This window comes from Saccopteryx bilineata, chromosome X (genome assembly GCF_036850765.1).
Source record: "Saccopteryx bilineata isolate mSacBil1 chromosome X, mSacBil1_pri_phased_curated, whole genome shotgun sequence".
Taxonomy (NCBI): Eukaryota; Metazoa; Chordata; class Mammalia; order Chiroptera; family Emballonuridae; genus Saccopteryx; species Saccopteryx bilineata.
This window is the reverse complement of record NC_089502.1, coordinates 79,935,134-80,079,312: the sequence shown is the minus strand read 5'-3', so window position 1 is coordinate 80,079,312 and position 144,179 is coordinate 79,935,134. Positions and strand designations below refer to the sequence as shown.

Genomic DNA, 144,179 nt, shown 5'->3' with positions numbered 1-144,179 from the left:
AAAATAATATTTCCTTCTTTTTCATGGCCCCATAGTATTCCATTGTGTATATATACCACAGCTTTTTAATTCTCTCATCCACTGATGGGCACTTGGGCAGTTTCCAGATCTTGGCTACTGTAAACAATGCAGCCATAAACATGGGGGTGCATTTCTCCTTTTGACTTGTCGATGTGGTGTTCTTGGGATATATTCCCAAAAGTGGGATGACTGGGTCAAAAGGCAGTTTAATTTTTAATTTTTTGAGGAATCTCCATACTGTTTTCCACAGTGGCTGCACCAGTCTGCATTCCCACCAGCAGTGCGGGAGAGTTCCCTTTTCTCCACATCCTCACCAGCACCTACTCTTTGTTGTTTTGTTGATGGGCGCCATTCTGACTGGTGTGAGGTGATATCTCATTGTGGTTTTAATTTGCATTTCTATAATGATTAGCGATGTTGAGCACTTTTTCATCTGTCTATTGGCCAACTCTATGTCCTCTTTGGAGAAGAGTATATTCACTTCTTTTGCCCATTTTTTTATTAGACTGTTTATTGTCTTGGTGTTTAGTTTTACAAGTTCTTTATAAATTTTGGTTATTAAATACTTATCAGATATATTGTTGAATATGATCTCCCATTGTGTGGTATGCCCTTTTATTTTGTTTATATTGTTTTTGCTGTGCAAAAGCTTTTTAAGTTTGATGTAGTTCTATTTGTTTATCCTGTCCTTTATTTCTCTTCATGGGAGATACATCAGCAAATATATTGCTGTGAATGATGTTGGAGAGCTTATTGCCTATGTCTTCCTCTAGGATGCTTATGGTTTCACAGCTTACATTTAAGTCTTTTATCCACTTTGAGTTTATTATTGTGAATGGTGTTAGTTGGTGGTCTAGTTTCATTTTTTTTTTTCAGGTAGCTGTCCAATTTTACCAACACCAGTTATTAAAGAGACTGTCTTTACTCCATTGTATGCTATAACCACCCTTGTCAAATATCAATTGTTCCTAAAGGTGTGGGTTTATTTCTGGGTTCTCTGTTCTGTTCCATTGATAAATAGCCTGTTCTTAATGCCAGTACCAAGTTGTTTTGAGAACTATGGCCTTGTAGTATAACTTGATGTCCGGAAGTGTGATACCACCCACTTTATTCTTCTTTTTCAAGATTGCTGAGGCTATTCATGTTCTTTTTTGGTTCCATATGAATTTTTGAAATATTTTTTTCTATATCTTTGAAAAGTATGTCCTTGGCATTTTAATAAGAATTGCATTGAATTTATAAATTGCTTTGAGTAATATGGACATTTTACTGATGTTTATTCTTCCTAGCTATAAACATGGTTATGCTTCCACTTGTTTGTATCTTCCTTGATTTCTTTTATCAATGTTTTATAATTTTTCGAGTACAAGTCTTTAACCTCCTTGGTTAAATTTACTCCTAGGTATTTTATTTTTTGTTGTTGTTGCAATACTAAAGTGGATTGTTTTCTTAATTTCTTTTTCAGACAGATCATTGTTGGTGTATAAAAATGCCTCTGATTTCTGAGTACTAATTTTATATCCTGACACCTTGCTGAATTCCTTTATCAGGTCCAGTAGTTTTTGACTGCGACTTTAGGGTTCTCTATATACAGTATCATATTGTCAGCAAATAATAATAGTTTTCCTTCTTCTTTTCCATTTTGGATGCCTTTTATTTCTTTTTCTTCTCTGATTGCTGTGGATAGAGCTTCCAGAACTATATATATTAAATAAGAGTGGTGAAAGGGGGCATCCCTGCCCTGTTCCTGATCTAAACGGGATTGCTTTTAACTTTTGCCCATTGAGAATGATGTTGGCTGTGGGCCTGTCATAGATGGCCTTTATAATGCTGAGGTATGTTCCGTGTATTCCCACTTTGCTGAGAGTTTTGATAATAAATGGGTGCTGGATTTTATCGTATACTTTTTCTGCATCTATTGATATTATCATATGGTTTTTGTCCTTCTTTTTGTTTATGTGATGAATCACATTGATTGATTTGTGAATATTGTACCAGCCTTGCCTCCTCAAAATAAATCCTACTTGATAATGATGTATGATTTTTTTCATGTATTGCTGGATCTGGTTTGCTAATATTTTGTTGAGAATTTTAGCATCTAAATTCATCAGGGATCATGGCCTATAGTTTTCTTTCTTTGTGTTGTCTTTGCCTGGTTTAGGAATCAGAATTTTGCTCACCCCATAAAAGGAGTTTGGAAGATTTCCCTCCTCCTGAAGTTTTTGAAATAGCTTGAGAATGATAGGAGTTAATTCTTCTTTGAATGTTTGGTAAAATTCACCTGTGAAGCCATCTGGTCCAGGGCTTTGGTTTGTTGACAGTTTTTTTTGATAATTGTTTTGATCTCATTTGTTGTAATCGGTTTATTTAGGTTTCCTGATTCTTCGGACTGATTTTTGAAAGATTATATTTTTAAAGGAATCTGTCCATTTCACCTAGGTTGTCTATTTTTTGGCATGCAATTCTTCGTAGTATTTTCTTACAGTCCTTTGTATTTCTGCTGTATTCATTGTTACTTCTCCACTCTCATTTCTAATTTGATTAATTTGAATCCTTTTTTTTTTTTTTATTTTTTGATGAGTCTGGCTAAGGGTTCACCAATATTGTTTACTTTTTCAAAGAACCAGCTCTTGGTTTCATTGATCCTCTGTATTGTTTTTTTTTAGTCTCCATGTCATTTATTTCCACACTGATCTTTATTATTTCCTTTCTTCCACTTCCTTTGGTATTACTTGCTGTTATTTTTCTAGTTCTTTTTCTTGGAGGATTAAGTTGTTTGCACATTTTCTAGATTCTATTATCTTATTTTTATTAATTTTAATGCAGTGACATTGATAAATCACAGTACATATGTTCCAAGAAAACATCTCCAGATTATTTTGATATTTGATTATGTTGCATACCAAAGTCTAATTGTATTCCGTCACCTTCTATCTGGTTTCCTTTGTGCCTCTCCCTACCCCCCAACCCCTCTCTCTCCTTGCTCGCCCCCTCCTCACTCCCCACCCCACCAACTGTTACCATCACATTCTTGTCAATGTCTCTGAGTCTCATTTTTATGTCCCATCTAAATATGGGATCATATAGTTCTTAGTTTTTGATGATTTACTTATTTCACTCTGTATAATGTTATCAAGGTCCATCCATGTTATTGTAAATGATCCGATGGTATAATTTCTTATGGCTGAGTAGTACTCCATAGTATATATGTACCAAAGCTTTTTAATCCACTCGTCCTATGAGGGACACTTGAGCTGTTTCTAGATCATCGCTATTGTGAAAAATGCTGCCATAAACATGGGGGTGCATTTCTCCTTCTGGAACATTTGTATGGTATCCCTGGGGTATATTCCTAAAAGTGGGCTAGCTGGGTTAAAAGGCAGTTCAATTTTTAATTTGTTGAGGAATCTCCATACTGTTTTCCACAGAAGCTGTACCAGTCTGCATTTTCACCAGCAGTGCAGAAGGGTTCCCTTTACTCCACATCCTCGCCAGCACTTATTCTAGTATGAGGTGATATCTCATTGTGTTTTTAATTTGCATTTCTCTAATGATTAGTGATGTTGAGCATTTTTTCATTTGCCTATTGGCCATCTGTATGTCCTCCTTGGAGAAGTGTCTATTCATTTCTTTTACCCATTTTTCTATTGGAATGCTTGTCTTTCTGGTGTTGAGATTTACAAGTTCTTTATAAATTTTGGTTATTAACCCCTTAACAGACATACTGTCAAATATGTTCTCCCATTGTGTAGTTTGTCTTTTTATTCTGTTCTTACTGTCTTTGGCTGTGCAAAAGCTTTTTAGTTTAATATAGTCCCATTTGTTTATCCTGTCTTTTATTTCACTTGCCCATGGAGATAAATCAGCAAATATATCACTGCGAAAGATGTCGGAGAGCTTACTGCCTATGGTTTCTTCTAAGATGCTTATGGTTTCACGACTTACATTTAAGTATTTTATTCATTTTTGAATTTATTTTTGTGAATGGTGTAAGCTGGTGGTCTAGTTTCATTTTTTTGCAAGTAGCTGTCCAATTTTTCCAACACCAGTTATTAAAGAGGCTCTCTTTACTCCATTGTATGCCCTTACCTCCTTTGTCAAATAGAGCTGTGGGTTTATTTCTGGGTTCTCTGTTCTGTTCCACTGATGTATAGGCCTGTTCTTATGCTAGCACCACACTGTTTTGAGTACAAAGGCCTTGTAGTATAACTTGATATCAGGAAGTGTGATACCTCCCAATTTATTCTTTTTTTTTTTTTTTTAGAATTGCTGAGGCTATTCATGTTCTCTTTTGGTTCCATATAAATTTTTGGAATATGTGATTTATATATATTTTTTCTTTTTGTATTTTTCTGAAGTTGGAAACGGGGAGGCAGTCAGACAGACTCCCGCATGAACCTGATCGAGATTCACTCGGCATGCCCACCAGGGGGCGATGCTCTGCCCATCTGGGGCGTTGCTCTGTTGCACCCAGAGCCATTCTAGCACCTGAGGCAGAGGCCACAGAGCCATCCCCAACGCCGGAGCCAACCTTGCTCCAATAGAGCCTTGGCTGCAGGAGGGGAAGAGAGAGACAGAGAGGAAGGAGATAGGGAGGGGTGGAGAAGCAGATGGGTGCCTCCCCTGTGTGTGCCCTGACTGGAAATCGAACCCAGGACTCCTGCACGCCAGGCCGACACTCTACCACTGAGCAAACCAGCCAGGGCCTGTGATTTATATTTTTCAAGTATGTCATTGGTAGTTTAATTGGTATTGCATGGAATTTATAAATTGCTTTGGGTAATATAGACATTTTAATGATGTTTATTCTTCCTAACCATGAGCATGGTATATGCTTTCACTTCTTTGTATCTTCCTTGATTTCTTTTGTCAATCTTTTTTTAATATTCCGAGTACAATTCTTTAGTCTCCTTGGTTAAATGTACTCCAAGGTACTTTACTTTTTTTGGTTGTAATAATGAAGGGGATTGTTTCCTTAATTTGTCTTTTGACTGTTCATTGCTTGTGTATTAAAATGCCTCTTATTTCTGAGTATTAATTTTATATTCTGCCACTTCACTGAATTTATTTATCAAGTCCAGGAGTTGTTTGACTGAGACTTTAGGGGTTTTTATATACAATATCATATCATCTGCAAATAATGATAGTTTTACCTCTTCTTTTCCAGCTTGAATGCCTTTTATTTCTTCTTCTTGTCTGATTGCTGTTCTTCATAGTATTTTCTTACAATATTTTGTATTTCTGTTCTGTCAGTTGTTATTTCTCCACTCTCATTTCTAATTTTATTTATTTGAGTCCTCTCTTTTTTTTCTTGGTGACTCTAGTTAAAGGTTCATCAATCTTGTTTACCTTTTCAAAGAAACAGCTCCTAGTTTCATTGATCCTCTGTATTATTTCTTTAGCCTCTATGTCATTTATTTCTGCTCTGATCTTTGTTATTTCCTTCCTTCTACTACATTTGGGCTTTACTTGCTGTTCTTTTTCTAATTCTTTTAGATGCAGGGTTAAGTTGTTTATTTGAGCTTTTTCTAGCTTCTTAAAGTGTGCCTGTAGTGCTATGTACTTCCCTCTCAGTACTGCTTTTGGTGTGTCCCATAAATTTTGAGTTGTTGTATGTTCATTATCATTCGTTTCTAGGTATTTTTTAATTTCTTCTTTGATCTCATTCTTAATCCATTCGTTATTTAACAACCTACTATTTAGTTTCCATGTGTTTGAGAATTTTTGAGCTTTTCTGTTGTTGTTGATTTCTAGTTTCATGCCATTGTGATTGGAGAAAAGTGCTTTATATGATTTCAATCTTCTTAAATTTGTTGAGAGCACTTTTGTGCCCTAACATGTGGTCTATCCTAGAGAATGTACCATGAACACTTGAAAAGAATGAATATTCTGCTGCTTTATCGTGAAAGGTTCTGAAGATATCTATTAAATTGAGTTGATCTAGTGTGTCCTTTAAGTCTGCTGTTTCTTTGTTAATTTTATTTCTTGAGGAAATATCTAGTGATGTTAGTGGGGTATTCAAATCCCCTGCTATTGTATTTTTGTTGATCTTGCCCTTTATATCCATCAAAGTCTGCTTTATATATTTAGGTGCTCCTGTATTAGGTGTGTAGATATTTATAATAGTTATATCTTCCTGTTGAATGCTTCCTTTATCATTTTGTAGTGGCCTTCTTTATTTCTTATTATAATCTTTGTTTTAAAGTCTATTTTGTCTGATATAAGTATTGCTACCACAGCTTTTTTTATTTCTATTTGCATGAAATGTTTTTTTCATCCATTTATCTTCAATCTATGTGTATCTTTTGTTGTAAGATGTGTCTCTTGCAGACAGCATATGTACAGGTCCTTTTTTCTTATCCATGCAGCTACCCTATATCATTTGATTTGATCATTTAATCTATTTACATTTAAGGTTATTATTGATATGTAGTTGTTTATTGCCATTTTATACTTTAAAACTGTATTCCTCTTTTGCTATATTCTTTTCCCACTTTGATCTGTTTACAACAGGCCCCTTAAATTTCCTGCAGCATTGGTTTGGTTGTAATGAATTTGAGTTTTGTTTTTTTGTTTTTTTGTCTGGGAAGCTTTTTATTTCTCCTTCAATTTTAAATGATAGCCTTGCTGGATAAAGTAGTCTTGGTTGTAGGTTCTTGTTCTGCATTATTATGAATATTTCTTGCCATTCCCTTCTGGCCTCAAGTGTTTCTGTTGAGAAGTCTGATGTCTTCCTTATGGGGGCTCCTTTGTAGGTGATAGCCTTTTTTTCTCTAGTAGCTTTTAGTATTTTCTCTTTATCACTTAGCTTTGGTATTTTAATTATGATCTGTCTTGGTGTAGGTTTCTTTGGGTTTCTCTTTAATGGAGTTCTCTGTGCTTCTTGAACTTGTGAGAGTTTCTTGTGCATTAATTTAGGGAAGTTTTCGCTATGATATGTTTGAACAAAATCTCTATCCCTTGTTGTTTCTTTTCTTCTTCAAGAACCTCTATGATGCGGATGTTATTTCTCTTTATGTTGTTACAGAGGTCTCTAGGAGTTTCCGCAGACTTTTTGAGTCTCGTTTCTTTTTTCTTCTCTGCTTTCTTGCCTTCATTCCAGTTGTCCTCCAACTTGCTGATTCGGTCCTCAGCTCTATCCATCCTGTTTTTAATTTTTTCCAGTGTGGTCTTCATTTCTGATACTGTATTTGTCATCTCTGACTGATTCTTTTTTAATATTTCAATATCCTTTTTTATACTTGCTATTTCTTTATTTAGGTGTTCATAATGACCATCTATTGTTGTTCTAAGATCCCTAAGCATCCTTAAAATCATTATTTTGAACTCCGCATCTAAAAGTTTGGTTATTTTCATATCTCTCAGTTCATTTCCTGGATGTTTCTCTTGTGATTTCATTTGGATTGCACTTCTCTGTCTTCTTATTGTGTCTATGTGTTTGGGTGTTTTGTTTGTAGAGCTGGTTGAGTCAAGGCTTGGTGTTGTGTTATTTCTAGGTCTTCTTGGCTTGGAATCAGCTATTATTTGTAATCCACTTTCGGATTTGAGCCACATTGAAGTCTTGATTTTTTTGTTTTCTTAACAGGTGATTGTCTTGTTTGCTGATCTCAACAGTGGGCTTATTTGAAAGTGTATCCAGGAATGCCGTTGGTGTAACCTCAGACTCTGAATTCCCCTTCTGCTAGTTAATCTCTGGGGGCGGGTTGCTTTCTCAGCTTCAGTAGGAGGAGCTGTATCTCAGATCTCCATGGAGACCTGAGTTACTGCCCCTCCTCCCCACTTCTTGTTTTCAGCTGTGCTTTGTTGTGCTGATTGGAGCTGGAGAGATGTCTGGAGATCTGTGCCCTGGAAGCACTTTGACTTTTTTGTGTGTGGGGAAAAATCAGCCCCTCCCTCAGCTATGGCCACCTCCAGCACTGAATGAGTCAGCTTTTCAGGTCATCCCCTGCATTCCTCTGCCCCTCACCATCTGTCTTTCTCTCTCCTCTTTCTTTTTGGAAGACAAGCCGACCCTTTCAACACACCTCATTCCTTGGTTGCCAGGCAAGTGGCTGTGAGCAGTATTTACTGCTCTTTTTCTTGGAGTGAGATCCCTTCTGGGCTCTAAGCCTCACCACCACCACCCCCCTGTGTTTGTAAGCAGGGGAGATTCAGGTGCTGCCTACCAGGTGTGTTGTGGTGTCTTTTTTGCTCCTTAGTTTTTGAGAGTTGTTCTTGTAGTCCAGATTTTGTTTTTCATGCTAATTGTTCCTAACTTAGATTGTAATCCAGTTTGGTGGTGTGAGCTGGGAGTCTGTGCATCTGCCTACTCCTCTGTTATCTTCCAATCCTTTTTTCTACCTTCTTAAGGTATGCCTATAATACTATAAACTTTCATCTCAGGACTGCTTTTGCTGTGTCCCACAGATTTTGAGTTGTTGTATGCTCATTTTCATTTGTTTCAAAGAAATTTTTATTTCTTACTTGATCTCATTGTTGACCCATTTGTTGTTTAATAACATGTGTTCGAGTGTTTTTCAGTTTTTCTATTGTAGTTGATTTCTAGTTTCATGCCATTGAGGTCAGAGAAGATGCTTGATATAGTTTCAATCTTCTTAAATTTGTTGAGACTCATTTTATGCCCTAATATGAGGTCTATCCTAGAGAATGTACCATGTGCAATTGAAAAGAATGTATATTCTGCTGCTTTAGGGTGAGAGGTTCTGAAGATATCTATTAAATCCAGTTGATCTAGTGCAGAAGTCGGAAACCTATGGCTCACAAGCCAGATGTGGCTCTTTTGATGACTGCATCTGGCTCGCAGACAAATCTTTAATTAAAAAAGTAATAACTTTAAAATGATAAAACATTCTCATATATTACAATCTATTCATTTCCTACCACTCATGTTCATGGTTGCAGGCAGCCAATTACAGCTGTCCTCCAGGACAACACCAAATTTTTATTGGATAATGGGTAATGTACATGGGTCATTGTATGGCTCTCATAGAATTACATTTTAAAATATGTGGCATTCATGGCTCTCTCAGCCAAAAAGTTTCCCAAGCCCTGATCTAGTGTGTCCCTTAATTCTGCTGTTTCTTTGTTAATTTTCTTTCTTGAGGATCTACCCATTGGTGTTACTGGGTATTGAAATCCCCTACTATTATAGTATTGCTGTTGTTCTCTCCCTTTATGTCCATCAAAATCTGCTTTATATATTTAGGTGCTCCTATGTTAGGTTCAGAGATATTTATAATGGTTATATCTTCCTGTTGGTTTGTTTCCTTTATCATTATGTAATGACCTTCTTTATCTCTTACTATAGCCTTTGTTTTAAAGTCCATTTTGTCTGATATAAGTATTGCTACCCTAGCTTTCCTTTCATTTCCATTTGCATGAAATATTTTTTTTTCCATCCTTTTACTTTTAGTCTATGTGTATCTTTTGTTTTGCGGTGGGTCTTCTGTAGACAGCATATATATAGGTCCTGTTTTCTTATCTATTCAGCTACCCTATGTCTTTTGATTGGAGCATTTAATCAATTTACATTTAGGGCTATCTTTATTATATGCGGCTTAAGTGTCTGTTTGTCGCCAATAGCTTATTGGTTGCTTGCGTAACTGTACTAGCCAATGGGGTGAAGTTGCCATGGCTGAACACAAATTGAGCGGGTCAGGGGGAAGGTGAACATTTGTTTACATTGGCAATCATCTGTTTTACATAAAAACTACGTCTTAACGTAATTTCTTTTAAGAATGCCTCCTAGAAAATACAGCACTGAAGAGGAGAGAAAAGGAGCTAAAGCTGCACAAAAACGGCTTTCTCGACAAAAAGAAACCACTGAGCAGAGAAAGAGAAGGCTTGCTTCAGTCACAGAGCAAATGCATCTTTCTCGGCAAAATGAGACTGATGAGCATAGAGAAACAAGGCTTGCCTCAGATGCAAGACAAAAAAGCCTGTCTCAACAAAATGAGTCCCTTGAACAAAGGCAGGAGAGAAATGCAAAAAAAACGACAGAGTAATGCTGACCGAAATGCAAAAAGGATTAAAACAGTTTCAAATGGAGAAACTTTAATTTTTGAGCATTCCTCTGGTGACATGAATATTAAATGTGAACACTGTCAGTCCTTAAACTTCAAATTAGAAACTAATTGATTTGACCGTGGCAAGAAAGGATTTTCTCAATGTTGCAAGTACGGAAACATTGTAGTTCCACTAATTGAGAATTATCCACCACTCTTGAATAAATTATTGACTAATCAGCATCCAAATAGCAAACAGTACATGGATAGCATTCGATCCATTAATAGTTTGTTTGTTTTTGTGCCCATGGGAAACAAACCAATTGACTTGCCTGGACTAGGACTTTATTGCTTTCGACTTCATGGTCAAGTTTACCATCAAACTGGAACTTTGCATCCTTCTGACGGGAAAAGAAAGTTTGCTCAATTATATATACTTGATCCCTCAGACGCCAGTTCGGCACGTTTAGAATGGAATAAAAGAGTTCCTGAGACCTTACTTAATGAAATGGGGGAATTATTTCAAGACATTAACCCATTTGCTACTGCATATAAAATGATGCACGAAGTTGAAAAAAAAGTTGGCCTCTAATGCTATAGCAAGCAATGAGCCAGCAATCAGCATTGCCATGGCCATTGTCTGTGATCGTAATTTAGATCAAAGGTGGTATAATGTCCAGCAAGCCAACGAAGTGGCTGTCATATTTAAAACACTGATGGAGAGCCACCACATGAGCGAGATTTAATAATTTACCCAAAGGCTCAACCTGGACAAACTGAATTAAAGCAAATCAGCCGCCTGCCCTGGGTAATTCAGTTTGAATTAGCAGACACCTTTGCACAAATCATTTTAATTACAATTTATAATATCTAGAACAGCGGTCATTTTGTATGACCGCCGGGCGTTCTAGTTATTGATATGTAGTTGTTTATTGCCATTTTTTCTTTAAATATATATTCCTCCTTTTATATATATATATATATATATATATATATATATATATATATATATATATATATATATATATATATATCTCCCACTTTGTTCTATCTACCGCAGGCCCATTAACATTTCTTGCAGCATTGGTTTGGTTGTGATGAATTTCTTGAGTTTGGTTTTTTGGGGGTTGTTTTTTTTTTTTGTCAGGGAAGCGTTTTATTTCTCCTTCAATTTTAAACTATAGTCTTGCTGGACAAAAAATTCTTGGGTGTAGGTTTTTTCCTGCATTCCTTTGAATATTGCTTGTCAACCACTTCTGGTCTCAAGTGTTTCTGTTGAGAAGTCGTTTGTCATGTTGAGAAGCCGTGTTCCTTTGTAGGTGATTGAGTGTTTTTCTCTTACACCTTTTTATATTTTTTCTTTATCTCTTAGCTTTGGTATTTTGATTATGATGTGTCTTGGTGTGGGGTCTCTTTGGGTTCTTTTTTAATGGGGTTCTCTCTGCTTCTTAAACTTGTGTGACTCCATCAATTTAGGGAAATTTTTATCTATAATTTCTTCAAAGAGTTTCCCTAGTCCTTGTTTTTTCTCTTCTCTTTTAGGAACCCCTATTATGTGTATATTCTTTTTCTTCATGCTCTACAGAGCTCTCTTAGGGTTTACTCAGACTTTTTGATCCTCTTCTCTTTGTGCTTTTCTGCATTTGTGTTTTCACATATCTTGTCCTCTGAGTCTCTGATTCGATCCTCTGCTTCATCCAGCCTGCTTTTAATTCCTTCTAGTGTAGTCTTCATTTCTTAGATAGAGTTTTTCATTTCTATCTGGTTCTTCTTTATATTTTCCGTGTCCTTTGTGATGCTTACAATTTCTTTACTGAGGTGTTCATTAAGTCCATCCATTGTGGTTTTGAGATCCTTAAGCATCCTAACAATCATTATTTTATACTCTGCATCTGGCAATTTGATTACTTCCAATTCTTCCAGGACATTTTCTGAGGACTTATCTTGTTGAAGCATATGACTTATTCTTCTGTGCCTACCCATTATTCTCTGTATGACTTATAGGCTTCTTTCAGTTGTGATTGCCTTACCTATATAGTAGAGCTGCTTCGAAGTCATAATTTTTTTTAATTCTCAGTTTTCTTAACTTGGTGGTAATCTTGTTTACTGATCTCAGCAAGGGGCTTATTTGAAACACTATCCAGGAATGTGGTGCGTGTAACCTGAGACTCTGAAGTCTTGATCTGCCAGCTTCTCTCTGGGGGCAGGGTGCTTTTTCCCCTTCAGTAGGAGGAATTGTATCTCAGATCATTATGGAGATCTGAGTTACTGCCCCTCCTCCCCACTTCCTGTTTTCAGCTGTGTCTTGTTGTGCTGATTGGAGCTGGAGAGCTTTCTGGAGGTGGGTAACCTGGAAACATTTTAGGCTTGTGCTGTGTGGAGGGATCAACCCCTCCCCCAGCTATGGCCACCTCTGCTCTGGATGAGTCATTTTCTCAAGTCATCCCATGCATTCCTCTGCACATCACCATCTGTCTCTCTCTCCATACTTTCCTTTTGGAAGACAAGTCAGCCATCTCAACCACCTTGTTCCCAGGTCCCCAGGCAAGTGGCTGTGAATGATATTTTCTGCTCTTCTCCTTGTAATGAGAGCCCTTCTGGGTCTCAGCCTCACTCCCCTCTCCTGGAAGCAGAGCTGCTCCCACCATGCCCCACACTCCCTACCAAGCTCAGTGGGTCTTCTTCTTTTCTCCTTGGTTTTTGAGACCTGTTCTTGTAGTCCAAAGTTGGTTTTTCATACTGATTATTCCTAAATTAATTTTTAATCCAGTTTGGTGGTGTGAGCTGGGAGTCTGTGCATCTGCCTACTCTGCTGCTATCTTGGTTGCTAATCTATACCCTTTATTTTTATATTGCTCTTTATGATGGAGCTCTCTCATTTTTCTAAATTCTTGAGTCTCTTCTTTCCTCCATATCATCTCTTGTTGTTGCCTGTCTTCAATATCACTGATTTTCTCTTCTATATGGTCTGTGTTTTAGCCAAACTTGCTCCTTAATTTTTTAATTACTGTATTGAATTTGTCATGTCTGTTTTTAAAGTTTCTGTCTCCTTCATGAGTTATTTATTTTGTTTTCTGAGCTCATTAAGTTGCCTGACAGTGTTTTCTTGCATCTTATTTGGTATTTTCAGAACTTCCATTTTGAATTCTCTGTTATTTAACCCCAAGGTTTCCCTGTGATTGAGATTGCTTTCTGGAGATTTTTCATTTTCTTTCAGAACTGTGTCTCAGTCTTGGGCATTCATGATATTCCTTCTTTTCTTCCTTGAGGGCATTTGATAGTGATATTGTTTAAAAAATCAAGCAAAAAAAATAAACAAATAATAAAAGAATAAAATTACAAAGACCAAAAACCAAGAAAACTATAATCAAAAACAAACACAGCAACAAGAACAAAAAAGAAAGGAAAACAGGCCCTGGCCAGTTGGCTCAGCAGTAGAGCGTCAGCCTGGTGTGCGGGGAACCTGGGTTTGATTCCCGGCCAGGGCACATAGGAGAAGCGCCCATTTGCTTCTCCACCCTCCCCCTCTCCTTCCTTTCTGTCTCTCTCTTCCCCTCCCGCAGCCAAGGCTCCATTGGAGCAAAGATGGCCCAGGCGCTGGGGATGGCTCCTTGGCCTCTGCCCCAGGCGCTAGAGTGGCTCTGGTCGCGGCAGAGCGATGCCCCGGAGGGGCAGAGCATTGCCCCCTGGTGGGCAGAGCGTCGCCCCTGGTGGGCATGCCGGGTGGATCCGGGTCGGGCGCATGCGGGAGTCTGACTGTCTCTCCCCGTTTCCAGCTTCAGAAAAATACAAAAAAAAAAAAAAAAAAAAAGGAAAACAAAAAGAAATTTTGAGAAGTTTTTCCATTTTTTTCCAGTAAGTGGTGCTGTTTTACAAGGTTTAGCCCTGTAAAATCCAAAGCTAAATTCTGCTGAGAACCTACTGGTGCAAAGTTGGGAATGGGGCTTCAGTCATGATGATGGGTGGAACTTGTGTGGGCTTTACTGCTTTATTAATGGCCATCTCAGGCCTCCAGTTGCTCTTCCTTTTAGTTAATTGTATGTTCAGAACTTTCAGGCAAGTCTGAAAACCCAGCTGGGATTCCTTTGTTCTGTTACAGCTGTTCAACTTGTTGAAATTTCAAGGGGAGAGATTAAGGGTATCTCACATGCCACCATTACTCTGACATTATCTATATTTAGTTTTGAGTTCTGCTTTTTTCTCTAATGCCAGAAGTAATTTCTCTTATATCAAAGCACTGTTGTTTATTTAATCAATTTACTGCTGTTCAACATTAATATTTCCTCCAATTTTTACTAGTATGAATAAGGCTGTCAATACTATTGAGCATCAGTGTTTTCCCTTATTTATAATAATTTTCTTAGGACAAAAATCCTAGAAGCAAAATTATTGGTTTGAATTCTTTTTATATTTTTCTTTTCTTTTTTTTATGTATTTTTCTGAACTGAGAAGTGGGGAGGCAGTCAAACAAGACTCTGACACATGCCCAATTGGGATCCATCCAGCATGCCCACCAGGAGGTGATGCTCAGCACCTCTGGGTCATTGCTCTGTTGTAGCCAGAGCCATTCTAGTACCTGTGCCATCCTCAGCGCCTGGGCCAACCTGCTCCAATGGAGCCTTGGCTGCGGAAGGGGAAGAGAGAGACATAGAGGAAGGAAAGGGGGAAAGGTGAAGAAGCAGATGAGCACTTTTCCTGTGTGCCCTGACTGGGAATCAAACCTGGGACTTCCACATGTTGGACCGACGCTCTACCACTGAGCAAACTGGCCAGGGCCTGGTTTGAATTTTTTTAAATCTTAATATATATGCCAATTGTTTTCCAAAAAGCTAATACTAATAATAGGTACCTGACTGTATACCTTATGCCAAAAATTATTTAAGATAGATTTCATTATGCCTAGTTTATGGATGAGAAACTAAGGCCCATTGATATTATTTGTCCAGAATCACAGCATTAGCAAATAGTAGAGCTATAATTCAAATTCAGAATTGCCTGATTTACCTGACCTGTGGTGGCACAGTGGATAAACTTTACCTGGAATGCTGAGATTGCTGGTTCAAAACCCTGGGCTTGCTTGGTCAAGGCTCATATGGGAGTTGATGCTTCCTGCCCTTCCCCCCTTCTCTCTCTAAAAATGAATAAATAAAATAAAATAAAAAACAATTAAAAAGAATGAATTGCCCAGTTTGAAAGCTCACATTATTTTCATGTGAATTTCAATATATAAATTATTTTGCATCATGAAATTATTATATATTTACTGGAGAAAATGTGGAAAATACAGGTAGAAAATACAGGAAATAATAATAAATTACCCATGATTCCACTACTACAACAATTTATTGCATTTCCTGAGGTTTTTGTTTAAAAACAATTATAACGTTGCATATATCATTTTTATCCTGCTTTTATTACTTAACACTTTTAATGCTGACCCTTGTTCTTTATTAAGATAATTTTATCAGTTGTGCATTATTATCAATGGCTATTAGCATGTATATATTTAAGTTGCTTATTTCACTTGCGAATTTCCTTTTTTATTTCCAGGACCCTCTATCTCCCATGAAGCTTACAGAGTTCAATGTTAGGAATCATTCTAATCTTCAAAATAAATCACCCTGGTGGATTGAAAGCTTCACAATATGAAGGCGTTTTATCAAATACTTGCTGTGCAGTTAGGTGTTTCAGGACTTGACAAGTCATTTAACTTACTGACTGAATTAATCAATCTGGTAGCAGTTAATCAGTCCAGTCTTTCTCTTGTTCTTTCTTCCTTCCTTTTTTCTCTCCCAATCTGTGAAATCCTAAATGCATATATATCTTCCTAGAGGCTCCCCTGGAAAGTTTGTCAATTATATGCATAGGGTCTTTGTGGTATTGAAGGGAATCAGAGTACAGACAACATTTGCTACTTTTATGCATGTGCATTTACAAGCATGCATATGTGTAGTATATTGACACAAAGTTCTGTGATATTATTGTCAAGTCAAGGTTTAAAAACTCTGAAGTTTTTATTCAACCATTTTTTTTTCTAAATAGCAATTCAAATATATGTTGAGCTGTGAACACCATCTCTATATTAGGCACCTGAAGTTCAAGAGCGAGAGATTCAACATCCTGTGATCAGGGTCTCTAAATTGGAAATTGAACAACAATGTAAATATGAACCTGTTCCTTGTCATAGGTGTGTGGTGTTCCTGAAAGCAACACAACTAATAGGGAAGATCAGATCAGAATATATTTCCAATTGATTCACTATAACAAGTAGTATTTTAAAGACTTTTAATGCCAGCATGTAGTAAAGTTCTCTAATTGTTTTCATTCTTTTCTCGGCTACATAGATTTATTTTAGCCTTTATAAGTTAAAAAAAACTTCTTTGAGCCTAGTTATGAGCCATCAATTTTGTTAAAGGCTTTAATTGTGACTTTCAGTTTTAATCACAATACTGTTCATCAGAATAAAATTTTACAGTTGAAAAAGGTCTAAGAATTAGTACTAAGGGTTAGTGTACAGAGTGATAATCTAACAGCAATAGACAATCTTTTCTTTTTCTTTTTCTTTTTCTTTTTAGTTTCAGTGGTAGCTCAGCCATTAAGATAGTTTACATCCATTTCCCTATTTATTTATAATTGTCCTTTCTCTTAGTCTTAGTGCTTGAATCAATGAATATAGACACTAATGCTGCTTCTTTATAATAATAACACTTAAGTATATTGATTATTTTATTGATAATTTTTATTTCTCAGTCCTCTAGTGCCCACCTACTGATAATAGAAGTCCCAACTCTTACAGAGATCAGTGAGTGTTATTAGAGACATTTTTTTTTCTTTTCATTTTTCTGAAGCTGGAAACAGGGAGAGACAGTCAGACAGACTCCCGCATGCGCCCCACCGGGATCCACCCGGCACGCCCACCAGGGGCGGTGCTCTGCCCCCCAGGGGGCGATGCTCTGCCCATCCTGGGCGTCGCCATATTGCGACCAGAGCCACTCTAGCGCCTGGGGCAGAGGCCACAGAGCCATCCCCAGCGCCCGGGCCATCTTTGCTCCAATGGAGCCTCGGCTGCGGGAGGGGAAGAGAGAGACAGAGAGGAAAGCGCGGCGGAGGGGTGGAGAAGCAAATGGGCGCTTCTCCTATGTGCCCTGGCCGGGAATCGAACCCGGGTCCTCCGCACGCTAGGCCGACGCTCTACCACTGAGCCAACCGGCCAGGGCTTATTAGAGACATTTTACAGAGATCAAGGAGTTAAGCTCCTAGAAGGATGTTAGGCTTACTAAATTATTTTACCTAAAATTTTATTGAATAGAAAGGTTGCCTGCCACAAATCAGTGTTCAGCTCCAGAGAAGCTGAAAAAGTGAGAAATCCAGCTATATAAAGCAACAAAGGACTTGTTTATTTGGATTCTCTAGATCACGTTGGTCAAGATAAGACTTTTATCATAAATTAAATGTATTGTGGCCAACATATCATTTGAAAGAATACTAGATATGACTAAATCTATTATGGCCAAGGACTGTTTCACAAACTCAGACACTACGAAGCAGCCTAGAAGACTCTATACTGGGTTTCACAATAAAATTGTATATGTTCAGTTGGGAAGAGTTTTCACCTTCCTCTCTCTCTCCAAGATACTCTCTTGTTTATATTTCTCTTGAAAGCTTCATTGGCCATCTACACGATTATATGATGAACACGACTTGCCTTCTATTCATATAGAAAAACTCCTTTGCCTAAAGATAATAATCTATTATCTTCTGCCAAAGGTTTAGACAGAGTATCTGCTAAGTATAATTCAAAACCAGAAAGGAATCAAGAAATTTTTTGAGGCATAGAGTAAATCAGCACTCATAAAAACCATGTCATGAAACTCAGGAAAGTTATATTGCAAAGTTGACAGACTTACACTGTCTTCCAAAGGCCAAATAAAAGTGTTTTATCTGGGGGCTCAGTGAAATAAAGGAACTTTATTCCTATCTTAGCACCTTGATCTCACTAGTTTATAGACTGATAATATCCATAGATAGTAATAACTATTGTACAGAAGCATTTCTCCAATTGGTTGACGATTGATAAGACAGAAAGGTTTGTCTGATGAGTCACATATCTTGATCTGGTTCCTTTGTCTACTTTTTTGGGGGGGCCCTGTTCAATAATCTCTGTGAGATCTCACTCCTTGATTTTTGGTACCCATCTTCCCCATTTGCAGAATGAAGATGGTCATTAGGATCCCACAACTCAAAGGTGCTATGTAATATTTAGTGCTCTTATATGTGTCATTGTAGGACTAGACGAGAAGTTTCACCTTAACAACATTTCTGAGTAAGCCCGTGTTCTCGATTCTTCTCTGTTCTCATTGCTGCTTTGTTCTTTCAGAACTTAAGAGTACTTGATCCCTTAACCAACAGTGTGTTTGGAAGGAGAATAGAAATGATTTTCCCATGGTATAGCTGTAAAAATGAAGGGCAAAATAAATGAAGGACCTTCCAAATGCACATAGCTATCTGGAGAAAAGCTCATCATTCCCATGTCCAGTGCACTGTTAGAGTGACTTGGCTTCTCAGTACTGTCATTACCAGGGAGCAGCTTAGAATATTGAGAACAATTAGAATAAGATCACATTTCAGAAGAGTCCCATTATTTGAAAGTATGCGTTTTATACAGCTCTTATTTTCTATATAATAGAAATATAATATGTGCCTCTTTACCCCATTGGCCTCATGTGACACATATATTTCATACTATGTGGCATCAGCCAGTGTCATTATCTCTGCTGGAAACCAAAAGAGCCCAACTTCAGGGCTGACTATGCCAGTGAAATGAATACACTTCCCCATGTTTATGCAAAATTGCGCAAAATGTAGACATTGCAGTTAAATAAGATTTAAGCACAATCCTAGCAGGTATGTTTTAAGAATATTTGAATGCACATTATTGTAAATTACACCTGAAATTTAACATGGCCCAGATTCTTAAGAGTTTACCAGTTGCCCTTACCTGTTGTGGCGCAGTGGATAAAGTGTTGACCTGGAATGCTGAGGTCATCGGTTTGAAATCCTGGGCTTGCCTGATCAAAGCACATATGGCAGTTGATGCTACCTGCTCCTCCCCAATTCTCTCTCTCTTCTCTCTAAAATGAATTTAAAAAAATCTTAAGAAAAGAAATCTTAAAAACAAACAAACAAAAAGAATGTAAGAGAATGATCCCTTCCACCTCTCTTCACACATATATATCTATTATTATTTTTTATTTTATTATTTTTTTTATTTTTTTATTTATTCATTTTAGAGAGGAGAGAGAGAGAGAGACAGAGAGAGAGAGAGAGGAGAGAGAGACAGGGGGGAGGAGCTGGAAGCATCAACTCCCATATGTGCCTTGACCAGGCAAGCCCAGGGTTTCGAACCGGCGACCTCAGCATTTCCAGGTCGACGCTTTATCCACTGCGCCACCACAGGTCAGGCCACACATATATATCTATATACAACTGTATACATGCACATGAACACATACTGCCCCTGAAACAAGCTACTTGGTCATAAGGAGAAAATACTTGAAAGGAATAGTTCTATGTCCACTCCTTTTGGAAAAATGTCCAACATCACTGCAAGTAAAAAACCTTCCATTTATACGTTCTACAACTCTGCTCCCAGAGTAGCTAAGGTAGTCAGCTAGTTCAAAAGACATGTTCTATGTTTCTGTCAGAATCATGAAATCATCTTAACAAGATTATTTGACCCTTCTACAAGTTTCATGTTCTTAGAAAATTCATGAGCACCATCCAATAAGTAGAAAATATTTTAAGTAGAGTACATCTATATTTCTCTAACTATATTTGTAAGATACCGTATTAAATTGTGGTCTTTTGCATGCAAGTGTTATATAATATAATAATGAATGGGTGGCTCCTAATAGCAACCCATGACTGTTTACTTCCTCAAAATGGCTAGGGCTGTGTCCCACACAGTGTTCAAAACTACTAGATGTGTTCTTTGTAGAAGCCTGGCATATGGCCATTAGCACAATGAGTTAAAACAGACAATGAATATACTATATAAGGAAATAAATTCTAAATAAGGAATGATGTTAACAGAAAGAAAACAAAACAATGGGATGCATTCAAGGGATAACTGCTGTCACTCTGCTAAGACAGCAAAGAGACATAGCAGAAAAGCTGGTACTGGGTCTTGGCAATATACTGCTCATGAAAATTAGGGGATATTTCAAGCCACAAATACTGACCAACTTTATCTTTCTATGTACTTTATTAAAACTATATACATATCATTGTTGTTTCTTTTATAGATTATGGTTTTGTTAAACAATGTTGGTAAAACCTAAAATTTCAGACCACTTTGATGAACATTTCAAATATGGAGCTTTGGTGGAATTTAGTCACTTCCAGGTTGACTAATATGTTTGGTATATAGATTCCTCTGTCCATCTTCCAAACCCTATATTTAATATTCCTGTATTTAATATTCATTTTATGATCCAACATGGATATGAGTTGGGAAATTAGTAGCAATGCCTTTTAGACAGAAAACTGACTAGTCTAATGGCACTTAATTATGTTCTGTCTCTGCTCAACCTCACACCTTTTGCCGTTACTTCTGTTATTGTGATAAGTAAAAAGAAAAAGAAAGAACTTATGTACCTAAGGGTGATATGAACTTCGGTTCATTTTTTAGTACAAAACTATGTTTATTATTCTCCAGATACGTGGCACCTGAAGAAAGAATACAGTGGTTCTGAAAAAATAACACAGTTGTCTACCTGCTCCTAAATTATACATTATCCTTTAGAGAAATATTTGAAGAGACCCTCATTAAGTAAGTTCCAAATAAGTTTCCTTTCAACAGATGCACCATTTACTCAAAAAGTCCTCATCAGACAGAATAGGGAAAATTCTCTCGATTCATCAACAAGAAGGCAGAAAGTTGAAGTTTAGAATAGTCATTGTGACCATAACAAAATAATAATGGAGAACCTGAATAACTTCAGAGAAGCCAACCCATAGAGGTCACTCAGGTGGAACACAAAACCAGAAATAAAGTATTTTATTCCAGTTAAGTTTATATTTTTTAAAAATACTCATTTTGTTTTAGGTGAAGACTTCAAATATCTCTGCTAGAAATCCCATTTTATTTTATTCCAAGGCATCACCCACAAACAACTTGAATTTGCATCACAAACACAATGTAAGAAATTAAAATACTAGAAACAAGGGACAATTATTTTTTTCTAAATTAAAAAAGGTATAAAAGAGAAGACTTTTATACAAGAATCTTATATAGAGAGGTTCCTAAGGAACCTCAAGATATAGGTATTTAAAAGGAAACTATAGGTATGTATATAAAGATATACATAGAATGGTTTATCCAAGAATGTGTAAGCATACTGACATCCATTTCTTCATGCTCTAAACAAAATATTTGAACTAATTTTTTCACCATAAACAGGAACATTGAAAAACTAGTCAGTTTCTCTTTGAATATTAAAATATTCTCACACAGCACAATATTTCAGTGCCATGTGTGACAACATGCAGACACAGAAAGTATCATGCTTTGCAAAATAAGTCAGATAGAGACATGATTTCTCTGGTATGTAAATGTTTTAAAAAATCAAAACAACAAAACAAAAACAGACTCACAGAAACAAAGAACAAACTGATGGTGGCCAGAAGGGAGTGGGTGGAAAAGGTACAGGGGAATGTAGTCAATAGTAGGTGAGCCCTGGCCAGTAGGCTCGGCAGTAGAGTGTCAGCCTGGCATGTGGAAGTCCTGGATTTGATTCCTGGTCAGGGCACACAGGAGAAGTGCCCACCTGCTTCTCCACCTTTCCCCTCTCCTTTCTCTCTATCTCTCTCTTCCCCTCCCACAGCCAAGGCTCCATTGGAGCAGTTTTCCCAGGAGCTGAGAATGGCTCCATGGCCTTCACCTCAGGCACTAAGAAGAGCTCTGTTGCTGAGCAATGAAGCAAGGGCCCCAGATGGGCAGAGCATCACCCCCTAGTGGGAGGGCCAGGTGTATACCGGTCGGGCACATGTGGGAGCCTGTCTCTCTGCCTACCCGCTTCTCACTTCAGAAAAAAATAAGTCAAAACAACAAAACAAAAATAGACTCACAGAAGCAAAGAGCAGACTGATAGTGGCCAGAAGGGGATGGGTGGAAAAAGTAAAGGGGATGCATCATGGAATTGTGCATCTGAAATATATAATTTTGATTTTTTAAAATTTATTTATTTTAGAGAAGAGGGGGAGGGGCTGGAAGCATCAACTCCCATATGTGCCTTGACCAGGCAAGCCCAGAGTTTCGAACCGGCGACCTCAGCATTTCCAGGTCGACGCTTTATCCACTGCGCCACCACAGGTCAGGCCTGAAATGTATAATTTTGGTAACAAGTGTCACCCTAATTAATATAATGAAAAGGAAGACAATCAGTGCGATCACTTTGCATGGTAACAGATGGTCTGTTGCTAGACAGTGTGGTGATCAAATACTAAGATAAAAAATATTGAATCACTGTTATATGCCTGTAACTAATACAATATTGTATGCCAACTATATTTCAATAAGCAAATGACAACTACAAAAAAAAGATTTTAGTGAAAATAAAATACAATTCACTGTACAAGGAAAGCCAAAGTTTTGTTCTTATGGGAGCACTGTAACCATACTCTCTTGTCCATATGTATACTAATGGTAAACTATGTCCTTATTTAACATGTGTCCTGGTAAATATGATATTTGTAGCTTTTTTTGTAAATTATTTAAAGTTTTTGTAAATTATATATAGTTGTTTGATCTTGTAGGGCATCCCTACTGTGGATTTTGTGGCCTCCAAAGCACTCACTTGGTTTTGACCCTCACAGCCAAGTTTAAGTGACTCTGAGACTGATACCTTGTGATTGCTGTGGAAACCTCTGGCTATGCCTGAGGGAGCAGTGGTGACATCCCCAGAGCATCCCCCAAGTCCCCAAGGTCTGTCTGGACACTCCTGAACATCACTGTTATAAGGTACATCAGGCCAAGAGGCAGGAGCATGTCTTCTGAAACAAAATGCAGCTGCCCCCAGCCTTCAACTTGAGAAACATTAAAGCAGAAACACAGCAAATGCCAGCGAGCACACTGGCCACTCCCGGTGCATGTGGAAGTCCCAGGAGGAGCAAGCACAGGTCACCATGTTCCCCCAGGGCCTGTATGGTCTCATATCCAGTCCTGTTCAATGACTCCATGGTTCTAACAACTCAACATATATCTTTGTACATAGAGGGAAAAAAAAAAACATTTTGTTCTTGGAACATTGAAGAAAGGAAGTAACTCATTAGTTAAAAATGGTCATTAAATTATATTTAGCAGCCCTGGCCGGTTGGCTACGAGTAGAGCATGAGCTTGGTGTGTGGATGTCCCAGGTTTGATTCCTGGGCAAGGCACACAGGAGAAGCAACCACATGCTTCTCTACCCCTTCTCTCTCTCTCTAACTCTCCATCTCTCTGTCTCTCTCTCCCTTCCATAGCCATGGCTCAATTAGTTTGAGCACTGAGGATGGCTCCATGGAGCCTCTGCCTCAGGGTGTCAGAAATATCTCGGTTGCAACATGACCCCAGATGGGCAGAGCATCAGCCCAGATGGGGATTTGCTGGGTGGATCCCAGTCAGGGTGCATGCAGGGGTCTATCTCCCCTCCTCTAACTTGGAAAAAAAGAAAAAAAAATTTATACTTACCAATTCACTGTCATACCGTTTATAAATGACCTCAGAAAATTAGACACTCATAAATGTGGTTCAGAGGGACTCAATATAAATGCAAATCTGGAGTTTCTTCTGAATCACAAGTGTCAGGGCTACTTGATACTTAAGGTTGAAAATTCTGTGAGATATAGAATATCTAGGGGGAATCTTAAGGGTAAAAAACCAAGATGAGATAGAAAACATCGACATTTTAACCTCCTTTGTCCTTATCATTTCCCCCAAATTTTAAAGCCTTCTATTTTAATCTATTAAAATTGTAATGTTGAGAGTGAAATGAACTTACCTCTTCTACATCCTTTTAGCCAACCGATTCATACAGAACTTCAGATTTGAATTTCTATCACTGCCTCTGTCTAACAGAACCACTTGGAGCATCTATTCTAAACATTTAAAAAAAAATTTTCACTTGGCATGTGCTTATGAAGTTTTTTACTTTTTATTTACCAGAAAGTCTTGGATAACCTCAGTTTAGCCAAAGCCATCAGAAACAATTTCGCATTCATGTGATTGTTGTCAAAGGGTGTAGACACTACAATCCTAGTTGATAAATAAAACAATATACTTGGGAGGGGGGAATATGCTTTTATTTCTATTGGGTGTGTATACCAAGATGTGAAATTATTGGATCATAACACCTATGTTCAACCATGTGATCAACTACTAAACTGTTTCCTAAAGTAAATGCATCATTCCCATTCCCACCAGCAGTGGATGAGGATTCTAATCTTTCCATATCTCTGTAAAAATTTTTCAATTATTTGTATTTTATCATAGCCACCCTAATAGGTGGTATCTCATAGTGTTGTTTTTATTAAAGTGTCATTGGAATACAATATTATATTAGTTTCAGGTGTATGACAGAGTAATTCAACTTTTCTTTATCTTGCAATGACCAGCACACTAAGTCTACTAAGCATCTGTCACCATCCAGTTATCACTCCATTATTGTTTATTTTCTTATTGTACTCTTTCTGTGGCTACCCCATGTAGCTTTTAAATCTACTTCATGATAATAACTTTCACTGCCATGAGTGATCATCTTTGTGAACACTGTTGTCAAAAAAGTAAAAGGAGGCTGTACTAGAAAGGGAGAGAGGGAAGTTGTTAAACTCATTTGAGGTTGCCTTAAAACAAGAAAATAAGAAAGCTTTATTTTCTTCATGTATTTCTTTGAAAATTTAAAGAATTCTTTGAACACTCTCCACATAAAAATACATAAACATAAACACAGAACATTTTACAATTTCAGTGGGTTCCCAAATTCATATACTACTTTAATTAAGAATTTCTACCTTAAATTGTGTTCCGGTTTTATGGACTCATGATATCAAATAAGTGAATTAGTATGTGACATTGCATTACATTATCAAACTGGGATGAAGATTATCAATTAAGGCAAAGTTTATTACCTTTCAGAATTTTCTATTTTCATAATTTTCTACCCCAGTACTTGAAACTTTGGAACAGTTGGTTAAGCAGCAGAATGGTTGTTCTTAAGGATATCAGAGAGATAGGCTGTGTACACAGCAAGAACTATATGAAATCCTCTCTTCAGACAACAGGGGACCAGATGTTTCTCATCAAATTGAAGAACTTTTAAGATGAAAACTGTTGAGGTATTTAGCTCATCTGGGTGTTATTTTGAATGACACCGACACTGGATTTTAAATGTCAGAAATCGTGTTTTAAATAAAATTTCTATTATAAACATGATGTTTTTTATCCTCAAACCCCCTATCATTTATTGCATCTTGTAAGTCACATGAATAAGTTTTGAATAGCTTGTTTGTGTATGAATAAATCCCACATAAAGTGGTTCTCAAAGTGAAAACCCTAAAGAACCATCCAAAAGGAACACAAGAAACTATTTCTGGATCTCTGGGTCATAAACAATTCATTTTGCCTACCACCAAAGTAGAAAAACCTGGTAATTCATAAACTATGGGATAAAGTGCTTGCAGGGTTTTATGTGGTGAGCAGTGTGAAAATTATATCTGAACTAAAGGGTGTTGTGGACCTGCTCCGCAAAGCTTAAAAACAATACTGAGGAATATCAAATTGTTCACAAGAAACTTTACTCTGTCTCAAAACAATACTCAACAATATTAATTATTAAAAATATCTAGCCTGGAGCCTGAAAGATGGCAAAAGAGTAGGCGGACGTTCCAATGGGGGAATTTATTTGCCAATCCGTCTGATAAGGGATTAATAACCAAAATTTATAAAGAACTTATAAAACTCAACACCAGGAAGACAGACAATCCAATTAAAAATGGGTAAAAAAGGGCTTTGATGGTTGGCTCAGTGGTAGAGCATCACCCTGGCGTGTAGGAGTCCTGGGTTCGATTCCCAGCCAGGGCACACAGGAGAAGCACCCATCTGCTTCTCCACCCCTTCCACTCTCCTTCCTCTCTGTCTCTCTCTTCCCCTCCTGCAGCCAAGGCTCCATCGGAGCAAAGTTGGCCCTGGCACTGAGGATAGCTCTATGGCCTCTGCCTCAGGCACTAGAATGCCTCTGCTTGCAACAGAGCAACACCCCAGATGGGCAGAGCATCGCCCCCTGGTGGGCATGCTGGGTAGATCCCAGTCAGGCGCATGCGGGAGTCTGTCTGACTGCCTCCCCGTTTCCAACTTCAGAAAAATACAAAACAAAAAACAAAAAAGGGGCAAAAAAAATAATGACCCTTCCTCAAAGAGGACATACAGATGGCCAATAGCCATATGAAAAAAATGCTCAGCATCACTAATCATTAGAGAAATGCAAATTAAAACCACAATGAGATATCACCTCACACCAGTCAGAATGGCACTCATCAACAAAACAACACAGATTAAGTACTGGTGAGGATGTGGAGAAAAGAAAACCCTCCTGCACTGCTGGTGGAAATGCAGACTGGTTCAGCCACTGTGGAAAACAGTATGGAGATTCTTTAAAAAATTAAAAATAGAACTGCCTTTTGACCCTGCTACCCCACTTTTAGGAATATACCCCATAGCACTGTTTCAAAAGGAGAAATGCACCCCCATGTCTGTGACAGCATTGTTCACAATAGCGAAGATCTGGAAACAGCCCAATTGTCCGTCAGTGGACGAGTGGATTAAAAAGCTTTGGTACATATATACTATGAAATACTACTCAGCCATAAGAAATAATGACATTGACTCATTCACAACAACATAGATGGACCATGATAACATTATACTGAGTGAAATAAGTAAATCAGAAAAAACTAAGAAGTATATGAATCCATACATAGATAGGACATAAAAATGAGACTGAAAGACATGAACAAGAGTGTGGTGGTTATGGGATGGAGGTTGGAGAGGGTGGGTGTTGAGGGAGGGGAGGGGCACAAAGAAAACCAGTTAGAAGGTGATGGAAGACAATTGGACTTTGGGTGATGGTAATGCAGCATAAACGAATGTCAGGATAACCTAGAGATGTTTTCTCTGAACATATGTACCCTGATTTATCAATGTCACCCTATTAAAATTAATAAAAAGAAAAGAAACAAACAAAAATTACTAGACCTGATAAGTTAATTCAGCAATGTGGTAGGATATAAAATTAATATTCAGAAATCAGTGGCCTTTTTATACACCAGCAATAAACTGTCTGAAAGAGAAATGAAGAAAACAATTCCCTTCACTATAACAACAATAAATAAAGTTCCTAAGAGTAAATTTAACCAAGGAGGCAAAAGACTAGTACTTTGAAAGTTATAAAATATTGAAAAAAGAAATTGAGGAAGATATAAAAAAGTAGAAGCATATACTGTGTTGATGGATAGGAAGATTTAAAATCATTAAATGTGTATACTACCCAAAGCAATCTGTGCATTCAATGCAATTCTTATTAAAATTTCAATGGCATACTTCACAGATCTAGAACAAATATTCAAAAAATTTATATGTAACCAAAAAAGAACCCAAATAGCCTCAGCAGTCTTGGAATTGAAGAACAAAGTGGGAGGCATCACACTTCCTGATATCAAGCTATACTACAAGGCCATTGTAATCAAATCAGCCTGGTACTGGCATAATAGGCATACAGATTAATTGAAAAGAACAGAGAACCCAGAAATAAGCCCAGGCCTTTATGGTCAATTAATATTTGACAAAGGAGTCAAAAGTATACAATGGAGTATAGCTAGTCACTTTAGGGTATATCAAGATGGCAGCAAAGTAGCCTGACACACAGACTCCCAGCTCACACCACCAAACTGGATTTCAATTTAATTTAGGAACATCAGTGTGAAAAACCAACTTTGGACTACAAGAATAGGTCTTAAAAACAAAGGACTAAGAAGACACACCAAGCCTGTTAGGGAGCTCCCCTGCTTCCAGGAGGGGGTATGAGGCTGAGATCCAGAAGGGCTCTCATTATAAGGAGAAGAGCAGAAAATATCACTCACAGCCACTTGCCTGGGGACCTGGGAACAAGGTATGCTGAGAGGGCTGACTTGTCTTCCAAAAGGAAAGTGGGGGGGAGAGAGACAGAGGGTCAGGGGCAGAGGAATGCATGGGATGACCTGAGAAATTGACTCATTCAGTACAGTGGTGGCCATAGCTGAGGGAGGGGTTGATTCTTCCACACAGCACAAGCCTAAAGTGGTTTCGGGTGACCCACCTCCAGAAAGCTCTCCAGCTCCAATCAGTGTAACAAGACACAGCTGAAAACAGAAAGTGGGGAGGAGGGGCAGTAACTCAGATCTCCATGGAGATCTGAGATACAATTCCCCCTACTGAAGCAGAGAAAACACTCGCCCCAGGAGAGAAGCTGGCAGAGTCTCAGCGGTTACACCCACTGCATTCTTGGATACAGCTTCAAATAAGCCCCCTTCTGAGATCAGTAAACAACATTACCACTGAGTTAAGAAAACTGAGAAAAAAAAATCAAGACTTCAAAGCAGCTCTACTAAGTAAGGAGATCACAACTAGGAGAAGCGTATAAGTAATACAGAGAATAATGGGTAGGCAGAGAAGAATAAGTCATATGCTTCAACAAGGTAAGTCCTCAGAAAATGTCCTGGAAGAATTGGAAGTAATCAAATTGCCAGATGCAGAGTATAAAATAATGATTGTTAGGATGCTTTAAGATCTCAAAGCCACAATGGATGGACTTAATGAACACCTCAGTAAAGAAATTGTAAGCATCACAAAGGACACGGAAAATATAAAGAAGAACCAGATAGAAATGAAAAACTCAATCTCAGAAATGAAGACTACACTAGAAGGAATTAAAAGCAGGCTGGATGAAGCAGAGGATCGAATCAGAGACTCAGAGGACAAGTTATGTGAAAACACAAATGCAGAAAAGCAAAAAGAGAAGAGGATCAAAAAGTCTGAGTAAACCCTAAGAGAGCTCTGTACAGCATGAAGAGAAACAATAACTGCATAATAGGGGTTCCTGAAGGAGAAGAGAAAGAACAAGGACTAGAGAAGCTCTTTGAAGAAAGTATAGATGAAAATTTCCCTAAATGCAAGAAAGTGTCACACAAGTTCAAGAAGCAGAGAGAACCCCATTTAAAAAAAAACCAGAGACCCACACCAAGACATATGATAAAGATAATCTCTTTAATAAATGGTGTTGTGAAATTTGGATAGGTACATGCCAAAAAATAAAAGTGGACTACCACCCTGGCTGGATAGCTCAGTTGGTTGGAGTATCGTCCTGATGCACAGAGGTTTCCGGTTCAATCCCTGGTCAGGGCACATACAGGAACAGATTGATGTTTTTGTCTCTGTCCCTACTGTCCTCTCTCTCTAAAATTAATAAATAAAAAACCTTTTAAAAATAAAAAAATAAAAATAAAGGTAGACTACCAACTTTCACCATTCTCAAAAATAAATACAAAATGGATAAAAGACTTAACTGTAAGTTACAAAACCATTAAAATCTTGGAAAAAAACATAGGCAATAAAATATCAGATATCTTCCATAGCAATATTTTTGCCCATATATCTCTGAGAGAAAGTAAATACAGGACAAAATTGAAAAATGGGACTATATCAAACTAAAAAGTGTTTGCACAGCAAGAGAGAGTATGAACAAAATAAAAAGACAACTCACTCAATGGGAGAACATATTCGCTGATAGGTCTCATAATGGTTAATAACCAAAACTTATAAAGTACTTCTAAAACAACACCAGAAAGGTAAACAATTCAATTAAAAATGGGCAAAGGACCTGAATAGAAATTTCTCCAAGGACATACAGATGGCCAATAGGCATATGACATAATTCTCAGTGTCACTAATCATCAGAGAAATGCAAATTAAAACAAAAATGATATATCAACTCATACCTGCTAACTTCATCAACTTTGGTTCTAAATCCTGCCTTCTACTCTTTTTTAAATTTTATTTATTTTTGTAACAGAGGTCCACAAAAGCGGCCCATGGGGCTATGAGAATATAATTAATTAAATAATCAGGCAGCAATCACTGCTAAAATGTTTTAATATCAAATATAAAATGAGATCAGAGTTTCACAAACAACGTTTAGAATAGAAACACTAATTTCTAAAAAGATTGGTCATCTAAAAGGTTGGTCAAAAGAAGCCTAACATAAATACATAATGTTTGGGATTTTAAACATTTTCGTGGTATCCTTCCCATTTTAATTTACCTACAGTAGATCAACATGCAAAAATAACACTGGGGAACATTTTTTTTGTTAAGTAGTTTTTTAATTAATGCCTTTTAAAATTTTTATTAAATTTAATGCAGTGACATTGATAAATCAAGGTACATATGTTGAGAGAAAACAACTCCAGATTATTTTGACATTTGATTATGCTGTATACCCCTCACCCAAAGTCCAATTTTCTTCCCTCACCTTCTATCTGGTTTTCTTTATGCCCCTCCCCTCCCCCCCACCCCATCTCTCTCCTTCCTCGCCCCATCCCCCCACCCCCATTACCATCACATTCTTGTCCATGTCTCTGACTCTCATTTTTATGTCCCATCTATCTATGGATTCATATAGTTCTTAAGTTTTTCTGATTTACTTATTTCACTCCATATAATGTTATCAAGGTCCATCCATGTTATTGTAAATGAACCTATGTCATCATTTCTTATGGCTGAGTAGTATTCCACAGTATATATGTACCAAAGCTTTTTCATCCACTCATCCTCTGACAGACACGTGGGCTGTTTCCCGTTCTTCGCAATTGTGAACAATGCTGCCACAAACATGGCAGTGCATTTCTCCTTTTGGAGCAGGTCTATGGTGTTCTTGGGGTATATCCCTAAAAGTGGTATACCTGGGTCAAAAGGCAGTTCAATTTTTAATTTTTTGAGGAATCTCCATACTGTTTTCCACAGAGGCTGCACCAGTCTGCATTCCCACCAGCAGTGCAGGAGGGTTTCCTTTTCTCCACATCCTCGACAGCACTTATTCTGTGTTGTTTTGTTGATGAGCGCCATTCTGACTGTTGTGAGGTGATATCTCATTATGGTTTTGATTTGCATTTCTCTGATGATTAGTGATGTTGAGCACTTTTTCATATGGCTATTGGCCATCTGTATGTCCTCCTTGGAGAAGTGTCTATTCATTTCTTTTGCCCATTTTTTGATTGGATTGTTTGTCTTCCTGGTATTGAGATTTACAAGTTCTTTATAAATTTTGGTTATTAACCCCTTATCAGACGTATTGTCAAATATGTTCTCCCATTGTGTAGTTTGTCTTTTTATTCTGTTCTTATTGTCTTTAGCTGTGCAAAAGCTTTTTAGTTTAATATAGTCCCATTTATTTATCCTGTCTTTTATTTCACTTCCCCATGGAGATACATCAGCAAATATATTGCTCCAAGAGATGTTGGAGAGCTTACTGCCTATGTTTTCTTATAAGATGCTTATGGTTTCACGGCTAACATTTAAGTCTTTAATCCATTTTGAGTTTATTTTTGTGAATGGTGTAAGTAGGTGGTCTAGTTTTTTTTGCAGGTAGCTGTCCAATTTTCCCAACACCATTTATTAAAGAGGCTGTCTTTACTCCATTGTATTTCCTTACCTCCTTTGTCATATATCAGTTGTCCATAGATCAGTTGTCCATAGATCTATATCAGTTGTCCACAGATCATAGGTTTATTTCTGGGTTCTCTGTTCTGTTCCATTGATCTATATGCCTGTTCTTATGCCAGTACCAGGCTGTTTTGAGTACAACTGCCTTGTAGTATAACTTGATATCAGGAAGTGTGATATCTCCCACTTAATTCTTTTTTTCAGATTGCTAAGGCTATTCATGTTCTTTTTTGGTTCCATATAAATTTTTGGAACATGTGATCTATATCTTTGAAGTATGTCATTGGTATTTTAATTGGTATTGCAATGAATTTATAGATTGGTTTGGGTAATATAGACATTTTAATGATGTTTATTCTTCCTAACCATGAGCACAGTATGTACTTCCACTTGTTTGTATCTTCCTTGATTTTTTTTTTTTTTTTTGCATTTTTCTGAAGCTGGAAACGGGGAGAGACAGTCAGACAGACTCCCGCATGCGCCCGACCGGGATCCACCCGACACGCCCACCAGGGGCGACACTCTGCCCACCAGGGGGCGATGCTCTGCCCATCCTGGGCATCGCCATGTTGCGACCAGAGCCACTCTAGCACCTGGGGCAGAAGCCAAGGAGCCATCCCCAGCGCCCGGGCCATCTTTGCTCCAATGGAGCCTTGGCTGCGGGAGGGGAAGAGAGAGACAGAGAGGAAGGCACGGCGGAGGGGTGGAGAAGCAAATGGGCGCTTCTCCTATGTGCCCTGGCCGGGAATCGAACCCAGGTCCTCCACACGCTAGGCCGACGCTCTACCGCTGAGCCAACTGGCCAGAGCTTTCCTTGATTTCTTTTATCAATGTTTTATAATTTTCCGAGTACAAGTCTTTAGTCTCCATGATTAAATTTACTTCTAGGTACTTTAATTTTTTTGGTTGTCATAGTGAAGGGGATTGTTTCCTTAATTTCTCTTTCTGACTCTTTGTTGTTGGCATATAAAAATGCTTCTGATTTCTGTGTATTAATTTCATATCCTGCCACTTTGCTGAATTCATTTATCAGGTCCAGTAGTTTTTGACTGAGACTTTAGGGTTTTCTATATACAATATTATATCATCTGCAAATGAGTTTTACTTCTTCTTTTCCAACTTGAATGACTTTTCCTTCTTCTTCTTGTCTGATTGCTGTGGCTAGGACTTCCAGGACTATGTTGAATAAGAGTGGTGAAAGGGGGCACCCCTGCCTTGTTCCTGATCTTAAGGGGATTGCTTTAAATTTTTGCCCATTGAGTATGATGTTGGCTGTGGGTTTGTCATAGATGGCTTTTATCATGTTGAGGTATGTTCCCTGTATTCCCACTTTGCTGAGAGTTTTGATCATGAATGGGTGCTGGATCTTATCAAATGCTTTTTCTGCATCTATTGAAATTATCATGTAGTTTTTCTCCTTCCTTTTGTTTATATGATGAGTCACATTGATTGATTTGTGAATATTGTACCAGCCTTGCCTCCCCAGAATAAATCCCACTTGATCATGGTGTATGATTTTTTCCATATGTTGTTTGATCCAGTTTGCTAATATTTTGTTGAGGATTTCGGCATCTATATTCATCAGGGAAATTGGCCTATAATTTTCTTTCTTTGTGTTGTCTTTGCTTGGTTTCGGAATTGGATTATGCTCACCTCATAAAAAGAGCTTGGAAGTCTTCCTTCCACTTGAATTTTTTGAAATAGCTTGAGAAGGATAGGAGTTAGTTCTTCTTTGAATATTTGGTAAAATTTACTTGTGAAGTCATCAGGTCCCTGGCTTTTCTTTTCTGGGAGTTTTTTTATAACTGTTTCTATCTCATTTGGTGTAATCGGTCTGTTTTGATTTTCTGATGCTTCCAGATTGATTTTTGGAAGATTGTATGTTTCAAGGAACTTGTCCATTTCATCTAGGTTGTCTAGCTTTTTGGCATACAGTACTTCATAGTATTTTCTTACAATATTTTGTATTTCTGTTGTGTCAGTTGTTATTTCTCCACTCTCATTTCTAATTTTATTTATTTATTCCTCTCCCTTTTTTCCTTGGTGAGTCTAGTTAAAGATTTATCAATCTTGTTTACCTTTTGTAAAGCCAGTAGCCATGGCTACCATCACAGCCGCTTGGCCCATGCAGGTTCGCATTGGATTCAGACAGTCGGTAAAGAAACAACAGAGCCAAAAACTGGTAGGCCATCATCTTTAATCCTAGCTTGCACCCAGCAGGCAAGTAATAACACACACTGGTCTCCAAAACCCACTCATTCAGTGCTCACAAAGCTACTGACTTATTTGAGTTTCCCAGAATCAAAGGTTTCTAGCTCACCAGACTTATTCACCTCTGTTCCCCATCTCCTTCCTTCTCCTTGCACAAACTCTGCACAAACTGGCTTCTTACTCAACACTCCACCACCTTGGCTGCTTCTCCAGCCCTCCTCCATGTGGCCTTTCTCTGCTCTCTCTCTGCTCTTCCCTCTAATGTTAATCTCAGGAATCAAGAGACAAAGCTTCCATTCTGTCCCCATTTTATAGTGTAGAAATCAAAACCTTTAATCCAATATACAAAATAGGGAAGTCTCTAACACAGTCACTTATCTGAGGCATGATGAAATTGCACCACCCCACATCAAAAAGGGTGGGAAAGGCTTATTCCTAAAACCAAGCCCCAGGCTACAAGGATCCTGCCTGCGCACAGCTTGCCCTCAACACACAATATTATCACCTGGGTGACAGGCTTCCATGTGGGCAGCAGCATAATATATTTTATCTGCCCAACTATCTTGTTTACCTTTTCAAAGAACCAGCTCTAGTTTTATTGATCCTCTGTATTGTTTCTTTAGCCTCTATGTCATTTATTTCTGCTCTGATCTTTATTATTTCCTTCCTTCTACTACATTTGGGCTTTACTTGCTGTTCTTTTTCTAGTTCTTTTAGATGCAGCGTTTTTTTTTTTTGAGCTTTTTCTAGCTTCTTAAAGTGTTCCTGTAGTTCTATGAACTTCCCTCTCAGTACTGCTTTTGCTGTGTCCCATAAATTTTGAGTTGTTGTATGCTCATTGTCATTCGTTTCTAGGAATTTTTTTATTTCTTCTTTGATCTCATTCTTAATCCATTCGTTATTTAACAACCTGTTATTTAGTTTCCATGTGTTTAAGAATTTTTGAGCTTTTCTGTTGCAGGAAACTTATCAAGGTGACTGTTCAGAAAGTGAATCTTTTTTTTTTTTTTCATTTTTTCTGAAGCTGGAAACAGGGAGAGACAGTCAGACAGACTCCCGCATGCGCCCGACCGGGATCCACCCAGCACGCCCACCAGGGGCGACGCTTTGCCCACCAGGGGGCGATGCTCTGCCCATCCTGGGCATCGCCATGTTGCGACCAGAGCCACTCTAGTGCCTGGGGCAGAGGCCACAGAGCCATCCCCAGCGCCCAGGCCATCTTTGCTCCAATGGAGCCTTGGCTGCTGGAGGGGAAGAGAGAGACAGAGAGGGAAAGCGCGGCGGAGGGGTGGAGAAGCAAATGGGTGCTTCTCCTGTGTGCCCTGGCCGGGAATCGAACCCGGGTCCTCCGCACGCTAGGCCGACGCTCTACCGCTGAGCCAACCGGCCAGGGCCAGAAAGTGAATCTTATCGCTCATGTTACATCCAATGTTGTGGAAAGCCAACGGCATCCTTTGAACCAGAAGTTAATAGTTTTCTGCTTTTTTGTTGCCAAGGAAGTTCTTTGTAACTGTCACAAAAGACTGCCATGCTGCTTTCTCATCCTTATTCATCTTCCTGGCAAATTCTTCATCACATATGAGGGTTCAAATTTAAGGTCCATCGCATACACCTGCTTTTATCTTCTCGAGATATAGGGCAGGAAAAGCAGGAATAATATGTTGAAAGCATTCACTTTCTCTATTCAAAGCCTGAACAAACTGCTTCCTTAAGCCAAGTTTGATGTGAAGTGAGGGAAAAATGATCCTGTCTTGATTAACTACAGGTTCATTCACAATATTTTGCATCCCTACTTCCAGAGCTTCACATTTCAGCCACTCCTTTTGTGTCCAGTGTTTCTCCTGAGCTTGGCTGTACCACAAACACAGAAAGCAAGGGTACTTTGTGAAACCTCTGTTCTAGCAGGAAATTTACCATTTTAAGATCCACACAAATGATCCAGTTATGCTCCTCATACGTCAGAATGTCAAGGACAATTTTTATGTCATTATAATATTCTCACAAATTAGTTGAATAACCAATTGGAACTGCTGCATAAACATTACCATTGTGTAGGAGAACACATTTCAGACTCTGTTTAGAGCTATCAAGAAATAGCTGCCATTCTGTTGGACTGTAAGTGGTAACACCTAGCTGGCTGAGAAGACTACTGATATCATGACAGTAAATAAAGTGTTTGTCTTCAGAAAAAAAGTCCACAAAAATTTGCTCATGCTTTCTGAAATGGGATACTTTAGCTGACTGGTAAAGTACATTCTTTTCTTGAAGCCTGGAGGCTAATAACTCAGCTGCTTTCTTTGATAGGCCCAAATCTCTTACTAAGTCATTCAATTCGGATTGGCTAAACTGCTGAGGGGTTAATGACTGCTTGGCATCAGAAGAAGACCCTTCAGATTCTACAACCATTTCCTCGTGCATCTTATCAAAATACATTTGATCACCATGTTCACTTTCTTCGTCCTTAGAGAGAGAAGAGGGAGGGGAGGGGTATAGAAGCAGATGATTGCTTCTCCTGTGTGCCCTGACCAGGAATTGAACCTGGGACATCCACATGCCGGGCTGACGCTCTACCACTGAGCCAACCGACCAGGACTGGAATGCATTTTTTCATCCTCTCCAAGTTACCAACCTGTAAAGTACTGGGAAGTATATAATTCAGGAAGGTGAAAACAGCCATAAAAATGACAACTCCTTAGAACTAAAAGCAAAGTAAACAAAATGGCAACTATGCTTGGCCAATGAACATACTCTCATTTGGGTTTTATTTGTGGCTGCAAGCAATGTCCAAAGTGAGAGGTTCATAAATTAGGGGAAATTTTCAATGTACTGAGCAATCAGCAATTTATATAAGAATGTTATTGTGTTTTCTAAGAGTTGCATGTGCTTCATTGTTAAATTTGGTGACAACAGCCAAGAAATAACCTATGTTTTCTTCTAGGATTTTTATAGTTTTACAATTTACACTTATGTCCTTTATCCATTTGGGGTACAGATGGTGGTTTGCTGAGTTGTACACTTAAAACCTTTATGGTTTTGTGAACCAATGTCATCCCAATAAATTCAATAACAAAAGAAATAACCAAATAAAATTTAAAAACCGCAAACATTTTCTTATTTACTACACCCACTTTCAAAAATTATAAAGCACCTTTAACAATTTTCTGTTTGCCATAATTCCTCAAGTGAATCTGTGAAATAGGTAGAAACTCAGAAAATAACTGTGATATTATACAAGAGAATTAAGTTTCATTTAATAACTTAGTCTGTTCCAAAGTATTTCTGTCCAAAATGTGTAGGTGCAACCGGATGAACTTCAGTAGTTAAAATGGTGATTTCTGGAAACTCCTGAATAATTGATTTGGCACCTTCAAAAAATAAGAGAAAATTATTATTTCAAGATTTTTGGTCACATGGGTTGGAATTCAGGAATTTTATCATCAGTCACTAGGTCTCATATTGACAGAGTACCGAGAGCAATGACCTTTGGGTACCCAGTGAGACTTAGTTCATCTTTTAGTTTCTTCAATGTCTGATATCTGAAAAGCTTTGATAGTAGTCAGACTATAGCCTTACCCACTCACTAATAAATATTGAATATTTGAGAATATACTCAGTGAGAGCAACTTTCCCCTTGAAGAGTCTTTTGTTGATTTTAAAGGCAGCTGAAATAGAGAGAATACTGTTCTTTCTGAAAATGGGATCACACATAAATTGATGGTTTCTCAACTAGACTACTGTGAAACAAGTGCAGAGACTCTTTTGTTTTGTCAGAGAAAGCTAGCTTTTAAGAAATTAGTAATTTCCTTGACAAGTTAGCTCAGTTGGAGCATTGACCTGACTGGCCAAGGTTGCAGGTTTCATCCCTGGTCAGGGCACATACAAGAATCAACCAATGAACGCATACGTAAGTGGAACAACAAATTAATGTCTCTGTGTCTCTCTGTCCTCTCTCTCTAAAAAAATCAGTTTAAACCAAAAAGCCCATCAATAGATGACTGGATAAAGAAGATGTGGCACATATACACTATGGAATACTACTCAGCCATAAGAAATGATGATATCGGATCATTTACAGCAAAATGGTGGGATCTTGATAACATTATACGAAGTGAAATAAGTAATTCAGAAAAAAACAGGAACTGCATTATTCCATATAGGTGGGACATAAAAGTGAAACTAAGAGACATTGATAAGAGAGTGGTGGTTACGGGGGGAGGGGGGAAAGGGAGAGGGAAAGGGGGAGGGGGAGGGCACAAAGAAAACTAGATAGAAGGTGACAGAGGACAATCTGACTTTGGGTGATGGGTATGCAACATAATTGAAAGACAAGATAACCTGGACTTGTTGATCTTTGAATATATGTAACCTGATTTATTGATGTTGCCCCATTAAAGAAATAAAATTATAATAAAAAAAATCAGTTTAAAAAATTAGAAAAAGAAATTAGTACTCCAGCTTTTGCAGGGGAGGGTGGGAGGATCAGGGAAAGGGATTAGCATGCTCTTTTGGGAGAAATAACTATTCAGGTCCTCTTCCCATTCTTTAATTGGATTGCTTGCTTGTTTGTTGCTGAGCTTTGTGAGTTCTTTATATATTTTGGATATTAACCCCTTATCGGAGCTGTTGTTTGCAAATACATTGAATACTATTTGCTATTTTTTACCTTGCTCTTTTACACTCACCACATAATTTTTTTTGAATGTCATTATTTTTCAAAACTATGATTTAACAGTTGCATAATATTATACCCTTTAAATATATATTTATTTAACCTTTTGTTCATTGTAAGTCATTTATATACTTTCAATTTTTTAAACTAAATATTTCTGTACGTATCTATGATTATTTTATTAGGATAGTTTCTGAATTGTCCTAGATGGCATGGCAAAAAAAATGTAGGGTCTTAAATTAGGCTTACATCCCCCATGAAATGGATAACACACAGTTTTTTTCACAAGCCCTCTGTGCAGAAGTCTAACTTTAAAAACTTCTCTTTGCTTCATACTGCAAAGTTTACTTAAATAAGACCACAGTGCTAGTTAGAATCTCTAATTTTTTTGCCTTTTGCCTTATGGGAGTAGTTCTCAGGCTCATGTGGAGAACCAGGAGAAGAAGGGACCTCTCAGGTATTTGCAGACTCTACTCAAAGAAGACCACCAGGAAAATCAATTGTAATCTCCTTCCATAGGGTTTATTCATACTTTTCCATTTGAATCTGAACAACATTAGAATGGTGTCAAATATTATTGTTAGGCTTACATATGAAAAGTATGAGTTATAAAGACAAAAATTAGAGTTAGATTTAATGTGGAAGCAAAGAAACTTTTCATCAGGATGAGAGATGAACAGATGCACACTCAGCCACGCAATGACCCAGTTAGTGCCTCATGCTGAACTTACCATGTGGAGTGGAGAACAAGCTGAGTAGGATGATAACACTGGGTTGAACTCCATGTTCTATAAGAACCCTAACAGCTTCAATGACAGTATTTCCAGTGCCTGAAATCAAATGATGACCCAATTAATTTCCCACTTGAACATTTCTCTCAAAATCTATTTGATGCTTCTTTGAAGTAAAGGCAGTTTAGAAATCTAACATAAGACACCCCTAGGCAAAGCTTCACTTGAAGGTACTTGTTCTTTACCAATGACATCATTTTCAATAATGGACATGACACATGTACTTTATAGTTTTCAAAGGCAGAACAAACCTAAAATTCATTCAGTATTTGAGATATCAAATTTAACACCCACCCTTCATTCACAAACCCAGGAGACTATGCCCTGTGTGATCTGAGTAAACTTAAGAAACATAATAGATTGCCTGGCCGGTTGGCTCAGTGGTAGAGTGTTGGCCTGGCGTGCAGAAGTCCCGGGTTCGATTCCCGGCCAGGGCACACAGGAGAAGCACCCATCTGCTTCTCCACCCCTCCCCCTCTCCTTCCTGTCTGTCTCTCTCTTCCCCTCCTGCAGCCGAGGCTCCATTGGAGCAAAGATGGCCCGGGCGCTGGGGATGGCTCCTTGGCCTCTGCCCCAGGTGCTAGAGTGGCTCTGGTCGCAACAGAGCGATGCCCTGGAGGGCAGAGCATCGCCCCCTGGTGAGCAGAGCGTCACCCCCTGGTGGGCTTGCCAGGTGGATCCCAGTCGGGTGCATGTGGGAGTCTGTCTGACTATCTCTCACCGTTTCCAGCTTCAAAAAAATACAAAAAAAAAAATGAGGCACAAGAAATATAATAGAATAAGAGAAAAAAATATTACCTCCAGAAAGGATAAATCCTTGCAAAAATCATTGCTATAACTCATTGAGCTACAGAGGAGACATATTTCAATATATTTTCTGTGTTTTCTATATTGTGCCCCATTAGATCAGTTGCTTCAACATGTTCATTTTAAGAAAGAAGCTCTTTGGAACTAATCAAGTTTGACTAATGTCTATTCTCTTATTAGACAATAAAAAATGTCCAGTGAACTTCCCAGGGTACCTCCAAATCTATGTAAGGAAAATACATTTATAAACAGTTTTTGCCTTATAAATGGTAGTAGTACTAAGTTGAATTTTAATTAACCTGCCTGACCCATGGTTAAGGAAAAGGGGATGAAACTGAACTCATTCTGTGAAAGACCAGTGAACTCTCTCTTCAGAAAGAGTGTGGCCTTGACCTGCAATGCTGAAGTCGCCAGTTCAAAATGCCAGGCTTGCCCAGTCAAGGCACATACAAGAAGCAAGTACTATGAGTTGATGTTCTCTGCTCCTCCCCCCTACTTCTCTCTAAAAATCAATAAATATATTTTTTAAAAAAATCAATAAATAAAGTCTTTAAACTCTAACCAAAAGTTACAAATTAAACTCAGGCCACTTACTGAGAATTGGATACATCAGAAGGACTTTTCTCCTATAAATGTCTGGAGGAAACTTGGCATAATATACTTTGGCTCTTTGTGTCTCCTCATCACTCTGAATCAGGATCTTTCCAATACGTATAGATCGACAGCAATCTCGTAAACCTTGCTCCATTGCCTCACCTTGAAGAAGGGAATAAAAGAGAAGGGGAAAAAAAGTTTAGGAGAGATAAAGTGCAAATCCAAGAATAGGCCAAAGCAGTGTTTTTTTACTATTATCATTACAAAAAGGACACTGTCAAGATAAAGGCAGATCCTTTTAAGTTAACAACTTTACTTCTGATATGTTTATATTTTATACTTAATGCAAGTCAGGCTGCCATAATTACAAGAAATAACGTGTTTTAGTGTTTTGTTAAAGCTGCTTGCTCTTTAAGCTTTTCCGATATCAAGAACATATTACTCTTATTATTTAAGAGGGCCTTTAAACCACCTAAACTTGTTACTCACATCTGAAAAAAATATAAAAGGTTTGTGGAAGAATGAAGGCTACAGACCAAAGGATCTCTTTTTAGATCAAAGTGGCATCAGGGGACATCACTTTTACCCAGCAAGGACTTCAGTGGCCAAGGTTTTTCTGGCAAATAGGGAAAAAATAGTGTATTGTTCCCTCTCTCCCAGAGAACCACAACCAACAGCAGCACCACCCCCTTTTTCTGATCATGGAGCTATTCCGAGTCTGAATTCTTTTAAGGAAGCATTGGCCAAAAATCAATTCTTTTCAAAGGACCTTCAAGATTTTAGAACATATCAGAATTCTACTTGTATTATGATTTACTTAATACTCTTGATTACATTAACTGTTTTTGTTTACATGTACTTTAACAGGAAACTTTACACTCACTACTGTAAACATAAAAACAGTTTATAATATATATGAAAAGTGACTAATAGCTGTTCAGATCAAAAACAACCCTTCTTATGCATCACTCCATGGTCATCTGGTATATACTCAGGGTCTGAGGACCATGCTGCTGCCCGTTAGGGCAGGAACTGGATTGAAACAGAAGAAACTGTAACTTAAATGCTCATCTCCATTGTCTTTACCAGTTTTAAAAGGTTGAACAACATGGTCCTAAAAATCCTATTATTGTATAAGAGCTATATTCTGATACAAAAGGAGTTTAACTTATTTTAGTTCACGTATTTTTATTCACAAATAGAACTTAATAGCTAGAGGAGAAAAGGGAATGTTTATGTTTAAAAAAATAGTTCAGCCTAACTAGGTAGTGTGGTGCAGTGGATAGAGCATCAGCCTGGGATGCAGAGGACTCAGGTTCAAATCCCCAAGGTCGCCGGCTTGAGCATGGGCTCATCAAGCTTGAGCAATGGCTCACCAGCTTGAGCACAGGGTCATTGGCTTGAGTGTAGGATCATAGACATGACCCCATGATCCTTGGCTTGAGCCCAAAGGTCACTGGCTTGAAGCCTGAGGTTGCTGGTTTGAGCCCAAGATCACTGGCTTAAGCAAGTAAGGGGCTCTGCTGTAGCCCCCCCGGTCAAGGCTCATATGAGAAAGCAGTCAGTGAACAACTAGGTGCTGCAATGAAGAATTGATGCTTCTTATCTCTCTCCCTGTCTGTCTGTCTGTCCCTACCTGTCCCTCTCTCTGTCTCTGTCAAAAAAATAAAAAGAAGTAGTTCATCTGTTTCAAGTGCAAGGAAATGGGACTTCCACTGTAACTGGATCTTGTGCAAAAAATACTTCAGTTGCTGAATAGAAATAACCATCCCTATTATAGGCATGTGTTTTGCTGCACAAAGGTTAGTTTAGAAGGGTAATCAGTTGGACTCCAACACAAACACAATATTTATGAGACCAGAAACTGGAAATATATCAAGTTTGTGCCAGACAACTGCTTTTGCCTATCTGGTCACATACTCATCAAATATAAAACTGAAAATATTGATCAGGTCATTCAGTTCAGCTCCTGACAGAATATGACTGTTGTATATAAAAGAAAAAATTGTTTTCTCCTGCCAGGTCTACAAAGTTCTGTAGCCCTGAAATTGTGCCATATTCCATCCATGTTCATGCTGTTTCATTCTCCCCAATGTTATCACTGTCATCCCTGAAACTTTTGAAAGCTGGCTTGCCTTTAGGGGTGCACCACTAAAGATGCTGTGTGGTTAAAATTAGCCAAATTCAGTAACACACAGACCATACTTCAAGGCACCACAAGGATAGACAACAGCAAAATTTAAGCTAAAGTAGGCTGCAATTCTGACAGACAAGCTCACTTCCCTCCTAGAAAACAGCAATTTGTTTCTATGCATGCAAAGGGACAAAGTTGCACATGTTCAAACCTACCGCTTCTCATTATGCTGACCCCACAATTTCCCTTCTCAAATTTCACTCCTTCATACTTGTACCCTGTAGAGGAATAAAGGCAAAGAATTTATCTTTCATCATGGGAGCAATCTTACTTATATTTTAAAGTGCCTGTGTTCTCAAACAGATGGGTACTGAGAAACCCTTGTCCATATGCAATGTATAACATCTTAGGTTCCCTGGGAAAGTAATAAGAAGATTCAAGGCTTTTCAGTTATTTCTTCATTCTTTATAAAAAAACCTGTGGGGGTAATTAGGAGAGGTAGACTTCATTAACTGGAAATAGGACTTATGATAGCATGGTATTCATAAACACATTCCTCAAACAGAATTTAGAGAATCAATGCATTCTAAGAATGCTATAAACACTATCAATTCAAATGAGCACCCACTGTGAGCTACATCAGAGAGCCTCCTCCTACTGTCTCTCTTTAAGAGCCTGCACCACTTCCTTAAAAAACAAGAGACTGGGCCCTGGCCAGTTGGCTCAGTGGTAGAGCGTCGGCCTGGCATGCAGGACTCCCGGGCTCGATTCCCGGCCAGGGCACACAGGAGAAGCACCCATCTGCTTCTCCACCCCTCCCCCTCTCCTTCCTCTCTGTCTCTCTCTTCCCCTCCTGCAGCCGAGGCTCCATTGGAGCAAAGATGGCCTGGGCACTGGGGATGGCTCCTTGGCCTCTGCTCCAGGCGCTGGAGTGGCTCTGGTTGCAACAGAGCGATGCCCCAGAGGGGCAGAGCATCGCCCCCTGGTGGGCGTGCCGGGTGGATCCCGGTCGGGCGCATGCGGGAGTCTGTCTGTCTCTCCCCGTTTCTAGCTTCAGAAAAATACAAAAAAACAACAACAAGAGACTGAATTAATGACCAAGATATGTTCAACCTCTGATCTCATCCTGAATTTGTTTTAATTATGCAGCAAGCTTGGTCCCCAATTTGAGTCAAACTTTGAATAGAACAGATTTCACTATTTATTAAAAAATCAAATCAGAGTTTCTAATCCATAAAACAGGGATCATTGCTGCTTTCTATTTGGGTAACACCAAATACCTTTCCTATTCTTGTTTTTAGTCTTCTTTTTCTTTTTTACTTCTCATCCTGTTACCTGGAAATTCATTTCCAAAATAGTCTACCCATTTGCTTCTTCAGATGTGAAGATAAGCTGCCAGCACTTCTTAACTCTGGTCCCAATGGGTCATCATCAGAGGGAACAAATGCATGCTAAAGAATACTGATTATTGTTTAAATTGAATTGACAAACAACCCATTAACAAAAAGTCATCCACATAAATTTCTTTATGAAATGTCTCCAGGTTTATTAAGTTCTTTAAAAGAACAACAGCTCTACCTGGACTCCGCATTCTGCATACTAAATGACCCAGATTGGCTTCTTTCCATTTCCTCCCAATTCTAACTCTGAATTTTTGTGAAGAAAAGAAAACAGTCACAGCTCTGGTTACCTGTTGGAGTAGTCACCACACATTCTTTATACGGTAGTTGATTCAATCCCTCTTCCACAACAAGTCTGATCTAGAAAGTCAAAGAAAGAATAAGTGAAAATCTGCTAAGAATTTTCTGTTATTTGCTAGACTCTGGAGCTGCTAAACACTTGGCAAAATTCAATAACACACTAGGCAAGGATTTAGCCTATGGAGGAAGAAAGGGGGCTTGTATCATGTGTCAGAGATAGATTCAAATTCCAGGCTGCTTGCTAGTAGGTATCCAAACTTGATGAGGTACTTGATTGCCAAAAAAGGTTCAGATATGCCTTGTGATTCTTCTTCAGTCAGTCCAGGTTATATTAAAAGAGATGCAAAACAACAGTAAGGGACAAGAGTCATGGCAGACATCCTTGGAAGCAATAAACTTCTGGTTACTGTGGAAACCAGAACTTGTTTGCCTTGTCCAGTACCTTGAAATTGTTCAGTTAGGTTCTCTTTAACAAGGCCCACCATAATGCAAATAAAGCCTAAAACTTCTTAGGAAAAAGTAAATGAGTGGATGGGGTTGAACCAATTTACTGAGCTTGAAGTAGGAACCAGTGAAATGCATTGGGGCTTGTCAGCTGAAAAATAGAGGCTCCTAATGATCTTAATTGTAGCATACAGGAAAGAATCCATCAGAACTACAAGAAACAGCTTCCAAAAACCATATACGAGATTCCTTCCTATGAGCACCTGGAGTTTACTATTGTAAAGGCAGTGCTGAGTCTGCAATGAACATTTTCTGCAATCAATATATTACACTACTGACTGAGAATCAGAAATAGCAGGGAGAAACGTCAGGCCCTGTGCTCTGTTATCAAACACAACACCCTGTTGTGAACAAAATGGTCAACGCTAAATAGGCCCACACTGTCAGCCTGCTGCACCAGACAGAGGGTCCAGGAATGTCCCAAATACTGTGTGTGTGCACAATTACTTCTATACACCAGCTTCTGTGGAGGTTCATGTTTTTTATAAGCAAGGGAAGAAGAAGAAGGATCCTTTTCTTTGAAGAGCTTAGATTTCCTAGTAACACTCCTCTAAAGAGTCTTACCTCTCCTGCAATGCTGGGACAGAACCTTGTTTGTTCATGCCTTACACAAGAACATAAAACCAGAAGGATGACTAACATATAAGGAATTTAAGATCTGAGTGTCAAGTAAGCCAATCCTGATAAATTGAAGATAGAATTAATGTCGACTCTAATGGGACCCTTCTGCTAGAAGAGACAGTGTACTAGAAATGTTCAATACACTAGAAACCTAAACAGCTCCAGTACCTACTACAACCACACAGCCTCTACCCTCCACCTCTGAATATCAGGAACTTCACAGCTAATTGCAGAGAACAGAGAAGCCCCAACAATCATCCCCTCAGGTGAGTTATGGCATGGGTCCTTATTACCTCATTTGATTTAGGCAAGCATTTTACAATAATCACAAACTTAACTCCTACTTTCTGTAGAAAAGGGGCATAAGAAAAGTAAGAAAAAAAAGAGAAAGAGAAAATAAAGAGGAACCATTTTTCAACAATAAATACCAAGACCTCTGTTTCCCCCAAAGCAGCCATTGATACAACTTCCTCCCTCATTGATATAACTTCCTCCCACTTTGAACCTGCTCTTTTAGTTTGATAAAAGCATAATGACAGAATGACCTATCACTCCAGGAATGTCAACGACATTTCTCTTGATGAAATCCAAGGGTCATTACTGCCCTTACAAATTCAAATAATTGTAAATAGAAGTTGCCTCTGAATCAAGAATATTTTTTTTTTCATTTTTCTGAAGCTGGAAACAGGGAGAGACAGTCAGACAGACTCCCGCATGCGCCCGACCGGGATCCACCCGGCACGGTGGGCGATGCTCTGCCCACCAGGGGGCGATGCTCTGCCCATCCTGGGCGTCGCCATGTTGCGACCAGAGCCTCTCTAGCGCCTGGGGCAGAGGCCACAGAGCCATCCCCAGCGCCCGGGCCATCCTTGCTCCAATGGAGCCTTGGCTGCGGGAGGGGAAGAGAGAGACAGAGAGGGAAAGCGCGGCGGAGGGGTGGAGAAGCAAATGGGTGCTTCTCCTGTGTGCCCTGGCCGGGAATCGAACCCGGGTCCTCCGCACGCTAGGCCGATGCTCTACCGCTGAGCCAACCGGCCAGGGCTGAATCAAGAATATTTAAAGCCACAAGTAGAATAGTTGTCTACACTTTTTGGAAATAAAGATTATCCCAAGGGAAAATCTAAATGAAAATTAATAAGCCATTTTCTCTTTCCCAAACTAAATACCATCAACAGTATTTAGACTCATTAAGAGCAGGGGCCATGTATTTATAGTCCTTATTACTGTATCTACTTGCCCTGCAACACAAGACCTGACACACAGTAGTTCAATATATATTTCATGAATGGATGAATATTAAAACCATAGCAGAAAATGTCTCAACTTCTTTGTAATCAGTGTGCAAACTGAGATATAAACACAAGAAGGAAACACCGTGCTTACCCTGAAGACAGCACAATCTAGCCTAAGATCTCAGGTCACACTAGCTAAAAAGAATTGAGCTTGGTCAATCCTTAACAGAAAGTCCCTGAGAAAAGTATAGATAGTCCAACTTAATAATTTACATGTGAGGATAGTTCTCAGAATAGAAGAGGCAAATTAAATACCTCCCATGTAAAGTATAAGGGAGTTATTGTTGTGGACTTGATGAATGTCACAGGGAAACTACCAGGTCTCTACATCTTTGGTTTTCTTTTGAATGTACTTCATTTAACTTCCCTAAGATCAGGCATTTAGGAGTAACTTACGACCAGGTTACGAAGATACATTTGAAAGGTAGGGACATCTGAGAGCTACAGAAAATGAGTTTAGTCTACGGCCATACCACCCTGAACGCGCCCGATCTCGTCTGATCTCGGAAGCTAAGCAGGGTCGGGCCTGGTTAGTACTTGGATGGGAGAAAATGAGTTTATAGGCAATGCTTTGAGGTAAAAGGTATTGAGACAGAGTTTTAAGGCAACAGTAAAAATAATATGTCAGAAGGCTAGAAAGATGATCATTAGTTATTTGGTACAATCTCTCTCTCTTATTCCCACAATTCTCTAAATCAGTGTTTTCCAACTACTAGTCCACAGACCAATGCTGGTTCACCAGAAATTTCACGCCAGTTCACGAAAGATTTAACCACCCTGATGTTGAATGAAGATTATTGTCCCAATAATCTTAGTCAAATTCACTTATGTTCAGGGTGATGGCCACTTATCAGCCTGTATCATTGATGAAAATACTACTGAGGTTGTCTTAGATATCTTTGAAACTTGGAGGTTCATTAGAACCAACTTTTGCACCGTGCAGAGCATTTACAAGTCATGTGCAATAGACAGAAAGCAACTGTACAAACTTATGAAGTATTCAATGCATCATGCATGTGGAGTTTGGAAATTAGGCACAAGTTTATACAGTGTTGTACTATTATGAGTAATAAGATAAAACTTTACTTGTTCTGTGTTTCTCTTTCCAAGATGTCTATGTCCCTGGTCCCCAGGTGTAAAAGGATTGAAAACTACTGCTCTAAATCAAAAAATCCTGTTGGCCTACTGTGATTATATCACTAGAAACAACAATGAAATGAAAATGGAAAGCTTTCACTTACCAAACGATCTGCAGAAAACATGAAGTCCCCTCTACTGGCTGTCCTAAAAAAAAAAAGAAAAGAAAAAAGTGCAAGTTTTAGTCTACATTAGAACATTAAGGTAAAATATTAGTCATTCCATATAGTAACACGAATGTTACGACCTATTATATACTAAAATTTAAAAGTTTACATGTATAAACTATGATTAAGGCAACATATTTTTCACTAGGTTAGAGGAACTTAAAGGGAATGACTTGATAAATATTATTGAAAATAGTTACTTGATATCAGCACTGGAATTAGGAAATGGAAAAGATTATGCACTCACTGCTTTCAAGAATGCATAGCCTAATTTCTAAGACCTTTTTCTCAAATTGTGGATTGATAATGCACTCCTTTTGTCCGTTTTTCTTTTTTATTAATTTAGAAAATTAAATTTAACAGGGTGACACTGATGAATAAGAGTACAAAGGTTTTAGGTAAACATCTCTATAGCATTTGAGCTTTGATTGTGTTGTGTGCTTATCACCGAGAGTCACATCATTTTACTTTACCATATATTTGTCCCTCTATACTCCCCCCAACAACACCATCCCCCTGGTAACCACTTCACTTTTATCTATGTCCATGAGGCTCAGTTTTATATCCCACATATGTGTGAGATTATACAGTTCTTAGCTTTTTCTGATTTACTTATTTTACTCAGTATAATATTCTCAAGGTCCATCCATGTTGTTGTAAATGATATCATGTCATCATTTCTTATGGCTGAGTAGTATTATGTACCACATCTTCTTTATCCAATCCTCTATCAAGGGACACTTTGGTTGTTTCCATGTCTTGGCCACTGTGAATAATGCTACAATGAACATGGGGGCGCATGTGTCTTTACATACCAATGTTTGTGAGCTTTTGGGGTAGATACCCAGTAGAGGGATTGCTGGGTCATACGGTAGTTGTAATCTTAGTTTTTTAAGGAACCACCATACTTTCTTCCGTAATGACTGTACTACTTTACATTCCCACCAACAGTGAATGAGGGTTCCTTTTCCTTCACAGCCTATCCAACACTTGTTATTATCTGTCTTGTTGATAACAGCCCATCTAACAGGTGTGAGGTGGCATCCCATTGTACTTTTGATATGCATTTCTCTAACAGCTAGCAAAGATGAGCATCTTTTCATATATATGTTGGCCATTTGTATTTCTTCTTGGGAGAAGTGTCTTCCAGGTCCTCTGCCCATTTTTAAATTAGATTGTTTGCTTGTTTATTGTTGTGCTTTGTGAGTTCTTGATATATGTTGGATATTAACTCCTTATTGAAGCTGTTGTTTGCAAATATCATTTCACATTTAGTTGGCTACTTTTTTGTTTTGTTGTCAGTTTTTTTCTCTGTGCAGAAGCTTTTCAGTTTGATACAGTCCCATTCATTTATTTTTGCTTTTACTTCCCTTGTTTTGGGGGTCAAATTCATAAAATGTTCTCTGTGGCCAAGGTCCATAAGTTTAGTATCATTATCTTTTTCTATGTAATGTATTGTTTCAGATCTTATATTTAGGTCTTTGATCCATTTTGAATTAATTTTTGTGCAGGGGGGCAAACTATAGTCAATTTTCAATCTTTTGCATGGGGCATTCTAATTTTCCCAGCACCAGTTAGTAATGAGGCTTTCATTTCTCCATTGTGCTTTTGGCTCCTTTGTCGAAGATTGTTTGTCCATATATATGTGGTTTTATTTCTGGGCTCTCTGTTCTGTTTCATTTATCTATATGCCTGTTCTTATGCCAGTACCAGGCTGTTTTTATTACACTGCCCTTGTAGTATAGTTTGATATTAGGTAATGTGACAACTCCAACTTTGTTCTTTTTTTTTCAACATTGCTAAGGCTTTATGGGGTCTTTTTAGGTTCTATATAAATTTTTGGAATATTTGTTCTAGATCTTTGAAATATGTCATGGGTATTTTAATAGGCATTACATTGAATCTGTAGATAGCTTTTGGTAGTATGCACATTCTAATTATGTTACTTCTTCCTGTCCATGGACATGGTATATGCTACCACTTGTTGGTATCTTCCTCAGTTTATTTCTTCAATATCTTATAATTTTCCAAGTACAGGTTTTTAACTTCCTTGTTTCAGTTCATTCCTAGGTACCTTATTTTCCTTTTTGTTACAATAGTAAATGGGATGAAGAGGGAACTCACAGAATGGGAGAACATATTTGCCACTGATAAGGGGTTAATTAACCAAAATTTAGAAAGAACTTATATAACTCAACTCTAGGAAGACAAACAATCCAATCAAAAAATGGACAAAGGAGCCAGACTGGTGGTGGCACAGTGGATATAGCATTGACCTGGAAGGCTAAGGTCACTGGTTCAAAACCCTGGACTTGCCTGGTCAAGGCACATATGGGAGTTGATGCTTCCTGCTCCTCCCTCTTCTCTCTTTCTCTCCTTTCTAAAATAAATAAAGTCTGAAAAAAAATGGGCAAAGGAGCTGAATAGATGCTTCTCCAAAGAGGACACAAAAATGGCCAATAGATATATGAAAAGATGCTCAATGTCACTATTCATCAGAGAAATGCAAATTAAAAATAACAGTGAGATATCACTTTACACCTGTCAGAATGGCTATCATCAATAAATCAAGAAACAACAAGTGTTGGTGAGAATGTGCAGAAAAGGGAACCTTCGTATACTGTTGGTGGGAATGCAGATTGTAGCAGCCACTGTGGAAAACAGTATGGAGTTGCCTCAAAAAATTAAAAATGGAATTATTAACCAGCAATCCCACTTCTGGGAATATATTCTAAGAATCCAAAAACAGTAATGCTACAGAATATATGCACCCCTATATTCATTGCAATGTTATTTACAACAGCCAAGAAGCAGCCCAAGTGCCCATCAGTAAATGAATAGACAAAAAAGCTGTGGTCCATTTACACAATGGAACACTACTCAGCCACAAAAGGAAGGAAATCTTACCTTTTGCAATGATATGGATGGACCTGGAGATTATTATGCTAAATGAAATAAGCCAGGCAGAGGAAGACAAATACCATATGATCTCACTTATATGTAGAATCTAATGAACACATTAAACAGATGAACAAAATAGAAACAGAGAAATGGATACATGGAACAGATTAACCGTTGTCAGAGGCAAGGGTGTTTGGGGGACTAGGTGAAGGGATTGGGCAAAAATTAAATATATATATATATATATATATATATATATATATATATATATATATGACAGGTAGACATAGACAAGTGTGGTCATAACCAGAGGGAAAGGGGGTGGCCACATGTGGAGGTGGGCAAAGGGGGGGGGGGATGGGGATGAAAGCGAGTGTGCTTGGGCGATGGGTGCTCTATGCAGTATGCAGATGATGTTTTATACACACGCACACTGAACTTGTTCCTCAATAAATCCAATTAAAAGTAAATGTAGCCTGACCTGTGGTGGCGCAGTGGATAAAGCGTCGACCTGGAATGCTGAGGTTGCCGGTTCAAAACCCTGGGCTTGCCCGGTCAAGGCACATATGGGAGTTGAAGCTTCCTGCTTCTCCCCCATTCTCTCTCTCTCTCCTCTAAAATGAATAAATTAAAAAAAACTGTTTAAAAGTAAATGTAAAAAATGCATGAGTTCCTTGTATATTTTGCACATTCATTCCTTATCAGATGTATCAATGGTGATTATCTACATTTATACATTAGGTTGTGTGTTTTCTTTTTAAAGGAGTTTGGGTTTTTTCTTTGCCTTTTTTTTTTGGTATTTTTCTGAAGTGAGAAGCAGCGAGACAGAGAGACAGACTACCACATGTGCCTGACTGGAATCTACTCAGCAAGCCCATTAGAGAGCGATGCTCTGCCCATCTGTGGCATTGCTCTGTTGCAACCAGAACCATTTTTAGTGCCTGAGGTGGAGACCATGAAGCCATCCTCAGCACCCAGCCCAACTTTGCTCCAATGGAGCCTTGGCTGTGGGAGGGGAAGAGAGAAATAGAGAAGAAGGAGGGGGGAAGGGTGGAGAAGCAGATGGTCACTTCTCTTGTATGCCCTTACCAGGAATCAAACCTGGGGCATTCCACACACTGGGCCAACATTCTACTGATGAGCCAACCAGGCTTGTATGGCTGGGTGAGGCACCCCACCCGCCCAGAGAAGTTTGAGCGTAGGGAATCTTGCTTTCATGCGCCGCTCTTCAGGGTGCTGGGGTGACACTGAGACTCCGGTTTCAGCCCACACAAAGGCCTTGACTCTGCCCTTCTGTCTGGTAACATGGGCACCCACTCTCGGGGCTCTAGGAGGAATCTCTCGCCCACTATCCGTGCACTCCTGCCAGGAGATCAGGGCTGATGGCTGCCTGACTTGCCTTTCTTTGTCTGGATTTGGTGCGAGTGTTAGCTTGTGTTGACTGGGTTGCCACAAGCACAGTTTTTCCTCGGCCATACAAGCTAACAGACCCGTGAAGGATTAGCTTAACCCACAGTCTGCTTGCCTCCCAACTGACCTACACGACCCTAACTGACAAGATCTCTAAGACAAGAGGGGTGATATTTTTTTGTGCCTCTTGTTATGCTATGCACGTAGGGGTGGGGGCAAACTCTGATTTGCAGAGCTTTCATACTCAGGACTATATGCTAAAAAGAGGGATTTAGCAGCTTGTAAGTCCTCCTGCTTTGCAAACAGCAATTAGAACATCTTCTACCCAGCCAAAACAGGTTACAAAGTGCCAAAAGCCTGGGGAAAGTGGTCCCACAGAGTGCTGAGTCATTTGGGACATGCCTAGAGGCGCATAGAAAGGCACCTTGAAAACAATTGGCTCCCAGCCCCACCTGATTATGCTAGCGGCTCTAACTGATTGAGCCTTGCCCAGAGCCCTGCGCTGAGTGGGCATAGAGAGGGGATTTGCCAGCTCTTTGAGCCTTTTACTCTCCAGGCAGAGGCAGCAGCAACCCCATAGCTGGATCATCAGGCAACTAACTCAGGAAGGAAAGACTAGGAGAGAGGCTCCAGGAAAATGGACTCTCTCATTGTCGAAGCCTGCAAATGCTAATGAGCCTCGACTGCCAAAGAGACTGAAGCCTAATATATGACATCGCCATAGAGACTTATCAACTGCAAACCTCTACCTAAGTGTGCCACAGGGGCAGAACCTGGGGTACAGAGTCACTGACCAGGAAGAGAGAGAGAAAAGAAAAAGCAAGAAGATAACCTCTCAAAATCAAGAATAAGGCCCTGGCCGGCTGGCTCAATGGTAGAGTGTCGGCCTGATGTGCAGAAGTCCTGGGTTCGATTCCCGGCCAGGGCACACAGGAGAAGCGCCCATCTGCTTCTCCACCCCTCCCCCTCTCCTTCCTCTCTGTCTCTCTCTTCCCCTCCCGCAGCGAGGCTCCATTGGAGCAAAAATGGCCCGGGCGCTGGGGATGGCTCCTTGGCCTCTGCCCCAGGCGCTGGAGTGGCTCTGGTCACAAGAGAGCAATGCCCCGGAGGGACAGAGCATCGCCCCCTGGTGGGCATGCCAGGTGGATCCCTGTCAGACGCATGCGGGAGTCTGTCTGACTGTCTATCCCCGATTCCAGCTTCAGAAAAATACCCCCCCCCAAAAATAAATAAATTTAAAAAAAGAAAATAAAATCAAGAATAATCCACAGACTTTAACATATCCAATTTTATTATATTTGTTTGTTTGTTTCTCTTATCTTCTTGTCTTGATTATTTTCTTCTTCTTCCAATTTGGTCATTTAATTCTCTGCCAGTTTTGCTCTTTCCTCTCCTTGAACTACACTACCCATAAGTGTTACATCTCCCATTATCTTTCCTTTCTTCTGCCTTTCTCTCTATGAGGGTTGCACTCCAAAACACTTAACTCTTTCTCTGTCTCCTTTTGTTCTTTTTTCTTTTATCTTCTTTTTGTGTTTTCCTCTTTCTGTTTTTCTCCCTCTATATTAGTTTCTTTGATTCTCCTTTACTTTTCCTCTCATTCAATCCTTAATCACAAACAAACTATTTTATTTGGGACTCAAATTTTTCTTTGTGGCTCTTTGGGTGTTTTTTTTTTTCTTCTGAGGCCAGAAACAGGGAGAGACAGTCAGACAGACTCCTGCATGCGCCCGACCGGGATCCACCCGGCACGCCCACCAGGGGCGAAGCTCTGCCCACCAGGGGGTGATGCTCTGCCCCTCCAGGGTGTCGCTCTGCCGTGACCAGAGCCACTCTAGTGCCTGGGGCAGAGGCCAAGGAGCCATCCCCAGCGCCCGGGCCATCTTTGCTCCAATGGAGCCTTGGCTGCGGGAGGGGAAGAGAGAGACAGAGAGGAAGGAGGGGGTGGGGGTGGAGAAGCAAATGGGCATTTCTCCTATGTGCCCTGGCCGGGAATTGAACTCGGGTCCCTTGCACACCAGGCTGACGCTCTACCGCTGAGCCAACCAGCCAGGGCCTCTTTGGGTGTTTTTTACTTTGCTTTTTTAACTCATTAGCAGTGCTTCCAACCCTGGCTCTCCATTTTATCTAGTTTTTGCTACACTAAATACAATAGTAATTTTTAATATATTTTTTTAATTTTTTTTCCTTTTTCCTGTTTCCCTCTTATTCCTCTCATTATCTCTTAGTCAACCATCACTTAAAAGCAAATCACTTTATTCTTGACCCAAATGTTTTCCTTTTTTGCATTTTGTGGGTCCATACCCCCCCTTTTTTGCCCCTTTATCACTTCTCCCCAACTCAGGCCCTCCATTATAGGTATTTTTTGTTCTATTTAGCAGAATATAATTCACAGTTCACCACAACTTTTTCTCAAGGAAGGGAGAGGAGAGGAAAGTAAAAAAAAAAAAAGGAAAATAATATTTTTTAAACTTTTATTCTTTATTAATTCTCATGAGTACTATCAACAAAACCACCCTCAGATGCCATTAAGGAAAATAAAATCGAATTTCATGGATACAAAAGACAGAGAGGTAGCACAGATAGATGAGGGAAAATTTATAAAGAAAAAATTTAATATACTGGAAACTTTGGAGCTAAATTACAGAGAATTTAAAATAGAAATCCTAAAAATACTTAGAGATATACAAGAAAACACAAAAAGGCAATATAGGGAGCTCAGAAAACAACTCAACGAACACAAAGAATATATCACCAAGGAAATTAAAACTATAAAAACAAATCAAACAGAGATGAAAACTCAATTCATGAGCTGAAAAACGAGGTACCAAGCTTAGCTAATAAAACAGGCCAGATAGAAGGTAGGATTAGTTAAATAGAAGACAAGCAACTTGAGGCACAACAGAGAGAAGAAGAGACTCAAAAATTTTAAAAAATGAGAAAACCCTTCAGGAATTGTCTGACTTCATAAAAAAGACTAACATAAGAATAACAGGCATATCAAAGGGAGAAGAGAGAGAAAGGAATGGAGAACACATTCAAACAAATAATAGATAAGAACCTCCCAAGCCTGTGGAAAAAACTAAAGCCTCAAATTCAAGAAGCAAACAGAACACCGAGTTTTCTTAACCCCTACAAACCTACTCTCCAAGGCACATCATAATGAAATTGGCACAAACTAACGACAAAGAAAAAATCCTGAAGGCAGCCAGGGAAAAGAAGAATACAACATATAAAGGAAGGCCTACAAGATTATCATTGGATTTCTCAACAGAAACTCTATAAGCTAGAAGAGAGTGGACCCCAATATTTAAAGTCCTGAAAGACAGGAACTTACAGCGAAGAATACTATACTCATCAAAGCTATCTTTCAAATACGAAGGAGAAATAAAAACATTCACAGATACAGAAAAGATGAGAGAATTTATCATCAAAAAACTCCCACTCTAAGAATTACTAAAGGGGATTTTCCAACCAGATAAAAAGAACAAAACAAAACAAAACTGCAAGTAAAAGCTCCACCAAGAACACAATAAAACCAAATTTAAACTGTGACAACAAAAACAAAAAAAAAAATGGGAGAGGATGGAGATTAACAGTAGCAAATGACGATGGAGTGCAGAAGTACTCACAAGATAGTGTACTACAATGAATAGGGTAGGAACCCTTTTTATTACTTAATGGTAACCACCCTTGAAAAAACCACCACAGAAGTACATGACTTAAAAAAGATAGCAACAGAGGAAAGAAGTATGGAATAAAACAAAACAAAAACAAAGGATAGAAAAACAAAAGAGAAAAATCAAACAAGACACAAAACTAACGGAAAGCAATGTATAAAATAGCAATAGGGAACCCACAAGTGTCAATAATTATACTAAATGTAAATGGATTAAACTCACTGATAAAAAGGTACAGAGTAGCAGAACGGATTAAAAAAGAAAATCCAACTGTATGCTGCCTACAAGAAACTCATCTAAGGAACAAGGATAAAAACAAATTTAAAGTGAAAGGCTGGAAAACAATACTCTAAGCAAATAACATCCAAAAAAAAGCAGGCGTAGCAATACTCATATCTGATAATGCTGACTACAAGACAGCAAAAGTACTGAGACAAAAATGGTCATTTCATAATGATTAAGGGGACACTGAATCAAGAAGACATAACAATCCTTAATATATATGCACCAAACCAAGGAGCACCAAAATATATAAGACTTATTGACCTTAAAACAAAAACTGACAAAAATACAATCATACTTGGAGACCTCAATACACTGCTGACAGCTCTAGATCGGTCATCCAAACAGAGAATCAATAAAGATATATTGGCCTTAAACAAAACACTAGAGCACCTGGATATGATAGACATCTACAGGACATTTCATCCCAAAGTGACAAAGTATACATTTTTCTGCAGTGTATATGGATCATTCTCAAGAATTGACCATATGTTGGACCACAAAAATAAGATCACCAAATTCAGAAAAATCGAAGTTGTACCAAGCATATTTTCTTATCATAAAGCCTTGAAACTAGAATTCAACTGCAAAAAAGAGGCAAAAAACCCCACAAAAATGTAGAAACTAAACAACATACTTTTAAAAAATGAATGGGTCAAAGAAGAAATAAGTGCAGAGATCAAAAGATATATACAGACAAATAAAAATGACAATACGACATATCAGAATCTATGGGATGCAGCAAAAGCAGTGATAAGAGGGAAGTTCATATCACTTCAGGCCTCTATGAACAAATAAGAGAGAGCCCAAGTGAACCACTTAACTTCACACCTTAAGGAACTAGAAAAAAAAGAAAAACGACAACCCAAAACCAGCCAAAGAAAGGAGATAATAAAAATCAGAGCAGAAATAAATGAAATAGAGAACACAAAAACTATAGAAAAAATTAATAGAACAAGGAGCTGGTTCCTTGAAAAGATCAACAAAATTGGCAAACCCTTGGCAAGACTTACCAAGGATAAAAGAGAAAGGACTCATATAAACAAAATCCAAAATGAAAGAGGAAAAATCACCACAGATATCATAGATATACAAAGAATTATTGTAGAATACTATGAAAAAGTATATGCCACCAAATTCAACACTCTAGAAGAAATGGATAAATTCCTAGAACAATACAACCTTCCTAGACTGAATCAAGAAGCAGAAAGCTTAAACAGACCAATTAGTAGGGAAGAAATAAAAAAAACTATTAAAAACCTCCCCAAAAATAAAAGTACAAGCCCAGACGGTTATACTAGTGAATTCTACTGAACATTCAAAGAAGACTTGGTTCCTATTCTACTCAAAGTCTTCCAAAAAATTGAAGAAGCAATACTTCCAAACACATTTTATGAGGCCAACATAACTCTCATACTGAAACCAGGCAAGGACAGCACAAAAAAAAGAAAACTACAGACCAATATCTCTAATGAATACAGATGCTAAAATACTAGCAAATCGAATACAACAACATATTAAAAAAATAATACATCATGATCAAGTGGGGTTCATCACAGAATCTCAAGGATGATTCAACATACGTAAAGCGGTTAACGTAATACACCATATCAACAAAACAAAGAACAAAAAACCCATGATCTTATCAATAGATACAGAAAAGGCATTTGATAAAATACAACACAATTTTATGTTTAAGACTCTCAACAAAATGGGTATAGTAGGAAAATATCTCAACATGATAAAGGCCATATATGATAAACCATCAGCTAACATCATATTAAATGGCACAAAACTGAAGGCTTTCCCCCTTAAATCAGGAATAAGACAGGGTTGTCCACTCTCTCCGCTCTTATTTAATGTGGTGCTAGAGGTTCTAGCCAGAGCAATCAGATAAGACGAAGAAATATAATGCATCCATATCGGAAAAGAAGAAGTAAAGGTATCACTTTTTTTACAGATGATATGATCCTATACATTGAAAACCCCAAAGAATCTACAAAAAGACTACTAGAAACAATAAGCCAATACAGTAAGGTCGCAGGATACAAAATTAACATACAAAAGTCCATAGCCTTTCTATATGCCAACAATGAAACATTTGAGAATGAACTAAAAAAAATAATCCCCTTCACGATTGCAACAACAAAAAAAAATAAAATACCTAGGAATAAACATAGCAAAGAATGTAAAGAACCTATATAATGAAAACTGCAAAGCATTGTTAAGGGAAATCGAAAAAGATACAATGAGATAGAAGAATATTCCTTGTTTTTGGATAGGAAGAATAAATATAATCAAAATTGCCATATTACCCACAGCAATATACAGATTTAATGCAATTCCCATCAATATTCCAATGACATTTTTTAAAGAAATGAAACAAAAATCATCAGATTTATATGGAACTATAAAAAACCCCAAATAGCTAAAGCAATCCTAAAGAAAAAGAATGAAGCTGGGGTTATTACAATACCTGACTTCAAACTATATTATAGAGCCATGACAATCAAAACAGCATGGTATTGGCAGAAAAATAGACACTTAGACCAATGGAACAGAATAGAAAGTTCAAAAATAAAACCACATAATATGGTCAAATAATTTTTGATAAAGGGGCCAACAACACACAATGGAGAAAAGAAAGCCTCTTCAACAAATGGTGCTGGGAAAACTGGAAAGCTACGTGCAAAAGAATGAAACTTGACTACAGTTTGTCCCCTTGTACTAAAATTAAGTCAAAATGGATCAAAGACCTAAATATAAGACTTGAAACAATAAAGTACATAGAAGAAGCATAGGTTCTAAACTCATGGACCTTGGTTTTAAAGAGCATTTTATGAATTTGACTCCAAAGGCAAGAGAATTGAAGGCAAAAATAAATGAATGAGGCTACATCAGACTAACAAGTTTTTGCTCAGCGAGAAACTGACAACAAAATAAACAGACAGCCAACTAAAGGGGAAATGATATTTTCAAACAACAGCTCAGATAAGGGCCTAATATCCAAAATATACAAAGAACTCATAAAACTCAACAATAAACAAACAAACAATTCAATAAAACATGGGGAAGAGGACATGAAGACACTTTTCCCAGAAAGAAATACAAATGGCCAACAGATATATGAAAAGATGTTCATCTTCATTAGTTATTAGAGAAATGCAAATCAAAACTGCAATGAGATACCACCTCACACCTGTTAGATTAGCTTTTATTAACAAGACAGGTAATAGCAAATGTTGGAGAGGCTGTGGAGAAAAAGAAACTCTCATCCACTGTTGGTGGGAATGTAAAGTAGTATAACCATTATGGAGGAAGGTATGGTGGTTCGTCAAAAAACTGAAAATAGAACTACCTTATGACCCAGCAATCCCTCTACTGGGTATATACCCCAAAAACTCAGAGACATTGATACATAAAGAAACATGCAGCCCCATGTTCATTGCAGCATTGTTCACAGTGGCCAAGACATGGAAACAACCAAAAAGCTCTTCAGTAGATGACTGTATAAAGAAGATGTGGCACATATACACTATGGAATACTACTCAGCCATAAGAAATGATGACATCGGATCATTTACAACAAAATGGTGGGATCTTGATAACATTATACGGAGTGAAATAAGTAAATCAGAAAAAACCAAGAACTGCATTATTCTATATGTAGGTGGGACATAAAAACAAGACTAAGAGACATTGACAAGAGTGTGGTGGTTGGGGGGGGGAGGGGGAGGGGGAGGGGGTGGGGCACAAAGAAAACTAGAAAGAAGGTGAGAGAGGACAATCTGACTTTGGGTGATGGGTATGCAACATAATTGATTGACAAGATAACCTGGACATGTTTTCTTTGAACATATGTACCCTGATTTATTGAAGTCACCCCAGTAAAATTAATAATAATAATAAAAAAAGAATTAATATTTTCTAATATATCCAAATACTGGTATATAAGGATATATAAATCTTAGAAACAATGATAAAATTTAATAATACAGTACATTAGAGGATTTCGTTATAGTCTTCTTGAGGAGTTTTAGATTTAATAGTATTATTTATAATGTTTACAATGATTTTTCTTCTTTCTCAATAGCTATGTAGCCCTTTTTGTTTTTCTAATTAAAATTTGTAATTGGTGTCATTGTCCAGCAAAACACCTATAATTCAATGATTTTCAGATTTTCTTTGATTCAATAAACCTATGGAATTTTTCCCAAAGAAATATACATAAATGTTGGAATTCATGTTCTCCATTAAACCAATATTAACAACCCAAAAAAAAAAAAAAAAAAAAAAAAAAAAATTAGCATGTTTCTTGTTTTTTACTACAGGAACCAAACAACAGATTTGCTACTCCAAGTAGTTCATTGTTGCGGCAACAATACTATGTTTCAAATATTGCTCATTTCAAAAAAGATATTTTAAATCAGTCTAATTTTCTCAATCTTGTCTACTTTATATATATATATATATATATATATATATATATATATATATAGAAAGCACAGTCAATTCAGAAAGCAATCCTTTCACTAGAGAGCTACTAAAGACCAGAAACAATAAAAGAAATAACAAGTACTCCAATGTTTTCTATTTTCAGAGAACCCCATAGTATACATATATATATAATGTCATATCAAAATAGAGAAGAATATGAAGCCCCTAGGAAGACTGGATATGATTAAGTGATGGTACATTCCATAACTAGACCTATGTAAATATAGTTCCTCATACCATAGACACCCTACACAAGCCCCTAACGGGGAAGAAACAGGCCTTATTTTTGTGGGGAATGCCAATTTTCAAAGATCTGTTAACAGGATTAACAAAAACAAAACAAAAACACTGTCTCCAGCCTAAATAACTAAGCATCAATTAGTGATAAAAAAAATCATAGTGAATCTTTCCATACTATACCATAGCATCATAAAAATTATGTATAATCTGTGTTCTTTTAAAAACAAGAATGTGAGTTGTATAATTTAATTCCTTTTACTATATTCTGAAAGCTTATGAAACCAGCACTCATAGATGCAATTAGAACTATGCACAAATCCAAACATGAAAGTTTAGAATGCCATAAATGTGCACAGCTCTTCACTGTTTATAATAAGTGTTCAAGAAGTAAAGTATCTTGTTTTAGGCTTCCAAGAGCTCCATGAAACATTACCAACATCCCCGTTTTACAAATGATAAAGCTGAAGCACAGAGATACTAAACATCTTGCCCAAGATCACTCTGGATCCCAATGTCTCCCTCCAAACTCAGAAAAAAAAGATTTCACTTACACCCAGGTTTACCATACTGCCAGGCTTTTCCAAGTAATGCAGTAAAATCAGAAACTGATATTGTCATATATGAATGCTGAATGTCATGCAGTTTCCAAGTTCTATAGAATGGTTCACTTTTATATTGTTATGAAGATAGCTTTGTAAAATCTAGTGAAATCTAAGGGACCCTTACCCCATGAAAATGCAAATGTTCACAGCAGTTATTATTCATAATAACCAAACAGTGGAAAGCACCCATAAATGCCCATCACTTGATAAATGGATTTTAAAAATGTGGTATATTCATACAATGGAAAGCATTTACTTTCACGTTTCAGATAAAAAAGGAATGGTACTGGTATAACATGAACCTTGAAAACACTATGCTAAACAAAAACAAAAGCTAGTCACAAAGCCCCATATGTTGTATGACTCGACTTGTATGAAATTTGCAGAATGAACAAATCAATAGAGACAGAAAGTAGTCTAGGGCTTTAGGTGAGGTGGAGCAATGAAAATATTCTAAGATTGATGGTGTGATGGTTGCACAGCCATAAATATACTTTAAAGCCACTTTAAACAGTGTATTACAGGGTATGTGAATTATATCTAAATAAAATGTTATTTAAAAAACCATTAAATGCACATAAAAAATAACATTTACCAGATTATTTCTGAAGAATTGTTATAGCCCCTAAACCCCTCTATCCGTTTAGAGGGATTTAAGACTTATGGTCAGTAACTCCTGCTTTATACAACAATAATCATCATCTTATTTTTCTATTTTCTACAGATGAATTTTATTTCAGCTCCCCCCACCACAACTCCTACTTTTTAGAATTAAAAACAGGAAAACAGTATACTGTCAAAAAATAGAATAGTTTCTAAAACTATAATTTTTAAGAGCTTTAGAAACAACCTATAATAACTGAGTGTCTATTTGCAAGGCATGCTTAGAATTAAAAAATGTAAGAGATACATTTTTTTTGTCCTTGGAACTTAAAATTGAATGTGAAATCAATATACAATAACAATATATAAAATAGAAGGCAAATCTTGCATTAAAAAAACCAGGGGAGTCTGACCAGGCCATGGCGCAGTGGATAGAGTGTCGGACTGGGATGCAGAGGACCTAGGTTCAAAACCCCGAGGTCGCTGGCTTCAGCACAGGCTCATCCGCCTTGAGTGCAGGGTTGCTGGTTTGAGTATGGGATCATAGACATGACCCCATGGTCTCTGGCTTGAGTCCAAGGTCACTGGCTTAAAGCCCAAGGTTGCTGGCTTGAGCAAGGGGTCACTCCCTCTGCTGTAGCTCCCTCCTCTCCTTTAAGGCATGTGTGTGTGAGAAGCAGTCAATGAACAACTACAAGTTGATGCTTCTCATCTCTCTCTCTTCCTGTGTCTCTCTCTTGCTCTATCTAAAAAAAAAAAAAAAGTTCCTGGAAACCATGAAGAGGGTTTTAATGTCAAACTCAGATCTTGGACTTTATTTGGTAGGCCCTGAGAAGCCAAATCTTATTAATAATAAGACAGATTGTTCAGTAATGTGTGGATGCATGTGGAAAAGAAAAAAAAACTGGAGCAGGGAAACAAGTGAGGAGTGTATTACAGTAGTCTGAAGAAAAAGCGACTAGTCTGATTTAGGGAATGGCATTCTGACTCAGTAGCCATTTTATAAAGTCAAAGCATTCCCCGAAAAATTAGTTTTTAGACATGCATTTAAAGTGCTGTTGATATAAAAGCAAGATATAGTTTCATCATGGTATATATGTCCCTTGAGAAACCTCATCTACAACATATGTTTTGAAATATCAAAATAACATTTACCATAAAGTTTTGGCTACTTTAGCTTGTGGGATTAGGAAGGGTCCCTTTCCTCCATTAACTATACAGCAAACAGTCAATGTTCTGTAAATTTGCAATAAGCCAGAGCAAGCAACACCGTCGCTGGTATCAGGACCAGATGAAATGACCAATGATATTCTACCCTAGCACCGACCAATCATTAGAGATCACAACAGGAAAAGGACACACCTAGAAAGCCAACGAATATTCTATTGAGATACTCCCCTAAGATAAGAGTAGGACGATAGACAAAATAAAAAAGCTGACTCATTCGTGCTGGAGGCGGCCATAGCTGGGGGAGGGACTGAACCTTTCACAAAACAGAGCTGAAGTGCTTCCGGATCAGAGATCTCCGGACATCTATCCAGCTCTAATCAGCACAACAAGACACAGCTGAAAACAAGAAGTGGGGAGGAGGGGCAGTAATTCAGGTCTCCATGGAGATCTGAGATACACCTCCCCCTACTGAAGCTGAGAGAAAAAACCCTGCCCCCAGTGAGATTAGTTGGAGGAAGAGACCTTCAGCGTCTCAGGTTACACCCACAGCATTCCCGGATACAGTTTCAAGGAAGCCCCCTGCTGAGATCAGTTAACAAGACTATCACCTGTTAAGAAAACAAACAAATCAAGACTTCAAAGCTGCCCAAATCCGAAAGTGGATTACAAATAATAGCTGATACCAACCCACGAAGACCTAAAAATAACACAACTGAAAACTGGAGGCAGACAACACCAAGCCTAGACTCAATCAACTCTACAAATAAAAAAAAAAAGATGAGAAAACAAAGGAGTGCAGTCCAAATGAAACCACAAGAGACACTTTCGAGAGGTGAACTGAGTGATATGGAAATAATCAAACTTCCAGATGCGGAGTTCAAAATAATGATTGTAAGGATGCTTAGGGATCTTAGAACAACAATGGAGGGGGAGTTTGAAAACCTAAATAAAGAAATAGCAAGTATAAAAAAGAATCAGTTGGAGACGACAAATACAATATCAGAAATAAAGACCACAATGGAAGGAATTAAAAACAGGATAGATAGAGCAGAGGATCGAATCAGCGAGTTAGAAGACAACTGGAATGAAGGCATGAAAGCAGAGAAGAAAAGAGAAAAAAGACTCAAAAAGTCAGAGGAAACTCTTAGAGAGCTATGTGACAACATGAAGAGAAATAACATCCGCATCATAGGGGTTCCTGAAGAAGAAGAAAAAGAACAAGGGATAGAGACTTTGTTCAATCATATCATAGCTGAAAACTTCCCTAAATTAATGCAAGAGAAACTCTCACAAATCCAAGAAGCACAGAGGACTCCATTAAAGAGAAACCCAAAGAAACCTACACCAAGACACATCATAATTAAAATACCAAAGCTAAGCGATAAAGAGAAAATATTAAAAGCTGCAAGAGAAAAAAAAGTTATCACCTACAAAGGAGCCCCCATAAGGATGACATCTGACTTCTCAACAGAAACACTTGAGGCCAGAAGGGAATGGCAAGAAATATTCAAAGTAATGCAGAACAAGAACCTACAACCAAGACTACTTTATCCAGCAAGGCTATCGTTTAAAATTGAAGGAGAAATAAAAAGCTTCCCAGACAAAAAACAACTCAAGGAATTCATTACAACCAAACCAATGCTGCAGGAAATATTAAGGGGCCTGGTGTAAACAGATAAAGTGGGAAAAGAATAGAGAAAAAAGAAAAAGAAAAAGGAATACACCTTTAAAGAAGAAAATGGCAATAAACAACTACATATCAATAATAACCTTAAATGTAAATGGATTAAATGATCCAATCAAAAGACATAGGGTAGCTGCGTTGATAAGAAAACAGGACCCATACATATGTTGTCTACAAGAGACACACCTTAGAACAAAAGACACACACAGATTGAAGGTAAAAGGATGGAAAAAAATGTTTCATGCAAACGGAAATGAAAAAAAAGCTGGGGTAGCAATACTTATATCAGACAAATTGGACTTTAAAACAAAGGATATAGTAAGAGATAAAGAAGGCCACTACATAATGATAAAGGGAGTAATCCAACAGGAAGATATAACTATTATAAATATCTATGCACCTAATATAGGAGCACCCAAATATATAAAACAGACTTTGATGGATTTAAAGGGCGAGATCAACAGCAATACTATAATAGTAGGGGATTTCAATACCCCACTAACATCACTAGATAGATCCTCAAGAAAGAAAATTAACAAAGAAACAGCAGACTTATTGGAAACACTAGATCAACTCGATTTAATAGATATCTTCAGAACCTTTCACCCTAAAGCAGCAGAATATACATTCTTTTCAAGTGCTCATGGTACATTCTCTAGGATAGACCACATGTTAGGGCACAAAAGTGCTCTCAACAAATCTAAGAAGATTGAAATCATATCAAGCACTTTCTCCGATCACAACGGCATGAAACTAGAAATGAATCACAGCAGAAAAGCTCAAAAATTCTCAAACACATGGAAACTAAATAGCAGGGTGTTAAATAATGAATGGATTAAGAATGAGATCAAAGAAGAAATAAAGAAATTCCTAGAAACGAATGACAATGAACATACAACAACTCAAAATTTATGGGACACAGAGAAAGCAGTGCTGAGAGGGAAGTTCATAGCACTACAGGCACACTTTCAGAAGCTAGAAAAAGCTCAAATAAACAACTTAACCCTGCATCTAAAAGAATTAGAAAAAGAACAGCAAGTAAAGCCCAAATGTAGTAGAAGGAAGGAAATAATAAAGATCAGAGCAGAAATAAATGACATAGAGGCTAAAGAAACAATACAGAGGATCAATGAAACTAGGAGCTGGTTCTTTGAAAAGGTAAACAAGATTGATGCACCTTTAAGTAGACTCACCAAGAAAAAGAGAGAGAGGACTCAAATAAATAAAATTAGAAATGAGAGAGGAGAAATAACAACTGACACAACAGAAATACAAAATATTGTAAGAAAATACTATGAAGAACTGTATGCCAAAAAACTAGACAACCTAGATGAAATGGACAAATTCCTTGAAACGTACAATCTTCAAAAAATCAATCTGGAAGAATCAGAAAACTTAAACAGACCAATTACACCAAAGGAGATCGAAACAGTTATCAAAAAACTCCCAACAAAGAAAAGTCCGGGGCCCGATGGCTTCACAATGGAATTCTACCAAATATTCAAAGAAGAACTAACTCCTATCCTTCTCAAACTATTTCAAAAAATTCAAGAGGAAGGAAGACTTCCAAACTCCTTTTATGAGGCGAGCATAATTGTGATTCCAAAACCAGGCAAAGACCACACAAAGAAAGATAATTATAGGCCAATATCTCTGATGAATATAGATGCTAAAATCCTCAACAAAATATTAGCAAACCGGATCCAACAATATATGGAAAAAATCATACACCATGATCAAGTGGGATTTATTCTGGGGAGGCAAGGCTGGTACAATATTCGTAAATCAATCAATGTGATTCATCACATAAACAAAAAGAAGGAGAAAAACCATATGATAATTTCAATAGATGCAGAAAAAGCATTTGATAAAATCCAGCACCCATTCATGATCAAAACTCTCAGCAAAGTGGGAATACAGGGAACATACCTCAACATGATAAAAGCCATCTATGAGAAACCCACAGCCAACATCATACTCAATGGGCAAAAATTAAAAGCAATACCCTTAAGATCAGGAACAAGGCAGGGGTGCCCCCTTTCACCACTCTTATTTAACATAGTCCTGGAAGTCCTAGCCATAGCAATCAGACAAGAAGAAGAAATAAAAGGCATTCAAGTTGGAAAAGAAGAAGTAAAACTATCATTATTTGCAGATGATATGATATTGTATATAGAAAACCCTAAAGTCTCAGTCAAAAAACTACTGGACCTGATAAATAAATTCAGCAAAGTGGCAGGATATAAAATCAATACTCAGAAATCAGAAGCATTTTTATACACCAACAATGAACAGTCAGAAAGAGAAATTAAGGAAACAATCCCCTTCACAATTACAACCAAAAAAATAAAGTACCTAGGAATAAACTTAACCAAGGAGACTAAAGACTTGTACTCGGAAAATTACAAAACATTGATAAAAGAAATCAAGGAAGATACTAACAAGTGGAAGCATATACCGTGCTCATGGTTAGGAAGAATAAACATCATTAAAATGTCTATATTACCCAAAGCAATTTATAAATTCAATGCAATACCAATTAAAATACCAATGACATACTTCAAAGATATAGAACACATATTCCAAAAATTTATATGGAACCAAAAAAGGACACGAATAGCCTCAGCAATCTTAAAAAAGAAGAATAAAGTGGGAGGTATCACACTTCCTGATATCAAGTTATACTACAAGGCCATTGTACTCAAAACAGCCTTGTACTGGCATAAGAACAGGCATATAGATCAATGGAATAGAACAGAGAACCCAGAAATAAACCCACAGTTCTATGGACAACTGATATTTGACAAAGGAGGTAAGGAAATACAATGGAGTAAAGACAGCCTCTTTAACAAATGGTGTTGGGAAAATTGGACAGCTACCTGCAAAAAAATGAAACTAGATCACCAGCTTACACCACTCACAAAAATAAACTCAAAATGGATAAAAGACTTGAATGTAGGCCGTGAAACCATAAGCATCTTAGAAGAAAACATAGGCAGGAAGCTCTCCGACATCTCTCGGAGCAATATATTTGCTGATTTATCTTCACGGGAAAGTGAAATAAAAGACAGGATAAACAAATGGGACTATATCAAACTAAAAAGCTTTTGCACAGCTAAAGACAACAAGAATAGAATAAAAAGACAAACTACACAATGGGAGAACATATTTGACAATACGTCTGATAAGGGGTTAATAACCAAAATTTATAAAGAACTTGTAAATCTCAACACCAGGAAGACAAACAACCCAATCCAAAAATGGGCAAAAGAGATGAATAGACACTTCTCCAAAGAGGACATACAGATGGCCAATAGGCATATGAAAAAATGCTCAACAGCACTCACCATTAGAGAAATGCAAATTAAAACCACAATGAGATATCACCTTACACCAGTCAGAATGGCGCTTATCAACAAAACAACACAGAATAAGTGCTGGCGAGGATGTGGAGAAAAGGGGACCCTCCTGCACTGCTGGTGGGAATGCAGACTGGTGCAGCCACTGTGGAAAACAGTATGGAGATTCCTCAAAAAACTGAAAATCGAACCGCCTTTTGACCCAGCTATCCCACTTTTAGGAATATACCCCAAGGACACCATAGAACGGCTCGAAAAGGAGAAATGCACCCGCATGTTTGTGGCAGCATTGTTCACAATAGCGAAGATCTGGAAACAGCCCAAGTGTCCGTCAGAGGACGAGTGGATTAAAAAACTTTGGTACATATATACTATGGAATACTACTCAGCCATAAGAAATGATGACATCGGATCATTTACAATAGCATGGATGGACCTTGATAACATTATACGGAGTGAAATAAGTAAATCAGAAAAAAAACTGAGATGAATCCATACATAGAAGGGACATAAAAATTAGACTCAGAGACATGAACAAGAATGTGATGGCAACAGGGGCGGGGGGGTTGGGGGAGGGGGGAGGGGGTGAAGAAGGAGAGAGGGGTTAGGGGAGGGGAGGGGCACAAAGAAAACCAGATAGAAGGTGACAGAAGACAATTTAACTTTGCGGGAGGGGTATACAGCACAATCAAATGTCAAAATAATCTAGAGATATTTTCTCTCAACATATGTACCCTGATTTATCAATGTCACTGCATTAAATTTAATAAAAAAATATTAATATTAAAAAAAAAAAAAGAGTAGGACGATAAGCTTGCACATGACCAAGTCAAGCTCAACTCCAAGACTAAAAGCAACCTTGGGCAGATGGCCTGTTGAGCGCAACAGGATTTCCTTGAAATTGCTTTACTCCCATTTGTGATCCTGAGGTGTTTGGAAGTATCATAACCTTGGGTAGTATTATAGATTTAGCCCGTGGACAAGCACCAGACAGCAGAGGTGTGTTTTACCTGCCTGAATGTCTCAGGATTCCTCATATAGCTCAGAAGAGACAAAGAGTAAGCAAGAGGTTACCTCTACAAGGCATCATTCATCTTAAAACAACATTGATGTTAAATGCTGGGACTAGGAAAAAAGAGGGTGGGAGGTCTGAGTCACCAGGAGAGAGTCCCCTTTCCAAGAAAAAGCCCTGCTCAGATCTCCACAAGCCAGTTTCCCTACGCCCATAAAATGACCCCCATGTCTGGGCCACTGTGAATAATGCTGCAATGAATATGGGAGTTACTTATGTGTTTGCATCCCATAAGCCCTTTTCCTTTTTAATTCCTGCCCACCCTCTAAGACAGACCCCCTCCAACTCCTTTTTCCCCTTCCACCCCTTGGCTCACTTGTCTCGAATGATGGTTTGCAGCTCCCGGATCTGCTCACTCATGGGGAGCAGTTTCAGCTGAGACCCCACGTGCCAGGATGGCTGGCTGTCCCTTGGGAAGGAGTTGCGGGCCGATGTGTCCGTGTTGCCACTGTCCCCGTTGCTGCTCTCAGGATTGGAGTTGGCCTGAAGGCTCCCCTCTCCCAGGGCGCTGGAAGGGGTATGACAGGCGTGGAGAGCCGGCTTCGTTTTGGAGGCGCTGTGTCCCCCAACATGATCCGGAATGAGGTCTCCAGGTCGCGGCGGCTCCACGCTTGGGGTGGAAGCAGAGTTGATTTGTGGCTGGTGACAGGGCATGCAGTCCGGACACTGTAACCCCGTGGCCATGCACCTGTTCTCTGAACTGTCAACCACTCAGGATGAAGGCCAGGGGGGATGCGCACGTGTGCTCCTGAGGGTCCCCACGTCCTCTGACCCTCTAGCTTCCGTTGCTGCCTTCTCACCCTCTAGGTTTCCATTGGCTCCCTTTGGCCACATCCCATTGCAGCCCGCCCAGCAGATGCACAACCTGCCCAGACACTCTATTGGCTGCTCTCCCTGCCACTCTGCAATCGCCCTGTTTGTTAACCCTTGCAGTCCCTCCAGCGAGGTCTGTTTCCACACCTAGTCAGGCAGATCCAGAATGCTTAGTTGCAGGGCCTTCCTGGCCAGCTGGCTGAAGGGCTTCTGGGTGTAGAACTTTGGTTGAGCCAGGAAATGTTAGGGATGGTATGCTTACTTAGTTGCAGGGTCTTCCAGGAAATGCTAAGGATGGGGAGGGGATGATAAAATGATGACACACACAAACCCCATTATGTCCAGACTGTTTCATTGCAGAAAGGTTATACACTTCATCATGGGATCTTCACCTTGTTCTATCTAACGGAAGGAACCAAAATTCTGCCACCCTGAAACTGCTTTGGGGGATATAGCTTTTTAAGCTGTTTAGTAACACTTGGAGTAGTACAAAATGTTCATGTACCTCCTTGTGCCTCCTTACTATCCAGAGTAAAATTGTACATGTGGAAGACAACATTAAAAAAAGGCAAAGGGGCCCTGGCCGGTTGGCTCATTGGTAGAGCGTAAGCCTGGCGTGCGGAAGTTCCGGTTCGATTCCCCGCCAGGGCACACAGGAGAGGCGCCCCTCTCCTCCACCCCTCCCCCTCTCCTTCCTCTCTGTCTCTCTCTTCCCCTCCCGCAGCCAAGGCTCCATTGGAGCAAAAAGATGGCCCGGGCGCTGGGGATGGCTCCTTGGCCTCTGCCCCAGGCGCTAGAGTGGCTCTGGTCCTGAGAGCGACGCCCCGGATGGGCAGCGCATCCCCCCCCTGGTGGGCGTGCCGGGTGGATCCCAGTTGGATGCATGTGGTAGTCTGACTGCCTCCCCGTTTCCAGCTTCAGAAAATTGCAAAAAAAAAAAAAAAAGACAAAGGTATGTTCTTATTTCTATAAATTGGTTATAAAAAAACACAACAACCAGCCTGACCTGTGGTGGCACAGTGGGTAAAAGCGTCGACCTGGAACACTGAGGTTACTGGTTCGAAACCCCAGGCTTGCCTGGTCAAGACACATATGAGAGTTGATGCTTCCTGCTCCTCCCTCTGTTCTTTCTACCTCTTTCCTCTCTCTGTCTCTTTCTCTCTCTGTGTCTCCTCTCTCTAAAAAAATGGATAAATAAAATGTAAAAAATAAATAAATTGTAAAAAGTAACAGAATTATTATAAAAAATTATTTTCAAAACCAGGATTTTAAGTTAATAAAACTGTAACTGTAACTCATTTCATTTTTTGAAAAAAACAAAACAAAAAACAACTTACTCCCAGGGGTCAGTGAGCATGAAAAAAAACTAAACTCACTACTCAAAGGGTTAAGAAACAAATGACTCAGAAAAAACTTGGACCCCTACCCCTTTTCTGCCCAAGAGAGTCAGACAGAGAACCTGGAGGTAGATCTTAGGATGTTCCCCTTAGCCTAATTTAAACTGAGTATGATATCCACTATGTCCCCGAGTTTGAGTCACCTAAGGAGATTTTCCTGCCCTCTTCCTCAACTACTTTTGAACCCTCCACTCTCACTTCTGAAATCTAATACCCTGTTACCCAACTTTTCTCCTTTGTCCAAAATGTCTTAGATATCCAATGTTGCTTCACTGTCTTTGAGATTTTCATGTAATGGTCATGTCTCTGTGAATTCCCCATGCACATGTATTAAACGTTGATTTTGTCTTTGGTAATTTCAAGTTTAGCTAGCCAAAAGAACTTAGAAGGTAGGAGGAAAACTGTTAATATTTTTCAGCCACCATATAGCCAAAAGAGGAAGTAACACATGCCTAGCAGACTGCCCAATAACCTTCTCTTTACTAGATGGTTCTACAACTTGAAGCCTCCCAAGTCTGCTTGATTGCTGTAGTTTTCCTTATCTGTATTGGTTGGGCCCTACACTGTACAGTTACCATGAGGATTCTGATAGCATTTTAGATTCACTCTAAAGGCAGGATAGTACAAAGCCAGGAAAATGCTTTAGCAAGTGAAATGGGGAAACTGAAGCAGATGGCTGATTCAAATGGGCCCCATCCTGCACCCTGACTCACCTGCCTCCTTCTCCCTTGCAGGAACACTCCCTTAAGCCTCAGCCCTCAGGACAATGAGGTTCTGATCAGTATCAAATACTCTTGGGAATAAAGCCTTCAGTCTGTTGACCACAAAGACAGAGTTTGGGTCAAAGTAGAGATAACGTGTTTAGCTCCAGGCCCAGAGAAGCAGCAGAGCCAGAGGAAGCAACACGGTCGCTGGTATCAGGACCAGATGCAATGACCAATTACCTTCTACCCTAGCACCGACCAATCATTAGAGATCACAACAGGAAAAGGGCACACCTAGAAAGCCAACAAATATTCTATTGAGATCCTCCCCTAAAATTCTTGCCTTTAGAAAACATAAAAACCCTTAAGACAAAGAACTCAGGGTGCACATGCTCTGTTTCCCTGAAGCATACTCAAGCCACCATCCTCCACTTCTTCCCTCAGGCACATTTGTTTGCTTTCTTTCTTCTAAGCCCTAAAGGTTGCCAAAAGACTTGCAACCATGGGAGCAGCAGGCAGTGGCAAATTGTCCCAGGGTTATCCCCCTGAACCTGTCTCCAAGGGCTCTTCTTTTGCCTCTGTAACTTGTTTCCTGGCTCCAAAAAGCTTACTTATGCCCCTCTGACATTGTTTCTAAAAGACTAAATAAACTTCTTGCACTAGACTTCTTTCCTTTGAATTCTTTCTTTACCAATCTCAAGAACTGAAGTTTAACTGTGCCACTAACACTACCACTTTTTTTTTAAAAAAATAAATGTTTGGAAAGACACTTTTAGTGTGTGGACTCAGTATAAGGGCTTGAAGTAAGAATGTCTGGAGCAGTACTTTTCAACATCTATGTTCATTACAATTATAGAGCTTGCTAAAATGCAGGTTCTCATGGACTACTTTTGAGATTCTGTTTCAGTAATTCTGAGACGGAGTCCAAGAATTTTATTTTTAGCAGGTAACCCAACAAATTAATTTTTTTAAAATGGTACTCTTTGAGAAATAGTGCCATATAGGCTCGATGTTTAAAGCACTACAACCTGAAAGTTAGAAACCTGATAATTCTTCTACGAAATTATTGATCAGCATTTAACAAGTCCCTTTCCCTTCTATAAGTGAGATGCATTAACTATTTGATTCCTAGATATTCTTCCAATTTAGACATTCTATAATTCTATTTGCCTTCCAAACAGCCAATTTTTTTATTTTTTACTTTTTTACAGAGAGAGAGAGAGAGAGAATCAGAGAGAGGGATAGATAGGGACAGACAGACAGGAACGAAGAGAGATGAGAAGCATCAATCATTAGTTTTTTGTTGTGACACCTTAGTTGTTCTTTGATTGCTTTCTCATATGTGCCTTGACCACAGGCCTTCAGCAGACTAAGTAACCCCTTGCTTGAGCCAGCGACCTTGGGTCCAAGCTGGCGAGCTTTGCTCAAACCAGATGAACCTGCGCTCAAGCTGGCGACCTCAAGGTCTCAAACCTGGGTCCTCTGCATCCCAGCTCAACACTATCCACTGCGCCATCGTCTGGTCAGGCCAAACAGCCAATTTTTAAAATTCCTGTTGCACATAGGAGCATAAGCTGCAAATGCAGATATTCAAAGAAATATAAATAATAGATAGCAGGAATGTCCAGGCTTTTGGTGGGATTGACCCATTTTATGTTTTTTTTGTTGTTTGGTATTAATATTATTTTTTCCATTTTCTCTGCTTTGTGCCTGACCCTTTAGGTCAGTAAACTATTAACTGTAATTATGCAGAGTTTAAATTTTATTGGATGGTAAGAATTGAAGCTTAGAATCATAATCCAACTTATTTTTGAAAGCCTGTCCATCTTCTCACCTAGCACAGAATTTAATTCAAAGGGTACATTTTTACTCTTACAAAAAACACACATGCGCCTGACCAGGCGGTGGCGCAGTGGATAAAGCCTCGGACTGGGATGCGGAGGACCCAGGTTCGAGACCCCAAGGTTGCCAGCTTGAGTGCAGGCTCATCTGGTTTGAGCACAGCTCACCAGCTTGGACCCAAGGTCGCTGGCTCGAGCAAGGGGTTACTCGGTCTGCTGTAGCCTCATGGTCAAGGCACATATGAGAAAGCAATCAATGAACAACTAAGGTGTCGCAACGAAAAACTGATGATTGATACTTCTCATCTCTCTCCGTTCCTGTCTGTCTGTCCCTATCTATTCCTCTCTCTGACTCTCTGTCTCTGTAAAAACAAACAAACAAAAAAAAACACATGCATTTACTTACCTATATGAACCAATAAGCATGAGTATGGAAGTCAGATTAAGTATTTAAGATACTATTAAAGAAAAATTCACTTATGACTCATCATAATAATACCTTAAATTTGGTGGTTTATATTTTACAAAGAGCTTCTATACATTTTCTCATTTAATTCTTAAAATAAGCTTGAGGATTATCAATCCCAGTTTATAGACGACGTATGTGTAATTCTTCTTAAAATGACTTATCTAAGGTCACACAGCCAACAAGAAACAGAACCAAGGTAGCATCCCCAGTTTTTTTAACTTAAAATCTAGTTCTTTATGTACAGTTACATATTCATAAAACCAGCAAGTTAACAGATACTAGTTTAGCCCTCTCTATTTGCTAGGCATGTTGGTAGGTGCTAGAAGAGATACAAACAAAAATGAGTCAAGATATTGAAATTCACTATAGTTATAGAGGTAATAGAGATTATGAATAGTATGGATCTTTGAAAACCAAAGGATAATGTTAGACATCATGGAAACCTACACCAAAGACACTAACAGCAGAATTTACAAATTTCCTTTTGGTTTTCTTGAGAAAAAGCAACCTACTGATGGCAGAAGATATTTGCAGAAGATACATCCCATAAGGTATGAATATCCAAAACATATACAACTCAATGTCAAAAAACAAACAACCCAATTAAAAAACAGGCAGAGGACATTTCTCCAAAGAAGATATACAAACACATGAAAATATGTTCAATATCATTAATCATTAGGGAAATGCAAATCAAAACCACATTGAGATATCTATCACCTCACATCTGTCAGTATAGGAATTAGCAAAAAGACAACTCTTGCACACTGTTGGTGGGATTGTAAATTAGTGCATCCCCTATGGAAAACATATGGAGATTCCTCTAAAAATTAAAAATGGAACTACTATGCAACCCAGCAATTCCACTTCTGGATATTTATCTTAAGAAAGCAAAAACAGGGCCCTGGCCGGTTGGCTCAGTGGTAGAGCGTCGGCCTGGAGTGCAGAAGTCCCGGGTTCGATTCCTGGCCAGGGCACACAGGAGAAGCGCCCATCTGCTTCTCCACCCCTCCCCCTCTCCTTCCTCTCTGTCTCTCTCTTCCCCTCCCGCACCAAGGCTCCATTGGAGCAAAGATGACCCGGGCGCTGGGGATGGCTCCTTGGCCTCTGCCCCAGGCGCTAGAGTGGCTCTGGTCGCAACAGAGCGATGCCCTGGAGGGGCAGAGCACCGCCCCCTGGTGGGCAGAGCGTCGCCCACTGGTGGGCGTGCCCGGTGGATCCCGGTCGGGTGCATGCAGGAGTCTGTCTGACTGGCTCTCCCCGTTTCCAGCTTCAGAAAAATACAAAAAAAAAAAAAAAAAAAGGAAAAAAGAAAGCAAAAACACTAATTCAAAATGATACATGCACCATTACTGCAGCATTGAGTACAATAGGCAAGATATGGAAGCTACATTGGTGTTCATCAGTAGATAAATGGATAAAGGAGATGTGAGATATATAATAAAAAATGAATACTTGCTATTTGCAACATGGATGGATCTATAGTATTGTTAAGTGAAATATGTCAGACAGAGAAAGACAAATATAGTATGATTTCACTTATATGTGGAATCTAAAAATCAAAACAAACAAACAGAAAAACCCAAAAGTAAAACTCATAGATACAAAGAAAAAAATTGATAGGTGCCAGAGGGGAAGAAGATGGAGGAGGGGCAGAAACAGGGAAGGGGATTTGGAAACACATAATTCCAGTTATAAAATTAGTCATGGGAATGTAATGTACAGAATAGGGAATAGAGTCAATAACATAGCAATAAGTATATATGCTGACTGGTTACTAGACTTATTGTGGTCATCACTTTATAAGGCATATACATGTTGAATCACTCTATTGTACACCTGAAACTAATATAATACTGTCTGTCAATTATAATTTAAAAATAAAAAATATTTTTAAAATTTAACTCTCTTGCCTCCCATTTTTTGATAGAGGTTCAAAGCCAGACAAAACAAAAAGCAGAAAATTCTCCTATAATGATTGAGATGACTATAAACCTCATTTTAGGTTTTGAGCTCTAAATTTGAGATGAGCCCTAAAAATAATAGGATGCAGCAAACTAAATTTCTATTGCAGGTACTAATAGAAAATTTTCACATGCATCTATACAGTGCCGTTAGAAAACACTTTTTTTTATACGTTGTCTCATTCAAAACTGTGGTGTAAAGTTCACTATTATAATTCATTTTACAGGTGAGAAAATTGAGATTTATGAGTCTAATTTAGAGTTATATAATAAGTATTAGAGTTGAAATTTGGCAAGAAAGATATAATATTAATATTGAGCTCTATTTCCTGCAGTATGTTTTAGTTATCTCATTTAAATCTTAGTAGGTAGGGATTTGAACACAAGTATGATGAGAATAATTTGATTTTCTATAACCCAGGTCCTCAGATTAGTCCAGGTTATATTCCTCTACTATATACCACACTTTATGTTGTACTTGATAATGTCTTACCTGCAGTACCAGAATTAACCTATGAACCAAAAATTGTACTACATGATTGAGCTGGGGAATCCTGATATAATCTTCTATTAATAATTAGTACTCTGATGAACTCCGTGACAATCTTTTTGTGCCTTGAACTCCAAGAATTCCACAATTTAAGTTGACTTTGGTGATGCTTAAGCTTTTGCATTGTAATTTTAAATTCCTTATGAAAAGAAATCTATTAATTAAAGGTAGCCAGTGTTCTGAACAAATGTTGTGACTTTCTTTCCAAAAGAATAGTTGTATGACCTTTCAGATTATACCTTACCTTGGTTATAGGGATCCTAATTATGTAAAATTGTCCATTTTTATATCTTTTCAAATGTATATCTTATATTCTTTACCATTTACTCTTCTGCTTTCAAAATTTTACTTCACATTTCTATGTTTTAAATTATAGTTTACACTCAATATTCTTTCATTAGTTTCCAGTGTACAAAGTATTCTCCCTAATATTTGCAGTGTTCACCTGGCACCATACATAGTTATTACAATATTATTGACCACATTCCTTAGGCTGTATTTTACATTCCTTAGGTTGAGTAACTATTTTGTAACTGCCAATTCATCTTCTTAATTCCTTCACCTTTTTCACCCAGTCTCCTAACCCCTGTTCCCTCTGCCAACCATGAATCTGCTCTCTATATCTGAGACTGCTTCAACTTTATTTTGTTCTTTAGATTCCACATATAAGTGAAATCATATAATCTTTTTCTTTCTCTGACTTCTTTTACTGAGCACAATATCTTCTAGGTCAATCCATGCTGTTACAAATGGTAAGATTTAATTTTTATTGATGACGCGATGAATGTGTATGTGTGTGTGTGTGTGTGTGTGTGTGTGTGTGTATCTCACTGATTTTTTTTATCCACTCATCTATTGATGGGCACTGGGGTTGCTTTCAAGTCTTGGCTATTGTAAATAACGCTACAATGCATATATTTTTTGAATATATATTTTTGAATATATTTTTGGGGTATATATCCAGAAGTGGAATTGCTGATTCAATAAGGCAGTTCCATGTTTAATGTTTTTGAGGACCCTCCATACTGTTCCACAGAGGCTGTACAAGTCTACATTCCTACTAACAGTGCACGAGGGTTCCCTTTTCTCCACACGCTTGCCAACACTTGTGTGTTGATTTATTGGTGATAGCCATTCTGACAGGTGTGAGATGACATTGCAATGCGGTTTTAATTTGCATTTCTGTGATGATTAGTGATCTTTAGTATCTTTCATGTCTATTCACCATCTATACATCTGTTTGTTTTCTTTGGAGAAGTGTCTTTTCAGGTCTTCTGCTCATTATTTAATTTGGATTTTTTGGTGTTGGGTAGTATGAGTTCTTTATAAATTTTGTATATTAACCCCCATCAAATGTACTGAATATCATAGGCAAATATTTCTCCCATTCAGTAGGCTGTCATTTCATTTTATTTACGGTCTTATTTGCTATGTAAAACTTTTTAGTTTGATGTAGTTCCATTTGTTCTTTTTTAAATTATTATTGCGCTCACCTAGGGAAATATATCAGAAAAAAATATTGGTATGAGAAATGTACATCTCAATTTTACTGCCTATGTTTTCTTCTAGGAGGTTTTTTTTTTTTTTTTTTTTTTTTTTTTTTTTTTTTTACAGAGGCAGAGATAGACAGGGACAGACAGACAGGAACGGAGAGAGATGAGAAGCATCAATCATCAGTTTCTCATTGCACGTTGCGACTTCTTAGTTGTGCCTTGACCGTGGGCCTTCAGCAGACCGAGTAACCCCCTGCTGGAGCCAGTGACCTTGGGTACAAACAAGCTGGTGAGCTCTTTGCTCAAGCCAGATGAGCCCATGCTCAAGCTGGTGAGCTTGGGGTCTCGAACCTGGGTCCTTTCGCATCCCAGTCTGACGCTCTATCCACTGCGCCACCACCTGGTCAGGCTCTTCTAGGAGTTTTATGGTTTTGAGTCTTACATTTAGGTCTTTAATCCATTTTGAGTTTATTCTTGTTTGTGGTCTAAGAAGGTGGTCTAGCTTTTTTTTTTTTTTTCATGTATCTGTCCAATTTTCCCAGCACCATGGATTGAATAGGCTGGATTTACCCCATTGTCAAATATTAATTGACTATATAAGCTAGAGTGATTTAATAGACATGCAAATTGGATCATGTTACTCTCCTGATTAAAGCATTTCACTGGCTATATGATCAAATATTAACTTCTTAGAGGCCTTTTCAACATCAGACCTCTATTCAGCCAGGCTCATCTCCTACTACACTGCCATTCACTCCCTGAATCTGGTAAAGTTTTCTCATGCCTTCTTGTTTTGAAAATGCCATTTAATGTATATGGAATTCCTTTCCATTGGAAAATTTATTCTTATTTAAATAACTCCCCTCAAACATGCTCTTACCTGGAAACCTGAAGTGAAAAGGAACGTTGAAAGAAAGTCAAGGTAACTGCTTGGGCCAGGCATATTTTTTGTCTTCATCTGAGTTATGATTAGTCCAGGGTGGTTTTATATAAGGAGTTCATAATTATTTGCCTGTCTTGTGTGACAGGTTTGAGAATGCAGCAATGAATATAAAATTGCAATTGCATTCCTGTCTCCAAGGTTTCAAGTAACATTTACACTTGGAAGTGCAGTTTCCCAGATAATTGTAGACATATTTCTACATTTTGTTTGATGACAGTGGTGACAAGAGAATAGAAACCTGTCTTTATTTATTTATTAATAAATTTTTATTAATGGTAATGGGATGACATTAATAAATCAGGGTACATATATTCAAAGAAAACATGTCTAGGTTATTTTGTCATTAAATTATGTTGCATACCCCTCGCCCAAAGTCAGATTGTCCTCCGCCACCCTCTATCTAGTTCTCTGTGCCCCTCCCCCTCCCCCTAACTCTCTCCCTCCCTCCCTCCCATGTCCTCCCTCCCCCCACCCCTGGTAACCACCACACTCTTGTCCATGTCTCTTAGTCTCGTTTTTATATTCCACCAATGTATGGAATCATGTAGTTCTTGTTTTTTTCTGATTTACTTATTTCACTCCGTATAATGTTATCAAGATCCCACCATTTTGCTGTAAATGATCTGATGTCATCATTTCTTATGGCTGAGTAGTATTCCATAGTGTATATGTGCCACATCTTCTTTATCCAGTCTTCTATTGAAGGGCTTTTTGGTTGTTTCCATGTCTTGGCCACTGTGAACAGTGCTGCAATGAACATGGGGCTACATGTGTCTTTACGTATCAATGAGAAACCTGTCTTTAAACATGGATTACACATACACTGACACTTGACTATCCATCAGCCAATCTAGCTGTTCTGAAATAATTAGGAACAGTGTAAAAAACAAAGGGAATAGCTAGAGTCAAATTAGCAGAGTAAAACTGTGTGTGTGTGTAAAACTGTTCCAAAAGCGACAAGGGAAAAGTGCCCTAAGGTTTGCGCAAACAGCCCAGTAAAAGTGCTTACAATACAGAGAGACAGTGAATATCTCGGAGGAGGCATCTTCTCTAGGGAAACGAATATTTGTAGTGCACAGGAGAAGATAAGAATGTGCAAAGGGAAAATGCAGAGTCCAGTGTGTTACTGAGTTGTAGGAGGTACTGGAGACTGAAATAACGAACAAGATAGGTGGCCAGATTTAGCAAATGCAATATTTGAGACATATCTATCTATCTATCTATCTATCTATCTATCTATATCTATCTATATCTATATAAATGATATTCTTAACTGAAATTCAAATTTAACTGTGCATCCTGCATGTATTTTATCTGGGAAATCTAGGAAAAGAGAAAGAGACAATATTAGGCCCTGGCTGGCTGGCTCAGTGGTAGAGCATTGGCCCAGCGTGTGAAAGTCCTGAGTTCAACTCCTGGCCAGGGCCCAACAGGAGAAGGGCCCATCTGCTTCTCCACTCCTCCCCCTCTCCTTCCTCTCTGTCTCTCTCTTTCCCTCCCACAACCAAGGCTCCACTGGAGCAGAGTTGGCTTGGGCGCTGAGGATGGCTCCATGGCCTCCGCCTCAGGCGCTAAGAAGAGCTTGGTTGCTGAGCAACACCGAAGATGGGCAGAGCATCCTCCCCTGGTGGGCATGCCAGGTGGATCCCGGTCGGGCACATGCGGGAGTCTGTCTCTTTGCCTCCCTGCTTCTCACTTCAAAAAAGAAAAGAAAAAGACAATATTAGTCTGACATTTCCGGTTGTGTAAGTAAAACGTTGCAAAGGCCCATCCAAGAAGAAAATAATCAGCTGCGCTGGAAGTACCTGAATCTTAAGAGAAGCTATTTCCGGTCTTGGGAGCCTGGAAAATGAGGGGGAGGGAAAGAGGCCTAGTCCGGTCCGTCAGCATCCCACAATCCTCTGCGGTGGGTTCCTGTTTCCTCGCTCAAGATGGCGTTGCTCGCGATCCATTCCTGGCGCTGGGCTGCCGCGGCGGCTGCTTTCGAAAAGCGTCTGCACCTGGCGATTCTAATCCGGCCTCTCGGTTCGTCGGTGCGCGGTGCAGGTCCGCCATGGGGACCTCGTCAGCTCCGCATCCCAGTAAGCGCTCAAGTCTCCCAGGTGAGATACCCATGGAAGAGTAGGGGTGAAGGGCAAGGGACCTACGGGGCGGGGGGTAGAACACTGCCCTTCGTAACCTCGGATCAGAGAAAGAGAAAAGAAAGGTTGGGAAGGCTCTAACTCGGAACAGCAGGAGTGAAGGAAGTTAGGGTGACTCATTTTGAGAAAAACGGTGAAGAAAACCTTGGGCAATACAGCACAGGAGATTCCGCCAGGATGTACCGGGCAGAGGTCACTCTTGGAACGCCCGTGACTCGCACAGCGTTGTGACACTGTACCCATCCTGCTTACCTTTGTAAATGCAAAGGTAAACCTTCCAAAGTTGGTGATGGAATGTGGAACCAGTTTGCCAGTTCTTCCTATGTTACTCAGTTGGAAGGACCGTGTATAGAGCACCCGAAAGACTACAAGCTTAGGTATAAATGAACCTGGGGAATTACCGTATTTCCCCATTTATAAGGCGCACCTCCCCCCAAAATGTGGAGTCTAAAAACTGGGTGCGTCTGATACAGTGGTTGTAGTTTTTTTTTTTTTACTTGTCTTTCCCACATTTTCGCTCTTGTATGCATTTTATAATGGATAAAACTTGAGTTCAATAACTTTATGTAACATTTTTTGCGTCGAATTTCGCCCCCCCAATAAATGCGTCTTATACATGGGGAAATACGGTATGTTGGCGCCCTTTTTTATATATATATATATATAACTTCCTTTGGGGAAATACGGAAAGTGGGCGCTTGTTAACTCCCTAACAGGACTGGTTGATAAGCCAAAACCGTTATCTTTCTCTCCAAAACATAGACCGTCCTCAGTTTATATATAAACACGATTGTCCTGTGATCCAAAAATACTGTTATGTGTACACAGATCGCTTTGGAATCTATAAGGGTATTTATCTTTAATGAGTGGAGATATAGTGCCTCTTACTATTTGTGTCCATGATCATCTCTCAAGAATAACTCTTAAAACAATTATTGGTACTTCACTGTATCTTTTTATTTCTGATATATTGACAAAACATTTCATTGCTACCACTCGTCATCAGTATTACTAAACTACTGTCAAATAAGTATGAAAAACAACAACCTTTTAAAGTTTTGATCCCTCATCAGCAAATATTAAATGTCTGCTTTGTACGTAGCACTAAGCTACATAATAGGGTACCAAAAGAAATACATAGGTTAATGCCTTCAGCATTGGTTCATTCAGTTAAGGAGACTGCATCTGTGTACTACAACACTAAAAAAGAAGACAGTACATTAAATCTCAAATGAATAGTATAAGCAATAAGTGCTGTAGGCATGCAGAGGAAATAGTGATAATTAAGGACCAGATTATAGGGTGGATCTCTTGCTGGTGCCAAAACTGGTGAGAACATTCCAAGCAGAAAGAACAACATTAGGGAAATTATCTTTACTCTGCTTTTTTAGAGTGTGTAGTTTTAAGATTTAGATTTCACAGTATGAGATGCATATCAGGGAATTACAGTGATTACTGGAAAGACACAGAATGTAATTAGAGAATGGAAAACAGAATTTAGGAAAAATTTAGGATGTTTTTAATCGGATTATTTTGCTTGGAAATGAAGAGGGTCAGACGTGATTCAGTGACATTTAAAGTTCACAACAATCCCTTATGACACTTTTTATTTCTGAGGCATCTGTTATATTGTCTATTCTTTCATTTCTGATTTTATTCATTTGAGTGTTTCTTTTTTTCTTAGTCTAGCTAAAGGTTTGTTGATTGTGTTTATCTTTCCAAAAAAAATCAACTTTAGTTTGTTGATTAATTTTCAATTTTTTTTTCTTTGTATTATTACTGCTCTAGTCTTTATTATTTCCTTCCTTCTGCTATATATAGGTTTAGTTTGCTCTTCTTTAACTGCCTTTAAGTGAAATGTAAGATTGTTTATTTGAGATTGTCTCAGTTCAGGCTACTTTAAGAAATACCGGAGGCTTATGAACAACTTAAATTTATTTTCATGGTTCTGATGGCTGGGAAATCTAACATCAAGGTGCCTCAGTAGATTCAGTGTCTGGTGAGGGCCTACTTCCTGGTTTATACATGACTGTCTTCTTGCTGTATCTTTACGTGGTGAACTGGTCCAAGAATATCTCTGGGGTTTCTATTATCAGGGCAATACTGCCATTATTGAGGCTGTACTTTTATTTAGCTAGTCACGTCTCAAAGGCCTCACCTCCAAATATGATTGCATCATGAATTATGTTTCAACATAGGAATTTTTTGAGGGGGAAATTCAGCCTATTTCAGAGATCTTTTTGATGTAGTGTTTATAACTATGAACATTCCTCTTATTATTACTTTTATTAATTTTGGTAAGTTGTGTTTTACTAATTGCTTATCTCAAGAATCTTTTAAAATTTCCTTTTGGTTTCCTCTTTAACCCAATGGTTGTTCAAGATTGTGTTGAATAGTTTCCAAGTATTTGTCAGTTCTCATTTTGTGGCTATTGCTGGTTTCTACTTTCATTCCATTGTTGAAAAATATACCTGGGAATTATTTACATCTTCTTAAATTTGTGAAGATTTGTTTTGTGACCTAACATATGATCTATACTGGAGAGTGTTTTGAGTATGAGCTTGAGAAGATTGTGTGTTCTTTTGCTGTTGTGTGTTAAGTTCTGTATATGTCTGTTAGATCTATGTATAGTGTTGTTGAAGTTGGCTGTTTTTTTTATTGTTTGTATGTTCTGTTTATTATAAGTAGAGTATTATAGTCCACTACTGTCCTTAGCTCTGTCAATATTTGTACTTTTAGGTGCTCTGATGTGTGTGTATATATTTATAATGTTATATCTTCCTGTTGAATTAGCCCTTTTATCATTATATAATGACATATTTTGTCTCGAGAGAAGTTTAGACTTAAGAGTCTATTTTGTCTGATATATTAGGGCCATCCCTGCCCTCTTTGGTTGCTAAGTACGTGAAATATGTTTTTTCATATGCTTGTTGCCCTTTTTACTTATTTTTATTTGTTTTACAGAGTAATCACTCCTTGGAGACAAGGACCACGGCGCCTAGCATATCCTGGGTCCTGGTTGTCAGTCTGGCCATAACAGCTGAGTGATGAATGAATGATTTGAGGCATATATGTGGGCCCAGGCTCTCTTACTTATATCTCTCCTTGGAAGCATCTGTCTAAGGACACAAATTTATGACTGTCGTGAGGCAGCAAGGGGTCTGAGGGTTTGAGCAACAGAAAGAAGCTGGTGTGGCCATAGGAGCCCAGCAAGCAGTAAGATGAGGCCCGAGAGCTAGGCCAAGGCCAAGTCAACCAGGGCCTTGAAGGACATGGTAAGGCATTTAGATCTGGTCTTGAGAAATAAGAAGCCACTGCAGCTTTGAGGCCGAGTGCCATGTTTCTGTGGCTCCCATGTCACCATGTTTGCTTTCTGCTTTGCTAGACTGATAGTCCTTTAAAGGCAAGACCCCCATATTTTTCATGGCATAGGCCTAGGACTTCCCTCCAAGTGACATGGAGGAACAGTGAATTATTTGAAAAAATATATCCTTCATTTTATTATTATTTGCTGCTTTGCATCAGTCAATGAAAAAAATGAAACACAACTCGGAGTAAAATTAGGATTCATATTTTACAAGTGTCTCTTTCTGCACCACTGAGTGCATCTTTCAACCATATCACCCTGGCTTGGAATTGATGACAAATACAGTGAACACAGGACTGAGAACCCTTGTTTGTACAATAAAAAGGAACATTTGCTGAGTAAATTAACAGTGCAAATGAGATTGGAGAGGAAAGCTTAAATTACACATGTAAACTGTTTATTATATTTTAGTAGGGCCAATTTAAATTAAAATATCCATACTTGAGTTGCCAACCACTTGTTTAACAATATTCCATAATGCAGGAAGCTTTCCACCCGTACCCACAAAAAATATTAGTTTGAACTAATGCTATTTAACTATATCTGGATGATTCACATTAAATTATTTCAATGCTCAGTTTATTGATTTATGACATTTAGTGGTTATCATTGCTTGTCTGGGAAAGCTCTTTATCTCTTTTCTCAACTTTAAATGATAGCCTTGCTGGGTAATCTTGGTTATAGGTTTTTTTCTTTTCATCATTTTAATATTTTATTCAGTTTCTTTGGCCTAAAAAGTTCCTGTTGAGAAGTAAGCTGATGGTCTTAGAGGAGCTTCCTGGTAGGAAAGTTTAAGTGTACTTTTTCTCTTGCTGCTTTTAAATTTTTCTCTTTTTCTTTACTCTTTGCCATTTTAACTGTCATGTGACTTGGTATGGGTCTCTTTGGATTCATCTTATTTGAGACATGTAGCACTTCTTGGACTTGCTACTTCAACACTTGCTACCCAAGACTTCCACAATGCCTAGCCGACGCTCTACTGCTCAGCCAACTGGCCAGGGTTAAATTTCTTTTTCAAAGATTTTATTTTTTGAGTTTAGGTAAAGGAGAGAGAAAAAGGTGTGGGGAGGTGAGAAGCAGGAATCATCAACTCATTGTTGCTTCTCGTATATGCCTTGATTGGGCAAGGCTGGGGTTTTGAACCAGAGACCTCAGCAGTCCAGGTCAGTGCTTTATCTGCAGTGCTACCACAGGTCACGCTAGGGGACAGCAGCATCCGGGAAGTGGTGGCTGCTGACGTGGAGTGCTACTTTGCTTTCCAAATTGCTAATTCAGTTCTCCGCTTCATGTTATCTGCTGTTGATTCCTTCTAGTGTATCTTCATTTCATTTATTGTATTCATTTCTGACTGGTTCCTTTTTATGGATCCTATGTTCCTTTTTATGCTTGCTATTTCTTTGCTGAAGTTCTCACTAAGTGCCTTGAACATCCTTATAACCAGTGTTTTGAACTGTGTTTCAGGTAGATTGCTTGCTTTCATTTCATTAGTTCTCTTTCGGAGTTTTGTCTTGTTCTTTCATTTGGGACATGTTTCTTTGTCTTCTCATTTTGGCTACATCTCTGTGTTCAGTTTTATGGATTAGGTAGGTATGGTATGTTTCCAAGTCTTTTCAGAGTGGCCTTATGTAGTAGGTGTCTTGCAGGTCTCAGTGGTACTGTATCCGTGATACCTGAGCTGGGTGTTCCAGGAGTGTCCCTTGTGTGGGTTGTGTGTGCCCTCCTATTGCAGTTGAACCTTAGTTGCTGTCTGCTCATTAGTGGGTTGGATTGATTCTGAGGCTGACTTCTTGTCAGAATTGGCCATGATACCAGCACATGAAATGCTATGTGGGGATTGAGCCCACACTGTGTGGGATTCACCCACTGTGGGCTTTGGTGTCTGCTGATAGCTCTATTTTATAAGCTAATCCAACCAGCATTGAAATATACACCACCTATGTGCAAAATTCTCTGTTATATGAAGTGGGAGATACAAAAATAAAAGAGACTGTCTCTAATCTTAAGAAATTTACCATGTAATAGGAGAGACAAAACATCTGTGCACCTTCCTATAGCATAAGTAGACTATGCAATATTAAAAACACTTTGTTTCTAAATGTATATATGTGAGCTGAAATAAGAACAAAATCAGTTGTGTCAAATCAACTATATTAAATTGTACAGCAAAACTGGATACACGTGGAAAGCAACTGGGATATCATTAATTAACTGTATAATATACTTTACTTGGCAATGATAGAGTAACAGATTACACAGTATTATAGTAAAAAATGACAGTGAGAAAGCTAATATATTAAGGTCACACTTTTAACAATCTGGTATTCTGTAATGGCTAATGGATGCGTTGGTATCATCTTCAACTAGGCTCTCCAGGTGTGGCCTCTAATAGAAAAGAGGACGTGTTGGCATGGTCACGCAGGAGGAGGACTGCACACAGACCCGAAAGAAGGGGTAAGAACCAATAACAAGTAACTAGAAATTTACATACATGATTATGTTTCCATGGCAGTTATATCAAAGATGATCATATTCTGAAATCCTTTGATTAACTCATGTAACTGCAGATTTTCTAATACAAAACCATATGAATCGACTATTGTTACACAGAAGAGATTTTCTGAGGCCTAAAACAAATAAAAAATTGATAATTGATTTAAAAAGAAAAAAAGTTATCAACCTAAACATTTTAGTGCTTTATTAAACTAGCATTGATTGAAGTTGATGTATAATCTAGCCTTATAAATAGGTAAATTGGACTTAACATTTACAAGTCATTTGTGTGTGTGTGTGTGTGAGTGAAAGAGAGGAGTTTGTGTGTATTTTAAGGTTAACGTTTTCCCTTCTGTATAGTTATTTTAGAAAGGTCCTAGAATGTACCCTGGTTTCATGGTAAATCCTTTGTCTACCTCAGCCATTTTTATTTATTTATTTATTTATTTTTTGTATTTTTCTTTCTTTTTTTTTTTTTTTTTTTTTTCATTTTTCTGAAGCTGGAAACAGGGAGAGACAGTCAGACAGACTCCCGCATGCGCCCGACCGGGATCCACCCGGCACGCCCACCAGGGGGCGAAGCTCTGCCCACCAGGGGGCGATGCTCTGCCCCTCCGGGGCGTCGCTTTGCCCTGACCAGAGCCACTCTAGCGCCTGGGGCAGAGGCCAAGGAGCCATCCCCAGCGCCCGGGCCATCTTTGCTCCAATGGAGCCTTGGCTGCGGGAGGGGAAGAGAGAGACAGAGAGGAAGGAGGGGGTGGGGGGTGGAGAAGCAAATGGGCGCTTCTCCTATGTGCCCTGGTCGGGAATTGAACCCGGGTCCCCCGCACGCCAGGCCGACGCTCTACCGCTGAGCCAACTGGCCAGGGCCCTCATCCATTTATTTATCCATATCCTTTATCATTATTAATACCCAACAGACAAGTTAAACAGTAGGGCCATTAAAATTACAAGATTTAATTGTATAATACTTTTCCCAAGTAAGTGAAAAATGTCATTTGAATACAGTTATACAATTTTTCATGTGGTCCTCTTACTCTGAGCTTGCCTTTGTTTTTTCCTCCAACTTAACCCAACCAGGATGTATGTGGTAATTCTAAGTAGAAATTACATTTTTAGGGTTATTGGCAATTGATGAATTTTATGTAAAGGTGTTCTAAATTATTGACACTTGAGGATTTCCTATAGCCATTTTACGTTTTGTTTTCTGGTAGCTCTCTTGTTTGTTCCTTCTTCTTTTTTGTTTCTGTCAGTTTATTTTGTTTGCTGGTATTCCATACTTCTTTCCCATTTCTTTTTTTAAGCTGTGTGTTTTAGTAGTGGCTTTTTCGTGGGTGGTTATCATTAAGTTTATTAAGAGAAAAATGTTTATATGTACAAGAGTCCTTTGTCATATGAGTGCTTCTGCACTCTATCCTCCTTTGTACTGCAGGTCTTTATCCTCTCCCATTTTATGCAATTGTCACAGATTATCCTTGTTTTTATTGTGACTTTGCTGGATCTTTTTCTTGTAGTGTTAAGTTGTTTTGTTCTTTGTGTCTGGTTGCATAACTTCCTTGAGTATTTCCTACGGGGGTGGGGGGGTTGGTGATAAATTCCTTAGCTTCTGTATGTCTGCAAAAGTTTTTATTTCTCCTTCGTATTTGAAGGACAGTTTTGATGGATATAGTATTCTTGGCTGGTAATTCCTCTGTTTCAGTACTTGGAATGTTTGGGTCCACTGTCTTCTCACTTGTAGAGTTGTGACTGACAAGTCAGATGACAACCTAATGAGCCTTTCTTGATATATTATGTTTTCAAACCTTTTCTTCCAAGCTGATATCTAGGGGAAAAAATACAATAAAAATTTTGTTATCATTCGAAATTGCTAGTGAGCCAGTTTTAATTCCTTTTATTGTTACCCTTGTGTTTATACCACATACTAACACATAGTTTTATATTGTAATGGGGCTTTAAATATAAGTTCAGTGTTTTAAATTTGAGCCATACTATATTGTATATATTTTGGCAGAGAAGGAAGTAGATTCAGCCTGACCAGTGGTGACTCAGTTGAAAAAGCATATTGACCCAGAATGCTGGGGTCCCTGGTTCGAAGCCCCAGGGACGATGGCTCTGAGTATGGGCTCATCAGTGCAGGGTCACTGGCTTGAGCAAGGGAATTGTCTGTATGATCCCAAAGCTGAACAACTTAAGCCCAAAGGTCTCTGGTGTGAAAAGCCCAAGGTCGCTGGCTTGAGCAAAGGGTAACTGTCTCAGCTGGAGCCCCCCGTCAACGTACATATGAGAAGCAAGCACTAAACAACTAAAATGTCACAAGTATGAGTTGGTGCTTCTCACCCTCTTACCCACACCCCTGCCTCTTTCTCTCTCTCCAAAAAAAAGTAGATTCAGTCCTACTTTTATAGGCCTTTAATGATATTTATATAGGATTCAATTTTCGAGAACTTTTATTGTCATGATATAATCATCACAGTTAACATTTTTAAAATAAAATTTAAATTCTACCAATTGTAAAATGATAACCTGAAATATTAAAGAATTTCATGTTTTCTATTCATTTATAAGTGAGGCTTAAAGAAAAATTATTATGATATTAAGTATTGATTACCATATTTTTCATTCCATAAGATGCACTTATTTTCCCCAAAGTGGAGGGGAAAATGCCCGTGCATCTTGTGGAGTGAATGTTCTTTTTTTAGCTGCTGTGGGTTCCTGGACAACTACAAGAGTACTTGAACATTAAAGTCTCTTCTCATTTGTTAATAACAGTGCTAATGGTTGTTAATACTGCTGTTAAGTTTACATTGTTGAAATATTATTGTGGTATATTTTATTAATTTTTTTTTTCTGAAGTTGGAAATGGGGAGGCAGTCAGACTCCCGCATGCGCCTGACCGGGATCCACCCGGCATGCCCACCAGGGGGCAATGCTCTGCCCATCTTGGGGCATTGCTCTGCCACAATCAGAGCCATTCTAGTGCCTGAGGCAGAGGCCACAGAGCCATCCTCAGCGCCAGGGCAAACTTTGTTCCAATGGAGCCTCAGCTGCGGGATGGGAAGAGAGAGACAGAGAGGAAGGAGAAGGGGAGGGGTGGAGAAGCAGATGGGCGCTTCTCCTGTGTGCCCTGGCCGGAAATCGAACCTGGGACTCCTGCACGCCAGGCTGACGCTCTACCACTGAGCCTATTTTATTAAATATTTTAACACAGCATTTGGTTCAGAATATTTTTTTTCTTATTTTCTTTCTTAAAACCCTAAGTGTGTCAGGTGTGTCTTATGAAGTGAAAAATACGGTACTTCAGTTATTTTGACCCTTGGGAAAGAGTTTCCTATCCTTGAATTGTTTTTTTTCCTATACTATAGCATAATTACTCTTTACACAGTGTGTTTTCAAAGAACCCAATTTCTTGTCATCCTATTTGACATTTCCTACCTCTTCTTTAAGAATTCCATCTTAAAGGCGTGTTGTACATTGCTTAGTCTGTAATGAAAAGATGGCTTCATGTCAAGGTTATGTCCAATTCAGTCTCAAGCTTGTGCCTGGTCTCTTATTTATTTATAGTGATAGAAGAATAGACCCCTGTCTATGGCACTTATATGAGTAATAGGTTTGAATTCTGTCACTACATTTTTTAGAAATGTCTTTCAGGATTACCATTGGGTATCCCGTGTGAATTAAATGATGATTTTGAAAAATGGTAGATTGCCATTCAGTATTTGAATTGAGGTCTTCAGTTTTATTTTACTCTTGTGTAGCATGAATAAGTTGGTTTAAAAATGTTTTAAATGTGCCTCAGCCTCTGAAATGTGTGTTTAATTTGGCCTGTACTTTTAAAAAAATGTATTATTTTTAAAACTTTATAATTTATCTAAACTATAACTGAAGGAATGTATTTTACACCTTAATGAAATCATAATGCATGAATACACATCTTTAGAACCCATTTTGTTTCATGAAATGGTGGCATTTTATGCTCTTAGTTATAACTTCTCTGTGTCCTTATTGAAAAGATTTTGTGGTATGTTGTAGAAGGTTTTGACAGAGTATTTCTAACAGTATGTGAGCTACAGAAAAGACAAGCAAGCACAAAGAAGAATATAAAAAATCTTCAGTGATCCCTCTTACAGCTACTAATGTTAACACTTTGGGGAGTTTATTACTTTTCTATATACATTTGTATGCATGTGTAAACTCTTACACAAATCACATTTTTCTCCACGAAAAATAACTTTTTTTTTTTTAGTATTTTTCTGAAGTTGGAAACGGGGAGGCAGTCAGACAGACTCCTGCATGTGCCCGACCGGGATCCACCCAGCATGCCCATCTGGGGCGTTGCTCTGTTGCAACCAAAGCCATTCTAGCGCCTGAGGCAGAGGCCATGGAGCCATCTTCAGCGCCTGGGCCATCTTTGCTCCAGTGGAGACTTGGCTGTGGGAGGGGAAGAGAGAGACAGAGAGGAAGGAGAGGGGAAGGGGTGGAGAAGCAGGTGGGCACTTCTCCTGTGTGCCCTGGCTGGGAATCGAACCCAGGACTACTGAACACCCGGCCAATGCTCTACCACTGAGCCAACTGGCCAGGGCCAAAAAGTAACTTTTTTTTTTGCATTTTTCTGAAGCTGAAAACAGGGAGAAACAGACTCCCACATGCACCCGACCGGGATCCACCCGGCACGCCCACCAGGGGCTACGCTCTGCCCACCAGGGGGCGATGCTCTGCCCCTCCGGGGCATCGCTTTGCTGCGACCAGAGCTACTCTAGTGTCTGGGGCAAAGGCCAAGGAGCCATCCCCAGCGCCTGGGCCATCTTTGCTCCAATGGAGCCTTGGCTGTGGGAGGGGAAGAGAGAGACAGAGAAGAAGGAGGGGGTAAGAAGCAAATGGGCACTTCTCCTATGTGCCCTGGCCGGGAATCGAACCCAGGTCCCCTGCACGCCAGGCTGACGCTCTACCACTGAGCCAACCGGCCAGGGCCAAAAAATAACTTTTTAATTCTGCTTTTTTTACTTAACATGTGTCTGTGTCGCTACATATATTTCTGAATGGCTATATTTTGTTGTGTGCATTCACTGTAATTTTTTTAACAAGGTTCTACATTGTTATTTAGGCTATTTCCATTTTTTCCCCTATTAAAACATCATGGGAATAAATATACTTATAGCTACATTTTTTTCTTCTATATTTGTTTAGTACTTAGTATAGGTCAGTCAGCCAGTGTACTTGGTATTGGGTTACAACAGTGATCACAAAACACAAAGTCACTAATCACATGGAATTTGAATTCTAGCAGGAGAGGAAATGTTAATCAAATAAACACATTGCTGTGTATGTAGTTCATAACTGAAATTAATACTCTGAAGAAAAAGGAATAATGTTTTGTGAATGCTGCTTGAACTGGCAATTACATAATTGTAAGAGGTTGTGGGTGGTGTGGGTTGACATTCGAAAGAGAGATTATTCCTGATACAGTGAATGGTATTGTGCAAAAGCCCTGTGGCACAGGGATTATATTATAGTATATTTGAGAAACTTAAAGAAGGCCAGTGTGGTATGAACGTTGAAAGCAATGGTATAGGATATGGCTAGAGAGGTAGTCAGGGCCTGCCCAAGCAGAGCCTCATAAACCGTGTTGTGGACTTGATTCTAAGAGTGATAGATGTCTTTGAGGATTTTTAAGCTGAGAATAATATCTGATTGCAGGATGATCTAATTGTATAGGGAATAGAGTGGATTCAAGAAGATCACATAGGAGGTTGATGCAGTGGTTTTGGTAAAAAAAATGATAGCTTGGATTAGGTTGATGGAGGAAATAAAAATAAGTGAACAGATTCAAGAGATTTGCAGGGAGTAAATTGATTCAAATTTAACATATTGTGAAGTATTTTTTTTAAAAGCATAAGTTCCCAGAAATGTCATTCTCAAGACAAAGAGTAGAATTATTTTAAAAGCTTATGGAGATATATCAAGTTGCTTTCCAGAAAGATTGTTTCAGTGTACACTTCCATTAACAGTGCATTAGAGTGCTCATTTCCATACTCTTCACCAGCAATGAGCATTACCGTTGTTTTTTTTTTTCTTTTTAATACCTTTCCCCAAAATTGAGCCATTACTTTAATTTTTAAAATGGGTTTTGTTTCTTTTTTACCAACTATAATAACATAGTAGTTTTGGAGTAACCCTTTGTGTGTGTGTGTGTGTGTGTGTGTGTGTGTGTGTAAGTGTAACAGACACAGAGAGATATGGACAGACAGGAGGGAGTTAGATGAGAAGCATCAATTCTTCGTTGCGGCTCCTTAGTCTCCTTAGTTGTTCATTGATTGCTTTTCATACGTGCCTTGATGGGGTGGGGGCAAAGCAGAGTGAGTGATGCCTTGTTCAAGACAGAGATCTTGGGTTCAAGCCAGCAACCTTGGGCTTCAACCCAGCAACATTGGGCTTTAAACCAGTGACCTTTGTGCTCAAGCCAGAGACCATGGGGTCATGTCTATGATCCCATGCTCAAGCCAGCGACCCTGCACTCAAGCTGGTGAGCCTGTGCTCAAGCTGGTGACCTTGGGGTTTCGAACCTGGGTCCTCTGCATCCCAGTCCGGTGCTCTATCCACTGTGCAACTGCCTGGTCAGGCTAAATCAAAAGATTTAATGGGAGTGTTGCCTTGGGAACATGGGTAAAAGAAAATGTAAAATAGATTTAAGTTAGATTTGCATGATGTAAACTTAATTTTTGTTTAATTTTTAAATAACCCAACCTCTGCCAAGACTCCTGCTTTCCTAAACACTGGATTATAACTCTGTTCTATCATGAGTTTGGAGTTAGGGCTACAAAGTATTTTAAATAAACATACTGCTAAAGACCTGAAAGTAATAAAGATTTTGACCACAAAATGGAAATAGGTAAATGTTCAAATTTTATGTCATGTTTTAATAGTTTAATGGGCAAGAAATAAATGTATAGCATATGTCCCCTTATCCCCACTTAATGACTTTTTGGTAATATAAGTTTAAGTATAGCTGAAAGTAAGAAATTAAGAGAAATGAGTAGGTTTTTCAAAGCAATTTAAAGATTCTTTTTCTCCAAAACAGTTTGAGTTTGAAAGATGGACCTTAGATTCAGACCATAAGTTATGTTTGCCTGACCTATATGGTAGTGCAGTGGATAAACTGTCAACCTAGAATGCTGAGGTCGCTGGTTCGAAACCCCAGGCTTGCCTTAGTCAACGCATATAGGAGAAGCAATCATGAGTTGATGCTTCCCGTTTCTCTCCCCTGCCTTTCTCTCTTTCCCATTCCTAAAACTTCATAAATAAAATCTTAAAGGAAAAGAATACAAGTTATGTTTATAATGTTTTTATATTTTTCTCGAAGAGTTACCATATTTTTCACTCCATAAGACGCACCTGACCATAAGACACACCTAAGGTTTTAAGGAGGAAAATAAGAAAAAAAAAATTCTGAATAAAATGGTGTGTTAAAATACTTAATAAAATACCATATTTTTTACTTCATAAGATGCACGGGCATTTTCCCTTCCACTTTTGAGGGGGAAAAGATGCGTCTTATGGAGCAAACAATACAGTACATAATTCTACATTATTGAAATATAGTTATATTTGAAATAACATGTTACTTGCTGCTTTGTTTTCTCTTCAACAGTTAAAAGATGTTGATACTCAGAAAATCATAAAAGCAATGCTTTCTTATGTGTGGCCCAAAGACAGGCCAGATCTACGAGCTAGAGTTGCCATTTCCCTGGGATTTTTGGGTTGTGCCAAGGTAAGAATAAAAGAAATTAAGTGTTGTTTGTTGCCATAAGAAATGCTATGATAATTTCTAGTAATGAAACTTGGGCTGATTTTAAGCCATTGTGGGGGGAGCATTGTCAACTTTTAGGACCCTTATTTTTATAACTCTTTTATGCAGTCATCAGAAATGATATGATAATGCCTGATTTATCTGTGGATCAGACTTAACAACAGCTTCAACTTAATGGAATTCATTCCTGAAACCAGGGTAAGATACCAGATCATTTATTGGAGCAAAACATAAGGAAGTTTTATGAAAGAAACTCCTCAGAGCCATTTTGGCTCATATTTAATACATATTTATGGTAAGCTTTGTTCTCAGTTCCCAGTAAATTGAAAAGGATGAAGACATTTTTGGCATATTGATAGTCATAAGTGGTTAGCATCACTGTGGCATGAAGGGGAAAAAAGAGGTAAAAAGAAATAGAAACAAAAGCTGCTCAAAAGTATAAATGAGTTTTGACTATAATTTGATCACCACTCTTACATATGTGTTAATACATTATTTTAGAACCCACATCTTATAACTTACTTCTTCTCTGTATCATGGATGTTCTTGTTTATTTACTCATTCTTTTCTTTACCCCAAAAGTTCTCATTTATTGAGAATTTGTCATACACAGTACTGTTCTTTGACCTGCACGGTATGCAAATATAAATAAAGCACATTTCTTCTCTCAAATCATACAGGATAAGACAAGTTTTATTTTATTGCCATTATACAAAGTAGATCATAAATGATTTAAAAGAAGTGTTGAGATGTTTCAAAAGAAAAAACACTAAGATGAGGAGTCAGGAAATATTTCACAGGGGAGGTAATGTCTGAGATAGATACCATTCATTTCCAATTCTTGCTTTCATTAAGCAAATATTTACTGACTAGTTATGATACTAATCTAATAATATAGGTGACAGATATAGATACTGGAATAGTGATATAAATGGTAATATAGAGGAGGGAAAGGTGCCGGAGATATTGTGAGGTAAGGGAACTAGAGTCAGTAAGACTTAGCAACAGATCAAAAAGAGGTATATGATTCAAACAGGTTGCTGTGGATTAGAGAATGATAATGCCTTTATAACAGATGTAGGTAGTATATTGGGAGGTCTTCTTTGGGAAGATGAAAATTTTTGGTTTTGGATATGTTAAATTTGGGGTGTTAGTGAACATCAAGAGAGAGATATTCAGTTTGTAGTACAGTGGTACCTTGACACATGAGTTTTTTTAAAATTAATTTTAATGCAGTGACATTGATAAATCAGGGTACATATATTCAGAGAAAACATCTCCAGATTATTTTGACGTTTGATTATATTGCATACCCTCACCCAAAGTCAAATTATCTTCCGTACCATCTATCTGGTTTTCGTTGTGCCCCTCCCTTCCCCCCACCCCCTCTTTCTTCATCCTCCTTCCCCCACCGCACCCCCCCCCCCCGTTACCATCACATTATTGTCCATGTCTCTGACTTTCATTTTTATGTCCCATCTATGTATGGATTCATATAGTTCTTAGTTTTTTCTGGTTTACTTATTTCATTCCGTATAATGTTATCAAGGTCCATCCATGTTACTGTAAATGATCCGAGGTCATCATTTCTTATGGCTGAGTAGTATTCCATAGTGTATATGTACCAAGCTTTTTAATCCACTCGTCCTCTGACGGACACTTGAGCTGTTTCCAGATCTTTGCTATTGTAAACAATACTGCCATAAACATGGGGATGCATTTCTCCTTTTGGAACAGTTCTATGGTATTCTTAAGGTATATTCCTAAAAGCGGGATAGTTGGGTCAAAAGGCAGTTCGATTTTTAATTTTTTGAGGAATTGCCATACTGTTTTCCACAGTGGCTGCACCAGTCTGCATTCCCACCAGCAGTCTGCATTCCTACCAGCAGTGCAGGAGGGTTCCCTTTTCTCCACAACCTCACCAGCACTTATTCTGTGTTGTTTTGTTGATGAGCGCCATTCTGACTGGTGTGAGGTGATATCTCATTGTGGTTTTGATTTGCATTTCTCTAATAATTAGTGATGTTGAGCATTTTTTCATATGCCTATTGGCCATCTGTGTGTCCTCTTTGGAGAAGTGTCTGTTCATTTCTTTTAACCATTTTTTGATTGGATTGCTTGTCTTTCTGGTGTTGAGATTTATAAGTTCTTTATAAATTTTGGTTATTAACCCCTTATCAGACGTATTGTCAAATATGTTCTCCCATTGTGTAATTTGTCTTTTTATTCTGTTCTTATTGTCTTTAGCTGTGCAAAAGCTTCTTAGTTTGATATAGTCCCATTTTATTATCCTGTCTTTTATTTCACTTCCCCGTGGAGACAAATCAGCAAATATATTGCTGTGAGAGATGTCGGAGAGCTTACTGCCTATGTTTTCTTCTAAGATACTTATGGTTTCACGGCTTACATTTAAGTCTTTTATCCATTTTGAGTTTATTTTTGTGAATGGTGTCAGTAGGTGGTCTAGTTTCATTTTTTTGCAGATAGCTGTCCAGTTTTCCCAACACCATTTATTAAAGAGGCTGTCTTTACTCCATTGTATGCCCTTACCTCCTTTGTCAAATATCAGTTATCCATAGAGTTGTGAGTTTATTTCTGGGTTCTCTGTTCTGTTCCATTGATCTATATGCCTGTTCTTATGCCAGTACCAGGCTGTTTTGAGTACAATGGCCTTATAGTATAACTTGATATCAGGAAGTGTGATACCACCAACTTTATTCTTCCTTTTCAAGATTGCTGAGGCTATTCATGTTCTTTTTTGGTTCCATATAAATTTTTGGAATATTCTATATCTTTGAAGTATGTCATTGGTATTTTTATTGGTATTGCATTGAATTTATAAATTGCTTTGGATAATATAGACATTTTAATGATGTTTATTCTTCCTAACCATGAGCACGATATATGCTTCCATTTGTTTGTATCTTCCTTGATTTCTTTTATCAATGTTTTATAATTTTCCAAGTACAAGTCTTTAGTCTCCTTGGTTAAATGTATTCCTAGGTACTTTATTTTTTTGGTTAAACTAGTGAAGGGGATTGTTTCCTTAATTTCTCTTTCTGACTGTTCATTGTTGGTGTATAAAAATGCCTCTGATATCTGAGTATTAATTTTATATCCTGCCACTTTGCTGAATTCATTTATCAGTCCAGTAGTTTTTTGACTGAGACTTTAGGGTTTTATATATACAATATTATATCATCTGCAACTAATGATAGTTTTACTTCTTCTTTTCCAGCTTGAATGCCTTTTATTTCTTCTTCTTGTCTGATCTGTGGCTAGCACTTCCAGTACTACGTTGAATAAGAGTGGTGAAAGGGGGCACCCCTGCCTTGTTCCTGATCTTAAGGGGATGCTTTTAATTTTTGCCCGTTGAGTATGATGCTGGCTGTGGGTTTTTCAAGATGGCTTTTATCATCTTGAGGTATGTTCCCTGTATTCCCACTTTGCTGAGAGTTTTGATCATGAATGAGTGCTGGATTTTATCAAATGCTTTTTCTGCATCTATTGAAATTATCATGTGATTTTTCTCCTTCCTTTTGATTATGTGATGAATCACATTGATTGATTTGCGAATATTGTACCAGCCTTGCCTCCCCAGAATAAATCCCACCTGATGATCATGGTGTATGATTTTTATTATATATTGTTGGAACCGGTTTGCTAATATTTTGTTGAGGATTTTAGCATCTATATTCATCAGGATATTGGCCTATAATTTTCTTTCTTTGTGTTGTCTTTGCCTGGTTTTGTAGTAAGAATTATACTCGCCTCATAAAAGGAGCTTAGAAGTCTTCCTTCCTCTTGAATTTTTTGAAATAGCTTGAGAAGGATAGGAGTTAATTCTTCTTTTAATATTTGGTAGAATTCACTTGTGAAGCCATCACGCCCAGGACTTTTTCTTTGCTGGAAGATTTTTGATAACTGTTTTGATTTCATTGGGTGTAATTGGTCTGTTTAAGTTTTCTGATTCTTCCAGATTGATTTTTTGAAGATTGTATGTTTCAAGGAATTTGTCCATTTCATCTAGGTTGTCTAGTTTTTTGGCATTCAAGTTCTTCATAGTATTTTCTTAACAATATTTTGTATTTCTGTTGTGTCAGTTATTTTTCCACTCTCATTTCTAATTTTTTTTTTTATTTTTTAAAATTAATTAATTTATTTTTTACAGAGACAGAGAGTGAGTCAGAGAGAGGAATAGACAGGGACAGACAGATAGAAATAGAGAGAGATGAGAAGCATCAATCATTAGTTTTTCTTTTTTTATTTTTTTTTTATTTTTATTTATTTATTCATTTTAGAGAGGAGGGGGGAGATAGATAGAGAGAGAGAGAGATTGAGAGAGAGAGAGAGAGAGAGAGAGAGAGAGAGAGAGAAGGGGGAGGAGCAGGAAGCATCAACTCCCATACGTGCCTTGACCAGGCAAGCCCAGGGTTTTGAACCGGCAACCTCAGTGTTTCTAGGTTGACGCTTTATCCACTGCGCCACCACAGGTCAGGCTAGTTTTTCATTGCATGTTGCAACATCTTAGTTGTTCATTGTTTGCTTTCTCATATGTGCCTTGACCGCGGGCCTTCAGCAGACCGAGTAACACCTTGCTGGAGCCAGTGACCTTGGGTTCAAGCTGGTGGGCTTTTTGCTCAAACCAGATGAGCCCACGCTCAAGCTGGCGACCTCGGGGTCTCGATCTTGGGTCCTCCGCATCCCAGTCTGACGCTCTATCCACTGCTCCACCGCCTGGTCAGGCTCCAATTTTATTTATTTGAGTCCTCTCTCTTTCTTTCTTGGAGAGTCTAGTTAAAGGTTCATCAATCTTGTTTACCTTTTCAAAGAACCAGCTCCTAGTTTCATTGATCCTCCGTATCATTTCTTTAGCCTCTATGTCATTTATTTCTGCTCTCATCTTTATTATTTCCTTCCTTCTACTACATTTGGTCTTTACTTGTTATTTTTCTAGTTCTTTTCAATGCAGGGTTAAGTTGTTTATTTGAGCTTTTTCTAGCTTCTTAAAGTGTGCCTGTAGTGCTATGAACTTCCCTCTCATACTGCTTTTGCTGTGTCCCATAAATTTTGAGTTGTTGTATGCTCATTATCTTTCGTTTCTAGGAATTTGTTTATTTCTTTTTTGATCTTATTCTTTATCCATTCGTTATTTAGCAACATGCTATTTAGTTTCCATGTGTTTGAGAATTTTTGAGCTTTTCTTTTGCGGTTGATTTCTAGTTTCATGCCACTGTGATCAGAGAACGTGCTTGATATGATTTTAATCTTCTTTTTTAAAAAATTTTTTTATTTATTCATTTTTTTAGAGAGGAGAGGGAGAGACAGAGAGAGAGAGAGAGAGAGAGGAGAGACAGAGAGAGAGAAGGGGGGGGAGGAGCAGGAAGCATCAACTTCCATATGTGCCTTGACCAGGCAAGCCCAGGATTTCAAACCGGCGACCTCAGCACTTCCAGGTCAACGATTTATCCACTGCGCCACCACAGGTCAGGCTCAATCTTCTTAAATTTGTTGAAACCACTTTTGTGCCCTAACATGTGGTCTGTCCTAGGGAATGTACCATGAGCACTTGAAAAGAATGTATATTCTGCTGCTTTAGGGTGAAAGGTTCTGAAGAAATCTATGAAATCGATTTGATCTAGTGTGTCCTTTATGTCTGCTGTTTTTTGTTAATTTTCTTTCTTGAGGATCTATCTAGTGATGTTAGTGGGGTATTGAAATCCCCTACTATTATAGTATTGCTGTTGATCTCGCCCTTTATATCCATTGAAGTCTGCTTTATATATTTAGGTGCTCCTATATTAGGTGTATAGATATTTATAATGGTTATATCTTCCTGTTGGATTGCTCCCTTTATCATTATGTAGTGGCCTTTTTTTTTTTTTTTTTTTTTTTTTTTTTTTTTGTATTTTTCTGAAGCTGGAAACGGGGAGAGACAGTCAGACAGACTCCCGCATGCGCCTGACCAGGATCCACCCGGCACGCCCACCAGGGGCGACGCTCTGCCCACCAGGGGGCGATGCTCTGCCTCTTCGGGGCATTGCTCTGCTGAGACCAGAGCCACTGTAGCGCCTGGGGCAGATGCCAAGGAGCCATCCCCAGCGCATGGGCCATCTTTGCTCCAATGGAGCCTTGGCTGCGGGAGGGGAAGAGAGAGACAGAGAGGAAGGAGGGGGGGTGGAGAAGCAAATGGGCGCTTCTCCTATGTGCCCTGGCCGGGAATCGAACCCAGGTCTCCCGCATGCCAGGCGACGCTCTACCTCTGAGCCAACCGGCCAGGGTTGTAGTGGCCTTCTTTATCTTTACTATATCCTTGGTTTTAAGGTCCATTTTGTCAGATATAAGTATTGCTACCCCAGTTTTTTTTTTTTTTTTTATTTGCATGAAATATTTTTTTTCATCCTTTTACCTTCAACCTATGTGCATCTTTAGTTTTAAGGTGTGTCTCTTGTAGACAGCATATATACGGGTCCTGTTTTCTTATCCATGCAGGTACCCTATGTCTTTTGATTAGATCATTTAACTTATGTACATTTAAGGTTATTATTGATATAGTTATTTATTGCCACTTTATTCTTTAAAGCTGTATTCCTCTTTTGGTATATTCCTGTCCCACTTTGATCTGTTTGCATCAGGCCCCTTAATATTTCCTGCAAAATTGGTTTGGTTGTAATGAATTCCTTGAGGTTTGTTTTTTTTGTTTTTGTTTGTTTGTTTGTTTGTTTGTTTTTTTGTCTGGGAATCTTTTTATTTCTTCTTCGATTTTAAATGATAGCCTTGCCGGATAAAGTAGTCTTGGTGGTAGGTTCTTGTTCTGCCTTATTTTGAATATTTCCTGCCATTCCCTTCTGGCCTCAAGTGTTTCTGTTGAGAAATCTGATGTCATCCTTGTGGGGCTCCTTTGTAGGTGATAGCCTTTTTTACTCTAGCAGCTTCAAATCTTTTCTCTTTATCACTTAGCTTTGGTATTTTATTATGATGTGTCTTGGTGTACGTTTCTTTGGGTTTCTCTTTAATGGAGTTCTCTGTGCTTCTTGAACTTGTGAAAATTTCTCCTGCATTAACTAGGGAAGTTTTCAGCTATGATATGATTGAACAAAGTCTCTATCCCTTGTTCTTTCTCTTCTTCTTCAGGAACTCCTATGATGCGGATGTTATTTCTCTTCGTGTTGTCACAGAGCTCTCTAAAAGTTTCCTCAGACTTTTTGAGTCTCTTTTCTTTTTTCTTCTTTGCTTTCATGCCTTCATTTATCTTGTCCTCCAACTTGCTGATTCAATCCTCAGCTCCATTCATCCTGTTTTTAATTCCTTTCATTGTGGTCTTCATTTCTGATACTATATTTGTTATTTCCAACTCATTCTTTTTTAATATTTCAATATCCTTTTTTATACATGCTATTTCTTTATATAGGTGTTTGTAATGACCATTCATTGTTGTTCTAAGATCCCTAAGCATCCTTACAATCATTATTTTGAACTCTGCATCCAGAAGTTTGCTTATTTCCATATCACTGAGATCATTTCCTGGAGGTTTCTCTTGTGCTTTCATTTGGATTGCACTTCTCTGTCTTCTCATTATTTCTTTGTGTTTGGGTGTTTTTTTTGTAGAGCTGGTTGAGTCTAGGCCAGGTGTTGTCTGCCTCCAGTTTTCCATTGTGTTATTTCTAGGTCTTCTTGTGTTGACCTCAGCTATTATTTGTAATCCACTTTGGGATTTGGGCCCCTTTGAAGTCTTGATTTCTTTGTTTTTTTCTCAGTTTTCTTAACACATGTTAGTCTTGTTTATTGATCTCAGCAGAGGGCTTATTTGAAACTGTATTCAGGAATGTGGTGAGTGTAACCTGAGACTCTGAAGGCCTGATCATCCAGTTACTCTCTCTTGGGGCGGGGTGTTTTCTCAGCTTCAGTAGGGGGAGGTGTATCTCAGATCTCCATGGAGACCTGAGTTACTGTCCCTCCTCCCCACTTCTTGTTTTCAGCTCTGTCTTGTTGCACTGATTGGAGCTGGAGAGATGTCTGGAGATCTCTGACCTGGCAGCACTTTAGTCTTTTGTTTGTTGGAAGGATCAGCCCCTCCCCCAGCTCTGGCCGCCTCCAGCACTGGATGAGTCAGCTTCTCATGTCATCCCCTGCATTCCTCTGCTCCTCACCGTCTGTCTCTCTCTCTCTCCCCTTTCTTTTTGGAAGACAAGCCAGCCCTTTTAACACCCCTCGTTCCCTGGTCGCTAGGCAAGTGGCTGTGAGCAGTATTTTCTGCTCTTTTTCTTGGAGTGAGAGAACTTCTGGGCTCTTAGCCTCCCCACCCCCCGTTTCTGTAAGCAGAGGAGATTCAGGCGCTCCCTACCAGGTTTGTTGTGGCTTCTGCTTTGCTCCTTGGTTTTTGAGAGCTGTTCTTGTAGTTCAGAGTTCGTTTTTCATGCTGATTGTTCCTAAATTAGTTTGTAATCCAGTTTGGTGCTGTGAGCTGGGAGTCTGTGCGTCTGCCTACTCCGCTGCCATCTTCAGGTCCCCGACACATGAGTTTAATTTGTTTCTTGGCCAAGCTCTTGACTCAGTTTGCTCGTGTGTCAAATCGAATTTTTCCTTTTAAATTAATTTGAAATGCAATTAATCTGTTCCGGCCCCCAAAAACCACATGAATTTTTTGTTTTATATGTTCTTAAATAAGAAATGTACTTTATAAATAACAAATACAAAGTGTAAGACAAGCTGATGAACGAGCCCAGGGACAGGAAGATTAAGTGCTAATAGTTGGAACAATGCAAATTAATGAATTCACCAAGGAAAAGAACAGAAATAGAAGACAACATACACAACCTACGATAAATGTGTTCCTCTAAGAAAGTAAGTATTAATGGAAAGAGGGATTGGAGAGTTAAGAGTAAAACCAGAATAATTTAGTCAGACTCTATTCGTTTTTCCAGTCTCCTTATCTAATGGACTCTGTTGACTGCTCTCTCAATGAACTAGACCTGTCTCTGGGCGAGGACTTAATTCAAGATGCCGAACAACAGACCAAGAATCATTACTTGACTTTGTTTGTTCAAGCTGAAGGGAGAGAGTAATACACTGCTCACAAAAATGAGATCAGGGAACATGCAGATACTCCAGTACTTTTAGCCTTTTGTATAGTGCCTTTTTACCAATGAAATAAAAGTTGGTTTTGCATCTCATTTGCATAACTGAACAACTTTCTTTGACTTGTCATTTGGTTTTCAGATTTTTTTTTTTTTTTGTATTTTTCTGAAGCTGGAAACGGGGAGAGACAGTCAGACTCCCGCATGCGCCCAACCGGGATCCACCCGGCACACCCACCAGGGGCGATGCTCTGCCCCTCTGGGCATCGCTCTGCCGAGACCAGAGCCACTCCAGCGCCTGGGGCAGAGGCCAAGGAGCCATCCCCAGCGCCCGGGCCATCTCCGCTCCAATGGAGCCTTGGCTGCGGGAGGGGAAGAGAGAGACAGAGAGGAAGGAGGGGGGGTGGAGAAGCAAATGGGCGCTTCTCCTATGTGCCCTGGCCGGGAATCGAACCCAGGTCCCCCGCACGCCAGGTCGACGCTCTACCGCTGAGCCAACCGGCCAGGGCCCAGATGTTTTAATTCAATAAAAAAATCAATAGCTTTTTTTATTGCTACCTATTTATTTAGAAATATCCCCTCAGTTTTGTGAGCAGTATATTACAAATCTAATGTTGAGATTTTAAAAACTCACTCATTTTTAGCACAGTACTGGTTGCTGAATTATCTTCTACCCACAAATTACTTAAGGGTAAATAAAGCTTAGTTTGAGCTTTTTATACAAGGCAGAATTAGCAGATTGGTCTTTATGCCTTCATTAGCTGAATGTAACTACCTTGCTGATTAATTAGAGGCAGACCGTTTGGGGGAATTACTTTTGAATTGAATAGAACAGGTTAGAACGTGACTAATAAATCAAGTCAAAGGGGGAAGTCTTAAATAATGGCATTTGTATAGACTTTATTTTTAGTGTGAATTCCAATCTTTTAAAACAGATTTGTGTTGGTTGGTGATAGGTACCATCAGGGTATGAAATCTAGATCAATCTAATTTCCATAAGGACAAAAATATTTTTTTACTAGGCTAATATTTGATTTTCTGTCAAAAAATAGTATCTATAGAATGTAGAGGTTTGGACTACCCTCATGTAAACTAATTACAAGTAAATATAAATGAATATAGAAATATCAGCCCTCTGAAAGGTCCAAAATGACAGAATAGGTCAAAGTTGAACTCACCACCTCCCATGACTACATCACAATTACAACTAAATTACCTGGATAACCATCTGAAGACTAGCTGAACAGAAGTTATATAACTAAGGATATAAAGAAGAAGCCACATTGAGATGGGTAGGAGGGGCTGAGATGTAAAGCACCCCTGGATCCACCATGGAGCAATTGAGAATCAGGAGGGAAGAGTTGCCCACAAAACATTTGGCTGTGAAAATCATCTGGGATTTGGTCCACTGGGCCTGGAATCTGCTCATATTTATTTAAATTACCTGTACCATAGTTTATGACTGCCGCTGGAGTAAGCAGCATTTGAGAGCATCCATTTTAGAGAGCAAAAGGAGTAAAATATTATGGTCCCTGCCTCATATGCTGCTGATACGGCTATGATATAAAAAGAATTCTGAATTTCAAGTCAGACGTGGATTTTAATTCCAGCTCTGCTGCTTAAAAGACTTGAGTTTTCTCAATTAAAGGAATAATACCCATTTCATAGAGTTATTTCATTCACCTCTCATTCAACCATTGTGAAAGGTGCCTAGCACCATACCCAACTCACTTCACTATTGTTCATAAAATACTTGTTTCACCATGAGTTTCACTTAGGTTGAGAAGGCAGGGTATTAAGCATGTGCACCTACAGACAAAGTAAATGGTAAATATAAAATAAAAATGATAAATATTGGAAGTATAATGTACAAAAAAGAGAAGTTGGAAAATGGAAAGTGCAGAGTGGGCTGTTGTTTTCAGATCAACATGATGGGAATGGGATTCAAAGTGGGTTTTGAAGAATGGACAGGTCTGGAGAAGTAAATCAGGTGGAAGACCATTTTAAGCAAAAGCAAAAGCAAAAGGCTGAGGTTATATGGTTCATATAGAAATCAGTTGAGAATTAGTATTACTTGAAATCTGCTATACTATTCGATTATATTTTGAAAGTTAAACATCTTAAAAGCTTTGAGCAATTTATCCCATGATGTTGCATTCTTTAAAAGTATTCCAATATCTGCTGTGTATTTATAATGATATTGCTTGGTTGCTTATATATACCCTTATATACCTTACTTGGAAGTTTTTACAGAGCTTGGTTACAGGTAAACCAGGCTTGTTTACAATACATTTATGTTTAATAAAGATGAAAGATATAATAATGGAATATTAACAAGAGCTGGGATTTCAGTTTTTGTTAACCTTTATACCAGTGGTAGTCAACCTGGTCCCTACCGCCCACTAGGGGGCATTCCAGCTTTCATGGTGGGCAGTAGCAGAGCAACCAAAGCATAAATAAAAAGATAGATTTACCTAGAGTAAGTTGTTTTATAAAGATTTATTCTGCCAAATTTAGCGAAAATCCGACATAAAGTACTTGGTAAGTAATTATTATTATATGCTTTAACTTGCTGTAACTCTGCTTTATAAACTTTATAAAGTAAAGTTACTTCCCTACTTTATAATTCACCATTACTGTGGAACTAGTGGGTGGTTAGAAAATTTTACTACTAACAGAGATACAAAAGTGGGCGGTAGGTATAAAAAGGTTGACTACCTCTGCTTTATACAATTGTTTTCACATGTTATTAAGGTATATGAATTTCATTTTTATTTTCAGAAAAGAGGCGGTCTAACCAGCTTCCTGTTTCTAAATGATGGTTGATAATTTGTTTGTTTGTTTTCAATTTGACCATATCACACTTTTATTTTTTAGCGAAGTGGGGAAGGAACAGACAGAAAGGGAGAGAGATGAGAAACATAAACGCATAGTTGCCGCACCTTAGTTGTTCATTGATTGCTTTCTCATATGTGCCTTGACTGGGGGGCTCCAGCCAAGCCAGTGACCTTGGACTTCAAGCCAATGACCTTTAGGCTCAAACCAATGACCATGGGATCATGTCTGTGATCCTGTGCTCAAGCCGGCAATCCTGCACTCAAGCTGGTGAGCCTGTGCTCAATTTGGCGACCTTGGGGTTTCAAACTGGGTCCTCAGTGTCCCAGGCCAACACTGTATTCACTGCGCCACCGCCTGGTCAGGCATGGTTTATATCAGGGGTCCCCAAACTTTTTACACAGGGGGCCAGTTCACTGTCCCTCAGACCATTGGAGGGCCAGACTATAAAAAAAACTATGAACAAATCCCTATGCACACTGCACAGATCTTATTTTAAAGTAAAAAAAACCAAAACGGGAACAAATACAATATTTAAAATAAAGAACAAGTAAATTTAAATCAACCAACTGACCAGTATTTCAATGGGAACTATGCTCCTCTCACTGACCACCAATGAAAGAGGTGCCCCTTCCGGAAGTACGGCGGGGGCCGGATAAATGGCCTCAGGGGGCTGCATGTGGCCCCTGGGCCGTAGTTTGGGGACCCCTGGTTTATATTTTTGATACTATAATTTTGCATAGAAATGAAGTAATTGAATATTTGCCTTTAATATATGAAAGCATTATAATTCTAATTTTGATATATTGGGGAGTATTCTCATGGAGAAATTGGTTCATTTTTGAAAATTGGTTTGGTATTCAGTGGGTTTTATTTTGTATGGTATTGGAGTAAAGGAATCTATCTGTGGGGCAAATAGTTCTATCTATCAGTGTTGTTCTTCAAATGGTGAATCAGCCACAGGTCATTGTAATTTATTTGCTTTTGATATCCTTTTTCCTATATGATTTTAGTTTTACCATTATTTTGGTGCATGAATGATTTTATATACACTTATTTAATTAATACCTATTGTATACAAAGTATTTAACATGGGGGCAGAAAGAGGAATATGACACAGACTACCAAAGATGTACTAGGAAAGAAAAATATATACACAAATAACTATGAGGCAGATTGTTGTAAGTGCCATGAGCTTCGTAGGATATCAGATAATGGACAGAGCTTTTTTGAGTTGATGATTATGGATGATTTTCTGGAGGCAGAACTATCTACCCTATTTTTTGCTCCATAAGATGCACCTGACCATAAGACACACCAAGGGTTTTAAGGAGGAAAATAAGAAAAAAATTTTTTAACCAAATGATGTGTTAAAATATTTAATAAAATACCGTATTTTTCGCTCCATAAGACGCATGGGCATTTCCCCCTCTACTTTGGGGGGGGAGAGTGCACCTTATGGAGTGAAAAATACGGTAAATGCATAGCTTGTAAATCAATGTTAACATGGTGGTCAGTGAGAGGTAGGAATTCTGAAATGATAGCTTTCCCAATGCAAAGGTTTTCTCTTTATGAACTTGGAAAATCATTTCAATACTAGTAAGTGGTTAATATAGAACCATTTCCATAAATATTTAAGGTACATATGTATACTTTTATAAATAAATATTTTTGCATAGGATGGGTAATTCCTACTTTTATGTTTTTAGGCCATGAATATTGTGGTTCCCTTCATGTTTAAATATGCTGTAGACAGCCTCAACCAGATGTCGGGAAACATGCTGAACCTGAGTGATGCACCAAATACAGTTGCAACCATGGCAACGGCGGTTCTGATTGGCTGTATGTGTGGTTCTTTAATGTGTCTACAGGTGTTGACTTTCTTCAAGAGGGTTTCATCATATTTGAACAGATGTCCTTTCACTACAAACACAACTTAGCATTTGGGATATTTATTGTTTTATGTAAAAATTGTTTTGATAGGTGGATTTTAAAAATTCTTTTGTATGATACACTTTCCGAAAATTCTGTTAGTCATAATCTCATTCTCCAAGTTGTAGAAAACAATAACATAAAATAAGACATTAAACTTTTTATAACAACCGCTTCTGATAGTTAAGCTTCTTATAAGATAACTTTTCAATAAGGCTAGCTAATATTTTTTTTTGCTATTGTTGTTATTAGCTATCACACAGGAAATAGCTAAAAAATGATATGTGTGTGTTAATGCTTTATTAAATTATATCCGATAGCCATGAGACAAATCTACAGTTTATAAACAAGGGAATATGATGCTTTGTTGTCTCCATGAATTAGAAAGGGTACTTACTTTATGAGACGCAGGAGACTGAATGGGGGCTATACTTTAGTGCAGGGGTCCCCAAACTTTTTACACAGGGGGCCAGTTCACTGTCCCTCAGACCATTGGAGGGCCGGACTATAAAAAAAATTATGAACAAATCCCTATGCACACAGCACATACCTTATTTTAAAATAAAAAACCAAACGGGAACAAATACAATATTTAAAATAAAGAACAAGTTAAATTTAAATCAACAAACTGACCAGTATTTCAATGAGAACTATGCTCCTCTCACTGACCACCAATGAAAGAGGTGCCCCTTTCAGAAGTGCAGCGGGGGGCCAGATAAGTGGCCTCAGGGGGCTGCCGTGGGCCGTAGTTTGGGGACCCCTGCTTTAGTCAATACACTTGATTTTTCAGGATCTCAGTTTTATTTTTTGTTATTTGGGGGAATTGAATTAGATTAAAAATCTCCACAGATATTGTATCTTGATCCAAAATAAGGCCATATAAGCTGTTCTGTATTCAAGTATCTAGTTGGAAAAAAATCTTTCAACACCTGGAATCTATGGGAGAAATAACATTGAAAGGGATCCATGGTGGTGGAAAGATTGATACTCAGTAAGGTAGCTGTTTTCTAGGTTTCTTTTAGTGTAAGTAAGTATTCAGTATATTCATTCATTGTACCCTTTCCGACCCTTGACCATTTTTATAATCCTATGGATTCTAATATTTCTACACCCCATTTTTTTTCTTTTCAATGTACTGTTAGATGGTGTATCAAGAGCTGGAGCTGCCTTTTTTAATGAAGTTCGAAATGCAGTATTTGGCAAGGTAGCCCAAAATTCAATACGAAGAATAGCCAAAAATGTCTTTCTTCATCTTCACAACCTGGATCTGGCTTTCCACCTGAGCAGACAGACAGGAGCTCTCTCGAAGGCTATTGACCGAGGGACAAGGGGTATCAGTTTTGTTCTGAGTGCTTTAGTATTTAATCTTCTTCCCATTATGTTTGAGGTCACTCTTGTCAGTGGTATTTTGGTAAGTAAAACATTTTTTTCATAATAAGCTTTTACATTCTCATTAGTAGCTATTTAGTACTTGAAGCTATTGTGGTATTGGGTGTCTAGGGTCTGAAAGCAAAATTTCATGGTGACAGAAGTATTATGCAGTTCATTTGATTATTTACTATAAGTTTCAAGGGACTGTTCAAAGTCTTTATTATGTTGTTATTGTAAATTGCTTTTTAGTTCTAAACATTGATCATTTAGTGCTTGCAATTTTTGTTAGTAGAGATTTTGCATAGAATTTAGATTGGTATTCTCAGGTTTTCTGCGTTTCTGGTCCCTATTCATTATGTTTTAGGCAATTTCATATTTTATAATTAATATGTACATATATATTTTTATTCCTCTTATGGCTCTTTGCACTATTATTATCAGCATTTGACAGCATCATTGTGGAAGTGCAGTTTGGTTTTCTTCCCTTGTTTCCTAAAGTAGATTTTCTGAGGCATTTGATTTCTTACCCAAATAATTATTCATTTCCTCAGCAATGTATTTCTTTAATCTTTTGGCTGTGGTTTGCTGTTGTATATTATAAGCTATTTGACAAGTACAATGACTATTTCTCTTTGCTTCTTTTGCCTTCTTCAGTATTACAGATGTGGTGCCCAGTTTGCATTGGTGACTCTTGGCACACTCGGTGCATACACAGCATTCACAGTTGCCGTCACACGGTGGAGGTAAAGTATTCCCCAGAGGCCAGTCAAGGTTTAGAAATTAGTTATGCTTTTGTAACAAACGTTTCATGCCTGTGCAAATCTTTGTCTTCCAGAACTAGATTTAGAATAGAAATGAACAAAGCGGATAATGATGCAGGTAACGCTGCCATTGACTCGCTGCTGAATTATGAAACTGTGAAGGTAATATGTTTAATTATACTTTCCTCAGCCATTTACTCTACACTAAGATTTGTTCTGCCATTTAATTTAATAGGTTCTGTAAGTTAGAGCTTCATATTCAGAGAGTATCTGTAGGTGTGATAGAATAGTAATACTTTATTATTTTTCTTTTATTTAGAAATTGTTCTTTATTTCTATCTCAGTTTTTTTTCTTTGTGACATCATCAGAGTTTTACCTCTTGAATTCATTTCTAAGTGATAAGAATACGATTAGCATTTGATTCAGAATGAACACTAAGCTAATCAATTTAGCATTTAAATTCTTGACTATATCTCTCAGAGTGCCTAGCATAGTGCTTTCTGTCATTTATTAGTTCATTTTTCCATTTAACAAATATTGTTGAATGCCTCTTGCATAAAAAGCATTATTTACTAACTCCTGTGATAGGGAATGATGGTAAAAAAAATTATTCATATTTAATCCTTGCCCTCCCAGAAATTGCTAATCTATTGGGAGAGTTAAAGTGTGTTAGAAGGCATAATGCAGTGGGGGCAATGAGAATTGTCAATTCAGAATTCCAGAGGATACTGAAAGGTTTGTGAACGACTTGCCATTAAGATAAGGGTTTAGGCCTGACCAGGTGGTGGCGCAGTGGATAGAGCGTCGGACTGGGATGCGGAAGACCCAGGTTTGAGACCCCGATGTCGCCAGCTTGAGCGCGGGCTCATCTTCCTTGAGCAAAAAGCTCACTAGCTTGGACCCAAGGTCGCTGGCTCAGCAAGGGCTTACTCGGTCTGCTGTAGCCCCACAGTCAAGGCACATATGAGAAAGCAATCAATGAACAACTAAGGTGTTGCAACGAGAAACTTGATGATTGAGGCTTCTCATCTCTCTCCGTTCCTGTCTGTCCCTATCTATCCCTCTCTTTGACTCTCTCTCTGTCCCTGTAAAAAAAAAAAAAAAAAACATTAAAAAAAAAGATAAGGGTTTAATTAATCAGGCATTCAGTTAGTGCTTGCGGGATGAATTTTATGGACTTTTCAACTACAATTCTTTGTAGAAAACTGCAAGAGTACCCATAGTACTGTGTATTGAAAGTCAGTTTTTAAAATGGAGTCTGCACTACAAAATTTTTCCCTGTATGAAATCTGATGAATAGGATACTAATCACGAGAGTAAATTCTAATTATACTTGTATGTACTTACCATTTTGTGTATTTTATAGTATTTTAATAATGAAAACTATGAAGCTCAAAGATATGATGGATTTTTGAAGACATATGAGACTGCTTCATTGAAAAGTACCTCTACTCTGGCTATGCTGAACTTTGGTCAAAGTACTATTTTCAGTGTTGGTTTAACAGCTATAATGGTGCTTGCCAGTCAGGGAATTGTGGCAGGTAATGGATCTGTGGTTTTAACATTTATAGATATTTTACTTAACCTTTATAAATAAAGATTAATGAAAAGAATGTGTATATTAGTCTTAATTATAAAGCATATTCAATAATGTGCTTTAACACCTTTGGAATATTTTCTGTTCTATTTATTTTTAGGTGAGAGGAGGGGAGATAGCAAGGCAGACTATTACATGTGCCCTGATTGGGATCCACCTGGCAACCCCATCTGGGGATGATACTCGAGTACTGAGCTATTTTTAATGCCTGATGCTCCAAAGGAGCTATTCTCAGTGCTTGGGGCCATGCTGGAACCAATCAAGCCGCTGGCTGCAGGAAGGGAAGGGGAAGGGGAGGGGCAAGAAGCAGGTGGTCACTTCTCTTGTGTGCCCTGACCAGGTATTAAAACTGGGACGTCAATACCCTGGGCTGATGCTTTATCCACTGAACCACTGGCCAGGCCTGGAAAACTTTCTTTTATGTATCAGAATGTATTTTCTTGATTGTATGATAATGTTTTTCTTCCTTTTGTTTAACATTACAATTTTAGCACTGGTTTTCTCATTGGTTGGGATTATTGTTTATACGTTTTTGTGGGGCTACAGTCTCATTGTTTCAGGACTTTTTTTTGGCATCTAATATTTCTAATTTTTCTTACTGACCTAAAAATCAATGTAACTAATTTAGTGTTAGTCCAAAGGACTAAAACTCAAGCAGTCTTTTCTTTAGAATTACTTGTAACCTTTTAACCTTTCTATTTTTCATTTGTAAAACATTTACAAAATAAATAATGTCTGTGCCTCTTTTTGCTACCTTCTCACTCAGGATTTATTTATTCACTGTAACCGTAATACATGGTTTATCATTTTCAATCAAGACACCCATTTGCTCCAATCTTTTAATATATACTCTTTTAAAGTATTTTGGTTTATATTACAAAGAAACTAGCTTAAGGAAAGCTTTTTAGCCTTCCATTTTCTCCTCACTTCAACCATTCTTTTTTGTGTGTATTATGTGTAGTGTATGGGTGGACTTTTCCAATTTTATTTAGCATATATATCAAGTGCCCTATATTCCTAAATTATGGATTAAAGGATAAAGGAGGTAAAATATATGGTAACAAAAGAAGATTGAACTTGGGGAAGTGAACACAATGCAATATACAGATGTTGTATCATAGAATTGTACACTTGAAACCTAGCTAGTCTTACTAACCAATGTCACCCCAATAAATTTTATTTTTAAAAAATGCTGTGAACTTTAAGTAGACCTAAGAGTTGCTGATTTTGTACAGTTTGAACTGTATTCCAGAGTAATAAACTATTAATTTCTCTAAACTGGAACAGTTTATAACATGTAAAATATCCTCTTTTTCTTCTGCCAACTGCAAATTAAGGTACCCTTACTGTTGGAGATCTAGTTATGGTGAATGGACTACTTTTTCAGCTCTCATTACCCCTGAACTTTCTGGGAACTGTATATAGAGAAACTAGACAAGCACTCATAGATATGAATACCTTGTTTACACTACTCAAGGTAGACACCCGAATTAAAGTAAGTAATTTATTTCATACCTTTTTAAAAGCATGTGGCCTTTATCTTATTAATAGGATTATTCTAGACGCATATTCTTACATTACTATGTTAGCAAACCAATTTCTTTTTTTTTTCAGTAATTGGAAATATATATTATGTTAAAAGGTCATTATAGCTTTTACTTCTATGTTTAAAAACCTTACAGTATTAACAAAGAATATTATACCTAGAAGCTAAATTTTGTTAACTTGAATTATTTATACACTTTTGCTAATAATGGTATAAAATGTGTGATTGTCTCTTTTCACATCCTCAACTTCCATACTCCCCTGTCCACCTTCCCTCTACCTTCTCCCCCCAAATTATAGAAAAATCAAAACATCCAGGATTTTTACCTTAGTGTGAAGTGAAAAAACAAATCTTGAAGAGCATGCTTGGAAGTGATCTAACTCGACTTACAAACCTCCTCTTGCCCATTTTCCTTTTTCTGTCTGTGAATTAGAAAATTATCTGCATCTTTATTTTAGGCGGGGTGTAAAATGGCTTTTTTTTTCTCTTCTCTGCTAGGACAAAGTGATGGCCTCTCCCCTTCAGATCACACCAGAGACAGCAACGGTGGCCTTTGATAATGTGCATTTTGAATACATGGAGGGTCAGAAAGTTCTTAGTGGAATATCTTTTGAAGTCCCCGCAGGAAAGAAAGTGGCCATTGTAGGAGGTAGTGGGTCAGGGTGGGTAATTTAGTTATTTCTAAAATTCTGCATTATTGAATGATGATTCCCGGTGTAATGTTTTTTTTCTTGATCCAAATACAATAGAATGATTTATTGTGGTTTAAAACCGGGATTCCCTAATGCTGTTAAGAGGTCAATTAACCTTTGCTTGTCTCCAATTTCAGGAAAAGCACAATAGTGAGGCTGTTGTTTCGCTTCTATGAGCCTCAAAAGGGTAACATTTACCTTGCTGGTCAAAATATACAAGATGTGAGTCTGGAGAGTCTTCGGAGAGCAGTGGGAGTAGTACCTCAGGTATTTAAATGAAAGAAGAAAACTACTTGGGGGAAGATTTATTGGGTCAGTGGCTCTTTTAATAGAATAATTTGAGTTCAAGGAATCAATATGTGCTAATTAGGGAACATTAGGACTTATAAGTCAGTTTCTATTACCAAAAAGACTGAAAAAAAGTGAATGGAAAATCTGCATGATGGAAAGAGTTTTTTAAGCCTTAGAAAGATTCAAAATATAGAGGAAAGAGCCAACACTGGTGTTAAATAGACCCTGATTCTAATCACATCTCTATCCTTTATAAATTCTGTGATCTTCAGGCTCAGTTTTCCAGTCTGTAAAATAAGGATACTATTTCTCTTATAGGCTAGAATTATTATGGGTTAGAAATAATATGTGTAAAGCACCAAGTACAATGTCCATTAAATAATTGTTCAGTAAATGAAAACTTGCTGTAATTTCAAATAGTTTTGGACATAGTAAATTTATAAAAATTAGAAAGCAGTTTGGCTGCCAACTTCTTTTGTATGCCTTGTTCATCACCAGTATCCTCTTAGTACCAAGCACAGTTCCTGACACATAGTAAACAGTTATCATATTTTCTGAATGACTTTAGGAGGAAAAGAAATACAGAGTAAGAACTGAGAAGACAGCTTTATAGGATGTGAGTCTTTCTTATGCTGAAAGCCAATAGAGAGATGTGGGAATTAGTTGTAGCCTAGAATAAGAATCATATCACTTAGAAAACTGTAGAAAAGGTATCAGACAGGGATGCGTAGCTTGTAAAAGGTCCCCAACTGATCTGACACATTCCATTCTACCTTGTCCTCTCTTTCACTGAAAATCCCAAATGTTATTCTGTATCAATCACGTACGGAGTTTATTGAAATTCCAGCTGTCTTTCATAAATCTTAGTTCTCATTTAGGATGGCAGTGTATGGCCCAGAAACCTAAGTAATTCTGATACTGATGATTCGTAGTTTATATGTTGGAAAACACTGATCAATACTGTATATCAGTGAACTGAATTCTGGGCTTTGCCTACTTAGGGCTCAGTGTCCTCATTTATATTACTACGTATAACTAGATCCTTGTCATTTTCTTTGAAAAGTGAAACTTTAAAATGAAAAATAGATTTTTCATGAAAAATAAAATTTGATTCATTAAGAAAAAATATATATGGTCAATAAAGGAAAGAGATATCCTCATTGGAGTTCTTAGCAATATATATTAAATCAATCATGGAATGCCATTTTTTTACTTACCAGATTGGCAAGGATTTTTAAATTCATAACATCCAGTTTGGGCAGGGTTGTGTAAAATGCCCAGTCTGTTGTTTTGTTGGTGGAAGCATACTGCTTTGCTAATGAGCAAGTTGGCAATATGTATTAAAAGCCTGAAAAATACTCATAGCCTTTATTCTAATAATTCTGCCCCCTAGGAAGTTTTAGTAAGAAAATAAAAAGAGCCTGACCTGTGGTGGCACAGTGGATAATGTGTCGACCTGGAACACTGAGGTTGCCAGTTCTAAACCCCAGGCTTGCCCGGTCAAGGCACATACAAGAAGCAACTGTGAATTGATGCTCCCCCCTGCCTTTCTCTCTCTCTCCTGTCTCTGAAATCAATAAATAAAATCTTTAAAAATTATATAAAAAGGGAAAACACATGTGAACAGATTTTTATATGCAAAGATATTCATTACAGCAGTTATTTATAATAGCAGAAGTTAGAAACAATAGAAATGTCCAATAATAAGTAGATGGTTAAATGATCATAAATATCAAGTGTCATATAGCCATTTGTAAATACCATGATTGTAAAGAATATTGAGTGTTGGCACAATACTCAGATATATTTGTTGAAAAAAGAGAATACCAAAACAAAACATAATATCCCAATTTTATAATATTAAATGAATACATATCCATAGAGAAAAAAGATAGGAGAAAAAAATTTGGTTAATAGTTACTGCTAGTTGGTAGGATTATAGATTATTTAATTAATTTTTATTTTGCCTTATTTTTTGTATTTTCAGAGTTTCCAGTTAGCATTTGTTTGTTACATTTTTTCTGAATATAAAATATTTAAAAATAAGTATTTTCTGTTTATAGAACTTGAATCTCATTGGGCTTAAGTAACAACTCAATAAAGGAATATTCTATATTAGTAGTAGGAATATAAATGATTAAAATATTATTTTAAATAATATCTAAACCCTGGGGCTGATTATTATGTTAAGGAAGTCTTAATTCAGTATCCTGGTTCATATGAATTAATGGAGTCATTTTATTTTATTTTACTATTGTCTTCCATTCATTTGTAGATTTAAAGAGAAGTGGGAGATGGATTCTCTAATTACATTAGGTTTATTTTGCCTTGTCAGAATAAGTTGAAATAGCAAATGAATGTTTGTAGTGAACTTTTTCCAAAAAGATATCTATAGTACATAAACTTTTTGTTTTCTGTATTTTAGGTTCAATTTAAAAGCTTCGAGAAGCATATGAAATAATTTGGGAAATATTAATTTAAACAAAACGCTAACAAACCAAAAGCATATTTTATCCTTAAAGTCGCAACAACTAAAACTTAATAATATCCAGGATTGTTGAGTATGTGGCGAATTGGTACCCTCATACACCGTTGGTTGGAATGTATACTTGTCAGAGCATTTTAAGTCAGTTGTGCCGTACTATCAATGGATAAATATATGATGCCTTTTAAGTCATCAGTCTTATAGGAATCCTCCTTACAGAAATACATGGGTGCACAAAGTGGTGTATACAATGATACTTTATTTCAACATTTTTCATAGTAACAAAATTTGGAAACTACATTAATGTTCATCAGTAGAGGAATGAATAAATAATAATATATCCTCCATATTATACAACTGCTATGAAGAATGAAGTAGGTTTCTGTTACTGGTATATACAATCTCCAGGATATGTTAAGTAAAAAAAAGCAATTTGCAAAATAATACATGTAGTATGGCCGCCCCATTTGTGTTGGAAAAAAGTGTATGTTTAGGCATCTAAATATACTGAAAAAAGTCAGGAGTCAGGAATGATACACAACAAATTGTTCATGGTGATTAGTTCTGAAAAGGGAAATAGGAGTGCAAGGACGAGGAAGGTGATGAGGTTATCGTGTTTTGCTCATTATGCCTCTGTGTCTTTACTGTTGTTTGAATAATTTTTATGGTGCATATATATATGTTTATATATATGCATGCTCCAGGATGCTGTCCTCTTCCATAATACCATTTACTACAACCTGTTATATGGAAACATCAACGCTTCACCTGAGGATGTCTATGCAGTGGCAAAATTAGCTGGACTCCATGATGCGATTCTTCGAATGCCACGTGGATATGACACCCAAGTAGGGGAACGAGGACTCAAGCTTTCAGGTACTCCAAGATTTAGATCTGTGTCTCCCCCCCCCCAGTGGATACTCCCCTCAAACTTGAATTTGTCAGAACCGATTTCTAGAAAATGTAGTGACAGAATTCCAAGAATTCAAACCTATTACTCATCTAAGTGCCATAGACAAGGGCCTATTCTCTTATCACTGTAAATAATATACTAGAAGTAACTGTTCTCAAGTCATGCAAGTACTTTTTTTCACTTGTAGCTGAAAACTCATTAAGTGCTTCATAGAATACCTTATATGCTCAAATCAGTATTAACTTATTGTCCATATTCTTAGTATTAAAGGAAACCCAAGATCATTATTCACTTGGAAAAATAATAAGAGTAGAGGCAAGTTATTTGACAGTAAGTAGTGTCTCATCATAATTTCCTGGATTATTATATGATGTTTTCAATACTTTAGACCTCCTTGTACTAGATACAATTAACTTCTATACTTTCTTTTTTAGCAACTTCTTTTTCTTTTTTTTTCTTTTTCTTTTTTTTAATTTTTTTTTTATTTTTATTGAATACAGAGGGAGGAAGGGAGGAAGGGGGAGACAGAAGCATTAATCTGTTTCTGTATGTGTCCCAGCCAGGGACTGAACCAGTCACCTCTGCATTGCAAGACAATGCTCCAGCCAAGTGAGCCATCCAGCCAGGACTAGCAACTTATTTTTCAATTACAGTTGACATGCAATATAATGTTAGTTTTAGATGTACAACATAATGATTGAACTTTTACATACCTTACAAAGTGATCACCCAATACTTTCCTTGTAGCAATCGTCATTTTTATGTCCTTGTTGATTCAGTAGCCAAGTAAATTTGGGGTATTGTACATTTCTATTTAAGTGTTTAATTATGAGATTGATAAGGTTTAATAATGAACTATCCTAAAATGACTGAATTTTTTGGAGGGTCCATAAATATGTTTCTTTGCCCCAGATTATTTGAATTCCAGAGTACAATGATATCTAATGCCTGAAAGTATTAATGTAACTCATATAAACATACTACATTCTTTACATTTAATGATTCTAATTTAGTTTGAGGAAGAAATGTAAAAAAAAGGATGAGGGAATAAAGAATAGCATTCACGAATTTTAGTGAATCTCCAATCCTCTTTGTTATAAACTGGCTGTATTTATTCACAACATGCTAGGTGCAATCTACTATGCTAAAATGATTAGGGTGTTAAAAAGCTGGAGCATAAGCCAGCCTTCTCTCAAGGAACTTGCAATCTATTAAAAAATTTTGATTTAGGTTTAGAGAATGTTAAGCAAAAATTATTTTCAAGTGAAGTTAGTTTGTAATAGTTATTTGGTTATTACCCAGTAGTGTAAGGTGTAGGTATCATTCCAGTCCACTTTTATACTTTACCATTGCTTTTAATAGGAGTAGTTTCCAGTTAACTAGCTCACCCTCAGATTTTTTGTCCATTTCATTAATTCTGGAAATTTCCAATTTGTCACATAATATAAACTAGCTCCCTCAACTTAAGACTTTGGCTAAGGTGGCTATAGCACGTTCCATTTTCCAATCACTTTTTTCTTCTCAGTATGTCTTTGAGGGTAGGAATGTTTAAAGAAATTTTATTCTTACCTAATTCCCATTGTCTTACAACCAGAAATATCACAATGAGCAACATACTATTTTGCATCAGTACTCATAATTTTAGTAGAGATAAACAAATGCTGTTTTTCAAGCTCCAAAATTCTTGAATAAAATTAAAACTGGGTTGGTTTTTATTTGAAATTTGGGAGGCAATTCAAAAACTTTGGGTAAATATGGGGTAGTATTGCATTCAGGGCAACACTAGAATCTATGTAAACACAATAAATTAAAATCAATAAAAAAAACTTGGGGTAGTAAACAATGCAGTATACAGTTGATGTATTATAGAACTGTACACTTAAAATCTATATAATTTTATTAATCAATGCCACCCCAATAAATTTAATTAAAAATCTCAAATTAAAAAATTGATTGCCTTGGCCAGATGGGAGAGAGTGTCATCCCATTACAGGGTTGTGGGTTTGATCCCAAGTCAGGACACATGCAAGAATCAACCAATGAGAGCATTAATAAGGTGACCAACAAATTGATATTTTTCTCTCTTTTCTCCCTCATTCCTTCCTCGTCCCTCTTTTTCTGAAATTTAAAACACACAGACACACACACACACACACACAAACTAGTCCATCTTGTGAGTGTACTTTTAGGAGCTTTCTGCTTCTCAGTTACTAGGTGAATAAGCAGGTAGTTCTGTCATGGTGCCTGCTTTGATTGGAGAATTTTGATCTTATGATTTGGGGAAAACTAGATAGTATGAATATAAACTTAGTCATTAATATTAGACATAAGGAGCTCCTTTTGGAGGTTGAAGATAATGCAGAAAAATAGAAATGAAATATTTGGTGTACCAGATAATCAAAAGGTGGAACTTATTTCCTATAGAGGTTACTGGAAGCTAAAAAATAGTTATTTCCAGATATGAATAAATTAATGGATAACAGATAAGGAAAGAAGTCAAAAGGAGCATATTCAGCATACCTTGGAGATATTTTGGGTTTTGGTTCAAGAGCACCACAATAAAGCAAAATATCAAAATAAAATGAATCAAATTTTTTGGTTTTAAAGGGCATATAAAAGTTAACTTTGCATTATACTTTAGTGTATTTAGTATAAAATAGAATTAAGTCTTAAAAATAATATACATACATTAATTTTAAAATATTGCTGCCTGACCAGGCTGTGGTGCAGTGGATAGAGCATCGGACTGGGATGCAGAGGACCCAGGTTTGAAACCCCTAGGTTGCTGGCTTGAGTGTAGGATCATAGACATGACCCCATGGTCACTGACTTGAGCCCAAGTTTGCTGGCTTGAGTGCGTGGTCGCTGGCTTGAGTGTAAGATTATAGACATGACCCCATGGTTGCTGGCTTGAGCCCAAGGTCACTGGCTTGAGCAAGGGGTCACTTGCTCTGCTGGAGCCTCCCCAGTCAAGACATATATGAGAAAGCAATCAATGAACAACTAAGGAGCTGCAAGGAAGAATTGATGCTTCTCAACTCTCTCTTCCTGTCTGTCTGTTCCTCTCTCTATCTCTGTATCTGTTACAAAAAAAATTATTGCTAAAATATGCTAACCATCATCTGAACCTTCAGCAAGTCATAATCTTTTTGCTGTTGGAGGGTTTTTCCTGATGTTGGTTGGTGACTGCTGAATGTTTGGGTGGCTGTGGCAGTTTTTTACAAAAAGATACCAATTAAGTTTGCCTCATCAATTAACTATTCCTTTCAAAAATGATTTCTTTGTAGCATGTGATGCTTTTTTATGGTATTTTACTCACAACTTCTTACAAAATTGGAGTCAATCCTCTCAAACTCTGCTGGTGCTTCATCAGCTAAGTTCAAGAAATATTCAAATTCCTTTGTTGTCATTTCCATAATCTTCACAGCATCTTATCTTCACCAGGAGTAGATTCCATCTCAAGAAACCACTTTCTGTGCTCACCATCAGAAGTAACTCCTCACCTGTTACAGGTTTATCCTGAGATTGCAGCATTCAGTCCCATCTTCAGGCTCCACTTCCAGTTCTAGTTCTCTGGCTATTTGCACCACAACCACGTCTGCAGTTACTTCCTCCACTGAAGTTTTGAACCCCTCAAAGCCACCCATCAGGATTGTAGTCAATTTCTTCCAAACTCTTGTTAATGCTGATATTTTCATCTCTTCTCATGAATCGTGAATATACTTAATGGGATTTAGAATGATGTTGTCTTTCCAGAAGTTTTCTCTTACTCCTTGATCCGTGGCTGCAGAGTTGTATCAGCAGGCAGGGAAGCAACGCTAATCTCATTGTGCATATTCATCAGTGCTCTTGGGTGACCAGGTGCATTGTCAGTGAGCAGCATTTTTTTTTATTATTTATTTATTTATTTTTAATGGGGTGACATCAGTAAATCAAGATACATATATTCAAAGATAACATGTCCAGGTTATCTTGTTGTTCAATTATGTTGCATACCCATCACCCAAAGTCAGATTGTCCTCTGTCACCCTCTATCTAGTTCTCTTTGTGCCCCTCCCCCTCCCCCTTCTCTCTCCCTCTCCCCCCTCCCCCCGTAACGACCACACTCTTATCAATGTCTCTTGGTTTCACTTTTATGTCCCATCTACGTATGGAATAATGCAGTTCCTGGTTTTTTCTGATTTACTTATTTCACTCCGTATAATGTTGTCAAGATCCCACCATTTTGCTATAAATGATCCAATGTCATCATTTCTTATGGCTGAGTAGTATTCCATAGTGTATATGTGCCACATCTTCTTTATCCAGTCATCTGTTGACGGGCTTTTTGGTTGTTTCCATGTCCTGGCCACTGTGAACAATGCTGCAGTGAACATGGGGCTGCATGTGTCTTTACGTATCAATATTTCTGAGTTTGGGGGGTATATACCCAGTAGAGGGATTGCTGGGTCATAAGGTAGTTCTATTTTCAGTTTTTTGAGGAACCACCATACTTTCTTCCATAATGGTTGTATTACTTTACATTCCCACCAACAGTGGATGAGAGTTCCTTTTTCTCCACAACCTCTCCAACATTTGCTATTACCTGTCTTGTTAATAATAGCTAATCTAACAGGGGTGAGGTGGTATCTCATTGCAGTTTTAATTTGCATTTCTTTAATAACTAATGAAGATGAGCATCTTTTCATATATCTGTTGGCCATTTGTACTTCCTCCTGGGAGAAGTGTCTGTTCATATCCTCTTCCCATTTTTTTATTGGATTGTTTGTTTGTTGTTGAGTTTTATGAGTTCTTTGTATATTTTGGATATTAGGCCCTTATCTGAGCAGGTGTTTAAAAATATCATTTCCCAATTAGTTGGCTGTCTGTTTATCTTGTTATCAGTTTCTCTTGCTGAGCAAAAACTTTAGTCTGATGTAGTTCCATTCATTAATTTTTGCTTTCACTTCTCTTGCCTGTGGAGTCAAATTCATAAAATGCTCTTTAAAGCCCAGATCCATGAGTTTAGTACCTATGTCTTCTTCTATGTACTTTATTGTTTCAGGTCTTATGTTTAGGTCTTTGATCCATTTTGAGTTAATTTTAGTACAGGGGGACAAACTGTAGTCCAGCTTCATTCTTTTGCATGTGGCTTTCCAGTTTTCCCAGCACCATTTGTTGAAGAGGCTTTCTTTTCTCCATTGTGTGTTGTTGGCCCCTTTATCAAAAATTATTTGACTATATATATGTGGTTTTATTTCTGGGCTTTCTATTCTGTTCCATTGGTCTGAGTGTCTATTTTTCTGTGAGCGGTATTTTTGATAGGAATCTTTTTTTCTGAGTAATAGCTATCAACAGTGGGCTTAAATATTCAGTAAATCATGCTGTAGATAGCTGTGCTGTCATCCTGGTTTTATTGCATTTGTAGAATGCAGAGTAGATTTAGCATAATTCTTAAGGGCCCTAGAATATTTAGAATGTAAGTAAACATTGGCCTCACCTTAAAGTCACCTAACATTAGCCCCTAACAAGAAGAGTGAGCCTGTCCTTTGAAGCTTTGAAGCCAGGCTTTGACTTCTTTACATTTGAAATCCTAGATGACATCTTTTTCTAACATAAGGAAAACTGTTTTGTCTACATTGAAAATTTGTTGTTTAGTGCACCTACCTTCATTATTTATCTTGGCTAGACCTTTTGGATAACTTGCTGCAGCTTCTACATCAGCACTTGCTGCCTCACCTTATACTTTTGTTATGGAGATGGCTTCTTTCCTTCAACCTCATGATCCAACCTCTGCCAGCTTCACATATTTCTTCTGCAGCTTCCTCACCTTTCTCAGACTTGATAGAATTGAGGAGAGTTAGGGCCTTGCTCTAGATTAGGCTTTGGTTTAAGGGAGTGTTGTGGCTGTTTGATCTGTTCAGACCACTTAAAACTTTCTCCGTATCAGCAAAGAGGCTGTGTCTTATCATTGGTATGCTTCAAGAACGTGTGCTTTGTTTTCACAACTTGGCTGTTTGGCACAAGAGGCCTCGCTGTTAGTCTTTCTCAGCATTCAACATGCCTTCCTCACTGAGCTTAATCAATGCTAAATTTCATTTAAAGTGAGAGATGAGTTCATTCACTTGAACACTTAAAGGCCACTGTAGGGTTATTAATTGGCCTAATTTCAATGTTGTTGTTTTCTCGGGGAATAGGGAGACCCAAGGAGAGAGAGAGAGAGAGAGAGAGAGAGAGAGAGAGAATGAGAATCAGCCAGTTGGTAGAGTTAAAACACATATAACATGTTTTGATTAAGTTCACTGATATGGGCATGGTTTGTGGTGCCCCAACACAATTACATTACTAATACCAAAGATCACCACAGCAAATATAATAATAATAAAAATAATAATGAAAAAGTTGGAAAAATTGCGAGAATTACCAAAATGTGACACAGAGATACAAAGTGAACAAATGATCTTGGAAAAATGGCGCCAGTAGACTTGCTTGATATGCATGCTTGTCACAAACTTTCAATTTGTAAAAAGAAAAAAAATGTTAGTATCTGTAAAGTGCAATAAAGCAAAGCGTAATACAACAACTATATCTGTACTTTCAACCATAGTTTTATGTAATATTGATGACTGTAGACCTACAGGAACCCCTATGAAGAAAGAAATATTGCTTTATTTTCACTAGAGCTTATTTAGGAATAAATGTGTTGCTTGTACCTTGTGATAGGAAGAGCATTGGACTGTGAGTCAATTAGGTCTAGTCTAGATTCCACTAGAGCTTCCTCTGTGACCTTGAGCAAGTTACTTAACCATTCTGGACCTCGGTTTTCTTTCTTCTTTTTCTGGTAAAGTAAGTCCTTTAATTTTTTCCTTAAATTTATTGAGTGACATTAGTTAATAAAATTATATAGGTTTCAGTTGTACAATTCTATGATACATCATCTGTATCTTGAATTATGTTTACCACCCAAAGCCCTTTCTGTTTTAAAATGCTGATATGCTAGAGACCCTATAACAAAGAACTAAAGTGAAATAAAAAGTACCTAGTATATACCCTTAACTTTGAAGAGTGCTGTGAAAATATCTTTATGACAAAAAAATCCTTTAGAACAGTGGTTTTCAACCTTTTTACACTTGGGGATCAGTGCAAACAAGAGAATTATTTCAGGGACCACTAAGGCAGAAATCACCCTGAGCATAGGCGAATTCTACTGAGACCATTGGGTCTATAATCTTTATACAACATCAGGGTGATTAATTCTTTTGCGGACCAGCATGAAATTTCTGGAGGACCAGCGGTTGAAAAACACTGCTTTAGAATACTGGCTGAATGGTTCTTTTTAATGTTAAGAGATATATTTAGATATTTATAATTTTATGTCTTTCAGGTTTCAGATACTGAATTTGTTTCTGGCTTTGTTAATTCTGTAATAGTGAAAATTTTCTGTTTGGGATTGCTATTCATTGGGAAGTAATATAAAGTAGCATACAATGAGCATATTTCTGGTGAGAGTAATAATTGTAGAATCAAACTTATTACCTTCCCTCTTCATGGTTTCACCTGTCATGAAGTCAGAATCAGACTTATATTTATGTTTCAGGGAATGTAGTTTGTCAAAGAATATCATATATAAATTTAGACTCTTAAAACTAAGTACAGTGAACAGTGATCAGGAGTAGAGGTAAATGTTGAAGATATTACCTTTTATGCTGTGCTTCTTTATTTTTTACCAGGAGGAGAAAAGCAAAGAGTAGCAATTGCAAGAGCCATTTTGAAGGATCCTCCAGTCATTCTCTATGATGAAGCCACTTCATCATTAGATTCAATTACTGAAGAGGTAAATGATGGTGAAAATGCAAAGCCTTTTAATTATCAGTGCTTATTTTTTCTCCTTGGAAATTTCAGGAAAATAGCTACACTGTTGTATTTTGAGTGAACTTCAATAAGAGGTGTTATAGAGCAAAATACCTAGCCCGTTTTCCCCAGATAGCAACTGTTGATAGTAAGAATGGCAGGTTGCATGGAATGATCACTTTATTAAGTCCATTTGCAAACGTCTTTTTTTGGAACTTTGTGCCACCTTACGTTCTTGCTGTATCACTTTTTCATTTTGCAAAGCTGTAGGAATTCTTTAATCTGCTGACAAAGGAAGAAGGTTTTAGTCCTTCTATTGCCACTTAACACTCATTAAAACAAGTCATGTAAATGACTATGATACAGTATACACCAGAAAGCCTTTTACTTATGGAACAACTCACTAAGGTGCAAATTTATATTCATTTCACAAGTATTATGAAATACTAAGATGTTGTGACAGTGATGTCATGGTATTACCCATCAACTATGTTCGACTTCATAAGAACATCTTTGGATTAAACACAAAAGTCTTAACAGCAATGATAATTTCATGAATAAATTGCTAAGTCTGCAGTTGAAGATAGCTAGATGTTGTCAGTTGCTTCCATTTCCCTATATTTTACTTGAATGCATAGTTAAAACCTAATATTGAGGGATAGGCCTAATTTCAGTACAGCATGTATGACATATTTACATATAGAGTTAAGTTTCAGAGCACATTATTTGTTTTGCCATGTGTTTAAAACAATTTAATTTCTAAGTGAAATGTTTAGGATAAGGATTTGTTATATTTAAAGGGAATCTTAAGCAGAATCAGACCACATGCCTAGGCAGACTAGGAATCTGTTTATAAGGACTTTATACTTAGAAATGTGTCATTCAGCCTGACCTGTGGTGGTGCAGTGGATAAAGCATCGATCTGGAACGCTGAGGTCACTGATTCGAAACCCTGGGCTTGCCTGGCCAAGGCACATAAGGGAGTTGAGGCTCCCTGATTCTCCCCTTTCTCTCTGTCTCTCTTCTCTCTAAAATGAATAAATAAAAATCTTTAAAAAAAATGTGTCATTCACATTTACCATAAGTTAAGACTCTTAAGAGTCATTATTTGAGCCATGTAGTTTTATTGTCTCACAGAGCATAAGCCATTAAAAAGTAGCAGAGAACACCCATCCCAAGGGAGTGAGTTACCAGCAGATTTGGTAAATTTTGTTTTCATTCAATACTGATAATTTTACTTCAAAATATAAATATTTTATATTTACGAAGAAGTTACATCAGTAGGTTGTTAAAGCTAAAAAGAGCACTTGTGAGAGCATAAAGCTATATTGCTTATATTTGAATAATCTTTTTTACTTTCAAACTACCTCTGCTTTGCCTGAGAATTCAGAGATGATACATTTTCCAAAATTACATAAGCAGTCATAACTATATATCCAATCTTGGTTTCAAAATCAAATGGTATTTGAAATACACTCTGGTCACCTAAATAAAATGGCAGTACAAGGGACAAAAGAAGGATTACATTTTCTGAGTCACTGCAGTAAACAATAAACAGTGTTTGATAATGATATTACTTTAAGAATTGCTTCCACACCTTTCATTGTAAAATATAAAGGTAGAAGAAAAATAAGAAACCAGCTGTAAATAACTCTGAACTTGTAGTCATAAACTCTGAAACTGAATTCAAACTCCATTTTTTTGTGGTATAAACTTAAGGGAAGATTTGTGAATTTTAATGGTCCTTTTTAATAGGTACAGAGAGCACCCAGTATAGGATGTCAGAGTTTAATTTCTTGACAGGGAGCGGAGTCTCCACAAACATCATAATTTTTCTTAGAATTGGCCCTGTACTTTCTTTTCAGTGTGCAATAGTAAAATATAAGGTCTTATTTTTCTGGGTAACCATGTACTTTTGATAATTTTATTTCTTTAATAAATGCAATGTTTAGAAATATCTGTAGGAAGCCATTTGGTGTATCCCATCTCCCACATGGATATTTCCATCTAGCTAGCTGTACTTAGACCCAGGTTTCCAATATAGCTGTGTACACACCACACACACACACACACGCACACATGCACACACACACACAACTCTCATACTTTACTGGCAGTTAACAAAAATGTTTTTTCCACGATGCTTCTGAAAAAGTTCCCTCAAGTTATACATACACAGTTGTCTTTGTCGTGTTTCTGTTTTCTGAGTTTGAACTAAATAAAAGCAAATGTCCCTGGACCCTTTGAGTCTTCTATTTTTCTTGATTTTTAAGAAATTTCTGCATCCTACCACCTGAGTCTGCCCTCGTTTCACTTTTGCTCTCATTGGCCAGATGAACATCATCACTGACTATGTTCCTAATGTCACTGGATTTATCATTGCATTTTTTGCCTTTTTTTTTTTTTTGTATTTTTCTGAAGCTGGAAACAGGGAGAGACAGTCAGACAGACTCCCGCATGCGCCCGACCGGGATCCACCCGGCACGCCCACCATGGGGCGATGCTCTGCCCACCAGGGGGCGATGCTCTGCCTATCCTGGGCGTCGCCATGTTGCGACCAGAGCCACTCTAGCACCTGAGGCAGAGGCCACAGAGCCATCCCCAGCACCGGGCCATCTTTGCTCCAATGGAGCCTTGGCTGCGGGAGGGGAAGAGAGAGACAGAGAGGAAGGTGCGGCGGAGGGGTGGAGAAGCAAATGGGCGCTTCTCCTGTGTGCCCTGGCCGGGAATTGAACCCGGGTCCTCCGCACGCTAGGCCGACGCTCTACCGCTGAGCCAACCGACCAGGGCCATTTTTTGCTTTTAAGTATAGAAAATATCCATCCACTTTATCCCAGATTTTGTAATTTAAAGAAATGTTGCTTATCTTAAAAGTAATTTTTTCTGTGATAATTTGCCTTCTCTTTTTGAATGATTTTCTCCTCTTATTAGATTAGGTCAAATATTTGGTAGTGGTATAAAGTTTATATAATATAACATTAATTGGCATTTTATATGTCCTTTAAGGAATGTATGATTATTTTAATTTACATTTACCTAATAGAGGAATCTTTTTTCCCTCATACTCTTCTTGTTGCCAAACTTGCAGACTATTCTTGGTGCCATGAGGGATGCAGTCAAACACAGAACTTCTATTTTCATTGCACATAGATTGTCAACAGTGGTTGATGCAGATGAAATCATTGTTTTGGACCAGGTAAGAGATTTAACATTAGAGTTTAGAATTTGAAGAACATTGGGAATTGCAACAAACACAAGTAAATGAAATTTTTTTTGTAAAGAAATATACAGAATTTGTGTTCTTTGGATGAGATTCACTTTTTCTGCATTTATTTTTGCTTTTTACAGAATCTTTGCTCAGTGTGTTTATTGTATTTTATATTTCATTTTTCTAATATCTGCACATAGCCTATGTCTACAATAAAATTATCATAAAATAAAGTTTTAACATGGCCATTTTTTTCTTGAGGGAAAAGTAAGAAAATGAAAAGATGCTTTCTGTTTTCTGAGGTAATTATAAGGTCTACCAGAAAGTTCTGTCCATTTTTGGAATAAAACAAAATACAAATTTTTCTTACCGTCAGTAAACTTTATTAAATAATATAATTGCCATTATTATTAATGATTTCTTGCCAGTGTGAGGGCAATTTGTATATCCCATTTTTGAAAAATGTTTTATCTTAATGCGAAAAATTGAACCAGTGCTTGTTTGATATCTTCTTCATTTTTGAATTTTTGCCCTTCAAAAAATTTTGTAAGGACAGAAACGTGATAGTCGGAGGGTGCTAAGTCCGGGGAATATGGTGGATGCGACAGACATACTTCTGTAGCATTTCTTCCTGGTTGAAATTCGTAAAAATTACAGTGGCGTAAATGAACTTTATCAGTAGCAATGGGTACACTATCGCTTCACACATAAGAGTAACGTGAATTAACTTTGTTTTAGTTAATTTGCTACGTCAGTATGTATACATTAAGTGATAAAAATAGAGAGGCACACATGCGCCAAATAAACATGTGCTTACGTGTCGAAACGTGATAGAAACGGACAGAACTTTCCAGTAGACCATATATTATAAAAGTGTACTACTAAATGTAAACAAATCAGAGTACCACTATTGTGGTTGGTTGATTTTAAAATTGTAGTAGGTTTTTTTTTTCTCTTCTTTCTGTGAGGACTTTCCCCTATCCCCTAGTATTTGATATGTTTAATATTGTTCAGTTTTCATCTCTAATATAGCCTTTTATGATTATCTTACCCTTCTAATAAATCTTCAATTCTTTGTCATTTTGAAAGCCTGAGTACTAGGACATTCTCATATAGTTTCTGTATGAAGTTATTGAGAGAGAATTTTTCACGTCACTAAATTTTCTTTATAGGCTGTTCAGTTCATGCTGTATGTATATTCCCTTTATAAGTTACCTGTATACTTGAGATACTAGGTCTTTTTATTATTGCTTACATTCATTAGAAAATAAAGTGGGGGTTTTTTTCAGTATAATTGTGCAGGAATATCTTACATGGGCAATTTTGTGAATATGCTTTATTATCTCATTCAAGAATCTGAAGTAAAATCTGTTTTGTGCTTTTTTACTAAACTTTCCAATTGTATGCAGTTATGCAAATAGAGCCTTTTCTTATAAAATGTTAGAAGTACCTGCCTCATGCAGGCATCTATACAGTTATATCACAACACTGACACTTGGAGCTTGGATTATAACTAAAACTAATTTATTAATGATTATAGCACCTCTGTCTAAAATCTCTCTGGGTTCATTATTTGATGGATCTGTAATTGCTTGATTATGAAGATCAGACTTTTTTTTTTTTTTTAATTGAAGCTGGAAACGGGGAGAGACAGTCAGACAAACTCCCGCATGCGCCCGACTGGGATCCACCCGGCATGCCCACCAGGGGCGACACTCTGCCCACCAGGGGGCGATGCTCTGCCCCTCCGGGGCATCACTCTGCCGCAACCAGAGCCACTCCAGTGCCTGGGGCAGAGGCCAAGGAGCCATCCCCAGCGCCTGGGCCATCTTTGCTCCAATGGAGCCTTGGCTGCGGGAGGGGAAGAGAGAGACAGAGAGGAAGGAGGGGGGGGTGGAGAAGCAAATGGGCGCTTCTCCCGTGTGCCCTGGCCAGGAATTGAACCTGGGTCCCCCGTACGCCAGGCCAACGCTCTACCGCTGAACCAACCGGCCAGGGCCCAGACATTTTTATAATCTAGTGAAACTTATGTGACTTTTATTTGTTCTGTGAGCAGTCTCTTACAGTATTAATGTTGGGTCTGCATAAGAAATAGCATTCCCAAGGCCCTTCCTCACCACACCTGGTGATTATCCTTCCCCAGCTGTGGCAAGAGGCTAGATTTTTGCTTGTCGGAAAATTGAGTCAGAGAGGCTCTGGAGACATGAAAGTTATCGAGCAAATTAATAAAGAGGGGCAAGATTAACTAGAATCAAAACATACCAAAAAACAAGACCACACACCCTCTTCTGCCACTGGCTCCAAGAACCTTGCCAACCAGTTGTTTATTTCTACTATCATCACTTCTTCCCTCATCATCAGATATTGGAGGATTCATCTCTGGAAAAACAGAAAAGTAGCTTCAGAAAAAAAGATATTTGAATTTGAGGAGTCCAAAACAGTGACCACATACCTATGTGATCATCCTACAGTGAAATCCAACTATTGGAAGGCCCACTCCCATGCAAACAGATTCCATTTAGCTTTTTAATGAACAATTCTTAAGTGTCAGTGGATAATAAAGGAAGACCTCCAAAACAAGCAGTAAAGAAAATAACTCAGTAGAAAATGGAGATAATGTAGTGAGCATAAGAAAACTTAAAAATATAATTACTATTAGAGGTCATGGAAATTGTATTTATAAAGTTTCTAAAATAAGTAAAAATCCTATTAAGGAAAAAAAAAGACTTCTATGTCATGATTTTTCAGGATATGTTAATTGAAAGACAAAAAGATACAAAAGAGTAGATAGTAGGCTACTTTTTGTTGGAACAGAATGTATAAACTGATGTTATGTTCTGGGATGATATGTCCTGTGAATGTCTATTATGTTCAATTAGTCTAGTGTGTCATTTAAAGCCAATATTTCTTTATTGATTTTCTGTTTTAATGCTCTATCTAAAGCCGTCAATGTTGTATTGAGATCTCCAAGTATGATTGTGTTTTTGTCTGTTTCTATTTATAGATCAGTTAGTAGAAGTCTTATGTATTTTGGTGCTCCCTGGTTTGGTACATATATACTGCAAACAATAATTAGAGGATATTTCAAAATGAATATGAAGCGATAAAAAAACATTATTTTTTTTATTAAACAAGAACATCAGAAAAGCAAATGACAAGTCAAAGAAAATTGTTTGATTATGCAGATGAGATGCAAAACCAACTTTTATTTCTTTGGTGAAAATGCACTAAACAGAAGGCTGAAAGTACTGGAGTATTTGCACGTTCCCTGATCCCCTAGTTTTGTGAGCTGTGTTTATTAAATGTCATGTCTTGTTGATACAATATCCTCTTTATCATTATGAAATGTCCATCTTTGTCTCTTGTTACCTTTGTTATCTTGAAGTTAGCATTGTCAAATATGAGTATGGCTACACCTGCTCTTCTTTGGGCATTATTTGCTTGAAGAATCTTTTCCCAACCTTTTACTTTTGACTCTACTTTTGTCCTTGTAGCTTAGATGTATCTCTTGAAAGCAGCATATGGTTGGGTTTTGCTTTCTGATCCAATCTGCTACTCTCTGCCTTTTATTTTTTTTTTTTGCAAGAGAGTGGAGGAGAGAGAGACAGTTACAGACAGACAGGAAGGGAGAGAGATGAGAAATATCAGTTCTTCATTGCGGCACCTTAGTTGTTCATTGATTGCTTTCTCATACGTGTCTTGAATGGGGGTTCCAGCTGAGCCAGTGACCCCTTGCTCAAGCCAGTGACCATGGGATCATGTCTCTGATCCCATGCCTAAACCAGTAACACCAGTACCGCAGTCAAGCTGGTGAGCCTGCACTCTGCCAAATGAGCCCACACTGAAGCCGGCGTCCTCAGGGTTTCGAACCTGGATCCTCAGCCTTCAAGGCTGACACTCTATCCACTGTGCCACTGCCTGCTCAGGATACTCTGTGCCTATTTATTGATGAGTTCAGTCCATTACATTTAAGGTAATTATTGATGCTTGAGGATTTCCGAGAGCCATTTTATGTTGTTGTTGTTTTTTTTCTGGTAGCTGTGTCTCATTTGGTTGTTCTCTTTTGTGTTTCTGTCAGTTTTTGTTTGCTGGTATTCCATACCTCTTTCCCCTGTTTCTTCTTCTTTAAGCTATTGTTTCAGTAGTGGTTTCTTTGTGGGTGGTAACTATTAGGTTATTAAGAGAAAATTTTATATGTATGAGTCCTTTGTGTTATGAATACTTCTGCACTCTATTCTACTTTGCTACTGCGGATCTTTATCCTCTCCCCTTTTATGTTATTGTTGTTATCCTTGTTTTTATTGTGACCTTGTTGGAGCTTTTACTTGTAGTTTTGATTTATTTTGTTCTTTGTATCTGGTCAAATAACCCTCTTGAGTATTTCCTGCAGTTGGGGGGATTTCTGGTGATAAACTCCTTCAGCTTCTATATGTCTGTAAAAGTTTTTATTTCTCTTTCATAGTTGAAGGATACCTTTGAGGGATATAGTATTTTTGGCTGGTAATTCCTCTATTTCAGTATTTTGAATATTCAGGTTCTACTTTCTTCTGGCTTGTAGAGTTTCTGCTGAGAAGTCTGATAATAACCTAATGAGCTTTCCTTTATATGTTATGTTCTTCTTTCCCCTAGCTGCCTTGAGGATTCTTTCTCTGTCATTGATTTTTGACAATTTTATTATGATGTGCCTTGGAGTAGGTCTGGTGGGGTTGAGGTAATTCAGTGTTCTATTTTCTTTTTGGATTCAAGGCTCTAACTTTTTCCATAGGCCTGGGAATTTTTCATCAATTATTTGTTTGAATAGGCTCTCCATTCCGTTCTCCCTGTCTTCTTCTTCTGAGATGCCCATCATTCTTATATTGCTCTTTCTGATGGAATCAGACAATTCTTGTAGCTCTCTCTTTTTCATAATATGTGAGTCTCTCTCCTCTTCTCACTGTAGCATCTCTAGTTGCCTGTCTTCAGTGTCACTGATTCTCTCTTTTATCTGGCTTGTTCTGTTAGCTAAACTTGCTAGCTCATTTTTCAGTTCATGTATTGAATTATTCATTGTTTGGTTCTATTTTAAGTTTCAATCTCCTTGGTGAGGTACTCATTTTGTTCATTAATGTTTTTTGAGCTCATTATTTTGCCTATCAGTGTTTTCTCGCATCTCATTAAGTATTTTCAGAACTTCAGTTTTGAATTCTCTATCATTTAACTCCAAGGTTTGCACGTGATTGGAGATTTTTCATTTTCTTTCTGAACTACTTGTCCTCTTATGTTGCTATGGTATTAAATTTCTTCTTTAGTGGCATTTGAGGGTTGTATTATTAAGAACTATAACAAAATAACAACTAAAAAGTAAAATAAAAATGGAAAAATATAGAAAATTTTAAAATAATGACAAGTAAAAATTAAAAACTACAAAAGACAGAGTGAAAACCAAAAACAAAATCAAGAACAAAGAAAACACTGACAATAAGAATAAATATATAAAAATTAAGGAAAACAAAATTCAATAAAGAGAAAAAGAAAAAAGAATAAATGAAAAAGAAGGAAAAAAATTCAGTTTTGAGCCCTGGCCTATTGGCTCAGCGGTAGAGCGTCGGCCTGGCATGCAGGGGACCCAGGTTCGATTCCCGGCCAGGGCACATAGGAGAAGCGCCCATTTGCTTCTCCACACCCCCCCTCCTTCCTCTCTGTCTCTCTCTTCCCCTCCCGCAGCCAAGGCTCCATTGGAGCAAAGATGGCCCGGGCGCTGGGGATGGCTCCTTGGCCTCTGCTCCAGGCGCTAGAGTGACTCTGGTCATGGCAGAGCGACGCCCCGGAGGGGCAGAGCATCGCCCCCTGGTGGGCAGAGTGTCGCCCCTGGTGGGCGTGCCGGGTGGATCCCGGTCGGGCGCATGCGGGAGTCTGTCTGACTGTCTCTCCCCATTTCCAGCTTCAGAAAAAAAAAATTCAATTTTGAGAGGTTATTCTTTCTGTAGGTGTCGCTGTATTATAAGTTGTAGTTCTGTGAAATTCCTGGGCTGACCTCTGCTGAGGTGGTGTTGTTGCAGTGATGTAGGTGGTACCACAGTTACCTTAGTGGGTCAGACGTGTTGTGAGTGCTTTATGGCTTTATGGCTTTAGCAATGGCAATTTCAAGCCTTCTGGCACTCCTCCCATGTCTCACAAGACCAGGGGACCAGATGCAGAGCACCTCTGTTCTTCAGGGGTAGAGTGGCTCTGGAGTGTGTGTGTGTGTGTGTGTGTGACCGCCATGTACAGGCGGTCCCAACTTACAGTGGATCAACTTAAGATTTTTCACTTCATGATGGTGCAAAAGTTATATTCACCCAGTTGAAACTGTACTTGAAGTTTGAATTTTGATCTTATCTTGGGGTAACGATAGGTACGCCATCATGAGGGTAAGCAACCAATGCTTCACAGCAGTGGTCCTCAACCTTTTTTGGGTCACGGACCAGTTTAATGTCAAAATATTTTCATGGACCAACCTTTATGGTGGGACGGATAAATGTATCACGTGACCAAGACAAGCATCAAGAGCGAGTCTTAGATGGATGTAACAGAGGGAATCTGGTCATTTTTAAAAATAAAACATCATTCAGACTTAAATATAAATAAAACGGAAATAATGTAAGTTATTTATTCTTTCTCTGCGGACCGGTACCAAATGGCCCACAGACCAGTACTGGTCCACGGCCTGGGGTTTGGGGACCACTGCTCTACAGTATACTATGTTGTCTTTGTCTTTTGGATATTATGTTCTGAGCTTATTTAAGGTAGGTGGGCTAAGTTATGGTGTTTGGTAAGTTAAGAATATTAAATGCACTTGAAATACGATATTTTCAATCTGCAATGGGGTTATCAGAACATAATGCCATTGTAAGTTGAAAAGCATGTGTGTGTGTGTGTGTGCATGTGTGTGTGTGTGTAAATATCAGAAGAAATAGCTATGAATTTGGGGTAGAAAGGAGATATTCATGTGCAGAGGAGGTAAAATACTGCTCTTTTTATTATAAGCTTTGTAATATTAACTTTTTAAGCTATGTACATTTGTGCTTTAATAAAAATAATTTAAAATATATTTTGTACATTTTATTATAGGAAAAATTATTTTTTATTTTTTCCATTGATGTTTCTGTAAAACCGGTTCTATTTATTAGAATAGGTTTTTTTTGTTTTGAGTTGTCTTTTTTTTAGCAAGAGAGACAGGGACAGAGAGGGACAAATAAGGACAGATAGGAAGGGAGAGAGATGAGAAGCATCAGTTTGTTGTTGCGGCACCTTAGTTGTTCATTGATTGCTTTATCATATGTTCCTTGACTGGCGGGGGGGGGGCTCCAGTAGACCAAGTGATCCCTTGCTCAAGCCAGTGACCGTTGGGCTCAAGCTGGCAACCTCAGGGTCATATTTGTGATCCCACACTCAAGCCACCAACCTCTCACTCAAGCTGGATGAGCCCGTGATCAAGCCAGCAACCTCGGGGTTTCGATCTGGGTCCTCTGTGTCCTAATCCGACGCTCTATCCATTGCACCACTGCCTGGTCAGGTGAAGAGGTATTTTAATGAATGCAAAACTTTAAAAACCCTTCAAAATCCTTAGTTCAAAAGTATGTATTTTCAGTTATGTTGCTAATTACCTGACCTTTCTCTTTACTTCTCTTGTTTTCGCTTTTTTAGGGTAAAGTAGCTGAACGTGGCACCCACCATGGTTTGCTTGCTCGCCCTGGCAGTATCTATTCTGAAATGTGGCATACACAGAGCAGCCATGTACAGAACCATGATAACCCCAAGTGGCATGCAAAAAAAGAAAATTTGTCCAAAGAGGAAGAAAGGAAGAAACTGCAAGATGAAATTGTGAACAGTGCAAAAGGCTGTGGAAACTGTTCCTGCTAAGTCATGAGATATTTTCTTTTTTGTTTGTTTGAGTATACATTTGCACTGAAGCAAAATTGTTTTATTAAAATATATACATATATATTTCCATTATCTATACTCCTTGTTTTAGGTAAGATTTATTTGAAAGGGGATTTGAGTCATATATTTCACAATCTATTTAATGTGGTGTCTATATTTATCTCCAAATTATTTGTTACTGCCTTCATTTTGCTCAAATCATAATTTTTGTGACTATTTGACTTGACCCCATTTCCATTTTTGAGGCCTGATAGCCATTTGATTATATCCATAACTAAATGAATGATATTGGTTTCCAAAGCCTCCTTTATGCTGATTATTTAGATGGAAAAATATATTTATCTTAAAATTAGAAAAAGAGGACAGTAAGGCTCATTGTCTCTCTTCCTCACCACCGCTTTTGATAGACACCAATGATAGATATCTATACTTTTATTTTTTAACTATTGCAACTATATCCTTTTTGAGGAAAAACCTTAATTTTCACGTTAGTTATGTAGAATGTTCTTTGTCATTAACCAGCCTATAACTTTTAACTTGTGGTGATGTGGTGAGAATTTTTTTTTAATCAAATTGAAGTATCATTTTTGTTTTGGACCAAAATTTATATATTTCTCTTACAAAAGAGATTTATAAAGACTTACGAATCCTGATATAATTTTAGATTTGCCATACTGGGAGTGATATAAAAAGCTTAGAAGTTAATTGCCTTTTCTTTTTCCATCTTAAATAGTTGCTTTTGTTATCCGAAGCTAAACAAAGAAACAAAACTAAATGAGATGTGTGCGTAGTGTATATAACATTCACTTAAAAATTTCTAATGACTGTCAGATAAATAGGAGAGGATCAGATGAACAGGACTCGAATCTGTATTGACACTTCAGAATTACTTTCTTACAAGGTCTCCTCTTTTTCTTTCAGTATTTAATGAATCATTTTAAGCTGGATATAATAAAGAGGAGCCCAACTGAAATATTCAAGTTTTACCTGCTAGAAATAATTAATAAAATGTTGATATATGTTCACAGAGAAAGCTCCTCTCTTTTATAATTTGAATTTCTTTTAATTTATTTGGTAGTAATCATTAATTTTGAAAAGCTGTATCTCATGACCAACCACATGGCTATATATAATGAGGTTTTATTTCTCAGAAAAGATTTTAAAGTACTTATAACATCGATTTATGGTTTTAATGTGTTTTAAATGATAATTTGGAATGGGTGAGACTAATGTTTTGGGTTTTTTTTTCTGTTATATTGTCATTCATGGGTGGATAAACTTATCTGACTTGAGTGTCCAGTTTTGTTACATAAAGGCAATTTGATAAGTAGCTTGAAACCAGTATCTCACCATTAGTCTTTGATACCAGAGTGATGCAGGATCTTGCTTCTGAAGTCATAGTTAACACTGAGATGAGTAATCAACTGCGAAATGGGGGTGGGGTGGGGGTGTGGCCATTTCTTACACTGAAGCCGTAGACGTTATTGCTCTTCTGAAGGGAAAAAAAAAATTCCTTTGAGTAAATCAGCTGTATTGCTAAAAACATAGTCTAGACAGAAATTTTACTTCTGTTAATTTCTTCTATATATCTCCAAAGATGCTGTTGGAAAAGATTTAGCTTTCTTATATAATCAAGCAGGTAAGATTAAAGTAATCTCTAGAAATAGCATAGTGATATTCAAAGAAAGTATTTCTGCAATATACAAAATATCTAGTTAAAGAAAGATAGGAATATTTTTAAGGTGGGGATAATTTTCCAGTAAGAGATTTAAAGCTTTTTTCCCCCATGTGTCTGGAGGTAGTTTTCTAGATCTTTGGGTCATTTTAGTCATTAACCAGTATTTTCAGCTAATATAAACTTATCTGAAACACAGTTTTTATAGGAGTCATAACTAAGTCTTAAATATTCTTCCCTTCATCTTATTAAGGTGATTCCATAATGAAATGAGGCAAATTAAAATGAAAGAAAAATTTGCACGTAACTTTGGGTCATGAACACAATAAACAGTGTATAGTTGATATATTACAGAATTGTACACATGAAATCTGTATAATTTTGTTAACCAGTGTTACCTCTAATAAATTAAATAAGTAAATAAATAAATACATAAATAAATAGAAAGAAAAAAGAAAGAAAAGCTTTCTAGGATAATTCATCAGAAGAAATGACATGGATATAAATTTCTAAATTGCCACTGCAACAGTTTTTAATGTGTTGGTATGATGAATAAGTTACAGTTTTGGAATATGGATTCATAAAATGGAGCAGGATGATAGTTTTCTTTGTGTGTGTGTGTGTGTGTGTGTGTGTGTGTGAGAGAGAGAGAGAGAGAGAGAGAGAGAGAGAGACAAATAGGGACAGACAGGAAGGGAGAGAGATGAGAAGCATCAATTCTTCTTGCGTCACGTTAGTTGTTCATTGGCTGCTTTCTCATATCTGCCTTGACTGGGGGGCTACAGCAGAGCGAGTGACCCTTTTCTGAAGCCAGCGATGTTGGGCTTCAAACCAGCGACCTTTGGGCTCAAGCCAGCGACCATAGGGTCATGTCTATGATCCCACACTCAAGCCAGCGACCCCGCGCTTAAGTAGGTGAGCCCGCACTCAGATGATAGGGTTTTATCTCATATCCCATTCCTTTAAAGATTGAAATTTTACTTTCTTCCTAAGGGAATTCCAGTTTACAAAAAGTAATTTGGGATCATAAATGCTGGGCCAGATGTCTTCCTGAAGGTTTTTAACATAGAAATATCTTGGTGAGCAGATGAGCAGCGCATTTGAAAATGGAGGATCATTTCTTAGAATCAGAAGGAAACCTTAGCATGTGGACAGACTCAGAATATGCATTTACTTCCTCTGCAGGGATGTGTACCTTTTATATATCTTAAGGTAAACAGTTTTCCTTTTCCCTTAGATACTGACAAAGCTCAGTTTGTAAAGATGGCTAATTCAAAAATACATTTTGCTTTAAAGGCAAGGTATTTAATTATATGATACCTTGTTTATGAATCACTTTACCCATACTGCCATCTTGCTTCTATATTTTCTAATTATTGGATGTGTTTATTGAGTAACAACTTTCGCTAGTGTATATTCATAATTGTCTTATCTTGTAGCTTTCTCATAGGACATCCTTTGTGGATTAGTAGTTGCAAACATTTGAAAATGTTTGCAATGCCAGCTTTCTTAAATTTCAGAAAGGTCCCTTTACTCCTGACTTTAAATATACACGTTTTTGGCCCTGGCCGGTTGGTTCAGTGGTAGAGCGTCGGCCTGGCGTGCAGAAGTCCCGGGTTCGATTCCCGGCCAGGGCACACAGGAGAAGCACTCATCTGCTTCTCCACCCCTCCCCCTCTCCTTCCTCTCTGTCTCTCTCTTCCCCTCCCACAGTGAGGCTCCATTGGAGCAAAGATGGCCCGGGCGCTGGGGATGGCTCCTTGGCCTCTGCCCCAGGCGCTAGAGTGGCTCTGGTCGCAACAGAGCGACACCCCGGAGGGGCAGAGCATCGCCCCCTGGTGGGCAGAGTGTCGCCCCCTGGTGGGCATACTGGGTGGATCCCAGTCGGGCGCATGCGGGAGTCTGTTTGGCTGTCTCCGTTTCCAGCTTCAGAAAAATACAAATAAATAAATAAATAAATAAATATACACGTTTTGAATATAAATGCTATATTAAATGACAATATTAAGTCCAAGACACTGGTTGAAACTGATTAGTTAAAACTTACAGCCCTGGCTGGTTGGCTCAGCGGTAGAGCATCGGCCTAGCGTGCGGAGGACCTGGGTTCGATTCCTGGCCAGGGCACACAGGAGAAGCGCCCATTTGCTTCTCCACCCCTCCGCCGCACTTTCCTCTCTGTCTCTCTCTTCCCCTCCCGCAGCCAAGGCTCCATTGGAGCAAAGATGGCCCGGGCACTGGGGATGGCTCTGTGGCCTCTGCCTCAGGCGCTACAGTGGCTCTGGTCGCAACATGGCGACGCCCAGGATGGGCAGAGCATCGCCCCGGTGGGCGTGCCGGGTGGATCTCGGTCTGGCGCATGCGGGAGTCTGTCTGACTGTCTCTCCCTGTTTCCAGCTTCAGAAAAATGCAAAAAAAAAAAAAAAAAACTTATAGAGGTCCTTCATACAGATGGCCAATAGGCAGATGAAAAAATGTTCAACATTACTAATCATTAGAGAAATGCAAATTAAAACCACAATGAGATATTATCTCACACCAGTCAGAATGGCACTCATCAACAAAACAACAGAATAAGTGCTGGCGAGGATGTGGAGAAAAGGGAACCCTCCTGCACTGCTGGTGGGAATGCAGACTGGTGCAGCCACTGTGGAAAACAGTATGGAGATTCCTCAAAAAATTAAAAATCGAACTGCCTTTTGACCCAGCTATACCACCGTTAGGAATATACCCCAATAACACCATAGCACTGTTTGTAAAAAAGAAATGCACCCCCATGTTTATGGCAGCATTGTTCATAATAGCAAAGATCTGGAAACAGCCCAAGTGTCAATCAGTGGACGAGTGAATTAACTTTGGTACAAGCCCTGGTCGGTTGGCTCAGTGGTAGAGCGTCGGCCTGGCGTGCAGGAGTCCCGGGTTCGATTCCCGGCCAGGGCACACAGGAGAAGCGCCCATCTGCTTCTCCACCCCTCCCCCTCTCCTTCCTCTCTGTCTCTTCCCCTCCCGCAGCCAAGGCGCCATTGGAGCAAAGTTTGCCCAGGCACTAAGGATGGCTCTGTGGCCTCTGCCTCTGGCGCTAGAATGGCTCTGGTTGCGGCAGCGCGACGCCCCAAGATGGGCAGAACATCGGCCCCTGGTAGGCATGCCGGGTGGATCCCGGTCGGGTGCATGCTGGAGTCTGTCTGACTGTCTCCCCGTTTCCAGCTTGGAAAAATACAAAAACAAAACAAAACAAAAAAAACCTTTGGTACATATATACTATGGAAAACTACTCAGCCATAAGAAATGATGACATCAGATCATTTTCAACAACATGGATGGACCTTGATAACATTATACTGAGCGAAATAAGTAAATCAGAAAAAACTAAGAACTATATGATTCCATACATAGGTGGGACATAAAAATGAGATTCAGAGACATGGACAAGAGTGTGGGGGTTATGAGGGGGGAGGAGAGAAAAGGGTTTGGGGGAGGGGAGGGGCACAAGGAAAACCAGTTAGAAGGTGACGGAAGACAATTGGATTTTGGGTGATGGGAGTGCCGCATAATCAAACGTCAACCTGGAGATGTTTTCTCTGAACATATGTACCCTGATTTATCAATGTCACCCCATTAAAATTAATTTAAAAAAAAACTTAGGTCCTTTACAACAGTTGACTGACTGTTACAGCAATATGTGCAGGTAATCAGTACTAAATAAACAGTATGTCTTTGTGACTAGCAAGGGTGTCCCAATGAAGCAGCTTTTTTCTGCAGTGTTATAGGGAGAACTTACATTTTGTGATTTACACACTTAGGATAAGTACAGATAATTAATAGACACTATGGAAGTATGGCCTTATAGGCTTATGCAGAAGATGAAAAGTTGGAAATGAGAAAGTAATTGCTTGGATAGCTTACAATATGGGTTAAATAGCTAATTATACTTCTTTCACTTAGCATTGAGCTGTCATAATTTTTTTTATTCCAAGTCAATGCAAAGCAAATTTCTGTTGCCCCTAGTTTCTCAGTTATAATTATCAAGAAGGAAACCTTTGGGGTTTGAGAAATGTCTTAACTGCAGACCGTTCATTAAACTAGCATTTTGACTAGCTAGAGACAGTTGAAATGAAGTACGTGTTCTAATTGCAAACAGTTTTGATTTT

General features: G+C 38.1%; 2 protein-coding genes, 1 long non-coding RNA gene and 1 other non-coding gene across 6 annotated transcripts; 3 read left to right on the top strand and 1 right to left on the bottom strand.

The window, feature by feature from the left end:
* The first annotated feature begins 16,414 nt into the window (after window positions 1-16,414).
* Window positions 16,415-18,485, top strand: LOC136316936 (uncharacterized). Its single transcript, XR_010727821.1, has 2 exons — window positions 16,415-16,831; window positions 17,240-18,485. It is a non-coding gene; the product is annotated as an uncharacterized lncRNA (long non-coding RNA).
* A 16,519-nt stretch (window positions 18,486-35,004) lies between these two features.
* On the bottom strand, window positions 35,005-70,737 carry UPRT (uracil phosphoribosyltransferase homolog). The gene is made up of 7 exons (XM_066249313.1): window positions 70,256-70,737; window positions 48,377-48,419; window positions 44,709-44,778; window positions 43,234-43,296; window positions 40,885-41,046; window positions 39,424-39,522; window positions 35,005-37,388 (listed from the first exon to the last, which is right to left on the bottom strand). Exons 1-7 carry the CDS (start codon window positions 70,621-70,623, stop codon window positions 37,282-37,284), a joined length of 912 nt encoding a protein of 303 aa, XP_066105410.1. The 5' UTR covers window positions 70,624-70,737; the 3' UTR covers window positions 35,005-37,281.
* TRNAI-GAU (transfer RNA isoleucine (anticodon GAU)) lies at window positions 53,603-53,678 on the top strand. The gene has a single exon. It is a non-coding gene; the product is annotated as a tRNA-Ile (tRNA).
* An 11,263-nt stretch (window positions 70,738-82,000) lies between the features above and the next one.
* ABCB7 (ATP binding cassette subfamily B member 7) lies at window positions 82,001-140,227 on the top strand. Of its 3 annotated transcripts, none has more exons than XM_066249310.1 (15): window positions 82,001-82,215; window positions 87,986-88,072; window positions 95,757-95,876; window positions 109,537-109,669; window positions 110,902-110,963; window positions 111,785-111,873; window positions 111,966-112,053; window positions 113,259-113,433; window positions 114,827-114,984; window positions 115,534-115,697; window positions 115,865-115,994; window positions 119,208-119,379; window positions 127,126-127,229; window positions 130,335-130,442; window positions 138,120-140,227. In XM_066249310.1, the coding sequence occupies exons 1-15, from the start codon at window positions 82,045-82,047 to the stop codon at window positions 138,333-138,335; spliced, it is 1,977 nt and encodes a 658-aa protein (XP_066105407.1). In that variant the 5' UTR covers window positions 82,001-82,044; the 3' UTR covers window positions 138,336-140,227. The 3 variants fall into 3 exon arrangements, with proteins under 3 accessions (XP_066105407.1, XP_066105406.1, XP_066105408.1); XM_066249309.1 differs by having other exon boundaries at window positions 110,902-111,170; XM_066249311.1 differs by lacking the exons at window positions 82,001-82,215; window positions 87,986-88,072; window positions 95,757-95,876 and adding an exon at window positions 96,031-96,113 and having other exon boundaries at window positions 110,902-111,170.
* Window positions 140,228-144,179: the final 3,952 nt, after the last annotated feature.

What these genes read in the sequence shown, in the direction of transcription:
- UPRT (XM_066249313.1), bottom strand. Translation starts at nt 70,623, where the DNA reads ATGGCCACGGGGTTACAGTGTCCGGACTGCATGCCCTGTCACCAGCCA. An exon ending in CAAACCATCATTCGAGACAA is followed by an intron (nt 48,420 to 70,255) that starts GTGAGCCAAGGG and finishes TTTTTTTTTTAG; the next exon opens with GACAGCCAGTAGAGGGGACT. An exon ending in TCTGATGTATCCAATTCTCA is followed by an intron (nt 39,523 to 40,884) that starts GTAAGTGGCCTG and finishes ATTTGATTTCAG; the next exon opens with GCACTGGAAATACTGTCATT.
- ABCB7 (XM_066249309.1), top strand. Translation starts at nt 82,045, where the DNA reads ATGGCGTTGCTCGCGATCCATTCCTGGCGCTGGGCTGCCGCGGCGGCT. An exon ending in GTTGCCGTCACACGGTGGAG is followed by an intron (nt 111,874 to 111,965) that starts GTAAAGTATTCC and finishes TTTGTCTTCCAG; the next exon opens with AACTAGATTTAGAATAGAAA. An exon ending in GTAGGAGGTAGTGGGTCAGG is followed by an intron (nt 115,698 to 115,864) that starts GTGGGTAATTTA and finishes CTCCAATTTCAG; the next exon opens with GAAAAGCACAATAGTGAGGC.